Source organism: Chlorocebus sabaeus, chromosome 7 (genome assembly GCF_047675955.1).
Source record: "Chlorocebus sabaeus isolate Y175 chromosome 7, mChlSab1.0.hap1, whole genome shotgun sequence".
Lineage (NCBI taxonomy): Eukaryota > Metazoa > Chordata > Mammalia > Primates > Cercopithecidae > Chlorocebus > Chlorocebus sabaeus.
Window position 1 is genome coordinate 113,380,161 of NC_132910.1, and position 144,179 is coordinate 113,524,339.

General features: G+C 35.1%; 1 long non-coding RNA gene across 2 annotated transcripts; it reads right to left on the reverse strand.

Moving 5' to 3' along the window:
- Nucleotides 1-31,076: 31,076 nt before the first annotated feature.
- LOC103236464 (uncharacterized) lies at nt 31,077-82,542 on the reverse strand. Of its 2 annotated transcripts, XR_012093493.1 has the most exons (5): nt 82,420-82,542; nt 55,467-55,778; nt 53,028-53,141; nt 50,153-50,288; nt 31,077-33,192 (listed from the first exon to the last, which is right to left on the reverse strand). It is a non-coding gene; the product is annotated as an uncharacterized lncRNA (long non-coding RNA). The 2 variants fall into 2 exon arrangements; XR_012093492.1 differs by having other exon boundaries at nt 53,028-55,778.
- Nucleotides 82,543-144,179: the final 61,637 nt, after the last annotated feature.

Consider the following 144,179-nt stretch of genomic DNA (forward strand, 5'->3'; position numbering starts at 1 on the left):
ATGTTGGTGTGCTGCACCTGTTAACTCACCATTTACATTAGGCATATCTTCCAATGCTATGCCTCCCCCCCCCACACCCCACAACAGGCCTCAGTGTGTGATGTTTCCCACCCTGTGTCCAAGTGTTGTCATTGTTCAATTCCCACCTATGAGTGAGAACATGCAGTGTTTGGTTTTCTGTTCTTGCAATAGTTTGCTCACAATGATGGTTTCCAGCTTCATCCATGTCCCTATAAAGGACATGAACTCATCCTTTTTCATGGCCACATAGTATTCCATGGTGTATATGTGCCACATTTTCTAAATCCAGTCTATCATTGATGGACATTTGGGTTGGTTGCAAGTCTTTGCTATTGTGAATAGTGCCACAATAAACATAGTTGTACATGTATCTTTATAGCAGCATGATTTATAGTCCTTTGGGTATATAACCAGTAATAGAATTGCTGGGTCAAATGGTATTTCTAGTTCTAGATCCTTGAGGAATCGCCACACTGTCTTCCACAGAGGTTGAACTAGTTTACAGTCCCACCAACAGTGTAAAAGCATTCCCATTTCTCCACATCCTCTCCAGCACCTGTTGTTTCCTGACTTTTGAATGATCGCCATTCTAACTGGTGTGAGATGGTATCTCATTGCGGTTTTGATTTGCATTTCTCTAATGGCCAGTGATGATGAGCATTTTTTCATGTGTCTGTTGGCTGCATAAATGTCTTCTTTTGAGAAGTGTCTGTTCATATCCTTTACCCACTTTTTGTTGGAGTTGTTTGATTTTTTCTTGTAAATTTGTTTAAGTTCTTTGTAGATTCTGGATATTAGCCCTGTGTCAGATGGATAAATTGTGAACATTTTCTCCAAAAAACCTTTCAAAAAATCAATGAATCCAGAAACTCATTTTTTGAAAAGATCAACAAAATGATAGACTGCTAGCAAGACTAGTAAAGAAGAAAATAGAGAAGGATCAAATAGACACCATAAAAAATGGTAAAGAGGGTATCACCACCGATCCCATGGAAATACAAACTACCATCAAAAATACTATAAACAGCTCTACACAAATAAACTAGAAAATCTAGAAGAAATTGATACCTGTGTTTATTGTGTCAGTTTAAATGTCATGAGATTTAGAGGAACTTCCATACCTCTACCTGGTCCTGGTTGTATGAGTTACTCTTGAAATGTGCTCCCACAGCCCCCATTGTTTTCTTCATCATTAATGCATTGCTGTCTTTTGTATATGATTGTTAGACTCTCTTCTTAAACTGAAATCTCTGGGGGAGAGGGCTTACATTCGTAATACTTAGGATTTTGCCCCTAGGAGAGTAAAACTTTGTGAAAACACAGGTAAATACATGTTGAATTAATAATAAATAAAATAGTAAATAAATAGAACAAAGGAGAACAGAGTTTCAAAAGTAAGCCACTTTAGAAAGTTAAGGCATGTACATTAAGATGTAAATCATGTTTGCTCATTGAATGTTATGTCAGGAGATAACTGATAAATTTGGCAATGTAGTCTTCATTTCTTTACTTCATTTATAGGAAAACTCTTAAAAAGCATTGTCTCTACAGACTGTAACATGCTAAATAATGTCCGTTCCCCAAAATGTCCACATCCAAATCCTTGTAACATATGTGCCTTTTATCTTAAACGGCAAAAAGACTTTGAAGATGTGAATAAGTGAAGCTTTTGAGAGGCAGAGATTATCCTGGGTTACTGGGTAGACTCAAAATAATCACAAGCATCCCCACTGATGTCAGATATGGCCTTTCGTCTGACTCCAATGCTTCCCTCTTGTATCCCTTAAGGATATGACAAAAGAGGGAGTGAGAAAGAGAAACAGATGGGGGGGGGGGATTAAAAATGTAGCCTGCTGGTTTTTAGATGGAGGAAGTCACAAGCCAAGGACTATAGGAGGAGTCTAGAAGCTAGAAAAGTCAAGGAAATGGATTCTTCCCTAGAATACTCAGAAGGAATATAGCATTACTGAACCATGTTGGGACTTCTGATCTCATATAACTGTAAAAGAATCCATTTGTGTCACTTTAGGCCAAATTAGCAAATTTGTCATAATTTGTTATAGCAGAAATGCACAACTAAGACACAAACCCTCTGTAACTCTCTACTCCTGATTTCTCTTAAAGTCATTGTGATCAAGCTTTTGCCTTAATGATTCTGTCACAAATATTTTGTCAAAGACACCACTTACTTTTGCTTTGTTAAATCTAATGGTCATGTTAGTCCTTATTGTACTTTACCTATCAGTAGCAGAAACCATATTTAGTTACTATCATTACTAATGCAGAAATAGCAAAAGTTTTTCATTTAGAATCAAAAACAATACAAGAATTGTTTTAGTGAACATTGCACTAAAATTTTAAGTTGTCACGATAGACTTTTAAAATAATAGCAATAAATAAAATTTCAAATAAAAGACACAAATTTGTATCTACATGGAATACACACAATAATAGCCAAAGGACTATGAATAAATTTCTGGATGTAATTTTAATATACAATATAAAATTTTACTTCTATATTGAAGAACAATCTGTTAGAAAATGTAATTAAAATAACAATTATGATACAACAAAAAGTACCTAGAAAAAAATCAAAATAAGATGTACATTTCATTTTATTAAAAAGTACAGTATTTCTTATGGGACATTAACAAAGATACAAATAAATGTAAAGCTATGGATGTTTATGAATTGAATAGAAGGATTCAATATTATACCAACAAGAAAAACAAGTTAGGCGAAATGCCATACCAGGTTACAGCACTTATTAGAAATGTTGGTCTATGTAGGAATAGGCAAAAGCAGTCACCAGATAATAATATATGTGATAGAACATATAAGGCAAGCAAGAGTGATGAAACATAAAATACAGGATCATGGATACAAATGAGGGAGAAAAGAAGGCAGACTGGTTTGAGAAGGAGCCCTATATAGACTTTCAAAAACATACGGGTGATCCATTGTCTTGAGCTAGGTGATGAGTAAGAAATGTTTGACAATAATTCTTTTAATTGTGTGTGTGTGCATGTGTGTGTGTGTATATATATATATGAAGATTTCATGTATCCTCATCACTGTGAAACCCTAGTGTGTATATATGTATATATGTGTGTGTATATATATACACACACATGCGCCCACAAACACACACACACAATTCCACCATCTTATTCCTCTGTCCACATTTAAAAAGGCTCTAACAAATTAGAAAGTATAACACATTCAAATATAAAGATAACACACACCTGTCTATGAGTGCACACACATATCAAACAGAAGAAACAAAAAAACAGTACAAGCAATACAATACACACACATATACACACATGCATGAACATATATAACAGTATGCTATTTGGCTTTTATATGTACAATAGTTTCCATGATAGTAACTATATAAAAATTAATAAAATTTGAAAGATACACCTAAATGAGAAGAAAGTGTTTTAGGTGATAAATTTAGAGACAAATACACGGTGGTAGCAATAATGACCTCATAGGAGTAAAGGACTAAATGAAGAATTTATTTATAGCAAGAAGGCATATTTGAACTTTGTACATGTTGTACAGAAGTTTAATGAAGGAGAGTTTAAAAACAGAACAAAGTGGGTAAATTCAAGTTTCTTAAAGATACAACAAGCATTGGTATACATAGATACAACTTCCAAATTCCCAAAGGAAAAGGTTTTCATCTATCCTCATCACTGTGAAACCCTAGTGTTTAAGACACTGCCTGTCATATATTAGGTACACAATTAATATTTGTGGAATCTACATTTAATAAATTAATAAAGATAATAAACAACAACAAAAGAATACATGGTTTGGGGGTTGTCTTAGTGATTGGGCTACATTTTGAGGCTATATATGTAACTGTGGACTTTTCTCTCTGTAGTGTTTCTTCTGTTTGATGTGTGTGTGCACACATGGACATGTGTGTGTTTTCTTTATATCTGAACCTGTTATACTCTCTAATTTGTTGTTAGAGCCTTTTAATTCTGTACACAGAGATAAGATGGTGGAGAATGGTACGTAGCAGAAGAGACAGAGAACTAAATACTAAGGAATTTGTTATAGACTTAAAGAGATGAGTAAAAGCAATGTCAATGGTCCAATTTGTCTTATTCAAAATATGAGCAATGCAAATGACACAGTCCACTTCCAACCTAATTGGCTTCCTAACCATTACATTTATAGCAACAAGGATCTAGTTCCCTTAACAATTAAGACATCTTGTATCAATCATATAATTACCTAAGAGAGGCACACACAAGTAGGATATTTCTTTAATCAGGTGAAAGCATCCTTATTTCAAGCACTAAAACATTCTAAAATTACAGCTTTTTACTTTATCCCCAGACTGAATAGGTTTAAGACTGAAAGGATGTGAATTTCAAATCCTTATTTCTGGTTGTTTGGCGTTTTTTGTTTTCCCAAGATGAAGTCCATCCTGAGATAGGACAACGATAATTTAGCAGGTAAAAAAAGATTGAGTGTGAAAAAAAAATTATATAATTATTTCAGAAAAAATATTCTCAAGTTAAAAATCAAAATAGTTGGATTTCTTTTTTACATATGAGTCTTGCTATATTGTCCAGACTGGAGTACAGTAGGTATTCACTGGGGCAGTTGTTGCACACTGCAGTCTCACACTACAGTTTCAAGCTCAAGAGGTTCTCTGCCTCAGCTTCCTGTAGTTCCTGAGTAGCTGGAACTACAAGTGCATTCCACAGTACCCAGCTAAATAAATGAGTATTTTAAAAATTATAGTATTGTAGGAGATCAGAAAATTAAGAAAAAAAAATTATGTCAACTCCTTGATAGGTTAATTGGCTCTTTTTCTTCATAGAAGGACATGTTCTTTTATAAATGAATAAGAAATCAGAGATTTCTGATATAGCGAAGGTGGTCATTATTACATGACTTATAAAAGTTTTTTTTTTCCTACTCAAATAATCAAGAATTGTGTTTAATTTGGTACTGGTGGTTAATTTTCTTGAACTAGTCATGGTTATTAGAACTACTAGCTTGAATCTCTTCTGTTGTGCTATGTCCTAGATTTGGTAACACTCAAAGGAGATATAAGCTAAAAACTCTTGCTCTGTACTAAACAAGAATAATTAAGATCATTAAGACAAATTTTCCTGCATAATTTGAAAACTGTGAGCTAACAGGATGCAAATATATGAAGAGATTTGTGATAACAAATTGGCTTATGCAGTTATGGAGGTGACAAGTCTCAAGATCAACATTAAGCAGGTGAACAAGAGAGCTGATCGTGTTTTTCCAGTCCAAAGACCAGCATGCTTGAGACCCAGGAAAAGCGAATGTTTCAGTTGGAGTCTGAAGGCAGGAAAAAATGATGTCCCAGTTCAAAAGGCAGGCAGCAGCAGGAATTTCCTAATACTCTCAGGAGGGCCAGCTATTTTGTTCTATTGTGGCCTTCAGCTGATTGAGGCCTATGACCCACGTTAGGAAGGACAAATCTGCTTTACCCAGACTATAGATTTAGATGTTAAACGCATCCCAAAACAACCTCACAGAAACATGCAAAATAATGTTTGGCCAAATATCTGGTGCACTGTGGCCCAAAGTAGTAGACACACAAAATTAATCATCACAGCATGCTTAATAATTTACAGTTGGAAAAATGAATGATTTGACCAATAAATAACTCTAAATGTAATCTTTTTTCTGCTTACTGGGGTGTTTATACATCCAAAACAATAAATAAAATGGGATAAGAACCTTTGCCAAGGATGCAAGCTTTAACTTCAGGCCTTTGCAAATTTTTAATGAGTCTAATCATGTCATTATTTAAATATAATTAGCATATTTTAAATACAAATTACTTCTTAAATATAAACAAACATTTCTACATTTCAAACTAAGGAAAGGAAAGCCAACAATACTATGAAATTTGCTAATCAAATTTATCCTGAAAGAGTAACATATTTTAAAATCTATTACTGTTAGGATCAATTTCCTTTTTTTTTTTTAAAGGAAGAGATGAAGAGATTTCTCCTGAGATTGAAGAAAAAAAGCCAGATTAAAAAGATCATTTCCAAGATATATTTTTAAACTGTATCAACTGTTTAGTATTTTGGCACATAAAAACCTTTTTTTAAAAATACAATTCTACTCTCTGGGAAATATTTAATTTCATTTAATTTTGATTACTATTACACATGGGAAAAAGAATATGACTGGATAATATTTTGAATGTGTATATGTATGTGTGGGTGTATATTCAGATGACAAAGAATCTTCCTGTTATAAACTATAAAATGAAATAAGGTTATTTTATTTTGTGATAAAGAAAAAGTTTTTATTCTTTATATAATGGCTTCTTCTGGTATTTTTTTCCAGTTTTAGTCATTCAAATTTCATTAATCATGCTCTTTCTTTTTTCTTTCATTCTTTACATTTTACTTACATCTAATATGTAGAAAGATTGCGAATCATATGAGAAAATGATAAGTTATCTTTTCAAATTTATCATAGTACTTAAGTAGCATGAAGTCCTATTTAGGAGCATAGACTGTGAAATCACAATGTCTAGTTCAAGTTCAAGCTCCACATTTGCCATGTACTAGATGTGTGACCTTGGGCAAACTACTTAACCTTTCTGTGCTTCAGTTTTCTCATCTGTACATAAAAATAAAAATAATAACTCCTTCATAGTATTGAGATCAAGATTAAATGAATCAATATTAATATAGTACACGGTAAGTTCGACATACATGTTAAATACAAATATATAAAAAAGACTATGTGCTGACCTTTATACTGTAGCTTTTCAGTATTTATGAAGACTTTCATTTGATGTTTTTGGGGACTCTCAATGGATACTCAGAAATTTTAAAATTTGAAAATTTGAAAAGCTAATATTTATTTTTCTGTCAATAGAAACTTTTGATTTTACATTTACTTCTGAATTAACTGTGACAAATTATGGAACAGATAATATTCCTCAAGCAAAACTTGTCTGTGGTATCCTTTCAAAAGTAGCACTATGACTATAAAAGAAAAATTGTTTTACCTAATGCAAATCCATTTAAAAATAATTTTCTGCTCAATAAAGATGTTTTGCCTGCAAAATTTTAATGCACATAATTTTGGCCAAAACAACAGTGGAAACTGATTACATGTCAGCTACATTAGACAGAGTGTCGGCTTTATAATTGCTATGTTGTATTGCAAATCCTGGAATAAGATTATGTGACAGCTGTTCCCTTGGTTTGTCCATAAAATTGAGATGTTTGTTTCATAAAGCAACCCCTGTGATCAAAGATTGGTTTTAATATGCAGCTAACAAAATTATCGAAATCAGGGAAACAGAAAATAATAATGATACAAAATAGTTAACTCTCATTGCTCTTCTTCCATCATTTTTATAGCTTTACTTGGTAATAACCATATTTGTAAAGAGTACATATGTGCCTGTGCTTGTAGAAACAATCTTATATCATATTTATATGTAAAACATATAAGATACATATATTACATATATATGATTTTTCTATGATATAATTAAAAAAGCAGAGAGAGAGAGAGACCATAGGGAAAAGGACAATACATATCTATATGGATATTTTATCAGCCCTCTATGAGATTCAGAAAGTATATTTCTCTGTAATGCAAAATTATACTGTATACATATTAGATCCACAAAGACACCATAAGTCTAGACATTTGATTTTAGTTATAACTACGTAAAGTAATATTCGATAGAACGTTGTAAAAGAACTATTTGCCAGCATCCTTCCACATGCTGAAGTCCTATCTGTCGACATTCCTACCCTATCTTTTTTATATTTAAATGCATCATATTGTGTTATTTTAAGACTTTTATATAATTCAAACTTAAAAAAATTATCACTTGGCAAAGGACTTGTTTCCCTTACTAAGATAAAGTGTTTTAAACGATGAGCTCATTTCTTTCCCAATCTTTGTATTTTCAGCACCTGACAGCTGTATATTATATAAGTTTTCAGATCAAGAGCGGAGTCCTGGGCCGGGCGCTGTGGCTCACGCCTGTCATCCCAGCACTTTGGGAGGCCGATGTGGGCGGATCACAAGACCAGGAGATCGAAACCATCCTGGCTAACACGGTGAAATCTCGTCTCTACTAAAAATACGAAAAATTAGCCAGGCGTGGTCGTGGGCGACCCAGCTACTGGGGAGTCCCAGCTACTGTAGTCCCAGCTACTGGGAGGCTGAGGCAGGAGAATGGCGTGAACCCGGGAGGCGGAGCTTGCAGTGAGCTGAGATCGGGCCACTGCACTCCAGCCTGGGCGACAGAGCCAGACTCCGTCTCAAAAAAAAAAAAAAAAAAGAAAAAAAAGAAAAAAAGAAAAAAAAGAGAGAGAGCGTACTCCTGGCTGAAGATATTGTCATTGCCAGGTAGAGAGTATTTAACAGGATAAGGTCGTCGAGGTAGGAAAAGAACCAGTAAAATGCATGCTAAGCAGCAAAGAAGACTGAAGGGAGTCTTCCTAGGCTTGTATAAACAAAACTGTAGTACAGTGTTCTCAAAACTAAGTGAAAGACTATGTTTTAAGAAAAGAGATATAAATGTTGCTGAGAAGCAAAATGAGATGAGGTCAGAAAACAGATTCTTGGATTTAGCAATGATCAAAAATTTAGTGACATGGATAAGTGCAGGTTGGGTGAGATTGAAAAGTCTGTTGGAGTATGTTTAAGAGATAATAAAAGAAGAATAATTGGAGACAGTGAGTGTAGAGAATTCTCCTCAGGCATTTTATTGCAAAGGGTAACAGAGTAATGGGATGAGAGTGAAAGGAATGTCAGGTCAGAAGAGTTTTTATTGCTTATGAATGTTTTTCATATGGGAGAAACAGGCTACTTTTGTCATATGTTGTGAATTATACAGTGCAGAAGGAAACGTTGATGAAGTGAGAAAAAGGGGTCAGGACTGAAGTTCACCATAGTATGACTCTCAACATATAGGCAATGCACATATATTACATCACAGACATCCTGGGCAGCTGTTTGCACTGTTTATCACTGAATCCTCATGTCCAAAGAGTAAAACCTCTTGATTTGTGGGGTACACTGGAAAAGAAATATTGAAATCAATACTAGTGGATAGCCCGTGATGCATGCAGCAGTGATCATGTTATGACAACACATTAATGCCAATGGACCATCTGTCTTCGTCACTGAAAACACTGAGCTTAGCAATATGCTTCCTGACCCTGTGTTGTATTGAAGGAAAAAAAATGGCAAAATTCAAAAGTCTTCACATCATTACCACTTAGTTTATGTAGAAAGATGTCTATGGTCTGAAAAAACACTTTTCAATAATTTCCATCTTTTTGATTCAAACATTTAAAGATACATCTATGGACCATCATAACTTTCAGGCATGAATTATAAATCCATCTCTTGCTATCCCTTAAAGAACGTGTATAGAATGCAAGTGCTTGAAAGTGGCATTATTGGCAGTGTAGCCTTGAATTTATTCCACATAACAAAAGTAACAAACCAATCAATCTTTATGTCACCTGAATCAATGGTAAGTTCAGAAACTGCAGAGTAGCCACTGTGCTAGAGTGAGTGCAATGAATATATTCTGAAAATTTTATGTGGCAAAATGGAACAGACTCGGAATTTATAATGTGAAGATGGTTTGACAATATTTTTTTATATATTGGAATGTTGTAAATCTAAGGTAATATACGGTTTTTGAAATTGAACTGTTTTGATTGATTTTGTAGTTATGTATTGTTACCTCATGTACTCAGAACATAAAAATATATTATGTTTCTCTGTAAATATCTCAAAATTAACTTCTAATGTTTTCTCTTGTTTGAAAGATTGTAATCTTGTATTGTTATAATACACAAACATTCTAAAGAGATTTATATAAGTGGAAATTTAGATAAAATATTAACAATCAATTTATTATTATTTGTCTATTATAAGCTACATTATTATGGCAAAGTTTGACAGAAATAGAGAAAAATTAAACTACATTAATTAAGTCGCAGTTATTTAGATAAAATAGAAATAATTATCCTGAAGGATAATTTCAGGAGTTAAAAGTTACTAAGAGAAGAACTCTATTGTTTTCAAAAAACTTAACTCTACAACAGCAACCAAAGGTTGGTCTGAAAATTCTGCCTCTGAAAAATTTGACAAAGATAAAAAGCAGAGGAAAACTGCTTAAGATGATGTGCTCCCAATCATCACCTCCATCTCTGCTCCAAACACAAAAGGTTTTTAAAAAGAAAGCTAAAAATGTATTTATTCTGGAAAAAAATAAATAAAAAAGAAAAAACCACCACAAATAAGAATCCCTAGGGGCTATAGGTAACATAAATCTCTGTATATGATATATTAGTGTTTTTCAGAGAAACAGATCAACCTATTTGTTCTGTATATACATACACACACAGAGAGATATTTATTTGAAGGAATTGGCTTATGCTTTTGTGGAGGCTGACAAGTCTGAAATCTGCAGAGAAGGTCTGCTGGCTGGATACCCAAGGAAGAGTGAATGTTTCAGTTTTCACTCTGAAGGCAGTCTAGAGATGACTTAGAATTTCTTCTTCTCCTAGGGACCTGTCGTTTTTCTAATGCCTTTAACTGATGAAATAAGGTATACCTGCTTTATGGAGGATTATCTCTTTTACTCAAGGTCTACTGATTTCAGCATTAATCATATTTACAAAATACCTTTATGGTAACATTTAGACTGGTGTTTTATCAAGGAACTGGGTACTGTAGTCTAACCAAGTTGACACACAAAGCACACTATAACACATAGAAAGTCACTGACATATAAAATTCGCTATTACACAAGGAAAAGCTGGTAGAGTTTATAGCCTACAATTTGGGCTATGCTTTTATAACAAAACCTATATTCTCCATGTCACCAAAGATAGGGTCCCATACATAGAAAAATATTATTTCTGGCCTCAGAAGTCTAGAGAAGTAGGTGAAGGTGGAAAAAATAAAGTTAAGAAATATGATCTAACTGGCAAAAAAGTAAAAAAAAAAACCTATTTAAGATTAGTCTATAAAATACAATCCCAAATATATGTTGAAACATGACAGTAAGACAGCCAGCCTATGAATACACATTTTGAGATGAATTCAGTCTGTATAAAACCCCCAAAAAGCAACATTCAAAAACCTATGTGATGAATATATTTTTTATCCTCAAAGAAATGAGGAAATAATACTATCAATAAGAAAAGAAGTAATTACTTGGGGATGGAGGTGACCTGGTTCAAGGAAAATAAGCAAGAAGCCATAAAAAGTGACAGATTAAAAATACTGTAAATACAGTAATAAAAACAGCATGGCACTGGAAAAAAAGAGTAGATACAATTAACAATGGAACAGAATAAAGGACCCAGAAATAGACCCACTCAAATAGAGTTAAGTGATCTTTGCCAAAGAAGCAAATGAAATACAATGAAAAGAATATTTTCAACAAATGCTACTGGAGCAACTATACATTGACTTACAAATTAAAAAAAAAAAATGAAGTTAGACACAGACCCTTCACAAAAATTAACTCAAAATTAATCTTAGACCTATGCATAAAATTCAAAACTATAAAACTCCTAGAAGATTAACATAGGAGAAAATCTAGATGACTTTGGGTTTTATAACTTTCTAGATAGGACACCAAAGGCATGATCCATGAAAGAAATAATTGATAAACTGAACTTCATTACAATTAAAAAGTTTTGCTCTGCCAAAGACACAAACCACATATTGGAAGAAAATATTTGCAAAAGACATGTTTGATAAAAAAAAAAAAACACTGTTATCCAGAATACACAAAGAATTCTCAGAACTCAACAATAAAACAATCCAAATGGGCAAAAATAGCTGACAGATCCTTCAACAAGTAAGATACACAGATGGAAAATAAGCATATGAAAGATGTTCAACATCATATTTCATTAGAGAATTGAAAATGACAACAACAAGATACTACTGCTTACCTATTGGAACGGCCCAAATCCCAAACACTCATAACACTGAATGCTGGCAACAGCAACTCTCATTCATTCCTGATGGGAATAAAAAATAGTGCTGCCACTTTGGAAGACAGTTTGGTAGTTTCTTACAAAACTAAACATATTCTTGCCATACAGTCCATCAATCACACTCCTGAGTATTTACCCAAACGAGTTGAAAACTTATATTCATGCAAAAGCGTTTATACAGATGTTTATAGCAATTTAAATCATAATTGCCATACCATGGAAGCAACCAAATTGTCCTTCAATGAGTGAATGGATAAATAATCTTGGTATATCCAGACAATGCAATATTATTTGGCACTAAAAGGAATGAACTTTCAATCCATGGGGGAAAAAAAAAGAGCAATCTTAAAGGCATATCACTAAGTAAAAGAATCCAATTTAAGCCGGGCATGGTGGCTCACACCTATAATCCCAGCACTTTGGGAGGTCGAGGCGGGCGGATCACGAGGTCAGGAGATTGAGACCATCCTGGCTAACACAGTGAAACCTTATCTCTACTAAAAATACAAAAAATTAGCCGAGCATGGTGGCGGGCGCCTGTAGTCCCAGCTACTGGGGAGGCTGAGGCAGGAGAATGACGTGAACCCGGGAGGCGGAGCTTGCAGTGAGCCCAGATCGCGCCACTGCACTCCAGCCTGGGCGACAGAGCGCGACTCTGTCTCAAAAAAAAGATTAAAAAATAATAATAATAATAAATAAAAAATATTATCAGTAAGCACCATACTGCTGCATCAAGTAACACTCATTTTCACTGCAGTATACTATTACACTGAGGCATTCTTTTACATTCCATCAACAAGAATATTTGCACACACTGTCAATTTATTTTAATCGAGAAGCAGTAGAACCATTTCCAGTTTTTTCTTACTGGAAGTAAGTTATTGTAAATTTTCATCCTTCTATCTCCTGATACGTGCAAGTATTTTTCTAGGGTATTAAGGCAAGGCATAGATTGCTGAAGCATACGGGATAAGAATAAGCTTTATAAGAAAATGACAAATTGTTTTTCATAGGGCTTATATATTCCTGGAATACAGTGGTACACTCCTGGAGTAAAACATTACAGTCCTGTCTATATTATGAGCACACTGTCATCCGTATTTGCTCCAAAATCTTTCCTGCATACTTTCTTACCTAAAAGGCACCAAACAGAATTCCTACAAGTAAGTGAATTTTATCCTATTTTCGAGATAAAATAATTATCCAATAAAAGCTATATACTAGTGAGAAAAAAGAGTCCCAACTTAGATTATTCAAGCAACTGTGAAAATAAACAGGAACAATCAATTAGAAAACTACATACTCATATGGCTTATGAAAACTAATGAAACAATATTGAAATGATCATTGTCCTAATCCAAAACTGTATTGAAAATAAATTGATGGAACATATGGAACAGTTTGTATGCAAGGACGCCTCTCTTTAGAAATATTTATACATATAGCTAACCCAATATCAAATAAAAGACTAAGCAAAAGAAGAGAACATGCATGGTAATTTAAATATAAGAAAAAAATCATTCAGCAAACTTTAATATCCCTTCTCAATTAAAAAATGTATTATATGGCCAGGCGCGGTGGCTCACACCTGTAATCCCAGCACTTTGGGAGGCCGAGGTGGGCGGATCACGAGGTCAGGAGATCGAGACCATCCTGGCTAACACGGTGAAACCCGTCTCTACTAAAAATACAAAAAATTAGCCGGGCGTGGTGGCCGGCGCCTGTAGTCCCAGCTACTCGGGAGGCTGAGGCAGGAGAATGGCATGAACCCAGAAGGCGGAGCTCGCAGTGAGCCGAGATCGTACCACCGCGCTCCAGCCTGGGTGACAGAGCAAGACTCCATTAAAAAAAAAAAAAAAAGTATTATAAAATTAATATTAAAGAGATAGAACATTAATAACAAATTTATTGTGTTCTGATATTTCAGGAATAACCACTAATATGTGTGATATATGAAAGTAATAACCTTCACAGTTGACCAAAAATAAGATGTCTAGGAATAAATCATATAAAGATTTGCAAAAAATTTGATGAATTTATAAAATGTCATTCATGTACATAATATTATCAGCTCAGAACAAAAATGTACAATTCCCAAGTTACCCCTTGACTTCATTTATTTCTTTATATTCTGAATGTAATTTTTAAATGAATCCAGTATGAATTATTTTTCTAACAAGTAAAGCAAGACATCATGTGCTGGGTACTCAAGCTCTCAGTGACTGAGGTATTGGTACCAGTTGTCTTTCTATTAAAACATTGTAGTATCTTTTCCCTAACATTAAAAATTATAAATTTTAGCTCCAAAAGGATAGATTTGTGCTTGTAAAAATTATAAATACATTGCTGAGACAGGGATCTTGGCAATTTCCTTAAATTACAGAAATGATACTATCGGTACTCTCGTGTTATAAAGAATAGTTTTTATCCCATTCCTTGAATCAGAAAGTTGTATCAATGCCTTTTCTTTCAAATGTCAGCAATTTTCTGCAAAGTTATTGGAAAGTGAGATTAAAATCTATGGTGACTTTGGAGATCATCTAGTATGTCTCCTTGTTTTATAAATTTGGAAACCAAATTGTTAGTGGATTTCCCAAAATCTTTAAACCTTGGTATGACAGGAACTAGCAATAGGATTGCTATTTCCAAGCACCATATGTTTTATTTATTTTCTAACACACACTTATGGAGGATTTATTTTGTGCCAGGCCCTTCCCTCTATGGTTTCCTGATAATAACTTGTATAGGCCTGGTGCCATTTTTAATATACCATAGTAATAAATGTCTTTCCATAAAAATTCTGAAGTACCTATCTGATATGGTTTGGCTCTGTGTCCCTACCTGAATCTCATCTCAGATTGGAATCCCCACGTGTTGAGGAAGGGGCCTCTAATCCCCATGTATGGAGGGAGGGAGGTGATTGAATCATGGGGCTGGTTTCCCCCATGCTGTTCTCATGATAGTGATTCTCATGTGACCCGATGGTTTTATAAGCATTTAACATTTCCCCTGCTCGCACTTCTCTCTCCTGCTGCCAAGTAAAGAAGGTCTTTGCTTCCCCCTTTGCCTTCTGCCATGACTGTAAGTTTCCTGATGCCTCCCCAGCCATGTGGAACTGTGAGTCCATTAAACCTCTTTCCTTTATAAATTACCCATTCTCAAGTATTTCTTTATGGCAGTGTGAAAACAGACTAATACACTATCAATATTAGTTTTGTCAAATAATTTTCTAAGGTAAAATACATGGTGTGAATTATTCTATCACTTCCCTGAAATTAATTTAGCCAGTAATTATGATAATAAGACTCAATATTTTGAATATTTTATTATCCCTCCTCAAATTATGATTCAGTGGTGTCATTCTAAAATGCATACTCAAATTTTTACTTCTGTGATTACTTAAACCAGTGATATAATGACTTAAAAATTGCCTTTAGAAGTACACGAATGACACAGAACAGGCGTGAGCATTCGAGGAAGCTTCCAGTACTTGTTTTGATGAAGCAGGTGAGAGTGTTAATCTGTTGTAAGCCCAACTTTACCGGGAGGAAAGAGAAGAGATTAGGCAAGGACCAACTCTCAGTCATGAATCAAAGTCTATGACTTTATGACCAAGCCTCTATATCCTTAGTAATTTCCAACAATTATTACCAGTGCATCTAACAGAAAAAGAAAAAAAAATGCATGTGTGTGTATGTGTATATATATATATATATATATATATATATATATATATATAAATACTTGAAAACAACTATGTTTTTGAAAGTATTTTCTAATAATTCTTAAAATGCTGGAAAATCAAAGTATCTACAGAAAAAATAAACACAGGTACTGTATTACACCTAGTTTGAAGAATCACAGTGAACCAACGGGCTGCTCTTTAATAGGGAAAAATCAGAACAGATTAGTTTTATGCCCATTCTATGATTTTTCCCCTAAACTAAGACATTGTATTGAATCACTTGGGCAATTCAGTTTCAGTAGAATTTGAAACAGAAAATTTGAGTTTTTTTGAGTCTTCATCTTCTATAAATACCTAATGCAGTTACCAAAATATTGCTTTTTGATGAAAGGAAAGATAGCATTGTGATTGCAATCACAGACATTGACGTCAGACCACCTGGGTTTGAATTCCAATTTTGTCATTTATATACTGCATAAGTTAAGAGAAATTACCTAACCTTTGTGTTCCTAGTTTTTAAAAAAATAATATTAATAGTACCCACCTCAGGAGTAAGAATTGGTATGAGAGGAGTTCACATATGCAAAGTGCTCAGAACAGTGGCGGCCACATAGTGAGTTTTCTGCATTTGCTGTTATTAGTTGTCATCAAGTTACATTCTTAAAAAGAACTATTACATCTTGTCCAACTTAATCTGTCATTAGCTAAACAGGAGCATGTGTGTGCCAATAACATTTGTCTTTTTTCCACATATGTTATCATGTTAAAATGACAAGTCAAAACATGGAGATAGAAATTAAGTTTTGAGAAAAGCTGCTATTTTTTCCTATATGACACAAATGTAAACCCTCAGGTAAAAAAACACCCACTCAGCATAATTGCTGTACGAGTAAACCTTTATCAGTCATCACATTTTCTTTTCATTAACCCACATTTTCTTTTCTTTTTTGATGGAAAAATGAGTACAGCTAGAAGACAACAATATTTAAGTATACTTTTCTTAAAAAAATTTTTTTAAAGGACAAGACGTTTGTTGTCAGAAAAGGGATCTTGTCCCAGACCCCATAAAGAGGTTCTTGGATCTCTTTGGGGAAAGAATTCAGGGCGAGTTGCAGAGTATAGTAAAGATAAAACAGCTTATTAGGAACTACTCTACTACAGAGTAAGTCATCCTCAGAAAGCACAAGGAGGAACGCCCCTATCTTAAACATAATTCTTGCTTACATAGGATTGAAAGGCTAAGAATGGTATACTTTATTACAAACGCTTGTGATCAGCTTGTGACAGGCTATTAACATTATTTTCCTAGTAACTATTGATTTCAGCAAGAATTATGATTAACTACTATCTTTAAAGTGAAACATATTTTTAAACTAAGAATGCTTTTTCTTCTTGACATTTTTAGGACATCAGGACATTTTTATAAATTCTGGGTCTTTATGTATCATTAATTTGTTTCCTCAAACATAAAAATCTTGTGACCAAGAGTGCCTAATTCCCTGAGAATGTAACTGAGCAGTTTTGGTTTTATCCAGCCTTTATTCAAGATGGAGTCACTCTGGTGAGGATGCCTCTGACATGTTGATGTCTGTTCCTGTTTTGGGGAGAGAAGACTTCGGAGCCAGCCAATGATTCACCATAGAGAGAGACACAGCTCCCTGGAAGTGGTGCTCTTCCTTCACATGTCACTTTCTTTCTGACTTTATGATACTGGTCTTGCCATTTTTTTCTCTTCAGACATAATTTCAGTTTCATACCTTTAACTCTGTAATTTTCATTTTTAATTGACCCATTTTTTAAATTTTGGAATGGGAGTTTCATTATCGAAAAGTGCTGTGCCATATATCATGACATTCTCAGCCAGGCCTCCATAAGAAATGCTACCTGTTAGCAATTTGCAGTAATTATTTCTTCATATATGTTATTGAACTGGTCTTGTCCATAGCCTTTAGGTTGCTAAGTGGTGAAAATAAGCCATTCAGTTTTAAGAACAAAATTTTTATGACTTTTTAACATTAAAAAAGAAAGCATTTTTCTTTAAATAAAATATATAAGTAACCTCTGAGAAAATTATCCAAAAATGTTATGTAAAAAGTTTGAAAGGAAATAGAATTGCATATACTCCCTATTAGCTCTATTCCTGGCCTTGGGAAAGTTATTCGCCATTTTGGGGCCTTGGTTTCATAAGCCTCAAAATGTATCTGATTAAATGTTTTTAAGGATTACAAACATTCTTTTATTTTTTTAATTTTTGAGATGGAGTCTCACTCTGTCGCCCAGGCTGGAGTGCAGTGGCGCGATCTCAGCTCACTGAAAGCTCCGCCTCCCGGGTTCACACACTTCTCCTGCCTCAACCTCCCGAGTAGCTGGGACTACAGGCGCCCGCCACCATGCCTGGCTAATTTTTTGTATTTTTAGTAGAGACGGGGTTTCACTGTGTTAGCCAGGATGGTGTCAACCTCCTGACCTCGTGATTCACCCACCTTGGCCTCCCAAAGTGTTGGGATTACAGGCGTGAGCCACCGCAGCCAGCCAAGAATTATAAACATTCTTGATGTAAGCAGTCTGTCATAGAGTAGATACTTAGAATATATATTTTTTTTCTAACGAGAGTAATTAAACATTTCTAAGAAAAACTGAGCAAATAGAGGCACTGTGAAACAAGTAATGCATTAAAAAATCAATTTGGCCTTTTGCCTTTTTGTTTCTATGGCTACTCTTTGGTTCAGGCATCAATCCGTTTTGCCTGGACTATGGCAATGGCCTCTAAATTCCAATAGTCTACAGTGGTCTCCCAACATATTCTCCCATCTGTAACTGAACTCCCAAAGTCTGCTGTTAACGAATACAGTATTATACTTTCTTGAAACATTATACCAAATACTAGACTTTTCAATGATTCCTTTTGGCTTACACAATGTCAAAACCCCTTCACAACCTGGCCACACTCACCTTTCCATCTTCATTTACAGATGCTCTCTATCATGTACTTACCACTCACTCACATCTCTGCTTCTTCTCTAGCATTTTCTATGCTCAAAGTGGTCTTATCTTTCCTCCAAAATGAAAGTTTTTCTATTCTTCCAGTTTTAAATAAAATATTTGGTCTACTGGAAAGCTTTCCCTAAGCAGACTTTCTACCAGAGCAATAACACCTGACACTCTATATGCCCATAACTCTCATGAACAGTGGGAACATTCCATTTTACATTAAGCTAGTTTTTATCTACGTATAAGCTTTCTGTCTGGTTTCCCACTAATTACGCTTCCAGACTTAAGATGGTTAGCTTCCTAGAGCCACAGTATTTTATTTTTGTATCTGTTGCATTCAGTATGTTTTCTGCCACATGCATAGTTTAATGTTAGATCCAACCATCTTTTAGAGAGTATGTTTTGCTCTCAAACTTCTTCTCTAAATATGTAATGCATATCCCTTTGCTTTAAGTTAAACTTTATATTTCACAGTAATATATTTAGATTTAATTCACTATTTTTTAGTTACAATCTGCATGAATAAACTTTTAAAAATAGGAATATTATTGAAAAAAATATTTTAAGTTATCCTGAACTTCTTGATGAGGGGATATACGTTTCTGATCACATGAGATATGTGTGGACAAGGAAAGGAGGACAATTTTTAAAGTTACTGAATTGTTCATAGATCTTAAAATAATCAATATACAAATATGTATCCAATAGTATATAGAATGTTATGCCTTTCTGTTTACTAATGATCATACAAGAGCTATTTTCTATTAATCTTCTAGGTCATCAGAAATCCGATGAGAAAATAAATGGTCTAATCCCAAAGGGCTAATATCCAGCAGGTACAAGGAACTCAAACAATTTGACATGAAGAAAAATACATTTTAAAATGGGCAAAGTGCATGAACAGACATTTTTCAAAAGAGGACATGTAAGTGGTCAAAAAACATGAAAAATTGCCCAACATTACTAATTATGAAAAATGCAAATTAAACCAATCAGAATGGCTATTATTAAAAAGTCAAAAAACAACAAATGTTGGGAAGGATGCGGAGAAACAGGAATGCTTATACACTGTTGATAGGTATGTAAATTAGTAAAACCTTTATGGAAAACAGTATGGAGATTCTCAAATAACTAAAAATAGAAGTTCCATTGATCCAGCAATCACACTACTGGGTATATAACCAAAGGGAAAGAAATTAATAAATCAAAAAGATACCTGCACTGATATGTTTATTGCAACACTATTTACAATAGCAAACCCATGGAATCAACCTAAGTGCCCATCAATGGGAAAATGGATAAAGAAAATCTGGTATATGTACACTATGGAATATTATACAGACACAAAAAGATGCAATTATGTCCTTTTCTGCAATATGGATGGAATTGGAGGCTATTACCAAAATGAAATAACTCAGCAATAAAAAGTCAGAAACTACACGGTCTCATTTATAAGTGTGAGCTAAACAATGGGTATACATGGAAAGACAGAGAATGGAATAATGGGCAAAATATAGGAGGGTAGCAGAGGGGTGAGGGTTGAAAATTACCTACTGGGTACGATGTTCACTATTCAGGAGATGGGTATACTAAAAGTCCAGACTTCAGCACTACATAATACATGCATGTAAGAAACTCACACTTGTGTCCCCAAAACATATAAAAATTAAAAAGATTAGAAAATAAGAAAAAATAAATGGTCTAATTATGAATAGCAAAAATATTTTCCATAATCATGGCTCTTTGAATAATCTGCTAAACAAATTTGTAATTTGATGGAACATATAGAATGAGCATATAAATGATACTGTTATATGAATCTGACTCAACATTTATTAAGCACTGGCAGAAAATAGGTGACATGATAATATATTCATTTAGGATGATCATTGCATTTATTACATGTCAATGAACACATATTAGTACCATATTCTAAAATACTATTTATTCACAATTTTCAAAAGAAATAACATTCTCAAAATGTAAAGTGATTCCTGATAGTTACATTAGCATGAGTGTTTCAACATAGGCTCAATGAATCTGTGTGTGTGCGAGAAACAGAACGAAAGCCCATCTGACAAGGGCTTTGAATTTCATACTACTCCCTTTTCTCCTATAATCTCTAGAAATTAATTTTTAGGGAGCTGTCATGACACAAAATGATTCATGATAAAATTGTTCATTGCTTTTTGTTTCTGTGAAGCAACTGAAATTAGCATTATCATGTAGTCATTAAAACACGTTTAAGAATAATCATCGAAAAAAAATCTGCTACAGGGCTCTTAATCTTAAACCAGCATTTAGGACACTTTCATCCTAATGTGTCCTAATGCCACTTAAAGTTTAAGAGCCCTGTAGCAGATCTTATATCTGATTTCATATGTTTCAAGAAAATCAAATTGGAATGTCAGCATATAAAAGGAAAATGAATGTATAGTAAAACAAATACCTGTGCAGTCATGTGTTGCTTAAAGATGGGGAATATGATCTGAGAAGTGCATCTTTAGGCAATTTCATCATTGCATGAATATCATAGAGTGTACTTACACAAACCTAGATGGTAGAACCTACTACACACCTAGGGAATGTTTGCTATTGCTCCTGGGCTTCCAACCTGTACAGAATGTTACGGTACTGAATACTGTTAGTAATTGTAACACAGTGGCATTTGCATACCTAAATATATCTAAACACAGAAAGGTACAGTACAAATATGATATAAAAGACATAAAATGGTACACCTATCTTGGACATTAACCATGAATGGAGCTTGCAGGACTGGAAGTTTTTCTGAGGGAGTCAGTGGGTGAGTGGTGAATGAGTGTGAAGGTCTAGGCCATTAGTGTACACTACTGTCGACTTTATAAAGACTGTACACTTAGGCTACACTAAATTTATTTTGAAATATTTTTCTTTCTTCGATAATAAATACATCTTAGCTTGCTGTAACTTTTTTTACTTTAAAAACATTTTAATTTTTTAACTTGATTCTTTTGTAATACTAAAATGCACATTGTACAACTGTACAAAAATACTTTTTTTCTTTATATCCTTATTCTACAAACTTTTTCCTACTTTTAAATTTTTTACTTTTTTGAGTTTTTAATTTTTTTCTTAAAAATAAAGACACAAACACATACATTAGCCTAAGCCTACACAGGGTTGGGATCATATCACTGTCTCCCATCTCCCCAGCTTGTCCCACTGGAAGATCTTCAGGAGCAATAACATGCATGAAGCTGTCATCTCCGATGATAACGATGTCTTCTTCTGGAATACCTCCTGAAGGACCTGCATGACGCTGCTTACAGTGAACTTTAAAAAATATATAAGTAGAAGGAGTACACTCCAAAATGATGAAAATATGTAGTATATACATAAGCCAGTAGTAACAGAGTAATTAATTATCTTTATCAAGTGTTATGTGCTGTACATAACTGTATGTGTTATACTTTGATACAACTGACAGATAGTAGGTTTGTTTGCATCAGTATCACCACAAACACGTGTAACGTGTTGCACTATGGCATTATTGCCGCTATGACATCTAAACATTACTAAGCGATAGGGATTTCTTAGTTCAATTATAATCTTATGGGATCACTTTAGTATATGTGGTTTGTTGTTGACTGAAATGTCATTATGAAGCATGTGACTATGTATAAAATTTAATGTGGGATGGTTAAAATGAGACGTATGTTTTATTACCTCATATTGCAATAAGATAGGTACCTATGTGTGTATAGCAAACAAATAGGTATTCTGTTTAAAATGTGGATACTCATATCTAATATAAAACACCAGGGTCAGAAAGAGCTGAGAAGAAATCCATTTTACCAACAACCCACACAGATGCAAATTATTCTTCTGATAAAAGTGATTGCATGTAATTCTTGGTGACTTCTGAATAAAATTTCTCCTAAGTCAAACTTTCCTCTGTATGTCATTTTGATATAAAGCAAACATCATGGTTAAGCTTTTCTTCAAATTTAGATTTAAATTACACTTATGCTTGGGTATGATAGAACACCTGCTGATTTTTTCACTCATAATTTCTCCTTAATCTATAAAATGTATAATTAGTAAAGAATAACTTTTAGAACTATAGAAAAATGCCTGATTATGTTGGAGATAATATAACAATTTTCTACAGCCTTTCTAAATTCTAACATCTACCCTGCCACTAAAGAATGTTCCCTAAGAATTTTTTTGGCAGCATACCCCTCAGAAAACTAGATGTAATTTTAAAAATATGATCTGGAGATTTTGTTCTACAGATGATTTATTGTATAATCTTAGTGACTTTGGTGAGGAAAGATATCTAAGCCGTAGTGATAAGTTTATTCAATTCACTCATTATTTTACCTCTGTAGTTGAATTTGCACCTTAAATTCAGTATTCCCATTACTTTGTTTATTAACTCAAGGCCCAGGATTCAGGCCCTTTTAAAATGTGGTCAGCAGAATACTCTTGCTTCTGGCAAAACAGAGTGGCATGTGGACAAAAAAATCTTTCCATGGAAGTAAACGAGAGAAGTTAAGAAAAATTGCACATGTATTTGTTTATTTGTTTGTGTTTGATTGTCTAAAGGCAGCAGAGTGGTGCAGAGGTAATAGTGAAAGGCCTCATTTCACAGAGGGGAACTGCAGAGAAATAAACAGATATCTGCAGCCACTTTTTCTCTTAAGATACTTCTGCTTGCAGGTATATGGAAAGAGGCTGAGGCTGTAGGCACAGGGCATAAGAAGAATGGCACAGATGAGAGTAAAAAAAAACAACTATTTTGTTATGTGGCTGAAGACATGAAATTTTTAGATGGGAGTTCTGATAAAAATGAAGGTCATAGATATAAACCTTAAAATACAGATGATTTTCCTTCAGGATGTCTTCAAGGTCATGATGCTGTGTAGGTCAGAGGCTAAGAAGGTGACACAAAACCTGAACAGCAACACAGAGTTTTCCACAGACTTGCTGTACTGAATAGACAAAGTTTATAAAGTTCAGAACCCACGTGGGGACCAATCTTAATGAATATCTCAGGCTTTCAGTGGTAATTACTGGACAGACATGCCTGAGAAGTAGGTGTAAAGCAGATTTAGAAACATTATTACTACAACTCTAATCCATCCCAAACTCAACAAGCTCCTGGTTAGATGAATTTCATCAATTGCCTGCTCTATCTTCCTAGCAGAGAGAGGGGTAAACCATCTTTGATTAATGTTAACATAATTCAGAATCGTTACACTTTTCAAACAGTATCTGATATTCAATAAACTCACTAGACTTGCCAAAGGATAGAATAAATGACGAAAAAGAAATATTAAGTACAGATAACAGAAGAAGTATACCCCTTGATGATCTAAGTATTAGAATTAGCAGACTATAATTTTATAATATTTTATGTTTAATATTTTTAGTGAAGTAGAGGGAGAGTTGGAAAAATCAGATAAAGAGATGGAGCATAGCACCAGAGAATTAAAATTCTTAGAAACAGAAAGTGAAGTCCAATTTTAAATGGTTTCATCTGGAACTTTAAATTTTTACATATCATTAGCTCAAACCATATTGAAGCAATAACACAGGTGCATGAAAGTTTTAAAATATAATTTGTTTCCTTTTGAATCAAGTGTAAATTGGGGAAATTCTGGATATATGTTAAATATTGTAAAAATGTGTTTTTACTAGAGAAATTCAATTCAATACATGTTTAAAATAACATACAACAAAAGTTATCATTAATGATTACTTCTCCCTTAGTTTAATGTATTGTTGTGAAAAAAATCTAGTTAGAGCAAACTTTTGTCCTCTCTTCTCGTATTTACTGCTGAAAGGAAAGTTAATTTTAAGGTTGGTAAGTGTCACAGGAAGATTTCTAACAAGACCCCCAAACTTCCCTTCCCTTGTTTTTAAGACACTCTAGTATCTCTCCTCCCCTTCACTGTGGGCAGAACATACGAAGATGATGAAATTCGTTCCCATGATGATGTTCCCTTACATGGAAAGACGAAAAGATTTTACAGATGTAAGTGAAGTTTCGAATCAGTGTGTTTTAATTGAAAGACAGGTTACTCTATGTGGACCTGAATCGGTGAGCCCTTAATGGCCTACTTAGGTTTCCATTGAGATCAGAGAGATTATGACCCTGGTCTTGAAAAAGCAAACCTGGATGCATTCTATAGCTAAAAGAAACTGAAATCTGGAAACAGTTACATGAGCTTGGAAGAGGACCCCACGCCTCAGCCCTGGTCAACTGAGCACAGGACTCAGATACGTCATGCCTGGACTTCCGATCTCAGGCATGTGAGATAATACATGGAAGTTGATTTAAGCTGCCAAACCTGTCGTGATTTCTATGCAGTGATAAAAAGCTAATACAATAAGTCTGGACAAAGTTAGTTAGAAAGTGTGCTTCAGTCTTGTTCTCAGAAAACCTGCCTGACCACAGGGTGCATAAGACTATTCTTGCAAGAAAATCTTGTAATTTTTCTAGCTGTGCCATTATATTAGTAAGCCTATATCAGGAGTATGTAGTAGCAAATTCACTTCTCAGATACAAAAAAAAGTTCTTCAATCAGCTTTCTTAATAATACAGATAAAGTTTACATCTTAATCTGAATCCTGAATCTATATTTCTTGTAGTTCTGAATTATTTTGGAGAACATAAATAAACATTTATTACTGGATGTTCACAAACCCAAAAGTCTCTAATATTTTCATTAGTCATCTCACAATAATATATTACCAATATTTTATACCATCCCTGCTGAAACAGTTGACAGAAAAATTAAACAATTAAAAAATAATAAAGTGTATCATGGCAGAAATGGCATTTCTCTATCAAAATCTATAGATTTCAATGTTTTCAAAACAATCACCACTGAGTTTTCTTATCTTCTTGCTGAGGTTAAATAGGTTAAAAATATTACTTTTTCTTTTTAAATTACTTTTCCGTTTTAAATGCACAAAAATGGTCATGGTGGAATAAAATCATTACAAATATAGCGTCCTTGAATGACGTCTGAGTTGTTGTTTGGAACGAATTTGTGTAACTGGCAGCTTTGAGCTTCCTAAATCTCCTTGGCAGAAATAATGTCCCAATTGTTTTTCCAGTAACAGGATGACAATGTTCTTAAATAAAATTGTCACTAAATTTCCTTTTGAATTCTGACTGCATGATTGAATAAATATTGTCTGCTGAAACTGGCTGTGAAGATAAGTATTTCATGATGGTTAATATATTTCATATGCAAATGTTTTGGCCTCATTTTATATTGGAAACAAGAAAGAAAAATTGTGTTATCTATTTAATTTAGAATGTACTATCAAATCAGATGCGTAAGTCCCTGAAATTAAATAGAGACTTTATTGTATCATGCTATTAAAATGGCACATTTTGTGCTGAAGACAGTTCAGTGATAATATGTTGATTTCAGTATGCATAAAGTATTACCAGAAAGAAATATGTTCCATTAAATGTGAATTATTTGAGTACATAGCTATTATAAAAATAAATATATATACAGAGGCATGTAGTATACACACACATACATATGTATTTATAAATGCATACAACATACACTTCAACTTGGGCTGACATCACTGCCTCCAAATTTTTGTCTGGATTTCTCCCTGGAATTAAATCATCATATACTTTATCATGTGTATCTCTGGATTTCTTGAAACATTAGAGAGATACAACATATTACTTTTCCCCTGCAGAACATATCATTGTATAGATTATTTTAAATTTAATCTCACTTGCTTTTCTGTGCACATATTTTGCTTAATAACATTCTACTTGATGACCTAAATATAAATATATATAATTGTCATTTGTTACAAGATTTATAAGGATTATTTTTCCACTTCCTATAAGTTTTAGTTCTTAAAAAAATTATGCTACATGAGAAATGTATCAATTTTAGAATTTTAGAAATATGTGAATTATTTCTCATCCTTGAAAGCAGATTTCATAGTTTGCAATTCAAAAAATAAAATGCTTTTATGTTTTCTTAGTACCAATTGCTCTCCCTTCCTAGATATAAAAGTATGGTATTTTATTATTGTTTGTACAAGCCAAGAATAGCCTTTTTGTGAAAATCTCCACACATTCATTAAACCTGTAATTCTGCTATCCCGTTTAAGGTGGATTTACTTTGAGTTGGCCATAAACTTTCTTTTTGTGTTAGCTGCCAGCCTCCTTAGTCAATAATGCTCTGACCATTGCTTTTTCAAGAGTACATCAGTAGTATTTTCTCTTGTCAAATACAATTGCATATATATATATATATTTCTTTATCCAAAATTAGAAGATGATTCTGAAAACATAGCAACATGAAAAAATTAGTAGAATTAGAAACAGTAAGTCTCTGAAAGAAAGAACTGGGAGAGGATAAAGAGCCAAAGATCCACAGGCAGGGAAAGACTCACATTTAAGGGTGGAAATTGGATAGAGGGGAAGTGGATGAGAGGTTTGGTGCAAGAGAATGTAATGGTATAACTTTGTGTCATGTAGTAAAGGCTAAAAGAAGGAAAGGAAAGGGAACAATAAAGCTTTGTGAATATTGTGAAATGAAGACAAGAAAGTGACAGTGAACAAAATAGTTCCATAGCTTTAGAAAAGAAAAAAAACTATGCAAAATAGTAGAGAAGAAAGTAAAATTATATGGAGGCCGCAAAATTCTGAATTATTATCCCAGAGTTGTTCCCTACTCTCATCAATTAAGATTATTTTTATTGTAAAATAAACTAATATTTTAATAATCTTATTTTTCTATAAATAAATGGAAAAGTTTCGAGATCCTCTACTGAATCACAAATGTATTTCTGTGTCACTCTATGCTCATACAGTTCCAGCTAATATTAAATGAAATGTTGAGGAATTAAAAGAAGAGATTTTGTAACTACAATTTTAAGTTATCTCAAATAATTCAATCTCTTATAATAGTATAGAGCCCTATATCAGTCAGGGTTCCCTTAGAGAAACAGAATAAATGTTATATGGGATTATATATGAACACTGGCAAATTTGAAATCCATAAGGAAGATTAACAGTTCGGAAACTCAGACAAGAGCTGATTCTAAAATACATATGGCAGGCTGGTAAGCTGGAAATCCAGGCAGGAATCCTATGTCGCAGTTTCAAGGCAGAAATATTTTTCTAGAAAACCTTAGGTTTTGCTCTTAGTGGCTTCAATTAGTTGGATGGCACCCATTCATATTATCAAGAGCAATCTACTTTACGTAAAGGCAATTGATTACGGATGTTAGTTATATATAAAAAATACCTTCACAGCAACATGTAGACGAGTTTGACCAAACATCTGGGTACCATATCCTAGCCAAGGTGACCCATAAACTTACCCATCACAAGCCCCTACCATAAAAACAAAACAAGTGATTTAAAACAGAAAACAGGACATAAGAATTGAAAGAATGTGGATTTAAAATAAGATGAAATGCAAAATTAAAAATACAGTCTTTTAGTTTTGTGAAACAAAAAATAAAAGAATTACAAAAATGTTATGTAGTAACTCGTATAGTCCATCTTAGGTATCTGAGTGAAATTATTTTTCTCTGAAAAAAAAAATAATTTCTTCATGTTTCTCTGAAGAAGACAATTGGTTTAAAGTGCTGGCTGTCTCCTGTAAACCCAATCTTAGAGACACTCCAGAGACTAGAAATAGATTGAAGGATCTGTCACATTAACATAAAAGCGAGGAGAAAACTCTAAGATGTTTTTAAGTACCAGACTGAAAGAGAAACAATAGCCTACAATAAAAGAGGTCTGGGAACAAAAACAAGATAATTTTTTAAAATGTGTCATTTTCTCTTCTCCATATTGACCTGAATACTCTATAATCATACAAAGGCAGAAAACTAGTGTCCAGTCCAGTACTATAAGGATCCAAGGTGAAGATAAGTACAATTTTCAAGACTAACCTAGACAAACCTCCCTAGTCCTTCAGATTATAGTGCTTTCCCATTTGCTGCTTCTGAGAGCTAGGTGATTTTAAATAAGGGTAACAACAGAGGTACACACTATTATGCTGTCTTCTAGGACACTGTTAATCCGTACTCCAGACTCATCAAGCAAGGCTCAAGCTAGCATCTGGCTTTAGCTGTCCCACCACCATGGTACACATCATGAATATAGCTCCAAAGCATAAGAACTTACAGAAAAATAAATATTTAATATACTACAGTTAAAAGGAAGAGAAGCTAGAGCAGATTAAGCAGAATTTACATATTCAATAAGCAAACATTTAAAACAAGCATATTTAATATCTGCAAAGATATAAGGGAAGATACTGGAGCAAGAAGAAAGCACAGGAAGTCATAAAATATAAATGAGGTATCATTTATGGAAAGAACTAATTGAGATAAAGGACTCAACAGATTGAATGAGTTCTAGAATGAAAATCAGAGAGGGATGAATTATTGACCTGCACAATTAGGTAGAGTAACTCTCCCAGTTGTTAGGAAGAGAAAAATAAATTTTAGAAGAAACATGAAAGGGATATGGATGTTGGAAATATAATTGCCCATACTTACAGATTTACTAGAAATAAAAAGTGATGAGGCAAAATTTTTTCTTAAAAATTATGGAGAAGGCCGGGCGCCATGGCTCACGCCTGTAATCCCAGCACTTTGGGAGGCTGAGGCGGGCAGATCACGAGGTCAGCCGATCGAGACCATCCTGGCTAACATGGCAAGACCCCGTCTCCACTAAAAATACAAAAAAGTTAGCCAGGTGTGCTGGCGGGCGCCTGTAGTCCCAAGCTACTAGGGAGGCTGAAGCAGGAGAATGGCGTGAACCCGGGAGGTGGAGCTTGCAGTGAGCCGAGATCGCATCACTGCACTCCAGCCTGGGGAACAGAGCGAGACTCTGTCTCAAAAATAAATAAATAAACAAAAAACAAATAAAAAAATTATGAAGAAATATGAAGAATGAGAGGATGATGTAGAATTTCTGATATCATAAAGTACAAAACAAAATTCCACGCAAAATCTTGTTCAGTAAATTTTAAGTCATTTTTTAAGATGGGAAATTCTAAAAGAGAAGGGAATCAAATTAGCTACCAATAAAACAGTAACAGTTTGATATTATACACATTGCACCTGTTGTCAAAAATAATGGAGTCGCTAACACGGTGAAACCCCGTCTCTACTACAAATACAAAAAAAAAAAAGAATCTGGCGAGGTGGCGGGAGCCTGTAGTTCCAGCTACTCTGGAGGCTGAGGCAGGAGAATGGCGTGAACCCGGGAGGCAAAGCTTTCAGTGAGCCGAAATCGCGCCACTGCACTCCAGCCTGGGCGACATAGAGAGAGACGCTGTATCAAAAAAAAAAAAAAAAAAAAAAAAAAGGAGTCATACTTACAGGTATTAAAAAAAAGAAACTGCAAAATTCAAAGTTTCCATTTATTTAAGTTAAAGGAAAACACATGGTGTCAGAAAACTAATCATATAAAGACCCAATATGAAATTAAAAAAAAGTTTAAAAAGCAAAGCAAAGAAAAAGGAATGGAAGAAAAGGGAAGTGAAGTAAAGAAAAAAGATACTACCTCCTTATTAATAATCTAGAAAGAAATTTCTTGAATATATCAAAGTGGTGGAGGGCAGGAAGTAGGGTGGAAGACACCATAAAATGATGCATAGTAAGTTTTCTCACTCAGATTTTTTTCAAGTATGAAAAAAATTGGTAAAACAATAAATACATGTTTGGGTAAATACTTGAATGAATCTCAGGGATAAATTCTAAAAGAACAAAATTAGGAAATATGCATTTTGAGGCAGAAATAAGCATTTAATCAATACAAAAAGATGAAGAAATTTTTTAAAAGAATATTTAATGAAACCCAAAATAGACTGTAAAGGAGCCTAAATGAAGCAGTTATCATGGTAAATTGTAATGACTCAAATAGTAATATTATACCAAAACTAAGAAATGTTCCTCGGCTATATAATTTCTTAGTTTTGGTGTAATATTACTTTTTTCCCATATGGAATAAAGTAATATTACACCAAAACTAAGAAATATTTTTTTCATATGGAAAAAAGTAATATTACACCAAAACTATATTTTCCATATATATACACACACAAATACACACACAACATAACATATATATGATATATGTTATATATCTTTTATTTTATGTAAAATATTTTTATATAGGAAATATATTCATATATTTATATATTAAAATATTTATGTTTTTATATATGCATATTTTATCTATATAAAATAAGATATATATCTTACATATATATCTTATATATTATATATTTATTTTACATGTATAAAATAAAAGATACATATATAGAAAAACATAGTGGGCAAAATAAACAAGTTGATAAATATTATAAAACAATATTTGTGATGCCAACAATTATGAACAATTATAAAGAAAAAATTATATTTAGAAAATGCAAGAAACTCTTATAAACAAAAACATACACAAAGCCAAATGGAACAAAATGAGCAAAATTATAAATCAATTTTCAGAAGGAGAATTCCATATGATGAACATTAGTAATCAGTGTATTTTGTCAAGCTATTGGATTGATAAAAATCACAATGCCAAATGTTGGTAAATAAGAAATTTTTTTTCTGTATAGAGGTTGTACAAATCTTCACTCTCATTAATTCACTTCCTGTCGTTTTATGATTTTTAATGCTTCGTTTTATGTTTTAAGGTAATTAGATAATTACCATAATGAATACTGTAGCTACTTTCCCCTTTATGTCACTTTTTTTCTTTACTTTATAATCTGAACTACAAATAAGGATATTTTATTTCGTGTTGGCTATATAACAATCTTCTAATTTTTTTACATTTTATGTACTGAAAAGTTTTATGATGCTTTTCTTCAGAAACATTCATTTTTGTATTTAAAAGATATGTAGTAATTTTTATTAGGTTCAGTTCTGCCTCCACACTTGAGTTTTATTTTTTTCTATTGTCTAACATATTTGTTGTACATTACTTGTCTCATTTAAATTTCAATTTTGGAAACACTGTTAAATTAATAGACTCATTATGGAATTTCCTGATTCTTTGGTCTTCTTTAATTTTCTGTTCTATATCCATTCTCTGGAATTAAGTATTATTTTAATTTATTGTATCTAATACAACAACACTTTTCTAGCTGAAATGTGTTGGCAAGTATCTCCAATATGTCATGAAATAGGTAGAGGTAAACTAGTGAAGAGTTTGGTCTTATTTCTGACTTCAATGAGAATGTCAGTGGTGTTTTTAAATTGGTGTTGATTTTAATTGAGGAAAAAACATCTACAAGCATACTTTGGAGATATTGCAGGTTCAGCTCTAGATTATTGCAATAAAGCATATATTGCAATAAAATGAGTCACATAAATATATTGGTTTCCCAATGCATATGAAAGTTATGTTTATACTATACTATAGTTTATTAAGTATGCAATAGCATTATGTCTGAAAAAAGTACATGTCTGAATTAAAAATTATTTATTGCTATAAAAAGATGCTAACAATCACATAAACATTCAGCAAGTTGTCATCTTTTTGCTGGTGGAGACTTTTCCTCCATGTTTGTTGCTGCTGACTGATCAAGGTGGTGACTGCTGAGGTTTGGGGTGGCTGTGGCAGTTTCTTAAAGTACTGCAAAAATGAAGGTCATGCCATCAATTGATTATTCCTTTCATGAACGATTTCTCTGTAGCATGTGATGCCGTTTGCTAGAATTTTTCCCAAAGTAAACTTTTTTCAAAATTTGAGTCAATCCTCTCAAATACTGCCATTGCTTTATAAACTAAATGTATGTAATATTCTATAGCATTTGTTGTCATTTCAGCAATGTTCACAGCATCTTCACCAGGAATAGAGTCCCTCTTAAGAAATCAATTTCTTTGCTCATTCATAAGAAGCAACTCCTCATCTGTTCAAGTCTGATCATGAGATTGCAGTAATTCAGTCACATCTCCAGGCTCCAATTCTAATTCTAGTTCTCTTGCCACCACATTTGCAATTATTTCTTCTAGTGAAGTCTCAAACTTCTCTAAGTCATTCGTGGAGTATTAAATCCACTTCTTCCAAACTCTTATTAACGTTATTATCTTGACCTCATCCAGGTTTCATAAATGTTCTCTCAATGGCATCTATAATGGCGAAACTGTTGCAGAAGGTTTTCAATTTAGTTTGCTCAGATCAATCAGACAAATTACTATCTATGGCAACTATACTCTTAGGAAATCTATTTCTTAAATCAAAAAACTTGAAAGCAAAAATTTCTCCTGGCTCCATAGGGTGCAGAATGGATATTGTGTTAGCAAGGATGAAAACAAAATCAATTTCTTTGTACATTTCCATCAGATCCCCTTGGGTGACTAGAAGTATTGTCAATGAGAAGTAATATTTTGAAGAAATCTTCTTCTGAACTGTTAGTCTCGGCAGAGGCTTAAAATATTCAGTCAACCATTCTGTGAACAGACAGTAGAACAAAACTTTCAAAGTGCTCACACAATATAGCTATGAATTTGGAATGATAAGAAAAAGACATTTAAAGACCCATGTATGAACACATGCAAACCCCAAAGGGTTTCAACTGAAAAATTATAAATGTCAAATGAAAACTATAAATCCGTGACATAATCTGTAAAGGACTGAGAAGGTTAAGATATTTTCAAATACACAAAGTCAGAGAGTGTTTATCAACAAGATTAAAAGATTTTTAAAAATATGTCTATCAACATGAATTTATATATATATATTTATGTGTGTGTGTGTATATATATATATATAGACATATATAAATGTGAGATGTTACAAAGGTTGCTAAACAGTTGGACAGTCATCTTCAGCACAAAAGATAGGGTTCTGAGAGTCACCATTCTCTCGCACCCTGAACCCTGTATCTGCCCAGTGTGAGATTTTTCTAAATTGCATATAAATATCATACTGTCTAGCAACTTTTCAGTTATTTTTTAATTATCTTGTTTTAGCTCAGCTATTTTAATAGGTTTCTTATTAAGATTAAATAGATTAATAAGAGTAATGCAAATAGTGCTCATAGTCCTCAATAACTGTTATCGTTTGTTTTATAATTGTGCTATTATTATTAAGTTATGTTATACAATGAGGTATTGGTATAGCAATATTTTTTTAAAGACCAGTGGAAGAAAATAAGGAGTGCAGAAACAGATCCACATGCCTGGAAATTTTAGGATGGCAAATTACATAAATAGTAATATAACTGGTGATCCATAATAAAAATAAAATAATTTAAATTTGTATGTCAAACCATGCCTCCAAATGAACTCCAAATAAATAGAATATTTCAACATGAAAGTAAAACATTCTATCTGTAGCCAAAAGTACGGAAGAATATCTTTTTAGCCTTGATATTTTTTAAGAAATTTGCAACATGTAATGATTAAAAATGCTGATAGCCTTCATTAGATTGAAGTTAACATTTTCTCGTTTCACAAAACAGCCTAAGAAAGGTCGAGACTACAAAAGGAGAAAGGACATTCATAATGTATTTAATTGTCCAACTATTGATATCTAGAATACATACAGACAGCTTATAGACCACTAAGAAAAAGATAAGCACTGTAATATAAAAATGAACAAAAGTCACAAAGAGGCATTTCACAGAAGAGGAAATGAAAATAGCCAATAACCATATAAAAAGATGCTGAGTTTCACTATCATTCATGGAGTAGCAGAGTAAGATAAGATACCAAGTCACTATTTACTAAGAATAATGACAGTATCAAATGTTTGTGACTATATGGAGTAACTAGAACTATGTTGACTGATGCTGGGATGGTGTATTGGTGTAATCGCTTGGGAAACTATATCTGGAATTTATTTACATTATTGAACATATGTGATATGGTTTGTCTGTGTCCCCACCCAAATCTCAACTTGAATTGTATCACCCATAATTTCCACATGTTACGGGAGGGTCCCGGGGGGAAGTAATTGAATTTTGGGGGTAGTCTTTCCCATGCTATTCTCATGATAGTGAATAAGTCTCACGAGATCTGATGGGTTTATCAGGGGTTTCTGCTTTTGCTTCTTCCTCATTTTCTCTTGCCAATACCATGTATGAAATACCTTTTGCCTCCTGCCATGATTCTGAGGCCTCCTCAGCTGTTTGGAACTGTAAGTCCAATTAAACCTATTTTTCTTCCCAGTCTCAGGTATGTCTTTACCAGCAGCATGAAAACAGACTAGCACAATATGCATATTATAGGACCCAAAAATTCCATTTCTTGGAAAACTTCCTAGAGAATCTGTTGGGGTGAGGAAAATGGCTAAATCATGATTATAGTGATGGTTACATGACAGTATATATTTGTCAAATTAATCAAATTGTATACTTAAAGTTTGTGAATTTTATTGTGTTTGCTTATACCTAAATAAAGCTGATTTAAAGAAGAAAGATAAAAAAAAAGAGATTGCAAAGTTTAAATCAATCTTAACAAGCTAAATTAGAAAGAAGAAAAAAGGATGTAATCCATTTTAGTGTAATTTCCAACTAAAGTGATTATTAAAAATGAAGTTCTAGTGTTTAATGCAACAAATTTGTAACTCTCCAGAACATTAAGCTTCTAAGAATGACTTATTTTCTCAAAGTTTTATGGGTGAAGATTTGAATACATGTCACCATCTATAGACAAAAGCTTCTTAATAAATGCTTTTCATGAGGATGGAATGAAACAAACAAACAAAAAAGAAAGTGAAAGAAAAGCACAAGCTTAAAGTCTACTGTTGTAATGAAAAGTCGTGACTCTGTGCCCACTTTCAGAACGAAGCAGTTCTTTTGCTCAGACACTTTTCGTTGAAGTAGAAGCCAGGTTCTAAGAAAAGCACCCTATAACAGTTGTGCAGGTGTACAGAAGAGTGATCCCTTGAATTTTTTCCCAAAAGGACATATGGTCATTTATTCTGATATCAATACACAGGAAAAAGGCAGTACCTAGATCTTGTGAGGGCTCTTGATACATGATTTAAGGTTACACTAATACCTGGGGACCAAGGCATCACTGTGGCCCTCTTGTTAGGGAGAGACATATGCCAATTAGGAGTAAAATCCTAATAGACATACTTAGAAGGTAGCAGAACATTCATTCATTCAAGGTTTGTAGAGTAAGCCTTGGACTTGTAGAGTAAGAGTTATTGTTGTAAGAAGGGCCAAATGTAACTCCCTAAAACTGCCTTTCACCACTCCCAGAAAAAAAATTTCATAATACTACTATCCTACACTGCGGGAGAATTGGTGTGACCCTCAAAACTGTAAGGACTTCAGGAATTGTGGTATCTATTATATTCATATCATATTTAATTCACAAGTCTGGCCCCTTCAAATATTAGATCAATCATAGTAAAGGACATTGTACAAAACTAAACAAGTAGGAATTTCAATTGCACTTGCTGTGCCAAATTCCATTATATGTTTATAGCTTGATCAGAATTTGCTGCTATTCTCAAAATTAGTGTGAGAGACAAATTGTATATTAAAGACAAGATCGACTAATGCACTACAACTGTTCATTTTAAAATTTATTGATTCTCCAATATGTGGAGTGGCATTTTATAGGAAACATGATGGCTCATTATTCTACAAGTTTGCTTGGAATGGGAGAGAATATGATAAGCTCATATAATTTTCAGTTATGAATTGTACACAAATAGTTTCATATGGGAATTCCTCATGTGACAATTCTTGTTGATGTATTTAAATATGAATCACTTGTTCTGTGTTAAATTTTTTTTTTTTTTTTTTTTTTTTTGAGACAGAGTCTCGCTCAGTTGCCCAGGCTGGAGTGCACTGGCACAATCTCGGCTCACTGAAAGCTCTGCCTCCCGGGTTCACGCCATTCTCCTGACTCAGCTTCCCAAGTAGCTGGGACTACAGAGGCCTGCTGCCACGCCCGGCTAATTTTTTTTTTTTTTTTTGCATTTTTCGGGGTTTCACTGTGTAAGCCAGGAAGGTCTTGATCTCCTGACTTCGTGATCCACCCGCCTCGGCCTCCCAAAGTGCTGAGATTACAGGCGTGAGCCACTGCGCCCAGCCCTCTGTGTTAAATATTAAACAAAGAAAAGTACATGTCATTTGACAAGGATCATTGTGCTTCCTGGAAACTTACATTCTCGACTTTCCATTAATCACCAACTCGTGCTTACACAACGCATAGTGAGTTCTAAATTTGAATAAAGTATTGTATTAGATTTAAATTTAAACTTATCTCACTGTTTCAGTGATCCTACTAAATTTATGGTCAAGCAGGGTTTTTTTCTGATATATACTATTATATTTAAATCAAGAAGTGTTTTAAATGTCCTAATTCGATTTGTATAGGATTGATGGAAGACTTCTGTAAATGTTGTAGCTGCATTCTTCAAAATGTGAATGATTTTAATCAAAACTGTTCAGGATAAAGTAATGTGCACCTCATTATTTATCTCAGTACATTTTTTTCTTCTGCTCATGATTTATCAGTAACCTTCCCATGGTCAGTTCTCCCCACACAGAGTGGACAATCAAGTGCACTCCCCCAAACTCTGTTCATTAAGAGAATTTCCATGCAAAATTCCTTTTCAAATCACTTGTCTGGGGCTATCCTACAATAGAAGTCAATTTTATCTTCCGTCTTTGTACTAAGCCAACCTATTCCTGAATACATTTTAGGTATTTTTCCTCCCCTGAAAGAGCTATGAGGATAATAGGTGTGAGTTGATGGAGTGACCTTGGTGTACCAGTGGTGGATGTCATGAGGGTCATGCTTGCATGTAACACTGGCCTGTATACAAAGACATTAAAACATTTATTAACTTTTCTTCTATAAAAATTAACATAATTCGTTCTATGCATTAATTGATGCTAAATAATTTACATATTTAACTACCCGTTAACTTCTTTTTCCTGTCATTGTCAGAATTAGGCTGGCCTTAATTCCTTTTTGTGTAAAATGTTATTAATGCTATCCATTTTGGAGCCCCTCTCCCCGACCGCCGCACCGTCTGGCAAGTGAGGAGCGCCTCTGCCAGGCTGCCGCACCATTTGGAAAGTGAGGAGCGCCTCTGGCCGGCCGTCCCACAGTCTGGCAAGTGAGGAGTGCCTCTGCCCAACCACTGTGCAACCCTCCAGGTGTGAAGTGGTAGCCTTGTGTGTGACCTTTCTGCCCTCCCCAAGTTTGCATTTTCGACGTTAAAGTTTACTCTTAAATTAAAAGTTTTAAATTGGGGAAAAAATGTTTCAGTTTTGTTTACCAAAGTGAAAATACACAAAACCTTTTTCCTTTTGAGCCATTTGTAGCTTATGAAATTGAGTAAAACAACAAAGATTACCTTTTTCTTTCTGCCTGCTATCTCCAAAATTTAAAAACTATTTAGAATCTCACTGAGCTAAATCTGTTTTCCTTACCAGCACCCTGCTGCTAATACTATATGAGCACCTTGCCTCTAGGTACAGGGACTATCATGGAAGAGGTGAACACACGAGATTGCGAGGACCAAATCTGAAGAACAGAATTAGTTCAGATTCTCCCAGTTGAGGATGGACACACAGATGCCTAAACATTTAGCTAGCAAACTGGGAGACTTTGACTCCTGGGCATTCTGCTTCCCATAGAATTAAAACAAAATTACTGAGAGGATATCAAGAAACCTAGTGACAAAGCTTCCTGGGTACAGGTGTTCTCAGTTATGAGATTCATGCAAACAGATATATAATAAGAAATTTATTGGCCACCTTAGAACAAATTACTAAAAAGACCACAAAAAGCATTATGGCACAACAAAAGTCTTGAAATTTCTTAGCTCAAATGGTTTCAAGAAAGAGTTTATGTTTTGTAAAGATAATTGCTAAAAATGTGTAACTAAAACCAAGATTACAGTAACTCAATGGGTAAAACTTAGAGATAAGTCAATTTTGTAACCTTTTATTTGGCTTTTGGTTTTTGGCTCTTACATTGCTTAAAAGGTTTTTAAGGGTTGGTGAATACATGCCTACCTCCATTCCTGTCTGACTTAAATATTTAATTGGCTGTAAGTCTTTGGCTTTAAGTCCGTTAGCCATAAGGATTCCAGCAAGGGACCTAATGGACCCATGGCAGGTAGTCATATTACCTCAGTAACGATGTGGAACAAAATGAAAATTTGGCTGTTGATGCTGCTTCTGGCAAATCTTGTCAGGAAGTGGGAGAACATAAACAAAAAATAAAATCCTTAACCCCCCAAATGACTACACAGAGCCCCTCTTGGCAAAGAGGACTCCTGAGAAACCTAAAAAACTGAATTCCTGGCCATGACAGGAAAGGAGGTCAACATGCCTCATTATAACTTTTGAAAGTTGAGGCACAATTGACCAACATTAACCTTAAAATAGATATCATAAGACTGACAAAACAGGCTCTTTGTGGCAATAGGATACCAGATTTCAGCCTGACTCGTATAGCATCACATGACAGATAGTGGGCCCTGAAGAAAATTAAAATATTTTACCCTAAAATATATTTCTTTGATATATTTTGAAATGACCCTGCAAAGTAATCTTTTGTGGGGGTAAATTTCTATGAGAGTCTCTATTGATGTGGTCAAGCCTTTCCTGGATCTAGGAGAGATTAACTAAGAGTCTAACACCTTTTAAGATCCAAAAAGAGAGATTTACCATATTGTCTCTAAAGGCTGCTACCTATTGAGGCTTCATCGACATAACAAGAGCCTTGCCACAAACATGTTTTGGATCTGTGTCCCCTCCAAATCTCATGTCGAATTGAAATCCCCAGTGTTGGAGGTGGGCCCTGGTAGGAGGTGATTGGATCACACAAGTAGATTTCTCATAAATGGTTTAACACCACCCCCCTTGGTACTGTCCTCATGATAGTGAGTGAGTTCTCATGAGATCTGGTCATTTCAAAGTGTGTCACGCCTCCCTTGTATTCTGTCTCTTGCTCCTGCTTCTGCCATGTGAGATGCCTTGCTCCCCCTTTGCCTTACACCATGGTTGAAAGCCTGCTTAGGCCTCCCGCAAAGCTGAAACCATTTTGTTTCCTGTACAACCTGCAGAACTGTGAGCCAATTACACCTTTCTTCTTATAAATTACCCAGTCTCAGATATTTCTTTAAATTAATAGCAATGTGACAACAAACTAACACAGAAAATTGGTACTGAGTAGTGGGGTTCTCCTATACAGAGATCTAACAATGTGGAAGTGACTTTGGAACTGTGTAATAGGCAGAAGTGGTTGGAAGAGTTTGAAGGGCTCAGAAGTAGAAAAATGAAGGGAAGTTTGGAACATCCTAGAGGCTCGTTAAATGGTTGTGACCAGAATGCTGATTGAATATGGACAGTGAAGTCCAGACTGCCAAGGTTTCAGATGGAAATGAGGAACTTATTAGGAAATGAAGCAAAGGTCACATGCATTATTCCTTAGCAAAGAACCTGGCTGCATTGTGCTCTTGCCCTAAGGATCTGTGGAACTTTGAAGTTGAGAGTGATGATTTAGGGTACCTGGCAGAATAATTTCTAAGCAGCAAAGTGTTCAAGATGTGGTCTGGCTGCTTCCAACAGCCTACCCTTATATACCTGAGCAAAGAAATGGCCTAAAGTTGGAACTTATATTTAAAGGGAAAGGAGAGCATAAAAGTTTGAACAATTTGCAGCCTGGCCATATGGGGAAAGAAAAAAAAAGCAGCACATTGTCAAGTGAGGAATTCAAACAGGTTACAGAAATGTACATATGTAAAAAGCCAAGGCTAATAGGTAAAGCAATGGGAAAAAGCCCTTAAAGGCATTTCAGAGGACTTCATCACAGCCCCTTCCATTACAGGCCTGGAGCCCTAGGAGAACTGAATGGTTTAGTGGGCCAGGTCCAGGGAACTGCTCCCCTGTGTAGCTCCAGGACACTGCTATCTACATCTTAGCTGCTTCAGCTCCAGCTGTGGCTCAAAGGGGCCCAGGTACAACTTGGGCTGCTGCTTCAGAGGGTGCAAGCCATAAACCTTGGCGACTTCCATGTGGTTTTAAGCCTGTGGATATACAGAGGGTAAGAGTTGAGGCTTGGGAGCCACCATCTAAATTTCAGAGGATGTATGGAAAAGCCTGGGTTCCCAGGAAGAAGCCTGCAGCAGGGGTGGAGCCCTCACGAAGAACCTGCACTAAGGTAGTGCAGAGGGGAAATGTGGAGTTAGAGACCCCCACACAGAGTCCCCACTGGAGCACTGCTTTGCAGAGCTGTGAGAAGGGTACCACAATCCTCCAGACCTCAGGATGGTAGATCCACCAGCAGCTTGTACCTGTGCCTGGAAAAGCCACAGGCACTCAATGCCAGCCCATGAGAGCAGCCTCAAGGGGCAAACCCTGCAAAGCCACAGGGACAGAGCTTCCAAGGTCTTCAGAGCCCATCCCTCACACCAGTGTGCCCTGGATGTGGGACATGAAGTTAAGAGAGATTATTTTGGAACTTTAAGATTAAATGATTATCCTGTTGAGTTTTGGACTTACACAGGGTCTGTAGCCTCTTTCTTTTGACCCATTTCTCTCTTTTGGAATGACAGCATTTACCCAATGCCTATACCCCCATTGTATCTTGGAAATAACTTTTTTTTTCTTTTCCTTTTTTTTTTTTAATAGGCTCATAGGCAAAAGGGACTAGCCTTGTCTTAGATGAGACTTTGGACTTTGGAGTTAATGCTGGAATGAGTTAAGACTTTGGAGGACCGGACCGTTGGAAAGGCATCACTACATTTTGCAATATGAGAACATGAGATGTGGGGGAGCAAGGGGTGGAATAATTTGGTTTGAATCTGTGTCCCCACCAAATTTCCTATCGAATTGTAATCCCTGATGTTGGAGAGCCTGGTGGGAGGTGATTGAATTATAGCAGTGGATTTCTCATGAATGGTTCGGCACCATCCCCCTTGGTACTGGCCTCACAAAAGTGACTACGTTCTCATAAGATCCGGTCATTTAAAAGTGTGTGACACCTCCCCATTCTCTCTCTTGCCCCTGTGCCCACCACATGAGATGCTTTTCTTCCCCTTTGCCTTCTGCCGTGATTAGAGGCTTCCTGAGGCCTCCCCTGAAGCACAGTCCACTATGCTTCCTGCACAGCCTTCAGAACTGGGAGTCAATTATACCTCTTTTTTTTTTTTTTTAAATAAATTATCCAGTTTTGGGTAATTTCAAGTTTCAAGAGAAACTTCAGTTTATCTGTATTATCTAAAAGTTGTATAATATTCTATTCTTTATTTTAATTTTAATTTTATTTTTGAGACAAAGTCTCGCTCTGTCGCTCAGGCTAGAGTCCAGTGGCACAATCTCAGCTCACTGCGACCTCCACCTCCAGAGTTCAAGCGATTCTTGTGCCTCAGCATCCCAGGTACCTAGTATTACAGGGACCTGCCACGACGCCCGCCTAATTTTTGTATTTTAGTAGAGATGGGGTTTCACCATGTTGTCCAGGTTGGTCTCAAACTCCTGAGCTCAGGTGATCCACCTGCCTCAGCCTCCCAAAGTGCTGGGATTACAGGCGTGAATCACCATGCTCGGTCGGGTATTTCTTTATAACAATGCAAGAACAGATTAATCCAGCTTTCACAACCCCACTTACCTTAACTCAAGCATTCCTTTCTACTGACTTTAAGTCTTTAGATAAAACTTAACTCTCTCGATCAACTGTCAATCAGAAAGTCCTTGAATCCAGTTATGAAATGTAAGCCTCACTTTGAAATGTTCTGCCTTTTTGGGTCAAAACAATGTATACCTTCCATAAATTGATTCATCTCATTTCCTGTAACTCCTGTCCCCCTAAAATGCATAAAACCAAACTGTAAGCTGATTGCCTTGCCTACACTTTCTCAAGACCTCTTAAGACTGTTCCCTAGGCTATGATCACTCATATTGGTTCAGAATAAAATATTTTAAAGTTTGGGTTTTCTATTAACAGCAAGAAAAAGGGTAGATTAAACATCCTGAAACTCTTCTAGACTCTAATTCCTATGAAAGGCCTCATATCCGGGGTAAAGAAATTCACGAAGAAAAACTCTAAAATCACATTACAAATGAGAGAAGGGAATTCCGGCCTAACATTGTGCACTGCAGTCTTTCTGTTACACTTAATTGGATGAGGGGTGAATGTGGAGAACAACACAGTCTGGATGACAGAAATTCAAGAAAATAGGTTAAAAACACTATAGCTAAGGGAGGAAAGAGACAGGGGAGTATATACTGTACCCCAGGATGAGGGCTAGGAAATACTTGTGAAGGCTAAGGCCTTGATAAACAGGCCTGATAAAGCATTGAAACTTATTCAGAAGATGATTGAGTGTTCCCCTCCCCCACATCCTACCACCAGATCAACAAGCTTCCAACAAGTATAACAACAGTGGATGACAGCTGAAAGACTTGAAAGACACAGACTGTTTCAGAAAAGCAGAACAAAGGAGAGTAAAAAAGGCAAGGGGAGAGACAAAAACAAGAACACTAGAGGAATTTTAAGCTTTTGGAACCTATTGTTATAGCAAACATTAAAAACCGACCAATTCCCAGTCAGATTAACCTAAATCTTTATACTAATGGTTTATTTACCTCACTCCCTCTTACCCAGTTCAATATTTCCAGCTTTCAACAACAAAAAAGAGCAAGGAATTATAAAAGAAAGAAGACAAAGTCTGAAGAGACAAAGCAAGCGTCAGAACAAAACTCAAATACAACACAGATGTAGTAATTACCAAACAGGTAATTCAAAATATCTATAACTAATATGTTAATGACTCTAATGGGAAAAGTAGACAGTATGCAAGATTGGTTATGTAAGGAGAGAGATATAAACAAGAAAGAATCAAAAAGAAATGAAAGGATGGGATTACATTCATACAATTGAATAATATGCAGAAATTAAAAGAAATAAGAGAATGAGATATACTGATATAAACAATATCTGAGATATACTATTATATAAAAAATATCTGAGATATACTATTAAGTGGAAAAAACAAATTTTACAATAATTTATATCATCATTTATTTAAAAAATATAGCCCTTTCAAATGTTAACAAATATTAATAAAATAAATAAATAAATAAAAATAATTTAAAAATGCCTAGAAAGACATACAACAGAATAATGACAATGATTTCCTCTGTAAAGAGGACAGACAATTGGTAAGCAGAGTGAAAAGCTGTAAGAGAATGTGTCAAGAGAAACTTCAGTTTATCTGTGTTATGTAAAAATTATACAATATTTTATTTATATTTTACTAGGAAAATTAATAAAAAGGAATTCATTAAGTTCAATGCTATGTTTGTGCATTTGTGTGTGTGTACATGTACTCTCATGCCTGTGCAGAAATTTCTACACATTAAAGACCTGAACTAATATACAGCAACATGTTAATTGCTGTGGAGTTGCAGCTGGTTATTTTCTTCATTTAAGAAAAAAAAAGTGAACACTGATTCTTTTAAAACTGTTAAAATATACATCTAAAATTATAAACTAGATAATTTTGTGGTTATTTTTCTGCCTTAATTAGATTAATTTATATTATTACTTTCCAGACTTTGGTAGACTTTAAGGAGATGTTATTTATATTATGCTTTTAAAATGTGTTCCTTTAGTCTGTTTTGTCTTACCTATGAAGGAAGGGAGAGATACTCAGCTATAGAATTACTTGGATAAAATGAGTGCTGTCTACTCCACAATAAATTATAGGCAATGTAGTAAAATAGATCAAACTGTAAAGAAGAATCTGTAGAAATGACTTGATGATACACCTCTGTTTGGAATTCCTGTTAGATTAACCAAGTGTATTTTAAAATAAGATTTTAATCCCTGCTATCTTTCATTCTCTAAAATGTTTTCTTCTTAAATAGGAATTGAATTGTTTGTTATCTGATTATGCCAAATGGCCATGAAATTAGCTATTGGGATTAAAAGAGTTGTTGATTTATTCATCTCTATCCAGGATGCACATATTATCTAAAATGAGAAAGCTTAATACCAGTCACTCAAAAACAAACGAACAAAAAAAGATAAGATTTTCTATTTGTTCAGTAGAAAAAGAAAGCAGAGGTGGCTGCACTCCACATATTCTCTCTGTTTTCATTCCAAATTGGGTATAATTTTAGAGGCCAGAACACCGCTTTAGTAAAGATATGGCTAGGTTAATGTCTTTTTCTGTTCATTAGTACACAGTTCTGATTAAAGCAAGGCATGCTTAGAAATTAAAATTTTAATGGTAAAACATTGTTACCAATTCATCTCAAATAATAACCATGTAACAAATAAAACAGTATATTCTAAACTTAGGATGTAGTATATCGTTTTCCTTTCCATAGTCAAAGTAACATATCAACATTCTTTTAACAAATTATGCCTGCATACAATGACACCTGTTCCTCTTTTTCTCACTTCTGAAGATTAAATCATCACAAATAAAATTTTAAAATAAATCATATCCTTTGGTGAATACAAATTGGTATACATAAAATGTAAAAAATTAGTGAAAGTAAATATCATTAAATTTTATTATACAAAAATAAAGGTAATGTAAATTTATCTTACACAAATTAAATAATTATATGTAATCCTCTATACCAAAAATATTTCAAACTGGAAAAGGTTTCAACATATCATAAGCAAATAGTAAACATTCTTAATAAAGAACAAAGCCAGAGGCATCACATTACCCAACTTCAAACTATACTATAAGACCACAGTAATCAAAAGAGCACAGTGACTAATACAAAAACAGACACAAAGACTAATGGAACAGAAAAGAGATCCCAGAAATAAAGCTGCACACCTACAATCATCTGATCGTCAGTAAAGTTGACAAAAATAAGCAATAGAGAAAGGACTCTTTGTTCAATAAATGGTACTGGAATAACTGGCTGGCCACACACAGAAGATTGAAACTGGACACTTAACTTTCACCATATACAAAAATTAACTAACGATGGATTAAAGATTTAAGTGTAAGACCTCAAACTATAAAAATCCTCAAAGAAAGCCTAGGACACATTCTTCTCAACATTAGCCTTAGGAAATAATTTATGGTTAAGTCCCCAGAAGTGATTGCAACAAAAACAAAAATTGACAAAAGGTTTCTAAGTAAACTAAAAAGCTTCTGCATATCAAAGAAAACGTGGAACAGAACAAACAGACAACCTACAGAATGGGAGAAGATATTCACAAACTATGCATCCAACAAAAGACTAATATTCAGTATCTATAGAGAACTTAAACAATAAGCAAAGAATAGCCCCGTTAAAAAATGGGCAAAGGACATGAACAAACACCTCTCAAAAAAAAGACATATAAGCAACTAACAACCATAGGAAAAAAATGTTCATAATCACCAATCATCAGAGAAATGCAAATCAAAACCACAATGGAACATCATCTCACACCTCAGAATGGCTATTATCAAAAAGTCAAAAAAGCAATAGATGCTGGTAACCTACAGAGAAAAGGAAATGCTTATACACTGTTAGTGGAAATGCAAATTAGCTTAGCCACTGTGGAAAGCTATTTAGAGAATTCTGAAAGAACTAAAAACAGAACTACCATCCAACCCAACAATCCCATTACCGGATATAGAGCCAAGGGTGAATAAGTTGTTCTACCAAGAAGACAGATGCACTCCTATGTTCACTGTGGAACCATTCACAATAGCAAAACCATAGAACTAACCCAAGTGCTTATCAGTGGTGGATTTTATAAGGAACATGTGGTACATATACACTGCAGAATACTATGAAGCCACAAAAAAGAAGGAAAACATGTCCTTTGCAGCAACATAGACACAGTTCGAGGCCATTATCCTAAGCAATTTAATGCAAGAGAGGAAAAACCAAATACTACATATTCTCACTTATAAGTAGGAGCTAAGCACTGAGTACACGTAAACATAAAGATGGGAACCATCGACACTAAAGACGACTAGAAAGTGGGGGCAACATGGGCTGAAAAGCTACCTATTTGCTATTACACTTACTATTGGATGGTATCATCTATACCCCAAACCTCAGGACTACACAATATACCTGACTAACAAACATACACATGCAAAACAAAATAAAAGTGGAAATTACTTTTTTAAAAAAATAACTAGAATTGATTAAGAAATACACAAAATAATGGAAGAAAGAAATAAAGGAAAGAAGGATAAAAAGGAGCTGGGGGGTCGGGAAGAAAACAGCAAAATATTTGAAGATCAATTATGGGTAGAGGAAACTCATATACTTATTTAAATACTGAAAAAAGATGCTCAACTTTCTTCATCATTAGAGAAGGGAAAATTAAAACTCAGAAGATAGACTTAACCCATTGCATAGCAGCAATAAGGTAGTTGATACTTGTTTGCTAAGGTGACGAGAAACAGGAATGCTTGTGTATTGCTTGTGGAACTGAACATTGTTGTAAATTCTGACAGCTATTTTCCTGTATCCCTTAGAATCAGTTATGCATACATATTCGATCCAGCATTTTCCTTTCTACATCTTCACAGTACAAGACAATATCATCACAAGACTGTTTGGGGCAGTATTTTCTGTGATAGAAAAGTAATAGAAACCTCATAAATGTTCATCAGCCAGTAAAACAGACACCTCAGGTTCTGAACACCAGAGTATACAGAACCACCTAATACCTGAGCTGTAAATTATGGCCCATTTAAAAAAAAAAAAAAAAAATTCTAAGCAGCTATATTTAAAAAAAAGGAAAGAAAGAAAGAAAAAAAAAGCAGTTCAAGGTCACAACTCCAAGGCATCCTCTTGATGAAAATGAAAATGTCTTCTGTTTTTTTCCAGCTTTTATCAAAGTAATTAAACTGGGAGGGCGTGGTGGCTCACGCCTGTAATCCCAGCACTTTGGGAGATCAAGGCGGGCAGATCACAAGGTCAGGAGATCAAGACCATTCTGGCTAACATGGTGAAACTCCATCACTACTAAAAATACAAAAAATTAGCCGGGTGGAGGCGGGCACCTGTAGTCCCAGATACTCGGGAGACTGAGGCAGGAGAATGGCATGAACCTGGGAGGTGGAGCTTGCAGTGAGCCGAGATCGTGCCACTGCACTCCAGCCTGGGCGAGGGAGCGAGACTCCATCTCAAAAAAAATATATATATATAAAAGATATATATATATATCTTAGGTTTATTTGACTTTTTCATCTTTTTATTTCCCTGTTCTGCATAAGACAAGAAACTCTCAAGTTAATTTTTTGGAATAAAGTCATTGGTGACTGTTATAACAAAAACTAATTAGATGGATCTTAGTACCAAAAGACTTAGAATCACTTGCTCTTCCAGCTGCCCAAACTTCTCCTCCACAGATCCAGGTAGACACAGAGGACAGAAGCAGACAATCTGGCAGTCACTTTCTGCTGTGAAACAAAGGAGTTTTAAAGAAAATTATGTAGAGTAACCCAAGAACATCATGACATATATAAGGAAACGAATGAGAATAAAATAATTGTAGCTTAAAAATGTTTGCTCGCTATCTTCTTTGGTATGTTGTGAACTGGATGGTATAAGGAGCTATATTTGCCATATATTACATTTTATTTCTGTCCATATTTTTAAAAATATGGCAAAATACTAAGATTCTTAAAAATATGAATGGGGATTGTACTGGTGCTTTTTGCATGATGGATACTTTTCTGTTTATTTAACATGTTTAAATGGTTAAATGTTGTTTTCCAAAGTTTCATCCTTATTAGCTTCTTCATGTTCTGCTAGTTTCAGTTTGCAAGTATGACAAGGAAATACAGAAAAAAAGTTGGTTCATTGTTTTCTAGAAGGAATATAAATACTATTCATTTAATACACATTTTTGTATAATCATTTACTATATTCTAGGAACAGTCCTATTTGCTGGTGATGGGAAGATACTTAGCCAATTTGTCTTAAAGGGTCTTGGTTGATGGGGCCAGGTAGTAAACCAACAGTAAGGTGGGTGTATTATTGGAGCAAAAATAGAGCCCCTTACTTCAATCATTTACTTAATATAACCAGCAAATATTAATTTTCTAAAAAAAGACTATACATCTTTAGGAAAAATGACAAGAAAAGACAGATTGTGTTGGGAGAGGCTATGTGTCTTTCAAGAAGAAGATTTTAAATAAGTATTGATTCAATTTAATACTCTCTTACAAAGGGTTTTAGAAATAAAAATAGTAATCATAAGTAGATATTCCTTTTTGATTGTTTATCTGTTTTTAAATGACACAACTGATACAACCTGAGCTATTTCATCATCACTATGTATGAATAACTTCTAGGGCGTGTTATTATGCAATAGGTTGTTTTACAAAGAAAAGTCAGACCTTTTGCACAACTTCAAGACTGCTTCTTCTGTGTCTAACTTAAATTATATCAAATTATATCATCCTGGTCATGATAATTGCCATTGTCTTATTTTAGGCACTAATAACTTCTCCCCTTGTTTACTCCAACTGCCTCTTTTCTGATCCATCTAGTTTTATTCTTGTTCCCAGTCAGTTTATTCTCCACATTGCTGTCAAAGAAGTAATTCTAAAATACAAATTATATTATGCTCCCTACTTAAAACCATTCCACTGTACTCCAGGAATGTCCTGTGAAGCTCATGATTTACTCCTAAGCAAAACAGTTCACTAAGACATGGATGAAAATCAAGAGTAATTTTTTTAATGGACTAAGAGGAACAGCATGATTAGATCTTTCCAATGTCAAATATAATAACTGAGTCATTCTGGGAAATTTCCCCTTTGGTCTGAGTGTACTTATTTCCTAGTATGAACTATCCAAGACAACACTCGTAAGTACTCAAGTACATTTCTAATAATACTTGTAGAATGAGATTATAAGGAGTTATTACATGTAAAGAAGAAAGGGAGAAAGAGTGAAAGGAGAGAAGAGGGAAAGCAGAAGAGAAAGAAAATAAGGTAAAATAGTAGGAAAGGAAAAGCCTTTCATTTTATTCCATCTGCCTATTTAAATGTAGAAAATGTCAGGTGATATTTAAGGAGATAATAATAGTATATTAATTACTAATTGATGTTTTGCATGTATGTAGAAGGGTCTAACCAGAAAATGTCTATGTATCCATTAACTTCCAAATTGTGTAATTTAAAATGTCTTTAACTCATTGACAGCTTATAAACAGCCAAAAGAAAAATAATCAGATATCTTAGAGGAACTTCTGTAATGGCCAACTATTGAAATAGTGGATCTTGCAAAGAAAATAAGTTTTTTTTTCTCCTGAAAGAAAACATAAATAAATATTCATTATTTATCAAGGACCTTTGAAATGCTAAGAAACTTATTATATAAGAAATATTATTAATACCATTATTATTGTTATTCCCATTTTACAATGGAAAAAGAGAGATTAAATAGCAGGCATTGAAACTCAGAGAGATTAAAAGGCAAGCATAACTTACAGTGAATGACAGATCCAGGTCAGACGTTGCTCTCCTTCATAGAAAAGACTCATGGCCATTGAGTGCAACATCGGCAGTACAGGAAGGCCTTTGCTGAGGACCCTTAGTTTGCAGGTAGTCAGCCTCATAACAGACACTAAAATAGTAACTTTAATTTTATTCATTGTAACTTCCAATTCTATCTCTATCTAGGTAAGTCTTATTATGAAAGAGATGGTTCAGGCAACCCAGGAACTACCTGGCCAAGATAACTTAATATCACTTCAAGTCCAGGAACAGGTAAAAAATGAGACATACATAATCTAAAACTAAGTTACAACCTTAGCCAAATATGCAAATATGTTTCTTGGCCATATTGTTCTGCTATGCATACTTAAGGAATCTTTTGAATTCCCATTATTATATTTTGAAATGATAACACTTGAAACTGTTAAAAATAACAGCTTGAATAGATTTATGAATAGTCTGCTTAGAAAATTAATTTATTCTTGTTATATTAATTAAATAATTGGAAACAACTTGAGTTTTCTTACTACATATCAGGTATTGCTTATGCAGTAATGTCCAGGACAAATAGAGCTACTTATTCCGTTAAGCTCACAATGTACCAAGTAAGGTAGATAGTGAGCAAACTTATTTTTAAGCTACAGTTATATTAAGTACTAAAAAGAGAAATATGTAGATTATGAATGGGGATAAACTAGGGATTTAAGATAGCCAGAATACTAAAGTGTGTTTTCTCTAGAAAAAATACACTTTCAACATAGACTGTAAGTATGAGTAGGAGCTGGCTTATCAATAAATATGAAAAAGTCCTTCCAGGCAGCAGGAATAGCATGTATTATGGCTGCAAACTGGGAAGCATTTTGGTATCTCTTGATACATCTGGGAAAAAATAAATAAATGAATAAACATGCCAATGGATAATAGAGGCTTTTTAGGAGAACTGTGTGGAAAGGGTGGATATGCCTAGAAACATGGGAACTGAGGTCATGTTGCATCTTAGTCAAGTAAGTAAGGATTTAAAAATTTATGTTAAGTCTAAGTAGTGATGAAATATTTTCATAAATTATTTTGATTAATGGATATGTAGTTACCCCTTATTTGTGTTCCAATAATACTCCCAACTTACTGTTGGTTTACTACCTTGCCCCATCAATTATGAGATCATTTAAGACAAATTGGCTAGGTATTTTCCCATCACCAGCAAATAGGACTCATCCTAGAATACAGTACATGATTATACAAAAATATGTATTATATGAGAAGTATTTATCCTCCCTCTAGAAAACAAAGAACCATTTTGTTTGCTTAATTTGCTTGTCATATTTTTGTAAGAATGAAACTTTAGAAAATAACATTTAACCATTTAAATACGTTAAATAAACAGAAAAAATTCAACTTTTTTAAAGCATCAGTGCAATCTCCATCCACATTTTTAAGAATCTTAATATTTTGACATATTTTTTAAGAATATAGACAGAAAATGTAACATATGGTGCCTTAGCTTATTACCCCTTCCATCATTGGTTATGTGAATCTCTACCTAATACTAATTATTCTGTATCATCCCATGCATGTTCATATACTGTTTACTATATATCTATATATTTATAACAATACATTTTATTGCTTTAGATGTCATCATGGTGTATGAGCCATTGGTAACTTTTTTTTTCATTCTTTCTTCTACTTCCAGTAGAGCAGTGTTTTCATCTTCCCTATCCTTGACAACACTTAACTATTACCAAATCTTTTGATTATTTTTTAAAGCAATGAGACTCTATCGTTTTAACTTTATTTAAGAAGTCTCATTGTGCAGAAATCTTTTTTTAATTAAAGATAGTAATTGGTAGACATTTCTTTTGTAATTTGTATTTTTGTATCCTTACTCTGCCATAGTAAAAGTATTCTTTTTTCTTTCTTCCAAAGGTTAAAAGTTTTGCTTGTCACATTTGGGAATTTAATCAATTTGGAAATTTTAAATCCATCCTAAGAAATCTGAATGTAGTATTTTCCCAATAACCTCACCTTTAGTAAACAATTATTTTCCATAAATTGTAGGAATCTTCAGACACATCAATTATCTATTTTTATGTGGGTCTCTTGTAAAAGTATTCAAGCTGTTTCATTGGTTTATATGCCTAACACTGTTTCCATTGTTATGGACTTATAAGTTCAAACGGTGGCTTGCCAGTTATTTACTATTATACATAGAAAGTAGCAAGTATCTTAGATTAGACCAGCGGTCCCCAATCCCTGGGTCACAGACCAGTAACAATCTATGTCCTATTAGGAACCAGGCCACACAGCAGGAGGTGAGCGGTGGGTAAGCAAGCAAAGCTTCATCTGTATTTACCGCTGCTTCCCATCACTTGCGTTACTGTCTGAGCTCTGCCTCCTTTCAGATCAGCAGTGTCATTACATTCTTAGAAGAGCTCAAACTCTATTATGAACTGAGCATGCGAGAGATCTAGGTTGTGTGCTCCTTATGAGAATCTAATGCATAATGATCTGTCACTGTCTCCCATCACACCCAGGTGGGACCGCCCAGCTGCAGGAAAGCAAGCTCAGGGCTCGCGTTGATTCTACATTATGGTGAGTTGTACAATTATTTCATTATATATTACAGTGTAATAATAGAAATAAAATGTACAATAAATGCACTTGAATCATCCCCAAACCATCCTTAATCCCTGGTACATGAAAAAATTGTCTTCAGTCAGTCTCGGTGGCTCACGCCTGTAACCCAGCTATTTGGGAGGCCGAGGCAAGCTGATCACCTGAGGTCAGGAGTTCGAGACCAGCCTGGTCAATATGGTGAAATCCCATCTCTATTAAAATACAAAAATTAGTCGGGCATGGTGGCACATACCTGTAATCCCAGTTACTCAGGAGAATCACGTGAACTCGGCTCGGGAGATGGAGGTTGCAGTGAGTGGAGATAGCATCACTCCAGTCCAGCCTTGGTGGCAGAGCTAGATTCCGCCTGAAAAAAAAAAAAAAAGTCTTCCATGAAACCAGTCCCTGGTGTCAAAAAAGTTGGGGCCACTGCCTTAGAAAGATATGTGTCAGGCTACCTATGAGCCCACCAAAGGCATTCATAATTTTTGTAACATTCTTCTCAATTTCTAGCATTTCCTTTTGCTTTTTTCTTTTACAATGCCCATTCTGGCATGTCATCCACTTTTGCCATTAGAGCCACTGGTATATTAATTGTAGGTTTTTAAAACTCCTAGTCTGATAATTCCAAAATCATTTTCATATCTTGGTCTGGTTCTGATGCTTGCTTTGTCTCTTCAGACTGTGTTTTTTGCCTTTTACATGACTTTGTAGTTTTAGTTGAAAGCCAGGCATGATGTATAGAGTAAAATAAACTGAGGTATACAGGCATTTAGTGTGAGGTTTTCTATTTATGTGACTGAGTTAGGTGTATTTGCTGTTTGCAGTCCCTGTAATGTTAGAGGCTAGAATTTTAATTTTTTTTTTAATTATTTTGTCTGTTGTCTTGGATTTTTTTTTCAGATACCCCTTCTTCAAGCAGGATCTTAGGATTGCAATTCTTTTGGCTACAATCCACTATTATACAATATTGATATGGTGGTACGGTGTGGGAAGAGGGAAATAACACTTAGTCCTATAATTCAATCTCAGTCTTTTAGTAAGCCTGAGTTCGTTCGAACCCTTTCACCATGGTTTCAAAAGCTACACAGGAACTGGAGTTGAGCATTTGCCTTCTCCCAGGTTGGTTAGGCTTTGGTACAACTCCAGTCATGAGGCTTTGCTGAAATCGTTCCCCTCAGTGAAGGTCTTATTAAGGAAAATAGAGAGCTCTGGGCATATTTCAAAATGGTTCCTTTTTGCCCAAGCCCTGCCAGAAGCACCAGTGGAATGTTTTCCCAGATCTTCACAGTGAGTAGTTGTTAGGGTTCCCGGAAGTAAAGCTTGCAAAAGTGTGGTGGAATCTTCCTAAGACTGGAAACCCTCAGTTTTACATTTTCATATTTATGCACATACAGCCTCCAGCAATTCAACTACAGTTTGAAGTGTTCTCCTCGGTACTGGCTTCAACTGCTCCAGGGCTTCTGCTCTTGGAAAACTGTGCTGCTCTGTACTCCCCTGTTTATCTTTCTAGTCTGAAGGGCGGCAGTTTGCCCCGTGACCTCAGATCTCTGATGGATCTAATACATGCTGATTTTCAATTTGTTCAGCTTTTTTCTCATCTTGAGGATGACAGTGAGGACTTCCAATTTGTTATAAAGCCAGAAACCAAAGTTGTATTATTCTTCTGAATAGCAATTTCTGACTTGTTACTAATAAAGACTGAATAAAAAAACAGCTGTCAAGTAAAAGTGAATGTGTGACATAGGGCCCATTAAAAATTGTGTTCTCTGACATGTCAAGTGGTAAGTTGAAGTGTGCATCGCTGTAATCCATCTTTTAAGAGAAAATTCAACATGAAGATAGCTTTTTAAATATTGGCATTATCTTTATAAAGGGTTCAATATCATTAACATCTTATGTCTGAACATTTTTATTTTGACCATAAAAATCCATTTTTTTCTGAAAGAATAAAAATAGTCTAGAAGTTGTGTGATGAATATTAAACTCAGGAGTGAGAACAGGAACTCAGTGGTGGCTTTGGTGTGGATGCAGTATACAGATTGGACTTTGGCCCGATCATGTCATGTATCTTTTCCTCACGTATAGGAGGTTGCTGCAATGCAAGCAATGAAGATATAGAAAGCCCCACTGAAATTTATTTGAGGTCTCATGGCCCTTCCTCATCCTTGGGAGGACTGTTGTGTCTATGGAGAATGTCCTGAACGTCTTAGAGCAGCGGTGCCTCATCTTTTTGGCACCAGGGACTGCTTTTGTGGAAAACAATTTTTCCATGCACGAGGTTGGGGGTAATGATTCAAGCGCACCACATTTATCATTAGATTCTCATAAGGAGCGTGCAACCAAGATCCACTGCATACACAGTTCACAACGGGGTTCTCACTCCTATGAGAATCTAATGCGGAAGCCTCCCTCATGGGAGGCGGAGCTTAGGCGGTGATGCTCGCTGGTCCATGGCTCACCTCCTGCTGCGCAGCCCCGTTCCCAGCAGACCACTGACCAGTATGGTTCACAGATTGAGGGTTAGACATCCTTATCTTAGAGTGATGTCTCTCTAAATTTCTGCGCCGCTTCTCCAGCCTTCTCCAGAAGGCCAGCTATCTGGTATATAGGAAGACCTTGCCTTCCATAGAAGGAATATCTCTTAAATCTCCAGACGATACTTAGTGAAGACTCATGTGTTTAGACTTACCTTGTGGCTGTAGCATCCTAGTACTCTAATTTCTTATGCCAACCTATATATAAACATTAAAAGTTTCAAAAATCTTTAATTGTTTCCTCCTTATGCCTGCCCATAGTGGATTCTTCCTTCTCCCACTTTACCACCAGCGATGAAACAGTCCTTAGTCTCCTCTTTCCGAAGAAGCTAGTTGATTTCTGAAACGCGGGTTTGTAGATTACTGTTTCTCTTCAGCTTTCAAATAGACTTTAACAACTATACATATACTTTTTCCTTTTTTAGCTTCTTTTTGCTGTTAGGATAGAGTGAGGTTTCTTTCTGTCTCTGAAATAAAAGTGGAAATTTATACTATAAGACTATTTTACTTATTAAAAAAATTATCAAATACCTGTAATTCTAAAAACATTAAAAAAATTAAGTTCAACCTCATTCAGTATTTTCTATAAGTGATGTTATATTCTCTCCACTCTACTTAGAAACAGAGAGTTTATTCATTGACAGTGTTCTTCTGGCATTTTCTTTCTGTGGTGCAGAATTATGTGATTTGTGGTTTTCCCTCGAAACCTCTTTCTCCTGCCTCTAAGAGTGCTTTCCATCATGTGGCTTTTTGATTAATGTGCTCTCTGGAGTAGTTAATTTTATTAAGGTTACTCTTCACTTTGCAAGTCATTTTTCTAATGAAGTGATTTTAAGTAATTTGACTTTGTAACATCTGGAGATGCCTGCGAACTCACCCATTGCATTAGAATGTGCACAGAAGGTAAGTTTTTTATTCTTTCTGATAGGTAAGTTTAGATTCATAGATTTCACATTCATTGATGTTATTAAAATTATATGGGTTTTCCTATTTTTGTTTTGTTTCGTTTTTCCAGACAAGGTCTCACTCCACCACCTAGGCTGGAATGAAGTGGCACTATCATGGTTCATCGCAGCCTCAACCCCCTGGGCTCAAGTGATCCTCCCATCTCAGCCTCCTGATTAAATCTGGACCTCAAGTGCACACTACATGCCTGGTTATTTTTATTATTTAATTTTTTTGTAGAGACAGTGTCTCACTATGTTGCCCAGGCTGGTCTCAAACTCCTGGGCTCAAATTCCTCCTGCCTCACAAGGTGCTAGGATTACAGGTATGAGCCACCATGTTTTCTCAGTTTTTGGAAAGTCCACCATACTTAATCATTGTTTTGAGAGTTTGATTTTAAATTTCAATAAGTTTTCATGGCATATAATTATACACATAGAATCAATGTTGTACTTTAAGGCTAGAGCTAGGGAAGTATTATTGGTCTAGTTTCAACAGGCCATGGGTCTCTGGAAATTATTTTTTATACCACTCTATGCTGTAGATCTCATTGAATATTAGATCATATACTTTTCAAATAAGCATGATCTTCAGGACTATGATACAAAATAGCCAAAATGGAAGGCGCACACACAGTAGGTTTGTGCCACAGCTGGGAATCCCCAGATTGTAAAATTTGAAATCTTAGGAGGAGGCTGCTAGCATATCTGCCAAACTTTACTCCAGAAAACATTATATTTATTATGCTGGTCAAGATATTATTCTGCCCTCTGCTTTGAAAAGAGAAACGATTTGTACAAAGTTGTTTTGCTACAAGAAAAATTCTTAAAATGATAATCCAGTACAAAATCTGTCGATGCCCTTTCTTTACAAGATGTGTGGAAATTCTAGAGATGCATGGGGAATTGCTTCTCAACATATGTCCGTTGGTGTATTATTTTGCATTCTGGCATTGTTTATGCTAATCTTATTTTTTCCATAAGTTAGTTTTATTTTACCTGTGTACACACAGGTGAAATATTTAGTTTTCTTTGACTATTAACATAATTATTACAAGAATTATATTAACTTTAAAAGTATAAACTTTTTAAAATTTACCATCTATTTTTGAAAAATGAAAGACATGGAATTTATCTTCTTGAGCTTCAGCTTTTCTTGTAGTTTAACATTTTTTTTTTGGTACCCAGCAAGAATTAACCTAAAACAACACACTGACATTCTTTTTTATTTTTTTAATTATTATTTATTTATTTTTTGTTTTTGAGATGGAGTCTCACTCTGTGGCCAGACTGGAGTGCAGTGGTACGATCTCAGCTAACTGCAACCTCCGACTCCCTGGTTCAAGTGATTCTCCTGCCTCAGTCTCCCAAGTAGCTGAGATTATAGGCACGTGCCACCACGCCCAGCCAATTTTTGTATGTATTTATTTATTTATTATTTATTTATTTATTGTTAGTAGAGACAGGGCTTCACCATGTTGTCCAGGATGGTCTCAATCTCTTGACCTCTTGATCCGCCAGCCTCAGCCTACCAAAGTGCTGAGATTACAGGCTTGAGCCACCAGGCCTGGCCACTCTGTTTTATTTTTCCATGTATATTGACACTGCTCTCATATTAGATTTTCTCTGGAGAAATCAAAATTACTACTCAAAAGTATTAAAAGCAAAAGACCATTTAATCAGAACTGCCGACTAGAGGGCCTACAAAATAAAATTTTCAAATGAGATAGCAAGAGCGTAAGTAAGAATAAAAACAGGTTCCGTAAGTTTTGTAAATGATCTTTTATAATCATTCAAAGCAACATATTAGAATAATTTGATGTTTAAAACAGAAATTAAAAGCCAAAATCTAAATTTCCTCTCAATGTTTTCATTCTAAAGAATAATTGTTAATTATATGATACAATTTTAATATATCAGTAAATTACATGTAGTTTAATATAATACCTATAAATCATTGGTCCCAGTGTTCTGAGGTCTTTACCTTGATATTTGGGAATTGGAAGATCAAACCCTGCTGTCACCTCACATAAACTAATGGCTAAACTCCTTTATGAAGGGATTACTACCAACTAATCATTAATTCTGTTTAAGTTTGTTGGAACGTACCGGTTTCTGTTTGTTCTCTTGATATATTTATTTTAGTTTAAATTTCTGAAGGAACATAATTAAGTCAAATCAGTCTAAGAGACATTTTGTGACAACTAGGGTGTGGAAAAATTGCATTTAGAAAACTAAACAAGGCATCAAGATAACATAAGGGGTTTCCCGAGTAATTTTAAAGAGATAATGTGAGTGGAGGTCATTTATCATCCTGAATGTGTTCTCAAGCATTCAACAACCTTTTAAATCATCAAAGCAAATTAAACTGTTGGCTTAAAAGACAAATGCCTACGAATCTTAAATTCATTTGTAGCAACTAAACTCAGAGTTAATTTGTAATCATGTTTTAATAAAATACATTCTATTATTTACATAGTTTAATCATAAATGTAGTTCTATTATACCAGCTGTTTAATTAGATTTCTTTGTTAATTGTTTAGGTGTAACTTGTTGGATTTTAAAATTAAAATGGAGTGGCAGGGTGAACTATAGTTTTTGCATGTGAAAAAGTCAAATTAATACAGTAATATATCTACTTAGTCATAATCTAGACTTAAAGAATAAAACATATTAAAAATATGTCATTGTTTTAATGTAAAAACCCATTTTTTTTTTCTTTTTTCTTTTTTTTCCTTGAGACAGGGTCTCACCCTGTTGCCCAGGCTGGAGTGCAGTTTTGCAATCTCAGTTCACTGCAAACTCCGCCTCCCAGGTTCATTTCGACCTCCTGAGTAGCTGACACTACAGGCGCACGCCACCATGCCCAGATAATTTTTGTACTTTTTGTAGAGATGGGTTCTACTATATTGCCCAGGTTTGTTTCGAACTCCTGAACTCAAGCAATCTGCCTGCCTTGGCCTCCCAAAGTGTTGGGATTACAGGCGTGAGCCACTGTGCCTGGCCTACATTTATTTTTCAAAAACCAAAGATTTTTTTGGCAAAGACTTCAATTCCTGGGCAAGTCCCGGTACTATGCTGGATGTGACTTCAGTGCACTGCAGGGGGCATGCGACCTAGTGAGACACTAGCTGGGACAGCTAAGGGAGTGCTTCTGCCAGCCCTAACCCAACCCAAGGCAGCGTAGCTTACAGCTCTGGGAGACACTCCTTCCTTCTGCTTGAGTTGAAGAGAGGGAAAAATAGAGAAGACTTTGTTTTACAACTTGGATACCAGCTGACCCACAGTAGTACAGGGCACCAGGCAGAGTCCTTAGGCCCCCATTCCAGGCCCTAGCTCCTAGATGACATTTCTATACACAGCCTGGGCCAGAAGGAACCCACTTTTTGAAGGGAAGGACCCAGTCCTGGCAGGATTTATCACTTGCTGACTGAGGAGCCCTCAGATCTTGAATAGTCAGCACCAGTACCCAGGCAGCACTTACCATGGGCCTTGGGTAAGACTCAAAGACATGCTGACCTCAGGGGGGACCCAGCACATTCCCAGCTGTCGTGGTTATGGGGAAGGGCTTTCTGCTTGTGAAAAACAGAGGTAATAGCAAAGGGAACCTTGTCTTGTAGCTCAGGCACCAGCTTAGCCAAAGTGAGGTAGAGCACCATGTGGGTTCCTGGGGTCTGTAATATCAGGCGTTGGCCATTGGATGTCATTTCTGGACCTGCCCTGGGCCACAGGGAAGACCACTGTGCTGAAAAAAAGAGTGGAAGGCCTGGCAGCATTCACCACAAGCTGACTGAAGAGGCTTGGTTCTTGAATGAACATCAGCAGTAGCCAGACAGTACTTGCTGTGGGCCTCGGGTAGTGATGGTCACAGGGAGAGACTGCTCTGCTTGTGGAAAGAGGACGGAAGAGTAGGAAGAACTTTGTCTTGTAGCTTGGGTGCCAGCTCAGTCACAGTGGAAGAGAGCGATAGGTAGATTCCCAATGTGGACTTGTATAGGACTGAAGCTTGCCACTCTGAAGGGAAGGACAAAACCTGGCGGTTTCACCACCTGCTGACTGTAGAACCCCAGGGCTTTGAGTGAACATAGGTGATAGCCAGATCATGGTTATCATGGGCTGTGGGCAAGACCCAGTGCTATGCTGATTTCAGGTCTGATCCAGCACAATCCCACTGGGGATGTCCACATGGGTGCTTGTATCACCCCTCCCCCAGCTCCAGGCAGTTCTGCCCATAGAGAAACTCTGTTTGTTTGAGAGAAAATAAGGGAAGAGAACAAGAGACTCTTTCTGTAATCCAGATAATTCTTCTAGCTTTTATCCAACCCACCAAGGTGGTACCTTCATGAGTCTGCAAGAGCCATGGCATTACTGGACTTGAAGTGCTTCCTAATGCAGATACAGCTGCAGTTACCAAAAACTTAAGTCACAGTACCCACATCCCTCGAATACCTGGAAAACCTTCCCAAAAAGGACAAGTACAAACAAGCCCAGACAGTAAAGACTACAATAAATACCTAACTCTTCAATGCCCAACACCAACAAATATCCACAGATATGAAGACCATCCAGGAAAATATGACCTCGACAAATGAACTAAATATAGCACCAAAGACAGACATATGTGACCTTTTAGACAGAATTCAAAATAGCTGTGTTGAAGAAACTCAAGATAACACAGATAAATTTAACAAGATTGTAATAATTTAAAAGAACCAAGGAGAAATTATAGAGTTGAAAATGCAATTCACATAGCGAGGAATGCATCAGAGTCACATAACAACCAAATTGATCAAGCAGGAGAAAGAATAAGTGAGTTTAAAGAGAGGCTATTTGAAGATACAGTCAGAGGAGACAAAAGAAAGATGAATTTTTTTTAAAAAAATGAAGCACAACTACAAGATCTAGAAAATAGCCTCAAAAGGGCAAACCTAAGAGTAAGAGATATGGTTAGAAAGTTTATTCAAAGAAATAATAACAGAGGACATCCCAAAACTAGATAAAGACATCAATATCCAAGTACAAGAAGATCATAGAACACAAGGAAATTTAATCCAAATGAAATTTCTTCAAGTCATTTAATGATCAAACTCCCAAAGGTCAAGGGTAGACACAGGATCCTAAAAGCAGTGAAAGAAAAGAAACAAATAACATAAAGTGGAGCTCTAATATGTCTGGCCACAGACTTCTCTATGGAAATTCTATAGGCCAGGAGAGAGTGGCATGACATATTTAAAGTGTTGAAGGAAACAAACTTTTATCCTAGAATAGTATAACCAGTGAAAATATCCTTCAGACAAGAAGTAGAAACAAAGATTTTCCTAGACAAACAACAACTGAGGGATTTCATCAATACCAGACTTGTCCTACAAAAAATGCTAAAGAGAGTTCTTCAATCTGAAAGCAAATGACATTAATGAGCGATAAGAAATCATTTAAATGTATAAAAATCACTGGTAATAGTAACTACACAGAAAACCATAGAATATTATAACACTGTTATTGTAGTATGTAAACAACTCATATCTTGAGTAGAAAGATGAAACGATGAACTGATAAAAATAAACAACAACTTTTAGAAGCACAAACAGTACAATAAATATAAATATCAACAACAAAAAGTTAAGAAGTGGGGCAATGAAGTTAAAGTGTAGAATTCACATTCGCATTCTCTTTACTTCTTTGTGAGTTAGCTTATGTAATCAAGGTTAAGTTGTCATCAGTTTAAAATAATGAGTAGTACGTTACTATTTGTAAGCCTCATTGTAACCTCAAATAAAACAACAACAACAACAACAAACACACACACACAAAAAGCAAGAAATTAAAGCTTATGACCAGAGAAAATTACCTTCACTGAAAGGAAGACAGGAAGAAGGGAAGGAGGAAGAAAAGACCACAAAACAACAAGAAAACAAATAACAAAATGGCAGAAGTCCTTACTTATCAATAATAACATTGAATGTAAATGGACAACTCTCCAATCAAAAAACATAGAGGGACTGAATGGATAAAAACACAAGACTCAACCATCTGTTGTGCACTAGAAACACACTTTATTTATAAAGACACACACAGACTGGAAATAAATGGATGGAAAAAGATATTCCATGCCAATGGAAACCAAAAACAGGCAAGATTGGCAATACTTATGTCAGGCAAAAAAGATTTCAAGATAAAAATTGTAAGAAGACACAAATAAGGTTATGATATAATGATAAGAAGTGGTCAATTAAGCAAGAGGCAATAAAAACTGTAAATATATATGCATTGAACACTGGAGCACCTAGATATATAAAGCAAATAGTGTTAGAGTTAAAAAGAGGGACAGATCCGAATACAATAATAGCTGAAGACTTCAACACCCCACTTTTAGCATTGGACAGATCATCCAGACATAAAATCAACAATGAAACATCGGATTTATAATCTGTACTGTAGACTAAACGGACCAAAGAGTTATTTACAGAACATTTCATTCAACAGCTGCAGAATACACAGCATCCTCATCACATGGATTATTATCAAGAACGGATCATATATTAGGCCACAGAAAGGTCTTAAAATTTCAGAATAATTGAAATTATACAAGTATCTCATCTGATCACAATAAAATAAAACTAGAAATCACTAACAAGAGGAACCTTGGAAACTGTACAAACACATGGAAATTAAATAATATACTCCTGAATGACCAGTGAGTCAATGAATAAATTAAAAGGAAATTACAAAATTTCTTGAAACAAATAATAATGGAAACACAAAATACCAAAACCTATGGGATACAGCAAAAACAACACTAAGAGGAAAGTTTAAAGCTTTAATCAACTACATCAAAAAAGAAAAAAATAAGTAAAAAATAAAAACTTCAAATAAACAAGCTAACAATCCATCTGAAAAAACTAGAAAAGCAAGATCAAACAACCAAAAATCAGTAGAAGAAAAGAAAAATAAAGATCAGAGCAGAAATAAAATTAAACAATACAAAAGAGAATAAATTTTTTTTGAAGAAGTAAACAAAATCAAGAAGCCTTTAGCCAGATTAAGAAAAAAAAAAAAAAAGAGAAGACCCAAATAAATAAAATCAGAAATAAAAATAGGAGACATTAGAAATGATACTGCAGAAATTCAAAGGATCATTAGAGGCTACTGTGAGCAACTACATGCGAATACATTGGAAAACCCAGAATGAATGAATAGATTCATACAACCTACCAAGATTGAACCATGAAAAAATCTAAAACCTGAACAGACAAGTAACAAGTAACGACATTGAAGTTGTAATAAAACATCTCCTGGCAAAAGAAAGTCCAGGATATGATCATTTCACTGGGGAATTAACCAATGATACCAATCCTACTCAAACTATTCCAAAAGTATGGGAGGAGGGAGTACTTCCAAACTCTTTCTACAAGGCCAGTATTTCCCTGACACCAAAACTAGACAAAGACACAACAACAAAATTACAGGCCAATATTCCTAATGAACATTGATATGAAAATCCTCAAAAAACAATCACACATTAAAAAGAACAATCGTCATGAAAAGTGATAAAATTTAACACGCCTTCATGGTAAAATGACTCAAAAGACTGGGTATAGAAGAAACATACCACAACACAACAAAAATTATATATGATAGACCACAATTAGTATCATACTGAATGGGGAAAAATTGAAAACCTCTCCTCTAAGATGTGAAACAAGACAAGGATGCCCATTTCCATCACTGTACTTCAACATAGTACTTTGAAGTCCAAGCTAGAGCAGTAAAACAAGAGAAACACAGGTCATCCAAATTGTAAAGGAAGAAGTCAAATTATCCTTATTTGCAAATGATGTGATCTCATACTTAGAAAAACCTAAAGAATCTACCAAAAAACTATTGGAACTGATACACAAATTTAGTAAAGTTGCAGAATACAAGATGAACAGATACAAATTTGTAGCAGGTTGGGGCCAGTGGCTCATGCCTATTGTCCCAACATTTTAGGAGGCTGAGGCAGGAGGGTTGCTTGAGCCCAGGTGTTTGAGACCAGCTTGGGCAATATAATGAGACCTAACCTCTACAAAAAAAAAAAAAAAAAAAAAAAAAAAAAAAATTAAAAATTAGCTGAGTGTGATGGCATATGCTTACAGTCTCAGATACAAAAGAGGCTGAGGTAGGAGGATCACTTGAGCACAGGAGGTGGAGGTTGCTGTGAGCTGAGACTGCATCACTCTGAAAAAGAAATCAAGAAAGTAATCCTATTTACAATAGCTACAAATAAAATAAAATACCTAGGAATTAACCAAAAAAGTGAAATATCTGTACAATAAAAACTATAATATGATGATGAAAGAAATTAAAGAGGACACAAAAAATAGGAAGAAATTTTATGTTCATGGTTTGCAAGAATTTACATTGTTAAAATGTACATATGACCCAAAGCATTCTACAGATTCAAATCAATGCCTATAGAAATACTGATGACATTCATCACAGAAATAGAAAAAAAAAATCCGAAATTCATATGGAACCACAAAAGACCCAGAATAGCCAAAGCTATCCTGAGCAAACAGAACAAAACTGGAGGAATCACATTACCTGATTTCAAATTGTACTACAGAGATACAGTATCAAAGCAGCGTGATACTGACATAAAAACAAACATGTAGATCAACGGGACAGAATAGAGAACTCAGAAACAAATCCATAGATCTACAGTGAATTCATTTTTGACAAAGATGCCAAGAATATATATTGGGGAAAGGACATTCTTTTCAATAAATGTTGCTGGGAAATCTGGATATCCATATACAGAAGAATAAAACTAGACCCCATCTCTTGCCATATACATAAATCAAATCAGAATTAATTAAAGACTTAAACCTAACAGCTCAAACTTTGAAACTACCAAAAGAACTTCTCTAGGACATTGGGCTGGGCAAAGATTTATTGGGTAATGCCCCACAAGTACAGGCAATCAAAGCACAAATGGACAAATGAGATCACATCAAGCTAAGAAGCTTCTGCACAGCAAACGATCAACTCACAGAATAGGAGAAAATATCTGCAAGCTATCCATCTGACAAGGGAATAATAACCACAATATAGGAGGAGTTCAATTTATTCTTTAGAAAAAAATTCAATAATGCAATTTAAAAATGGGCAAAAGATCTGAATATACATTTCTCAAAGAAAGACAATTGACAAACAAGTATATGAAAACATTCTCAATATCACTGGTCATCAGATAAATGCAAATAAAAACTACAATGAGATATCATATCACTCTGTTAAAATGACTTTTTATCAAAAAAACAGATAATAACAAATGCTAATGAGGATATGGAAAATATGAGGATAATAACAAATAACAGATAACAACAAATGCTAATGAGGATGAGAAAAGAGAACCCTTGTACCTGTTGGTAGGAATGTAAATTACTACCACCACTTTGGAGAACAATTTGAAAGTTCCTCAAGAAACTATAAATAGAGCTGTAATATGATCCAGAAATCCCACTACTAGATACATACCCAAATAAAAGAAATTGGTATATTGAAGAGCTATATGCACTCTCATGTTTATTGCAGCACTGTTCCCAATAGCCAAGATTTGGAAGCAACCTAAGTGTCCATCAACAGATGAATGGATAAAGAAAATGTGGCACCCATTGTATATACACAATGGAGCACTATTCAGCCATAAAAAATAATGAAATCCTATCATTTGAAACCACATGGATGAAACCGGAGATCACTATGTTAAGCCAGACACAGAAAGACAAATATCACATGTTCTCACTCATATGTGGGAGCTAAGAAGGTAGATCTCATGGAAGTAGAGAGTAGAACGATGGTTACCAGAGGCTGGGAAAGGTAGTAAGAGTATGGGGTAAGTGGGAATGATTAAAGAGTATAAAATACAGTTAGATAGAGTAAATAAAATCTAGTATTTGCTACCACAACGGGATGACTACAGTCAACAACAATTTCTTGTAATTTTAAAGTAAATAAAACAGCATAATTGCATTGTTTGTAACACAAGGATAAATGCTCAAGGTATTGAATACCTCATTTACTCTGATGTGATTATTATACATTGTATGCCTGTATCAAAATATCTCATGTACACTAAAAATATATATACCTACTATGTACTTGCAATAATTAAAAATAAATTTAAAAAAAATCAAAGACATTTTTGGAAAACACAAATTAAACAGGTTACTATAATAAAAATATTTAAAATGTTGAAAGAGTGTGCCATATTAAAACAGCTTTTTAAAAGATTACACTAAATTGCACTTTGAAAGTGGATCAAATTTAATACTGTATTCAGTTAACTTACTATCTCACTACAGAGTATGGCTAGAATGAAGGATATCTTTAAACACTGGAAAATAAGAATTGGTCAAATGGTACAAAGGTTCAGTTATGTCAGATTAATCATCTCTGTAGATTTAATATATAGGATGGTAACGATAAGTAACACTATTCTATACTTCGAAATTTGCTAAGAGAGTAGATCTTAACAAATGATAATTAAGTGAGGTGATGGATATATTAATTAATATGATTAAGGTAACTATTTCACAATACATACATGTATCGTATCCTCAGGGTATACACCTTAAATACATGCAACAAAAAACAAAAAAGAAAAGAAAACTTGAAAAGAATATAAAGAGAAAAGAAATATATAAATTGTGCCTTTTAAAACTATTCATTTAATAAACACTTTTATGGTCTTTACTACATTCCAGTCACAGTCCTACTCGCTGGCAATGGGAAGACATCAAGCTAAGCTAAATTGTCTTCAAGGATCTCATGGTTGAAGGAACAAGATGGTAGTAAACAATGAACAGTTAAGTTGGGTGTTTTATGGGAGCATAAAGTAAGGGTAACTACATCTATTACTCAAAAATAATTTATAAAAATGTTTCATCACTATTAAAGAAGGTTGTACTGGTACTTTTCACACGTTGGATACTTTTCTATTTATTTAAAATATTAAATGATTAAATTTTATTATCTGAAAATCTAATCCTTATGCAAATATGGCAAGAAAGTAAGGAGGAAATAAAATTAAATGGCCCTCTGTTTCTCTAGAGGGAGAATGTGTATATTAATATACACACACATATACAAATATGTATCTATACACATAAAATATATAATGTGTTGTATATTAAAATACATATCATAGATTAATACATAAAATATTAAAAATATGTAACAACATACGTAACAGTTTGAAATATAAAGAAAATCAGAATTAATTTATCAAGGATCAATAAAAAGTCTCCTTGGTAAAAGGTAAAATTATGCTATTTATAACAAATATCTATAATTTGAAATATATTGCAAGTAGATGAGGGCCATGGTCACTTTTTTTAAAATTTCTATTCAGAGTGAAAGAAGTCTTCTCAGAATCAGAGAAATAAAAAGCGTAACATTAATTTTAATATGTTTAAAATACTGTAGGAAGAGTAGATAAACTAAAACAAATTTGTAAACTTTTTAACAGCCAGCTGATACTTGGAGGCTGTAAATAAATAAAAGGCACTAATAAACTATTGCCAATGTAATGGCCTAGACAAGGAAATATCTGCAATAAATAATAAATAGGATTTATTCCATATATTCTAAGAGGCATAGGAGAAAATAAAAGTCCTGAAAATTAACTTGGATTTGATACAACTGAAGAAAAAGACTAAATGATGTCTACCAGAAAATGTGCAAATTCATGTGGAATTCCTTTCTATAACTTTGTCTTAAATATCTCCATAGATTAACATTGGTATTATAATTAAATGTGATCCAAACCAAAGAAGACTACCAATAAGCTGTACACATCATAAACTAAAGATAGTATTTTAGTGTGTTCTTGACATATTTCTACTGCTCTGTACCTAAGGTTGCCCTATTTTAGCTATTATAATGGTATGAGAATATGCAGCTGCCACCCACTTTTTATTTCTAGTCTGTGCAGTAAGGCTATGCATTAGAGAACATTGCTGTTGTGTTCCTAATCTAGTTGTTTTCTGAGTGCTTTCCCATTTAATAGACTGTAACCATGGTATCCAGAAAACACAGAGCGCCTACTAGGAACACAGGAAATGATCAGACAAGTAATTCACATTGAACAAGTTATGTAAGTTTCTTATTTCACCAACTATAAAGTAGCACACATTGTATAGAGTTGTTGCAGGAAATTAAATAAGATAGCATATGTAGACTACTTGACATTTAATGGATGTATAATAACTATTAATCACATCTCCCAATATTGAGGCCTTACTGAAAAATATATTTACAATAAAACATAATATTTCAACTATAAGATGAGTTTAATTACACACACTGCAAAAAGGCTTTGTGAGCAATCAAAGAAATCAAGTATGTGAACCACTAAGAATAAGGCTAACAAAGTGTAAATATCCAATGAAAGGTAGCTTAATTTCACAAAACGAATTTCATAAAGAGTTTAGTTTATAAAAATATAACGTTATATATGTATATCATGATCACTAAGTAAAAATGTAATGTCAAATATAACATAAAACAAAAATCAAATATAACATTTAGATAAAGAATGTTATGAAACAAGCAGCCATGAAACACATAGTTTATGAAACAAACCCTTTTTTTTTTTTTTTTTTTTTTTTTTTTGAGACAGAGTCTCACTCGGTCACCGCCAGGCTGGAGTGCAGTGGCAGGATCTCAGGTCACTGCAACCTCCGCTTCCCAGGTTAAAGTGACTCTCCTGCCTCAGCCTCCCGAGTAGATGGGACTACAGGCACATGCCACCATGCCCAGCTAATTTTCGTATTTTTAGTGGAGATGGGGTTTCACCGTGTTGGCCAGGATGGTCTCTCAACCTCATGATCAACCCGCCTTGGCCTCCCAGAGGGCTGGGATTACAGGCGTGAGCCACCGTGCCCGGCCAAAAGAACTTTTCAAGTCACCTAGGTGACCCTTCTCAGTTACTGCAATCCTCATCTTTCTTTCCCAGAAACCAGTGTCCTAAATTTTGTTAACTACTCTTTTTCTTTAAGATTTACCACACAGCTCTGTGTTCTGAAACAATGTATTGTTCAGTTTGACCTATTTGTTAACCTTTATATAAATGGGGTCATCTTATTGTGTTTGTCTGTGACTTGCTTTTATTAATCAACATTGTTTGGGTTATCATATGGAAGCACGTGTGAGTTCAATTACTTTCTGTTTTGTGCATTATGTCATGCTGTGAATATAAAACTATGTATCTACTCTGTTTTGATACTACAGTTTTGATATGGTTTGGCTGTGTCCCCACTTAAATCTCATCTTGAATTGTAGCTCCCATAATTTCCACATGTTGTGGGAGGGACACAGTGGGAGACAACTGAATCATGGCAGTGGTTTCATCCATACTGTTCCCATGGTATTAAATACATCTCATGAGAACTGATGGTTTTATAAGGGGTTCCTCCTTTCACTTGGGTCTCATTCTTTCTTGCCTGCCACCATGTAAGATGTGATTTTTGTCTTCTGTCATGATTGTGAGGCCACCCCAGCCACGTGGAACTGTGAGCCCATTAACTTCTTTTTATTTATAAATTATTAAGTCTGGGGTATGTCTTTATCAGGAGCATGAAAATGGACGAATATAAGTTGCTTACAGTTCTGTATTATTTCCTTTTTTTTTTTTTCCTGTGAGACAGTCTCACTCTGTCACCCAGGCTGGAATGCAGTGGTGTGATCTCTGCTCACTGAAACCTCCTTCTGCTGGGTTCAAGAGATTCTCCTGCCTCAGCCTCCTGAGTAGCTGGGACTACAGTTGCATGCCATCACGCCCAGCTAATTTTTTGTATTTTTAGTAGAGATGGGGTTTCACTGTGTTAGCCAGAATGGTCTTGATTCCTGACCTTGTGATCTGCTTGCCTTAGCCTCCCAAATTGCTGGGATTACAGGAGTGAGCCACCAGGCTTGGCCCAGTTCTGTATTGTTTCTAACAACGCTGCTATAAATATTTCAGTTCATATCTCTTGGTGCATAGATGTAGTAGTTTTATAGGGCAAGGCTGGCTGACTTTCTGTTAAAGGGCCAGATAGTAAATGTTTCAGGGTTTGTGGGTCATAATGTCTCTGCCACAACAACTCAACTCTGTTATTGGAAAATGAAAGTAGCTTTAGACAAGGTGTAAGTGAATGAACTTGGCTGTGTACACATATATACACACACACACATATATATATGTGTATATATATTTTAAAGGAGACAGATGAATTCAGTTTGAGGCATATAGTTTGTTGACCCCTGTTCCAGTGTAAAAGGGCAGATTGGACTTGTTGGCTCAGAGTGTATGTGTATGTTCATTTTACTAGTTTTTGTGTATGGCTTAAAGGATTGTAATTATTTATTATGCATAACCAATATCCAAGGAATACGTAATAATAAGTTCACTATTTTTCCTTCAATCTCCAACATCCCATCAGATTTTCATAAATGTGTGGATCTGTTTATGAACTGTCTATTCTGCCCAATTATTCTGCTCATCAGCTCTATACCCTGGACCTTACTACTTGGATTACTACTGATACAATGATAGAGGCAGGAGGCGGAGAAATTCTGGAAACACAGGGGCACGTCCCTGGTGAAGTCCCACCTTTAAGCCCAAAAGCCTGAGACCGTGGGAGACCCAAGTCCGAAGTGAGAATTTATACCCTGTTTTCCCACTGGAGTATTCCCTTTTCCTAAACCATCCATGACCCGCATCCCACCCCATCCAGTGACTATAAAGACTCCAGACTCAGCCAGCAGAGAGGAGAAGCAGCTGGACGTCGGAGACTGTAGATGGACATTGGAGAAAAGTGACTTGACTTCAGAAGGACAACCTGATGGCATAACTTCAGAGAAGAATCGGGTTGGAGATGGCTGGTTTTCAGGGGAAGATTACTTACCACCCCCATATCCCCTTTTTAGCTATCTTTCACGCTGAGAGCCACTTTCAGTGGCAAGAAAATCCTCTGCATTTACCATCCCTCAATTGGTTCGTGCTACCTCATTTTTCCTGGACTCCAGACAAGAGCTTGGGAGGCACAAGTGTGGATACAAAAGGCTGTCACACTGGCCCTTTCCCTTGCTGGCAGACGGCAGCTGCCGGCCTCCTAAGCTGTTAGCGCGTAAGCAGTCTGCGGACAGCAGAACTCAAAAACAACAACAGCAGCAAAAACACTGTAACACACCCTCTGGGGCTTTGGAAGTCGCAGGCACCCCATCTGGACGCTGCCATGGGGCCTGCACAGAGTTCGCTCCTGCCAGCACCCAAAAGCACTTGCTCCAGCTTCTGCACCCCCTCACTTGTGCGCTTCCTCCCATGAGAGGTGGAAGGCAGTGAGTGGAGTTTGATCCTGCTGGCTCCAGCGCTCCTGTACTCAGCTCTCGCCTCCTTGGCTCATGGGCTCCCTGCCACAAGGAGTTAAGAGCAGTGGGCAGAGTAAAGGAGGCACCACTGGTCATGAGTCCCGCGAAGGGGTCAGGGAAATATCCTGCTTCACTACTCTTTATAACATGCTTTAAAGCCCATTTAGGTAGTATTACTCATTCTTGTTCCTTTTCTTTATAATTATCTTATTATTTATTGACTCTCACATTTTTATATTAATTCTATAATCAGCTTTTCAATTTTTAGGAAAAAGTATGGAAATTAAATGGAATTTCATTGAATGTATGGACTAGTGTGAAGATATATTTCCTTGATATTAAGTCTTCTTATCCATAAAAGTTGAAATTTTGACAGGTTTTAGAAGGAACCAGAAGTTAGATATTTCTGGTGTGGGAAATACAGGAGAATGTGGAATCAGGGAGACCACTTGGATACCAGCTTGGAATTTTTGCGGTAATATAAATGAAAGTAACTGGTGGTAGAATAATAGCTCTCCAAATATATCACTATCATAATCGCGGAAACCTGTGTATATGTTACCTCACAAGGCAAAGGGACTTTGCCAAAGAGGTTAAATTAAAGATGTGACCTGGGCAGATTATCCTGAATTATCCAGGTGAGCTCAGTGTAACCAAAGTTTCCTTATGAGAGAGTCAGGCGTGTCAGAATGAGAGAAGATATGACAATGGAAGCAAAGGTCAGAGAGAAAGAGTTTAAAGATGCTATGATGATAACTTTGAAGGTAGAAGAAGGTTCTATAAGCCAAGGAACACAGGCAACCTTTAGAAGCTCTAAAATGCAAGGAAAGGAAATTTCTCTTAGAGTCTTCAGAAGGAACATGGCCCTGCTAACACTGTGAGTTAAAATTTTTTGACATCCAAAACTTGAAAACAGTGTACTTTTGCTGTTTTAAACTGACAGGTTTAAGGTATCTGCTATGGCAGCAATAGAAAACTAACATATAGTGGATGGCAAGTTGGATTAGAAAATTAGCAATGAGGCCAGGTGTGGTGGCTCATGCCTATAATCCCAGCACTTTGGGAGACCGTGGCAGGCAGATCACCTGAGGTTGGGAGTTTGAGACCAGCCTGATCAACATGGAGAAACTCTGTCTCTACTAAAAATACAAAATTAGCTGGGCGTGGTGGCGCATGCCTGTAATTCCAGTTATTGGGAGGCTGATGCAGGAGAATCACTTGTACCCGGGAGGCAGAGGTTGTGGTGAGCCAAGATCGTGCTGGATCGCACTCTAGCCTGGGCAACAAGAGTGAAACTCCTTCTCAAAAGAAAAAAAAAAAAAATAATAATAATAAAGAAAATTAGCAATGAAGATAGTGAGAACTGGTCGAAATAACCTTAGAAGCTGTAGTGAGAACCATATATAAATAATTGGTTTATGTGGATTATGAAAGTCAAAGACAACCAAAGGATTAGGCCCTGATCAACTGAAAAAATAAAACTGCTACTTTCTAATATATAATTTATCCAGAAAGATTAAGGAAAGGAAAATACAGCAGGTAGGATTACCGTGTGAAGACTCTGTGGGTGTGACTGTCTTGTACAGCAATGGGTGTTGACTATTTTAGTGACTTTAAAGTTAAAGTAACTGTTAAATATCCAAGTGGAAAAGCTGAATTGGCAGGTGGATTCAGGAAAGAGGGCTAGAATGAAGATACCTATTTGAAGATTACTGGTATGCATGCTGCAAGGATGAATTTGGTCATCTATTGGGCAGATAAAGAATAGAATGCACCAATAATTGGGCACTACGTAGTTTGGAAGTCAGGAAGATAAGAAGAAAACATTGAAGCAGATAAGCATAATTTTTAAGAAACAGAAAATACAATATTGGATCCTGAAAGTGAAGCAAAGGTTAGGAAGGAAGTGGTCAAATGTATCCTACAGTACAAATAAGAAAGGAATGAGGAAAGAACTAATAGCAACTTAGATAAAAGAAGCTTAAGTGGAGTGATATAGTTAGAAACCTGAATAGACTGGAATAATAAAAAATTAGGAATAAAAATTGGATAGTGAGTATAGACAATATCTTTGTGAAATTTTCTAATAGAGTAAAAAAATAAACAGGTAGCTAAGTAGAAAGGTAAGTTGTATTTCTAATGTTGAGATCTATTACATAGTAATTTCATACTAAAGAGAATGATTTAATAGAAATTGTTGGAATTATGAATATGGATAGACAAGAGGGATGGATTTCATTAGATCATGGAGAAATTCAGCTCGTCTAGGAGGAAGGAAGGAAATATGTGCTCACAACTGTGCTAAGAGTCTGTAGATGTCCTCTACTGATTTATTTTATTTTTTTCTAAGAGAAGTAGGCAGCAAGATAAACAGCTGAGTCAAAACCAAATATTTGATGCTTGGAAAAAAAAAGAAATAAAATAGTCAAATAGTAGACTATTATGGTTACAAATGGGGCACAACTGTTTGGCAGGTGTGAACTTACTAGAGATTTGGATGAAAACAGACTGGGGTTTGACAAAGATAGTTTATGATGAAGACAGAAAATGTCAAGAGCACTGTGGGTTTATGGAAGGGTTCATGACATGGAGTAATAACTGGTATGGCCAACAGCATATAATTTCAATAGCAAGAGAAGTTGAGGACATGAGGAGGTACAGATAGCAGAATAATGGTAAAACCAATGAATTAGAGATCTTATTTGGATTAACAATTGTTGTAGTTTGGGTAAAAGAGGTTATAAGTTGGAGAAATTGAAGGAGATTGGTAGATGGAGAGAATAAAATTTGAAAACTACATTATGGAGGAGTTGCAGGTATTGATAATAAAGATATTTAGGTATGACCATAGGCACAGAGATGGCTGAGGTAGAGGGAGGACAATATTATTGAAGAAAAGGGTTGAATGACCAATATTTTAAATAATTTTATAAATATTAAAAATCTCAAAAATCATTACTGCAAAGATCTGAGTCCAAAGCCTCAGGTATACTCAGGAAGAGAAATGAAAAACACCTGGAATTATCAAAGAAAAAGCAAAGAAGACCTACTACACCTCCAGGTCAATGACGCGTGGAGTGACAGAGAAAAGGAGCCAGCAAGTGAGTGAGCTTCTTGGGAAGCAGTGTCCTTCAGAGTGGGACAGTTCTAACAAAAAGTTAAGAGAACTTCCAGGGAAGATGGGAGTGATAAATAGGATGTGCTGATGAAAGAGGTGTATCCCAGAGTACAGAAGAAAGTTTCAGAGCCAGGTGTAAAGTGGGGTTAGGGTGGGGATAGACAGAACTGCAATGGGATTCTGGGTACTGATGACAAAAGGTCCTGGGAGCCTTGGGTTTGTTTGGGGAACCTGGAGAAACAGTGATAAATGGCATAGTGTGAATGTCTTAATGCAGATTGTGGTGATAATGCTGGCTCTATGGAGTTTATATTTAAAAATTGATGCTGGAGAAATGAAAAAATTATTATTATGGCAAATGAGAGAGTAAGTCAGTGCTGGGAGAGGATTTAATTGTAATAAAATTATGAATGATACACAAATTTTCATGAATAACAAATGCTGTTAATTTTTTCCAAATTGAAAAATGATGTATTTAAGATTATTAAAATATTACAACCTCCCAAAGGTTTCCAATTAAAAAGTGAAATTTACTACATTCAAGTTTAGCTAAAGATCCAGATTAGAAGACCAATAGGCCAGTAAGCCTTAATAAATCTTTAATGTAAACTTTTAACCTCATTTAAAACCAGATTGTATTCAGTCTAAGTTACTTAATGTTAAGTGACTTTATTAATAAGTTCAATTGAATTATTCATTAACTGATACAGTATTTTGAGCTTTGGTGAAAATTTTTATTTCTTTCTGGAGTCAAAGATTTTTAAATGTTTTGGCTCATTTTATTCAGTTACAACAATGTCCCTATATGTAATGAATGTCTGAAATTCTAGTCTAGACTAAGAAAGGAGCTTACATTGTGAACTGAGTCACCTCAAACAAATGTAAGACAGTGTAGCAGTAATGGTGAAAAATGCTAAAATCTCAAAAGTATGTATTCAGTGTGGGATCCTCCTGCAAATTTAACACAAAAGCAATGTCATCTAATTGTTAGCATATGGAGAAATTACAATCCTGACAAAAAGAAGAGTCTTGTCACTTCATTTAAGTATGATTTACTCACTGCTAACAATGAGCTCTTTGCCTTCTCTGTTATTAGCACCTCACTTTCTCCTGAATTTCTAATCACAATGTGAAAATTCTATGCCAAAAAGCTTCAACAATTATGAGGAATTCTCTATCTCATCATTTTGTTTCAAAGGGTTCTGTAAAAAATATATTGACATTCCCAGGGTGGGGGTTGGACTGGAATCGCAAGAATACTATCAAAAGTCAAAAGCAGTTTCTAAAAGGAACATATCCTAAGGATGGAGGCATCCTCAGTTGCTAAAGATATATTTAAACAGGAAAAGTAAAGCTTTTATAGCTCTTTCAGCATCCATCTGTGAAACTTGCCACCCCTTCCAAAATGGATGCCACCTCTGTCCAAGATAAGGTCTCTCTTTTGTAGCATTTCAACATTGTTGTGTTTTCAAATAGCAGTCAGTCAACACTGGCCCAGGTGAACTTAAACTGTGCACAAAATCATCATTTAGCTTTCCCAGAAGTGGTTGGCATCCTTAGAGGGAAATCAAAGACCAAAAAAAAAAACCAAAAAAACCCACAGTAAAACAATAACAAAAGCACACCACCTCCACACCTCCAAAACACAAAGGAATACATTTTTAAATATTAAATGTTTTAAATTGTTAGAAGGACTACCTAATATTCTACATATGGTGCTAAGTAAGGTGTGTCTTGACTTTCCGAATCCTTGTGTCCTTTCATTATGATGAATTCATCTAAATCGCCCACTCTTGCTTATATGTCACCTGAATGATAATAGCTTTTGTTTTTATAATTCTAGAAATTTGAATCCTGCAAGTTGAACTGTTTAGGCATGTTATTTTAGTTCAGAAAATTTTCTCACCTAGAGCTCTCACTAGGTGACACTGTTCTACCACCTAGAAGTGCTTCCAATTGTGTGCATGAAAGAACTGCCCATGATTTTTTGCCTTCCTAAGAAAGGAGCTACATTTTGAAGAATTTTGTTTTCATAGATTTCAGATTGTGCCAAATCTTAAACGAAAAAAATATTAGTTTTTCACAACTTGAGAGAAATTATTTTTGAACTGGGAAGTCTACTGTATTTGTTTGTGAGTGTAATGGGTACAAGATGTTTAAAATAAAGTCTCCAATACAATTATATACATGGAAAGTTTAAGTAGTATCCACATTAATTCAGCATCACTATGATTTTCTTAATGATTTCTCTGCTTGGCCAGTACGTGTCCTTCATTATAGTTGTATTCATTTTTCTTTTTTCATGCCTCATAATAAGATGTTAAACTAGATGATGAGACTAGATATATTTTGTTGTTGCTATGACAATGAATTAACTTTTTAGTTCCTACAGATAGTATTTAATTGAAAAACAACCATTAGCCCAGTTTTGGGAAACACCCCAGGTGGGAAAGAAAATATTATTTGGATTAAGAAAATTGGCAGTCAGGAAACTAGACAGAAAACTGGGATCATCATAGGAATAACTTTTAAAAATAATTTTGTTTATTATAGAAGGAAGCAATGAATAACCTATGTGATCATTAGAAAAATAAATTCTATTGTAGCAAATTATTAATACTACCTGAGATGTGCTTTTATCAGGGGTATTTTTTGTGTGTGAACTATTAATTACTAAATATTTGTGATAAAGAAATTAGATCATTGAACATTTTTGAATATGTAACATTGTAAACGATATATATATATAGTCTATAGACTATATAGTATGATTAAATTAACCCGCTTATTGAGAAATGCTGCCCTACACCATTAACATGACTCAAGTAACAAAGATTCAGATGTTGTGTTTCAGACTATAGAGACTATATATACTCTCTATAGTATATATGATATATAGGCTATATATGTGTATCATATATATCTATATATGATATATAGACTATGTATATCATATATATCACATATGTATGGATATCATATATAGACTATATATCATATATATTGTATATAGTCATATATACTATATATATCACATATAGTCTATATATATATAGTCACTTGTAAGGATCAGGAAAGTTTCCCCTCTATCTTCTTAACGTTCACTCAAAATGAACTAATAATAAGCAGATTGACAGGAGAAAAGGGCATGCAAATTTATTTATTTTTCTTTTTTTAATTTTTCTTTTGAAGTTCCAGGACACATGTGCAGGATGTACAGGTTTGTTACATAGGCAAACATGTGCCATGGTGGTTTGCTGCACCCATCAACCTATCATCTAGGTATTAAGCCCAGCGTGCATTAGCTATTTTTCCTAATGCTCTCCCTCCCCCCACCCCACCCCCTGACAGTGTGTGTTGTTCCGCTCCCTGTGCCCATGTATTCTCACTGTTCAGTTCCCACTTATAAATAACAACATGCGGTGTTTGGTTTTCTGTTCCTGTGTTAGTTTGCCGAGGATGGTGGCGTCCAGCTCCTAACATACACAAGCACAGGGGAAAGTCAGGAGAATGATAACCCAGTAATTCATAGAGTTACAGATGTTTACATGCCCTTCTTCCGAGGGGAGCGGGGAGGGGGAAAATAAGTAATTTTGAAGGACATTAAATTATTTTAAAGATGACGAATCAACCCATGAGGCAGACATTACCTTGTAAATAATTCTCTTTGAAATTTGAATGAACCCAACTTGTGACAAAATTCATTCAGGTGCAGTTACATTTTTCCCAGGTCTTCTATCTGTCGTAGATAATCAAATTTTAGGGAAAGATGAAAGACAATTGTGTTTTCCAGCAGGTCTCTTTCTAAGGCACATAATAGAATGTAAATGGAATGAAAGAGAGTATTCTCATCCTGTGCTGTGGGAGAAATGGAGGAGGGCTAGGGGAGCAGAGATGTGAACGTGAAAGTGACTGCTTCAGTACGTCTAAGACCCATATTATGGGGTATTGTTATCTGACTCCCAATACACTCAATAGACTCTAGAAAATATTCACTCAAAAGAGACAAAGAAGGCCATTACATAATGGTAAAGGGATCAATTCAACAGGAAGAGCTAACTATCCTAAATACATATGCACCCAATACAGGAGCACCCAGATTCATAAAGCAAGTCCTTAAAGACTTACAAAGAGACTTAGACTCCCACACAATAATAATGGGAGACTTCAACACCCCACTGGCAACATTAGACAGATCAACGAGACAGAAAGTTAACAAGGATACCCAGGAATTGAACTCATCTCTGCAGCAAGCAGACCTAATAGACATCTACAGAACTCTCCACCCCAAATCAACAGAATATACATTCTACTCAGCACCACATCACACTTATTCCAAAATTGACCACATAATTGGAAGGAAAGCACTCCTCAGCCAATGTACAAGAACAGAAATTATAACAAACTGTCTTTCAGACCACAGTGCAATCAAACTAGAACTCAGGACTAAGAAACTCAATCAAAACCGCTCACTACATGGAAACTGAATAACCTGCTCCTAAATGACTACTGGGTATATAACAAAATGAAGGCAGAAATAAAGATGTTCTTTGAAACCAATGAGGACAAAGATACAACATACCAGAATCTCTGGGACACATTTAAAGCAGTGTGTAGAGGGAAATTTATAGCACTAAATGCACACAAGAGAAAGCTGGAAAGATCAAAATTGACACTCTAACATCACAATTAAAAGAACTAGAGAAGCAAGAGCAAACACATTCAAAAGCTAGCAGAAGGCAAGAAATAACTAAGATCAGAGCAGAACTGAAGGAGATAGAGACACAAAAAACCCTCCAAAAAATCAATGAATCCAGGAGCTGGTTTTTGGAAAAGATCAACAAAATTGATAGACCATTAGTAAGACAAATAAAGAAGAAAAGAGAGAAGAATCAAATAGACGCAATAAAAAATGATAAAGGGGTTATCACCACCAACCCCACAGAAATACAAACTACCATCAGAGAATACTATAAACATCTCTACACAAATAAACCAGAAAATCTAGAAGAAATGGATAATTTCCTGGACACTTACACTCTCCCAAGACTAAACCAGGAAGAAGCTGAATTCCTGAATAGACCAATAATAGGCTCTGAAATTGAGGCAATAATTAATAGCCTACCAATGAAAAAAAAGTCCAGGACCAGATGGATTCACAGCTGAATTCTACCAGAGGTACAAGGACGAGCTGGTACCATTCCTTCTGAAACTATTCCAATCAATAGAAAAAGAAGGAATCCTCCCTAACTCATTTTATGAGGCCAGCATCATCCTGATACCAAAGCCTGGCAGAGACACAACAAAAAAAGAGAATTTTAGACCAATATCCCTGATGAACATCGATGCAAAAATCCTCAATAAAATACTGGCAAACTGGATCCAGCAGCACATCAAAAAGCTTATCCACCATGATCAAGTGGGCTTCATCCCTGGGATGCAAGGCTGGTTCAACATACGCAAGTCAATAAACATAATCCAGCATATAAACAGAACCAAAGTCAAAAACCACATGATTATCTCAATAGATGCAGAAAAGGTCTTTGACAAAATTCAACAGCCCTTCATGCTAAAAACGCTCAATAAATTCGGTATTGATGGAACGTATCTCAAAATCATAAGAGCTATTTATGACAAACCCACAGCCAATATCATACTGAATGGGCAAAAACTGGAAAAATTCCCTTTGAAAACTGGCACAAGACAGGGATGCCCTCTCTCACCACTCCTATTCAACATAGTGTTGGAAGTTCTGGCTAGGGCAATCAGGCAAGAGAAAGAAATCAAGGGGATTCAGTTAGGAAAAGAAGAAGTCAAATTGTCCCTGTTTGCAGATGAGATGATTGTATATTTAGAAAACCCCATTGTCTCAGCCCAAAATCTCCTTAAGCTGATAAGAAACTTCAGCAAAGTCTCAGGATACAAAATTAATATGCAAAAATCACAAGCATTCCTATACACCAATAACAGACAAACAGAGAGCCAAATCATGATTGAACTTTCATTCACAATTGCTTCAAAGAGAATCAAATACCTACGAATCCAACTTACTAGGGATATAAAGGACCTCTTCAAGGAGAACTACAAACCACTGCTCAGTGAAATAAAAGAGACACAAACAAATGGAAGAACATACCATGGTCATGGATAGGAAGAATCAATATTGTGAAAATGGCCATATTGCCCAAGGTCATTTATAGATTCAATGCCATCCCCATGAAGCTACCAATGAGTTTCTTCACAGAATTGGAAAAAACTGCTTTAAAGTTCATATGGAACCAAAAAAGAGCCCGCACTGCCAAGACAATCCTAAGTCAAAAGAACAAAGCCGGAGGCATCACGCTACCTGACTTCAAACTATACTACAGGGCTACAGTAACCAAAACAGCATGGTACTGGTACCAAAACAGAGACATAGACCAATGGAACAGAACAGAGTCCTCAGAAATAATACCACACATCTACAGCCATCTGATCTTTGACAAACCTCAGAAAAACAAGAAATGGGGAAAGGATTCCCTATTTAATAAATGGTGCTGGGAAAATTGGCTGGCCATAAGTAGAAAGCTGAAACTGGATCCCTTCCTTACTCCTTATACGAAAATTAATTCAAGATGGATTAGAGACGTAAATGTTAGACCTAATACCATAAAAACCCTAGAAGAAAACCTAGGTAGTACCATTCAGGACGTAGGCATGGGCAAGGACTTCATGTCTAAAACACCAAAAGCAATGGCAACAAAAGCCAAAATTGACAAATGGGATCTCATTAAACTAAAGAGCTTCTGCACAGCAAAAGAAACTACCATCAGAGTGAACAGGCAACCTACAGAATGGGAGAAAATTTTTGCAATCTACTCATCTGACAAAGGGCTAATATCCAGAACCTACAAAGAACTCTAACAAATTTACAAGAAAAAAACAAACAATCCCATCGAAAAGTAGGCAAAAGATATGAACAGACACTTCTCAAAAGAAGACATTCATACAGGCAACAGACACATGAAAAAATGCTCATCATCACTGGCCATCAGAGAAATGCAAATCAAAACCACAATGAGATACCATCTCACACCAGTTAGAATGGCAATCGTTAAAAAGTCAGGAAACAACAGGTGCTGGAGAGGATGTGGAGAAATAGGAATACTTTTACACTGTTGGTGGGACTGTAAGCTAGTTCAACCATTATGGAAAACGTTATGGCGATTCCCCAAGGATCTAGAACTAGAAGTACCATATGACCCAGCCATCCCATTACTGGGTATATACCCAAAGGATTATAAATCATGCTGCTATAAAGACACATGAACACGTATGTTTATTGCGGCACTATTCACAATAGCAAAGACTTGGAATCAACCCAAATGTCCATCAATGACAGACTGGATTAAGAAAATGTGGCACATATACACCATGGAATACTATGCAGCCATAAAAAAGGATGAGTTTGTGTCCTTTGTAGGGACATGGATGCAGCTGGAAACCATCATTCTCAGCAAACTATCACAAGAACAGAAAACCAAACACCGCATGTTCTCACTCATAGGTGGGAACTGAACAATGAGATCACTTGGACTCAGGAAGGGGAACATCACACACCGGGGCCTATCACTGGGAGGGGGCAGGGGGGAGGGATTGCATTGGGAGTTATACCTGATGTAAATGACGAGTTGATGGGTGCTGACGAGTTGATGGGTGCAGCATGCCAACATGGCACAAGTATACATATGTAACAAACCCGCACGTTATCCACATGTACCCTAGAACTTAAAGTATAATAATAAAAAAAAAAATTCATTCATTAAATACATTTTTATTTAGAGATCACCTTAAAAGTTACTTTTAAATACTTTCTTGTATTTACATCAATGTATCTTCAATTGTATAAACTATTAGATGAGATTATCAATAGTCTTCAAGTTAAAGTGCTATTTATCAAATACTTTCTTTTACAAAATAGCATTTTTCCTGAAAATTGAATCAATTTATTTTGATAGCCAGCTTGTTCTCGCTGAATCCATTAAATTATTTGCTGGCTATAGTTAAATAAAAAATAATTTAGGACTGCTCAAATATCAGACTATCTCATGGGTGACATATTATTGGAGAGAACAGCTGTTAACTAAATTATACCAGATAGTTGGATGGTACATCAGTCCAGCTGAATGCACCAAGTTGTAAAGATTAGACCTGTTTATTCATACTGTGACAGACCTTAGATGCGGTTTATGGAAAGTAGTTTCATTTAAAATGATCACTTATGAGAGGGGGACGTTTTACAAAAACTTGTGAATATTAACAAATTTCTGGCAAATAAATGCTGGGATACCTCTTCTAATAAGATTCTCTGTTTTATGTATTATAGCAGACAAGACCCCACCGGACCTTATACCTATCTGTAGGTACAATTTCCCCATTTTCAGCCTTGATCACATTTTTTATTCGAATCCAGCCACATTGGACACATTGAATCCCTTGATGTTAATCAAACTTTCCAACCACATTTCTGCCTCAGTGTTTTTATAACCACTGTTCCCTCAACTTGGAGCACTTCTCCTAGCTATTTACGTGTCTTTTTCCTTTGGATTTATTCAGGTTTCTGTTAAATATCATCCTTTCAGCTATACCTTCCCTGACTACTTTATTGAATTAATCTCTCTCCCTACTCCCAGTTACTCACTATCCCTCACCCTGCTTTTTCTTCGCAGCATTTGCCATATAACATATTTAATACTCATTTGTTGATACATTTATTAAGTGTTTTTTCTTACTAGAATGCAAGTTTCAGTAGATTGCAGAGTTGTTTTATTCATGGCTGAAACCTCAACTTCTAATATAGTCCCTCGCTCTCATATAGTTACTCCACATTTGTTAAATTCATGCATAAATGAATGAATGAATAAATGAGTAAAGGAATAAATGTTGAAACAAATAACTGTTACCCATTATATGTCAAATCCTAAACTGAGAGTAGGTGAACAAAACCATACTCATCTACAGAAGTCTGGGAGTCAGGCACATGCATAATTAATTCAAACTAATGGGTTTAATAGTAAGGCTTGAAATATGAACAAACTGGTTAATATCAATATAGGAGAATTGTTGTAACACCCACTACTGGGAGGCAATCTCTACACTTTATGGTGCTTTCTCTATCCTTGACCTGTTACTTGGCTCTGGTGCCTCCAGTCTGTCTCTCTCCACAACTTGACTCTATGTCCCAATCATTCATTCTCTTTCCGTCAAAAACAGTAACGATGACAGTAAAATACAATAACGATATTTAAAAAGTATATATTTTTCATAGCATTCACTTTTTTTGTTGTTGTTGTTGAGATGGAGTTTCACTCTTATAGCCCAGACTGACATGCAGTGGCATAATCTCAGCTCACCGCAACCTGTGCCTCCCAGGTTCAAGCGATTCCCCTACCTCAGTCTCCCAAGTAGCTGGGATTACAGGCGCATGCCACCATGCCCGGCTAATTTTTGTATGTTTAGTAGAGATGGGTTTTTTCTATGTTGGTCAGGCTAGTCTCAAACTCCCCACCTCAGGTGATCTGCCAGTCTTGCCTTCCCAAAGTGCTGGGATTACAGGCGTGAACCACTGTGCCCGGCCCACATTCACTTTTTATAGGTGGCTCCCACAGATCGAAAAACTTCAACTCAACTAAGTTAATTTTTGATCGTGGAATTGTAGGTAAAAGTGACTGGACAGCAAAGCCTAACTAATTACCAGTCCTTCTATTCATATTAGCTCTATCTAGCCTAACGTTTGAGTGGAGTATATGTTTAGTTGCAGCATTTCATCAATGTAGGCACATCCTCCTTCAGAAAGCCCACCTCTACTCACTGCTTCAGTTGAATGTTGCGTTGGTCCTCTAAAAAGCAGACACCAAGATCCTCTAAGATTGTTTAAGAGATGGATACTAAGATATGACTAAACCTGCAAAAGCTATATTAGGTGAAATGTCTGTATGAGAGAAACCAGAGTGGGAGCTGATCAAGATAAAAAAACAGTCAGACTGCAATGCAAAACTGACCCCACATGAAATAAAAAGGGCAAGGAGGTTGGACATAGCATTTCAGAATGCCTTGGAAAGGTTCTTAGAGTCTTTGAGGAGTCAGGGAGCCAAAGCTGGCAGGAATCTGGCTTAGTATCTTGAAGGCAGTCATTGGATTTTTAGAGCAAGCACCTGGGATCTCTATCCTCATGCTCCCTGTAGTTGAAGATCTACAAGGTGTGTTCTCATGGTCACAAATGCTCTTCCTCTGTGAAATGATCCACTTATATTTTATCTCCTCTTTTGGACATTGCACTTCTTTAAAGGAGCATTAAGACTTTGTTTATCTTTGTATCTGTAGAACCTAGACCATGCTAGATAAAAGGTTTTCTAAGTGAATAGTTTGTATCTAATATAATCACCAAGACACAATCCCATCCTCTACTTCTTATTGTGTCTCAAGAGCATTAGTATGAATGTGTGTGTGTGCGTGTAGATGTGCACATAAAAATTGAAAACACAGTTTCTGAAATTAGAGAGGTAGTTTTCTCTTGCTCTTGGCAAATGATCTTGGGCAATTTTCTTAATCCAAATAACATTTTCTTTCCCACCTTCAAAACTGGGTTAATGGTTGTTTTTCAATTAAATGCTATCTGTAGGAACTAAAAAGTTAATTCATTGTCATAGCAACAACAAAATATATCTAGTCTCATCATCTAGTTTAACATCTTATTATGAGGCATGAAAAAAGAAAAATGAATACAACTATAATGAAGGACACATACTGGCCAAGCAGAGAAATCATTAAGAAAATCTTAGTGATGCTGAATTAATGTGCATACTAGTTAAACTTTCCAGGTATATAATTGTATTGGAGACTTTATTTTAAACGTCTTGTGCCCATTACACATATTAGTAAATTAACATTTGTAAGAAATAATACCTTACCTTTGCTTTAGAAGATGAGGCCACTATACACAAGTGCCATTTAGGAAGTCTCATAGAAAGGTTATCTTTTCCTTACTGGGTAATTTTTGAGACATTTATCCCTCTCCACTGTCATCTAGGTCTAGCTTGGATTCAGTACTGATTCATGTTTTAAAGTACTATTATCTTACGACTTTAATATTATCAGAAACACAAACATAAACTAGCTGACATTTCTTTAATGATCTACCTCACAAATTTCAATTTTATTGTTCATCCATCAAGCACCATTTTACATCCACTTTTAATATTAACTATAACTTTGTAGGCTGGCCGCAGTGACTCATGCCTGTAATCCCAGCACTTTGGGAAGCTGAGGCTGCCAGATCACTTGAGGTCAGGAGTTCGAGATCAGCCTGACCAACATGATGAAACCCTCGTCTCTACAAAAATTAGCTGGGTGTGATGGTGCATGCCATACAAGAAAGGGAAACCAAAGTAAAGTCAGATGGTTCCCCTGCTGTTAAAGAGAGTTACCTAGAAATCCAGAGAAGCTATGATGGCCAGAGTCTGCAGGGCACAGTACAGGGGAAGAGAGAACTGCACATAAAGAAAAGTTCAGAGATATGCAGGAGGTTCCTCTTGAGTATTCAGCGGAGAACTTGACATTGCATGCATGTGAAAAAACTATCTGAAGGCAGGGAAAGAGCCACACCAAAGAATCAAAGGAATAGCACTGGCTGGAAGTTCACATAGGCAAGGCTGGAAAACTTCCTAAATGAGAGGGCATCAGAATACTACAAGATACTACCTCATTAGTGGGGAAGATTTAGACTAGGGTTTTCATTTATTCCCAATTCCAGTTATCTCTACACATCAACATGGTGGTTATGTACAAAAGCAAACATTTTTTACAATAATGAGAAAAACTACATTAATGAACTTTTAGTCTTTTTAAAAGTCTTGGAAAATAATTGTTATTTACCCAGGACTTAACCTAAAGAAGTGACTCCTTGACTCTTCAATTATGTCTGTCATCAACCAAAATTAATTTGTTTGTGTTTCAGGGGGTAGATTGGGTAGAGAGAAGGAGAACAATACAGAACTCAGGTTGAGTCTGTTGTATTTATTCTCCAAGGAATTCAACTAAGAAACTCAACATCTGAAACTTTGTTAGTTGAGTCATGTTAATGGTCTAGGGCAGCACTTCTCAATAAACGGGTTAATTTAATCATACAAATCACTAAAGGATCTTATTAAAATACAGGTTTAGATACTGTGAGTCTGAGGTGAGAACTGAGGTTTTGCTTTTCCCAAATAGCTCCCAAATGTTATGGAGGCTACCAGTCCCCAGACCACACTTGGAGTGGCAGGGATCTAGAGATGATGTCCATGAACTATTATGGAGATATTGCGAACAGTTTGGTTTCCTACATTAGCTAGAACTTGGATGATCTTTGTTATGTGAAATGCCCCCACACATAGAAACACACACCCTCACACTCACAGATATGCAATCACATCCCTAACTACTTCAGTGTCAAGCTAAACCGCTATGGAGCAATATACTTAAAAGCAGGGAGATTATTCATATAATTTTTCTTTTTACTTTCACATTTTGAAGAATGCTGATTGCATGGCAAAATCAACTTTTATTGATTCACTGTAGATTAAAAATTTTAAAAAGGCAGACATCAGGGATATTATATGAATTGGCAAGAATTGTTTCCTAGCAATCAATTGTGCTTGTTAGCTTTCAATAATAGTGCAGTCTCTAATTGGCAGAATCTATGTTCTTGGCAAAGATAAATAGTCCTGAACTGTATTGCTTTAATGTTTGCCAGATACAATTTCTAACTTTCAAAAGGTAACATGAAATAAATATATGGTTCTCAAATTCAGAGGGCTGATACTACCATATGTAGCATTTTCCAAGATCTCTTTCACTATGCTGGATTAAAGGAGCTCTCATTTTAAATTCATTGCTTGTTATTTTCATTGTAAATATACAGCCAAGATATTCCAGCCCCAGGGCAGCTGTCAAGGGTGGCAGTTAGGAGGGTCCAAGCAGCCACATCTCCATTCTGACCTTACATAAAGCAGCTAACATAGCTAGATAATAAGGAACTGATGCATGCATTCACAGGTACCCAGGATTTGTTTTATTCAGGTGTGGTGAGGAAACAGACATCGAGGCAACTGACTTTGAAAGGGGAGGTTATTAATTACAGCTCCCAAGAGAAGAGGGTGTGCCGTACCACGTGGTGACACATGGTGAAGTTCCAGGGTTAGTCAGGAGGCAGAAGGAGCTAAGTAGAAAGCACAGTCCAGGGCCTGTATTGTGGTTTTCCTGGGAAAGAATGAGTGAGCCAAGTTTGAGCAAATTTAAGATTGGACAGTTTGGCTTTCTCAAGGCTCTGGGATACAGAAGTGGTCTTCAGTGGTCCCATATTTGGCCCTAGGGTGATTTAGTACAGGAAGAACATTGGCTTGGGATCTGAGAGTCAGATAAAGGAGAAGGTTGAGGATAAATTCTGTGGATTTGTTCATTTGCATATGAAATGAATGCTAGTGGGCAAGTCATTTATTATGTCTAGGAATTAGTTAGTCTGAGAGAGGTGGAGTTTCTCCCAGAATGGGCAGCAAGGCTCCAGGAACACCTCTGGAGGTCACAGCATGACAAAATACAGACAGTAAAAAACAAGATTAATACAATACACTAATGAGAAAGAACAAATCTTGCCTAACTTCAGCTACTTATTCTCCAATATCAGTGAAATGGGTTGGACTTCAGGAGTTATATTCATCCACAGATGATTTTGCAGCTGTCAGGACAAACACAAAGCTTCCCCTGAATTGAGTTTTATTGCCTTTTTTTCTTTTATCTTTCTTTTCTTTTTTTTTTTTTTTTTTTTGAGATAGGGTTTCACCCGTCGCCCAGGCTGGAGTGCAATGGCATGATCTTGGCTCACTACAACCTCCACCTCCTGGGTTCAAGCAATTATCCTGACTTAGCTTTCTGACTACAGGCAAATGCCACCCCAACTGGCTAATTTTTGTATTTTTTGTAGATACAAGGTTTTGCCACGTTGCCCAGGATGTTCTCGAACTCATGAGCTCAAGCAATCCACCTGCCTCGGCCTCCCAAAGTGCTGAGATTACAGGCGTGAGCCATTGCACCCAGTCTTGTTATTTTTTATCTAGGCAAATAATCTTTTTCTCTGATAAAATAAAAAATGCTATTTTTATGCAATTTTCTTCATGTTTCTTTAGAAAGAAAGGTAACATATTCTTCAGCTCACGTTAAACTCTTTCTTTAAATTATTATTTTCTTTCAAAAACTTAAATTCAAAAAATAGAAAGCAGAAGAAAAAAATGAATCAAAGTTTTTGTTCTATCCTAGGGAGAAGGCTATTTCACGTGAAAGAAGCCTTTTTTATGGGTAGCTGTAGGTCCTAAAAGAAAATTCATCTTTTTTTCTCAATTTTTTGTTGATACATAATTATTGTGCCTATTTAAAGGGTACATGTGATATTTTGTTACATGCATATAATGTGTAATAATTAAATCAGGGTAATTAGTATATTTGTCATGTTACAGAAAAGTTTAGACAAATTAAATTTAACAGCATTTAATTGAGCAAAGAATAATTCCCAAGTTGGGCAACGTGCTTTAACCTGAATAGTTTCAAGAGCGACTCCAGTGTTGCTGCATAGTCAGAAAAGATTATGGGCAAAAAAGGAAAGTGACATATAGAAAGTGGAACGGAGGTACAGAAATAGTTGGATTTGTTACAGTTTAGTGTTTGCCTTATTTGAACACAATTTTAACAGTTGGCTGCCTTGACTGGTTGAAACTCAATGACTGGTACAAGAGTTGGTTAGTCTGTTTACACATCTACTTAGGTTACAGTTCACTATGTACAGAGAAACCTTTGAGAGAGACTTAAAATATGTACGGAAGCAGCTTTAGGCTAAACTTAATTTAACAATTGCCCATTAAAAACTTTAGGCATTAATGTCACTCTGTCACCATCGTAAATGTACTTAACTGGTCACAAATCCCACTGGGAAACAGCAGAACAAAGATGAGGGTAAGGTATTCTGGTTACTTGTTTGTAAACATCAAAGCAGCGGTGACTTTCTTATGCTAGAATCACCTGTTTTCAGAAGAGAGATCAAACAAACAAACAAACAAACAAAACAACTGGTCTGTCTTGCAATCTATCTGCTTCCTTAAAGTATTAGTTTGATTAAATCACATTTAACATAAGTGACTCCATTTTGGTTTGGTCTGGTCTGGTATTTTGGGTTCTAGTGCTCAGTCCAAATCAACGACCTTCCATAATTTTGTTTAACACTTCCCTCCTTTTGATCAAGTTCTCACTTAGGTGAGAGTGTGACCAAAACTTAGAGCTTTAGCACTACTCTCGATTACCATCATTCTGGGTTACAATCTCAGCATGTCATTTGTAGGTTACAGAGTCCTCATGACCATGCATTTCTTCAAGATTTAGTCATTTCAGTCAAAGATAAACCATGTGACATTTTATTGATGGCTTCATGCAGACATTTAAAACCTGAAAGACTACAGTGCACCAGGGAGACTACTGTTATGACTATCAGGAGGGCAATACCAACAGCTTGCAGTATGTTCCTTAGCCATGGTACCCATGAAACAAACCAACTTAAAATTAAATAGACCAAAGAATGAGCTAAACCGTCAATGCATTTCAACCAAGCAGGCTGTTCCTTAATCTCCTACAACTCAGTCTCTATAAGACCTGATGTATTCATCCACGTGCAACAAGAAGTGTCACAAACTGAACAGATTCTTCTCTTTTCAGCCAGTAATCTACAGTAATTCTATCATCTATCTAAAAACAGAATTTGTTAAAGTATATTGTGAAACTATAGTCTTTGCAGTAGAATCTGCTATAGAGCCTTTGTGAGGGACAAATTTCTTACCGTCGCCCTATTTACTCTAAACAATGGAAAAAAGGACCTACCAAATCATGCCCGCCCAGAAGGGTGAAGGCCTCCTTGAAAAGTTCTCTTTCATCTATGATGTATGTTATGAGGAATTAGTCAATATTCTGTTTCTGACTATGAAGCGGCAAAGGTATCATTAAAATTTCTTGCCCACATTGGTCCTTTGTCTTCCTTCTATCAAGGCATAAGTTTGCTCATGCATAAGGCATAAGGTTGGCTGTGAAATCCTTCACAAATAAAATATACTCCATAGTTGCACTCAAGTCCCCTTTTACAGATCTGTTCATAGAAGCATAAGTAAAGAAAAAATTAAGAGAAATAAAAGTTTTCTAATAGCAGAGAAGTCTTAATCCAGGATCTCGAGAAAGTAGACTAAGACTAGGATACCATTGGCATCTGGGAAGAAACTTTCCTGGTTAGCTTTACCTTAAGGTTTTCAATGGGTGTGCAGTTCCAAGAGTCTACAGGGGCCCTTCCGAGTTAGGAAATTAGGAGCCCAAGGTCCAAGATTCCAAAGTTTGGCTGCAGGGTGGGTGGCAAGGGCAGTCTTTCTCTAACATAATTTCCAGATGACACAGTCTTTGGGTTCTAGGTGATGAAGGATTTGATTGTCCTGAGTCTTTTACTTCACCAGGTACACTGCGGCATAACTCATTGAAGTCTTTCATTATTTAGTTATATTAGCATTTAGGAGCAGAGAATACAAACAGTTCTATTATTAGGGACTGAGGCCTTCCGGTGACTATTTTATAAGTGATTAACTTATGTTTTTTCATGGGAAGTGGATCTGAATGTCATCAATTTGTAATACCTCTGACCAAGGATATCCAGTTGATTCAGTTAGCTTTGCTTCATGCTATTGTATCTGCAATACCTTATTTAATAGTTTTACAACTTGTCTAGTGAAACAATCACCTTATTACTGGAGGTTTCTCCAGGAATCCCCCATGAGAGAAACACATTTTCTAATAACCTATTAGTTAGTATTACGGTATCTGCCTTCCGCCTGGGAAAACTTGCAGGGGAAAAGTCCACAATTTTGTAATATCTTTTGATTGAAAATGCATTTCCATAACTACATTAGACTTCATGATCATTTAAATACTTCAATTACCTTTATTTTACCATCTTTTTGACTTTTAAATTCTCTCTCTTCTGCTTACAAGTTTAGTTTTATCCTGCCATCTCCATCATTTCTCAGTCATGCTTTCTGCTCTTTCTTTTTATCTACTTCTATGTCCTTTTTCTTTGTCTTCTTGTCCCTGTGTTATTAACACCATATTCTACTTTACTTAATTTTGGAATATTCCATTCTGCTTTAGCATGTCATTAACTTTAGAACATTTCAAATGTGACCATGTAACCGAAATCCCATCCTTAAGCAAAACTAGTCAAGGAATGGTATATAGTAATTATAAAGATTCAAGTAAATCTACATACTGATACAGAAAATACCAATAACATACTAGGTTTATAAAACAAGTTGCCATCGACTATGAAAAATATAATCTGATGTATTTTAAAGCATTTAACGATAAAAAATGTAAAATCTATGATTTTTATGTGTACAAAAAAAAATCCACCAAGTAATTAAAATGTCCTCTTATAGGCTCAAATCCTAATGGGGAATGAAGGGATATTATTAATCACTGAAAAAAATCATTAAACAATTCAATCAATCAGTAATCATTTCTAATTATGTGTATATGCATGTAGTTTTTAAAATCAGGCGCAAAGATTACATTTTAAATAATTTCTATAGAAGACTGTGAGGCTAAATCTTCAAAAACTAAATAAATACCACCTTTGTGGAGAATGGATCCTCCAGTTACTATTATAGCAATAAATCACTAAAGGTAAATTCTCAAAGTAATATCTCTTAAAACCTTCCAATAATCTAATACTTTTTGCTCTGCTTATGGCTGACACAACATTTGCATTGCTAATAAACATGCTTAATAAAATGATATTTTAAGTTGTTTATTAATAGCACATCTTCCTGCTTCTACAAAGCTCTTTCAGTGTGTAGTAAGCTGTATTTTGCAAAGGCTTTAATTCATTTTAGTGTATCTAACTCCACTAAAACAAAAATTTTAGTATTTTGTTTGAAAGTTTTTCTATATACCATCAAACTACAAATGGACTTATCTATTTAACTAGTATTAAGTTTCTACTACTTAGAGTTATTTCAAATAAAAAGGATACTATGCTATATCCCTGATGTTTTGGATCTTATAAATGATGTTAGATAAAAATATGCAAGTGACTAGACACATAAACAAGATAAAGTTAAGTAATAATAACATAATGAAGAAAGTAAAATAAAGATTTGATAGATGAGGCCTGGGATTGGAATGAGTACAAAAGTAGATTCTCTAGCCAGGGAATCTCAGTGGAATAGTATATGATGGGGAGATAACAAAGGCAAAGTTGTCTAGTGATTACAGATATTAATCAGGATTTTGGAAACAAGGGAGCTAGAAAGTCTTTGAACTGTTTTTTAAAGTGTAGTAATTTTGTATGTCTTTAAAAAACAAAATATTATTGTTTGGAGAATGGATTTCAGAGTGGAAGAAAGAAAGGAAAGCCACAAGTTAAGAGGTAATTGCTACACTCCTGGTGTGATGGTTAATACTGAGTGTCAACTTGATTGGATTGAAGGATGAAAAGTATTGTTCCTGAGTGTGTCTGTGAGAATGCTGCCAAAGGAGATTAACATTTGAGTCAGTGGACTGGGAGAGGCAGACCCCCCATCAATCTGAGTGAGCACCACCTAGTTAGCAGCCAGCGAGGCTAGAATAAAGCAGGCAGAGGAACATGGAAGGACTAGACTGGCTGAGTCTTCCAGCCTCCATGTTTCTCCTGTGCTGGATTTCCTGCCCTCAAACATCAGAATACCAAGTTCTTCAACTTTTGGACTCTTGGACCTACACCAATGGTTTACCTTTGAGGTCTTTGGGGCCTTCAGCCACAGACTGAAGGCTGCACTGTTGACTTCCCTACTTATGAGGTTTTGAGACTCAGACAGGCTTCCTTGCTCCTCAGCTTGCAGATGGCCTATTGTGGGACTTCATCCTGTGATCATGTGAGCCAACACTCCTTAAAAAACTCCCCTTCCTATATACATCTATCCTATTAGTTTTGCCTCTCTAGAGAACCCTAATACACCTGGTATATAGAAGACAATCAAATTTTCTCTCAAACAAAAGCTCTTGAGGAGTCTGGAGACTTAACAAAGGCAAATCTTGATTTTAAAAGGCAGTTAAAATGTAAGGAAAATGATTGGTTCAAAGTTCTCCATTTTTTTGAGGTGATGTTCTGTGTTCATGTGAAGTCATCACAGTGGCAACATTGCTGGGATGTCTAATACTCTGATAGAATGACAGAGGAACGAGGACGAAGCACCTGGGTGATTAGGTTTCCTGAGAAAGGCAAATTACTAATAGGAGAGACCGGAGACTCAAATCCCTGTGCTTAAACTCATACCAATTTCCTGGCTAATTCTGGGAACCATGCATATGAGGCAAACTGAAAGCAGCATATGCCTAATGCTAAACAAAGTTAACAAAGTTGTAAGCTAGCACCTACCTTGGATATGACTGATCTCAGTTTTAATGTAACCAAATTTACTGCCTGCTAAACAAAACAAACTTCATAGTAATATTTTTTAAAAAACCTAGAGTGTCTACAGTGTAATATTATTACTCAAAATAGAAAGAAACAGAAAAATGTCAACCGGATTTAGGGAAAAAAATAATCAGTGGAAGTCAATGTAAAATGGTCTTGATATTGGAATTATCAGGAAAGAATGATAAAATGGCCATTTAAACAATGGTTTGTCAGGAAATGGTGAAAATGTGCTCAATGAAATAAAAAATATGAAATCTCAGCACAAATAGAAAATATAAAAAATAAAAATGGAAATTTACATACTGAAAAATGGAGTATCTAAAATATATATATAATCTGTAATGACAAAAAACTAGATCAGTGGTTGTCTGGAAATGGAGATGGGTAGAGGTGAGCCTGCAAAGAGGCAAAAGGAATCTCTCGTGTGTTGTGGAAATACTGTATTTTAAGTGTGGTACTGATTTCGTTGGTGAGCATAACTATTTAAACCTATTAAGCAGATTCCATTTATTGTTCTTAAATTATACTTCAATCAATTTAATATTAAGGAAGTAATTACAATTATCTAAGTAAGAGATTATGATGGCTTAACCAAAGGGAATTGCTGACGATGAAGAAACGAGGAAAGATAAATGAAATAATTTCAAGGTACAGTTCATAGAACTGACTTAATCAAGATTTTATTTAATGATTTCTCCCATAAATATGCAGATATAAAGTGACTGGCATATATTTCACACTATATTGATTTTTCAAAGTTCTCTTATGTATTCTCTTTATTCATGCATTAAGTCATTCATTTATTAAATATATACTAAGTTTACCAGGTGCCAGGCACTATACTATATGCTGGGGCTACAAAAGTCATGAACAAATGGCTCTGCTCTCTGTTTCCATGGAGCTTGCATTCCACTGGAGGATGTAAGCATTTATTAAAATGTATAGAAATAGATATACATTTTCACAGTAGTTAGAACATACTGCCTTGGTTGATAACATTAAGCAGAAAGAAAATGACATTCCAGGTAAAGGTAACCCCATGCTGATTGACCTTTTGATAGGAGTATGAATGAAGACTTTGAGGTATAGAAAGAATGGCAGTGTAGGGAGATGCACTGTACACCAGCGTGGAATGGGGCACAACTGACATGTATGTAGGAAAGAGAACTTGCAAAAACCCTATTCTGTTAGCAATAGGAAGTCATTGATATGCTTCAATGTGAGTAAGAAATATAGATCATATTTTTATAATTGTCTTTCAAAAGGAACGGAAGGGACTCAATATATGTACACTAGATAAGAAATACCTGCACTTTCTTTACTATGGCCAAGGGTTGCTTATCATTCTGATCCCGTCACCTAGCAAGCTCTACTCGATAAACTTTACTGATTTTTTTCCTTCATATATACTAGGGATATTCCCACACCAAATCTTTCTACTGGTTCTTCTTTCTGTCCAGAATTGTTTTGTAATAATGAATTCCTATAATTCATTCCTCAACTGACACTTTCTAACCAAGTATAAAAAATTTTGTCCAATAAATTTGAAAACAACGGATTCAGAATAATTGGGCTTGCAATTGGAGGTTGGAGAACATTAGCTGCAGGAGAATTATGGATTGAAGAAAAGATTTATTTTCATTTTGTGTTGGTTTCATTTTTAATAGAAGCAGCTAGGCTGGACATGGTGGCTTATACGTATAATCCAAACACTTTGGGAGGCCAAGGTAGGAGGATTGCTTGAGTCCAGGAATTTGAGACCAGCCTGGACAATATGGTGAAACTCTGTCTTTATTTAAAAATAATAGTAATAATAATAACAATCAAAACAACTAGAGCATATGCTCATGTCTGTGGTTATTTGTAATTTTCTCCATGTGTTTAATATAGTTATAATTTTATTCATCATTCAAATCTTTAATCATTTTTATTTTAGAGTAAAGTATCAGATGGAGATCTAGTTTTTATTTTGCTGATGCTATGCTTTCCCTGTTCTATTTGTATATTTTTCCATATATAATTCTGTTTGTATTAGTAATTTCTAGTCTGTTTAATTGCTCCCCATGTTTACTGGACCTACACCAATGGTTTACCAGGGGCTTTGGGGCCTTCAGCCACAAACATCCCCATACTTAATTTCGGAATGTTCCACTCTGCTTTAGAATGTCATTAACTTTAGAACATCCCAAATGTGTCCATGTAACCAAAATCTCATCCTTAAGCAAAACTAGTCAAGGAATAGTATATAGTAATTATAAAGATTCAAGAAAATCTACATACTGATACAGAAAATACCAATAACACACTAGGTTTATAAAACAAGTTGCAATCGACTATGAAAAATATAATCTGATATATTTTAAAGTATTTAACGATTAAAAAATGCAAAATCTATGATTTGTGTGTGTACAAAAAATATATATCCACCAACTAATTAAAATGTCGTCTTATAGGCTTTTCATCCCCATACTTCATTATGTAGTTTCAATATCTGAGAAGGCACATCCCTATACAGTTCTCTCTCTTTGTCTCTACTTACATTTCTCTGAAGTCTTCCCTTGTCTATTATTCCTTAAGAAGATGGTAAAAGAGAATTGTCTGATTCAAATGATCTTTGTTATTTTTATTAATAACATTATTAAATGTATAGATCAGGAAGAGGAAGACTGATACATTATGAAGATGGTTGACTAGACACAGCCAGGCGGAGGCACATCTCCCACCAAGAGAAGCAAAATTATTGACTAAACCATCATATGTCTAACATATTTTGAGATAAAACACTGAAAGTCAATAGAGCGACCACACAGATGTTGTGTCTGAAGAGGAGGGAAGCTGGGAAACCTCCACAAGCTGCTGAGCACTGGAACCAGCTCCTGGCCCTGAACAGGTCCTAAAGAAAGCGTGACTGAAGGACCTCCGGGAAACCACACTCCTGCTGTTGGCCTCTGGGGTCCTGGCTACAAGAGATCCCATGACCCCCATGGACATTTAAATTGGCAGGGAAGACCTGCCTGGGGCTCAAACAGAGGCAGAGCTTGAACCTACATGGAGTCCAATGGGTTTTGCAATGCATGGTACAACAGCAGCTAAACACAACCATAGGCACATATTCCCCAGGGCTCTCCATCTTGCTCTGAGGGATTATTGCTCCTGATGATTGCTGGGTTGGGAGAGAGCAGGACTGCCTTTCCCTGGGGACCAGAATCTATGTGCCTCCTTGTCCATTCCAATACCACTTGCTTTGCCACTGATACCGGAGGGTGCCCACAGCTAAGCCTCCATTTCTGTACCTGAGTGTTTTGCTGGTGGCCTGTGAGTAGTTTGGTGACCCAGCACAGCCAGAAATCAACTCCAAGGAGCCAGAGGACAAAATCATGTTCTGGTTCCAGTCCTACAGTATTCAAGCACACAACCCAGGGAAGTCAAGTCAAGATCTGTGGCCTGAACTTGAGTGGAGGAGAAGCCCCTAATCTCAGAGTATTTAGAAGAGTGTGTCATGGGTTCCTCTGCCATCATGGATCTGGGCATGCTGCCCTCCACAAGATCAGTCTGGGAAGGGTGTGGCCTAATAACTAACCACAGCTTCTTCCTCAGGGAGCCTCATGGCTTAGAAACCTAGGAACAGTCCAATGACTTGTATACAGAAGTTCTGGGACAAGCCTAAATGATCAAGCCTGCTTCCGGGGCAGATGCCAGAGGGAGAACTGCTGGGCTGGGAGAGTATGAGCTAGGAGTACCCCACAGCCAACTCTCAGGCTAAAAATCCCAGGCTACAGGCACCACACCAGCTGCATGCCCACTGTATTACCATCCTGTTTGGGGAATTTTCACCCTTGACCCATTGCATTCCCAGACCCCCCACAGACATACCCCACAATCTGCTCTGACACTGTCAAGCTCAGAGGACCAGTGGGTGCTCCAGAGAGTTGCAGGTCTTCTGGTGACCTAATCTTTAGCTCAGTCACCCCTAAGAAAGGGGGAGAGTGCAGCCTGCCAAAACCCACTTTGTGCCTAATGAAATGTGGGCACCATGCCAAAAATTGAAGGGCGCTCCATCAAGGCCTAGAAATGGAGTTGGTAAAGGTTCATCTCTTCCCCCATATCCCTTTCCTTAAGGGCACTGCTGCATATGCCATGAAATATAAAAGAGGTATGGGGCCAATCAAAAGCCTATTTGCCAGCCCTTACTCTTAACCCTTTGTATTGGGTCCTCAGTTTTAGACATCTGAAGATACCCAGAAACCAAGCCAATCGACTACACATTACATACACCACAGTCAAAAACACTCAAAGGAAAAAAAATAATATAAAAACAAAAAGCCCCATTTAAAGGACAATAATTATTAAAAGAAAAAGAAACTCAGTCCCCTCAGATAAGAAGGAATCAGCCCAAGAACTCCAGAAATTTGAAAACTCAGTGTTTTCTTACCTCCAAAGGATTGCACTAGGTTTCAAGTCATGGATCCTAATCAGATTGAAATGTTTGAAATGACAGACATAGAATTCAGAATCTGGATGGCAAGGAAGCACAATAAGATTCATGAGAAAACTGAAACCCAATCCACGGAAGCCAGAACAATAATCCAAATAGGAAAGCCGACATAGCCATATTAAGAAAGAACTAAATTGAACTCCTGTAATTAAAAAATTCACTATAGGAATTTCGAAATATAAATGGAAGCCTTAACAACAGACTAGACCAAGATGAGGCAAGAATTCTAAAGCCAGAAGTCTAGTCCTTTCAATTAACCCTGTCAGACAAAAAAAAAAAAAAAAAAAAAAAAAAAGGAAAGAAAGAAAAAAGAACTTCAAAAAATGAACAGGCTGTGCATGCTCACTCGAGCCTGTAATTCCAGCACTCTGGGAGGCTGAGGTAGGTGGATTGTTTGAGCCCAGGAGTTCCAGACCAGCCTGAACAACATACTGAAACCCCATCTCTACCAAAAAATAAAAAAACCCACAAAAATACAAAAAATATCTGTGTGTGGTGGCATTCACCTGTAATTACAGCTACTCAGGAGGCTGAAATGGGAGGCTTGCTTGAGCTTGGGAGGTGGTGGTTGTAGTGAGCTGAGATTGTACCGTTGCACTCAAGCCTGGGCAACAGAGTGAAACCCTGTCTCAAAAAAAATAAATGAACAAAGCCTGTGATAAATATGGGAGCATGTAAAAAGAACAAATCTATGACTCATTGGCATTCCTGAGCAATAAGAAGAGAGAGTAACCAACTTGCAAAACATATTTGAGGATAAAATCCATCAAAAGTTCTCGTCTTACTACAGAGATTGACACACAAGTTCAAGAAATTCAGAGAACCCCAGGGAGATACTATACAAGATGACCATCCTCAAGACATGTCATCAGACTTTCCAAGGTGAATGTGAAAGAAAAAGTTTTAAAGGTAGCTAGAGAAAATGGTCGTATCACTTACTAAGGGAATCCCATCAGGTTCACCCTGTGTTGAGAAAGTCTCAACACAAACTTTGCAAGCCAGAGGAGATTCGGGAGCTATTTTTATAATTCTTAAGGAAAAACATTTTAACCAAGAATTTTATATCCTGCCAAAACAAGCTTCATAAACAAAGGAGAAACAAAATGTTTTCAGACAAGCCACTGCTGAGGGAATTTGTTACTACACCAGCCTTATAAGAGGCAGTAGGTCAGGCGTGGTGGCTCATGCCTGTAATCCTAGGACTTTGGGAGGCTGAGGCTGGTGGACCTGAGGTCAGGAGTTTGAGATCAGCCTGGCCAACATGATGAACCCTGTCTCTACCAAAAATACAAAATTAGTCAGGTGTGGTGGCGCATGCCTATAATCCCAGCTACTTGGGAGGCTGAGGCAGGAAGACTGTCTCAGCCCAGGAGGCAGAGGTTGCAGTGAGCTGAGATTGTGCCACTGCACTCCAGCTTGGGTGACAGCGAGACTATCTAGGAAAAAAAAGAAAGAAAGAAAGAAAGAAAGAAACAAACAAACAAACCAAAGAAAGCTGCTACAAAACAAACATACTTAAGTACATAGCCCACGGATCCTATAAAGCAACTACACAGTTGAGACTACAAAGCAACCAGCTAAAAAAAATTGTTACAGAATCAGAACCTTACATATCAGTATTAATCTTGAATGTAAATGGTTTTAATGTCCCACTTAAAATGTACAGAGTGGCAAATTGAATTAAAAACAAGACCCAACCTTCTTTTATCTTCAAAAGACCCATCTCATGTGTAACAACACCTATATAATCAAAGTAAAAGCATGGAAGAAGATATCATATGCAAATGAACACCAAAAAAGAGAGTATATATATATATATACACATATACATATATATACATATATACATATATATACATACACATACACACACACACTCAATATTGAAGCACCTAGATTCATAAAATGAGTACTTCTAAACCTATGAAAATAATTAAACATTCACATAATAGTAGTGGGGAACTTTAACACCACACTGAAAACATTAGCAAGATCAAGGCAGAACAAAAATTTTTTTTGGATCTAAATTTGACACTTGAAAAACTGGAACTAATAGATATCTACAGAATATTCCTCCCAATTCCTCCACACAATACACCTTCTTATCATCTGCACATGGACTCCAATCTATGTTCAACCCCATGCTCAACCATAAAGCAAGCCTCAAAAAATTTTAAAGAAAGTTGAAATCATACTAATCATATTCCTCACCTATAGCAGAATAAAAATAGAAATCAACCAAGAGTTACTTGAAAACCACACAATTACATGGAAACTAAACTACTTGCTCCTGAAGGACTTTTGAACTTTTGGGTAAACAATGAAATTAAGGCAGAAACACAAAAGCTATTTGAAATAGATGAAAATGGACACAACTTACCAAAATCTGTGAGACGCAGCAAAAGTATTCTTAAGAGGAAAGTTCATGGTGCTAAACAACTATTCAATAAGATAGAAAGATCTCAAATGAATAACCTGACATTACATTTAGAGGAACTAGAAAAACAAAGCAAACTAATCCCAAAGCAAACAGAAGAAAATAAATAACTAAAATCAGCGCAGAACTAAATAAATTGAGATATGAAAATTCATACAAAGGACAAACAAAATGAAAAGTTGCTTATTTAAGAGAATAAACAAGATCTGTGGACCACTGGATAGACTATCAAAAAAGATAGAAGATCCGAATGAGCACAATCAGAAATGACAATGGTGACATTACAAGTGATCCCACAGAAACAAACAAACAAACAAGCAAAATAACCTCAGAGACTACTATGAACACCTTTATGCATACAAACTAGAAAACTTAGAGAAAATAGATACATTCCTGGAAACATACAACCTTCCAAGATTGAATCAGGAAGAAACTGAAGCCCTGAAAAGACGAATAATGAATCTCAAAATTAAGTAAGTGGTTAAGAAAAAAAACCTACCAACTGAAAAAGTCCTGGACCATATGTATTCAGAGCCAAATTCTACCAGTCATATGAAGAAGAACTGGTACGAATCCTCCTGAAACTATTCCAAAAATTCAAGGAGGGATTCTTCCCTAACTCATTCTACAAAGCCAGCATCATCCTGATACCAAAGTCTGGCAAAGACACGAATAAAACAGAAAACTGCAGGCCAGTATATTTAATAAACACAGAAATAAAAAATCCTAAAAACCTCTGGCAAATGGAATCTAGCAGCACATCAAAAAGTTAATTCACTACACTTACATAGGCTTTATTCCTGGAATGCAAGGTTGATTCAACCTATGCAAACCACTAACTGTGATTCACTACATAAATAGAATTAAACACAAAAACCATATGATTATCTCAATAGATGCAGAAAAGGCTTTTGATAAGATTCAACATTACTTCATGATAAAAACCCTTGACAAACTAGGCATCAAAGGAACATACCTCCAAATAATAAGAACCATCTATGACAAACCCACAGCCAACATCATATCGAAGGGGCAAAGACTTGGAAGCATTCCTCTTAAGAATTGGAACCAGACAAAAATGCCTTCACCACTCCTATTTAACATAGTACAGGTAATCCTGGCCAGGATAAATCAGACAAGATAAAGAAATAAAAGGCATTCAGTAGGAAAAGAAGAAGTCAAACTATTTCTCTTCACTGATGCTATGATTCCATACCCAAGAGACCTTAAATACTCTGCCAAAAGAATCCTAGGCCTGGTAATCAACTTCAGTAAATTTTCAGGATATAAGACCAGTGCACAAAAATCAGTAATATTTCTATACACAAATAACGTTCAAACTATGAACAAAATCAAGAATGCAATCTTATTTATAATAGTCACACACAAAAAATAAAATGCCTAGGAATACATCTAACAGAGGAGGTAAAAGACCTCTACAAGAAGCACTACAAAACACTGTTGAAAGAAATTACAGATGAAATAAATAAATGACAGAACATCCTATGCTCATAGGCTGGAAAGAATCAATATTGCAATGGCCATACTGTCCAAAGTAATCTACAGATTCAATGTCACTTCTATCTAACTATTGATGCCATTTTTCACAGTTAGAAATATTCTAAATTTCATATGGTACTATTAGCCATATATTTAGATGAAATATTTCAGAAAATGCTGGCTAAAATGAGGGAATCTACAAAGCTGAGGGGCAGGGTTTTAAAATAGGTTATTTTCACTGTGTAGCTATTTGTGATCATAGAGATCCCTACTGTGTGCATACATACTCTATTCAAAAAATATTGATTGAATTGAACAATACTTTATGTGATATATTGAAAAAAAAATCTGTGAATGGAATTAGGGTAAATTATGCTGAAAATCAAGTGTTAAAGGGCAATCAACTTGCCCTTGCCTGTCATTCTGTAGCACCCTTTAATCTGCTGGTGAGTACTCTTTGTAATGGGTAATATTTTCCTCTAACATGTTTATTTCAAATTAAATCAACTACTAAATGCCTTTGCCTTGTGTTCTTTAGAGCCTATGATTAGCATGTAACTATATAATTAGAAAAGTATGTGTGCTTTTTTGTTTTCTTATTTTCTATGTGGGATTTCTGTAATCGTAGTCTTCACCTTATTTTGCTTTATTAAACATTGTTCCTGGACAGGATATATATGACTGCCCTTCCTAGTTATGTGACACTGGCCAAATCTTAAATTTTCTTAACTGGAATACATAGATAACAGTTTCTAACTCACTGGATTATTGGGAATGATTAAAGTGAAAACATATACAAAAGTTTAGCATAGTGTTAACATATACTAAGTCACCGATGCATTTTAACAATTGATTCCTGTGAAAAGACTTTATCTTCCACATAAAATGAATTCATCTATTTATCAATTGCATTAATAATAATGGAATGTCTTAGCTTTGACAACACTATATACACAGAAATGGAAATCATGACTTTGCTAACTGTCTTAGCCCATTGGGTTGCTTATAACAAAATCCATAAAATGGGTAGCTTATAAAAAAAAAAATTTCTCACAGCTCTCAAGACTGGGAAGTCCAAGGTGGAGGTGTCAAGCATATTCAGTGTCTGAGGATGGCCCACATGCTTCATAGATAAGCATTTTATTACTGCAATCTTACATGGAAGAAGGGGTGAATGAACTCACTTGTGCATTTTACAAGGCATTACACTAATCCCATTCATGCAGGCAGAATTATCATGACCTAATCACCTCCCAAAAGGCCCCACTTCCTCATACTATCACCTGCAGGTTAGGATTTCAACATAAGAATTTTTGGGGGACACAAACATTCAGATCATAGCACTAACCATTATGTATTTTGTATTGCTCATCCTTTAGATAAAATTTTGCCTTTACATGTAAAGTACCTTCTTATTTTATTCTGATAACTCATAGGATCTGCAAGTGAGTGTGCATGAATCTAGGTTAACATAAAAATTTTCACAGTGTGCTTGAACTAAAAAAAGAAGAAAAATGATGATATAGGATCTTGAAATTCACTGTCAGTATTATGAGTCACTTTCAGGTTATTCTTACTCAGTTGATGTCCATTCTCTTGTCCAATCTCTCTTGATAGACAGATGATTGATTGATAGATAGATAGATAGATAGATAGATAGATAGAATATATAGATATGCAATATTTCTTTTTTTACAGTCTTTTGTATACAACATATGAGAGTCAAAAGTAACAAAAATACAACTTAATTTGGTGGAAAAAATACTTTTAATTTATAATAAAACACAGAACAAAAAACTGACTGAGTAGATATTATCAGAATCAATACATTTTAATTACCTGGAACAAAATGGTTATTTCATGAAAATATTATTTTTTGTAGAAGTTTATATTTATCATGATTATAAATGACCATATTCATATTATCTATAAATAGATTTTACTAGTTTCACAAATATTGCCTTTCAGAGTAATGTCATTTTACTATAGTGAAAGGAGGTATGCTAGAAATTTGTTCGATATTATTACTGTATTTATTTTCCTATTAGGAGAAAACATGTAATGCAATATACATCTGCCAGAAATGTTTAGAATCTTTAAAAATTTTCTCCAGGTATGATTATCAGTAGGTAGTATTATTTCATTCCTAGCAATACCTAAGAATGAAATTTTTCTGATAAAATGAGAATAAGAATTGATTGTTACATAAACAGGCCATGTTTTGTAAACATTAAAACCACTCAAATACTAGTCATAGTGATTATTAGCAGAGCCAGTTCATAAAGAGTAAATGTATGATATATGAAATTTTACTCTTAGAATCTATATACTGGCACTGCTGGTGCAATTTATTTCCTGAGATCATTTGAAAACTGCATTAGCAGAAAATCTCACCAAACTGTTTTCTACATCATTTGAGGTATAGTTTCCATAAATCTTCAGGAATGGGGAAAAGACTACCCTCTAAAGATGAAGTAATTTGATTCAGTCTTTTGACAGATATTCTTTAAAAATTAGACTACTTTCAGTCATTCTATTGTGAGATTGCTATAAGAAATAATCAGATAGTGCTTTGGTTCCCAAGAAAATAAATTTATATATTAGAAAGTATGTGTTTCTGATATATAACATATATTTAAATATAAATATATATATACACACGTATATTTCTGATATATGCATGTATGCATGTATCGCATACCAGGATATATGCATTTGTGCTGGAGAGCATGTACTTGTATATATGTGTAAGCGTCTAGAAAATGCAATACTTTACAAAAGTTTTCAACAAACTGGGACATGTAGTTATGTAAAATAAGTAAAATGGCAAGTAAAATAATTTTCTTGATTATTAACAAGCAGTATCCTGATATGTTTTTCAGAGCATCATCTTGTTACTTCAATTCTATGTGACATTTTTTTTTTTTTCCTCACATTCCTCTTCCTCACCCAGACACTGACCTCATCTTTTGAGTAGTCACCGATACTGCTTTTTCTGGGATGAGACAGCATCCTGCTTTTATCTCTTCACCGAATACCTTGTGGGTTTTTTTTGTGCTGCTATAACAGATTGCCTGAGCCTGGGTAATTTATAGTAAGTAGACACTGTATTTCTCATACTTCTGGAAACTGAGAAGCCCAATATCAAGGTGTTGGCATCTGGTAAGGGCCTTATTGCTGCATCATTCCGTGGCAGAAGGGCAAAAGAGCACGGGGTGAGGCGTGGGGTAAATAAAGAGAGCAGAAATTATATTTTAAAAATCAGGAATCCACTCCCAAGACAACTAACCCACTCCTGTGGTAACAGCTTTAATTGTGAGTGGAGAGCTCTTGTGACCTAATCATCTTTTAAAGTTACCACCTCTCAATTCTATGGCATTGGGGATTAAGTTTCCAACACATTAACTTTGGGGGACACATTCAAACCATAGCACAAGTATACTCATCACACTGAAACCCCAAGCACTGGCCTATATAATAAGATATCCATTAGGCTTCCAGCATTAATAGTCTTTTCTCCCGTGTTTTCTTTTCCACTGGAAAACTTAAGGTAACTTTGTCTAAGGGCTGGATTATTGTTACATATAGACAGTCTCAATATTGAGAAAGCTGTTTATAATTTACTCAGCTTACTGAATTAAGCACTACTGGCTCCAAATAAGTATACCTACTTACTTATGTAGACCAAAATATATCATGCATTTATATCTATTTTCTTAGATGTTTGTGGACCAAACACAATGTGAGGTGGCGAATGGAGACCTTGATGCACTAGCAGGCTGCTGATCTTATTTTAGAGTTTATTTCTTAGAGATAAGAAGGAGAATTCATATTAGGTGATCTTGCATTCTCAAAACTCAGAGTGTGAGTTTTCCTTTTCTCAGTACTTTACAAATCTACTGTCCTTTCTTTTCACACACCTTAAAAGTACTTCAGATAATATCTAAGACTACATGGTACATCTGCTTAATGAGTCACCACAATCTGTCATTGCTGGCATATTGTGATTTTCAAAAATATTCTGTGAGTGTTTAACCAAATAGATATGTTTATAGATATGCACCACTAAAATGCAACTGTTTTGTTTTTTTCACAATTTCTAGACCAAAGTGCAAAAATTTGACTTTCTAAAACTGAACACTCTTATTTATACTTTCTTTCAATTTCTTCTTAGAGGAAATATGTTAAAGACAAAGCAGTAGAAAGTAAAAAGTGTTGTATGGTGTACAGAACGTTTATGGTATGAAAAGTTGTTTAACCTAGTTAGAAATTAACAGCAAAGACAAAAACCAGTATACATAATGTGACTCAGAACCAAATTGTCATATAACCTAGACAAAGGCATTTGGGTACAACTTGGTGGCTGATTCTAGCTTAGTTTACATAGTGACACACACACTACACAAGTAGGCACATGTCCTGGTCAGGACAAAGGCCAAGGCAATCTTCAAATCTTCAAATCTAGGTTATTAGAGTAAAACAAAAAGAGAGAGAGAGACAGACAGACAGACAGAAAAAGAAAGAGAAAGAGAGGAGAGGAAAGGTGAGGAGGACAGGAGAGGGGAAAGGAGGGGAGGACAGGAGGGAAAAAGGAGGGGAAGGACTGGAGGAGAGAGGAGAGAATGGAAGGGAAAGAGAGGTGAGTGAAGGGGAAGGGAGGAGAGTGAAGTGGCCAGAGAGTTGCTACGTATCTCCAATAAAGAATAAATATGGGCCAGGCACTGTGGCTCACGCTTGTAATCTCAGCACTTTGGGAGGCTAAGGTGGGAAGGTCAGTTGAGGTCAGGAGTTTGAAACCAGCGCAGCCAACATGATAAAACCCCATCTCCACTAAAAATACAAAAATTAGCTGGGCATGGTGGTGGACACCAGTAATCCCAGCTACTCAGGAGGCTGAGATACGAGAATGGCTTGAACTTCGGGTTGGAGCAGAGGTTGCAGTGAGCCGACATTGTACCAATGCACTCCAGCCTGGGTGACAGAGTGAGACTCTGTCTCAAAAAAAAAAAAAAAAAAAAAAAAAGAATAAATATGGAGAGGGCTCTTTCACTCCAGAAGAACCAGACATGTATCTATTTGCAGAATGTCCTAAAATTTAAGCTATCTGGGTCAGTTATAGGAGAATTTGGAAACCTGTGGACTTTCCTTGGGGACGAACAACAACAACAACAAAAAAGCCCTCAGATTGCTGCCTGTCTGCAAAGTGGACTTAATCCACAATGAAATAGGTATGAACATGAGGGTAAGCATTTGAACAAGGTCTGTACACTAAAGCCCATGGACCAGCTTCCTATTTTGATAAAGTTTTCTTGGAACATAGCCATACCCATTCACTTATGTATTGTTTAGGGCTGCTTTTGAACTCCACTGGCAGAGATTAGATGGCTCGCAAAACCTAAAATATTTACTACCCAGTACCTTAGAGGAAAACCTTTGCAAATCCACCACCCCATTCCCTATTAGGAAATGTTTATAGTAATTTGACATGGCCATAACATCTAAGTTTATGATCATGTGTCTAGTAATTTTTTTATTGTATTTTACAAATTTATTGGTCCACAATTGACTGGCAGAGGGAAAAGGAAAAAAAAAAGACTTTTCAACAAAGATATTTTAAGCAGTGCTGTTCTGCATCACATATATTTCAGGGCAGGGCAAATCTGTTCATAAAATTCGTTTTATTTTAAGCCCACTGTTCTGATGTTTATTGCCTGACATTAAATTAGAATCAAGGGATGAGTCAAGCTTGTCCTCTGGCTGGACTTGAACTTTTTCAACACTTCTTTTGTAATAACAGTTTGTTATTATTGATTGCTATTGTGAAAGCAGGTTTTTTTGATACCAATATAATACTGTTGTAAATTTTCCTAGTTATATATTTTGTTTCTGTAAGACTCTAGATTTTAAAAGGTGTCGTTGTAATACAAGTTTATAAAATTTGCATATAAATTATGTTTTTTAAGAATTAAAAATTTCCAAACCTGAATGTGATTTCCAAACCTGAATGAGGTCAGCATGGATCTGATGGAAATTCATTTAACCTTACAAGAACTTAGTGAATTTTTCTTTTTTTTTTTTTTTTTTGAGACAGAGTCTTGTTATGTTGCCCAGGCTGGAGTGCAGTTGCAGGATCTCAGCTCACTGCATTCTCTGCCTCCTGTGTTCAAGTGATTCTGGGACCTCAGCCTCCCAAGTAGCTGGGACTACAGGTATGCGCCATCACGCCCAGCTAATTTTTGCATTGTTAGTAGAGATAGGATTTCACCATGTTTGCCAGGCTGGTCTCAAACTCCTGACCTCAAGTGATCTGCCTGCCTCAGTCTCCCAAAGTGCTGGGAGTGCTGGGATTACAAATGTGAGTCACTGCACCCAGCCATATTTTGCTTTTTCTTATTATTAACAGTTTGATTTATCTGCAAACCTGCTTGTTTATAAAACAAAATCTGGATCATTTTTAGGAGAAAGTTAATAGCTTTCTCTAACTTTAAAACTTTAAGTAGCAATAGAAAATTATGAAATAGCATAAAACATTGTGTGTTACTGGATTGTGTGTTAATGGAGAAAATAGTTTGAAATGGACAGGCAAGGTGGCTGACACCTGTAATCCCAGCACTTTGGGAGCCTGAGGCAGGCAGATCACGAGGTCAGGAGTTCAAGACCAGTCTGGCCAACACGTGAAACCCCATCTCTACTAAAAATATAAAAATTAGCTGGGAGTAGTGGCACGTGCCTGTAATCCCAGTTACTCAGAAGGCTGAGGCAGGAGAATCACTTGAACCTGGGAGGTGGAGGTTACAGTGAGCTGAGATTGCACCACACTGCACTCCAGCCTGAGTGACAGAGTGAGACTCGGTCTCAAAAAAAAGAAAATGTTTGAAAATGTATTTTATGATAAAACTGCATAGAATCACACATATGGACACAAAAACACACAAGGTGCACGTAAAACATGAAATCTGTGTAAGCTCTGTAGATTGTATCAATGTTGATTTCCTAGTTTTGTACTATAGTTATGCAGGATGTTAATCATTGGGGGAAAATTGGTTAATAGTACATGGGGTCTCTTTGTACGTTTTTAAAATTTTTCCTACGAAGCTATAATTATTTTACAATAAAAAGTTAAAAAAATGTGCTAACCTTATTAAACTAAATTGTACTGTTTTAAGAAAGTTTAGTTATGAGTAGTTTGTTATTACCAAAGAAAATAATTAGGTAAACTTTGAGAAAGAAAGCTAGTCAATAGCTTGCTTTCTTTAGGAATCTTAGTAACCTTGATAATCTTGCATTAGAATCTTTGCTTGGCGAGTTAACAAGATTTAAGGCTGACCAGAAGACAAAGACTTTCTAACCTGTACTTGAAGTTTTTGTAATGAGAGGGAGACTCATCTGTCACGGGTTCTTAAAATCAATTTGGAGAGGGGGCCAGGCTACTGGTTTGGCTCCTACATTCCTCTGAAAGGGATGATACTGACTACCAAATTAATACTCTACTTAAAGTATCATGAGCGTCTCAGGTCCCTGATGAGAATTAGTTACTATTAACCTACTTGCAGATAATCAAGAATTAATATTATTTTAGATTAAATTATGATTTCAGAGAATAGATCACCTAACAATATACATCCACTATATTAGTAAATTGTTTTATTTATTGGGATAATTGCTCTTTTTGGTAAGAGAATATAAAATAGTTAAAAAAAATTATACGTAGAAAGAGCTATAGTTTTAACTATGAATTTTAGAGTACAAGTTATGAAAATTAAGACCAAAGCAGTCTGCCCCACGTAAGACGTACAGAAAAGCTCTTCAGGGCACCTTATTAATAATATTACAAAACCTTTAAAAGTCCACATAATCTGTTGAATAAGCTAATACCAAGAATGATACTAGTTGAAACATATAGCTATTTATAATGACATTTAAATATAATCATAGCTCTACAAAGATAATAACCAGCTGACAATTATGTAGCCATTAAGAAATAGATCATTGACCTTCATACCAAGCATGAAAAAATAAATTTCCTAGAAATGGAGAAAATATTTAAGCCAACAATGCTGAAGATTACAAAAAAAGTGGTAGTTCTGGAGGTCTGTTTAAAGAAGTTTGCGTAGAAGTAGGGCGATGTCAAACTAATTTAAGAGAAGTCACATACATTTAGAAATGAAGCCATCTCAATGACTATTTATATTCTCTAGAACATGAGTATTTTGCAATTTTATCTTCTGAACAGAGTTAAGGCATTGATTAAAATATCTAGAAATAAAAAATTTAAAACAGCTGAATTTCTGTGAACAGACTTGTGATTTCAGATTTACATCTTTGTAAAACAAACATTAGTAATTTAACATTCTAAAAACCTATGAAGGTGACAAAACATGTAATTTACTTTTGAAGATGTTACCAACTCATAACCTTATCAGTGAAGATATTTAGACTTGTATAAAAATCAAATTTTAAAAATAATTTGCTAGAGAAAACACTTTTCTTCTTTTCTCTATCTGTAGATCATAAACATTTCTATGTCAGACATTTCATTCAAATTTAAGAATACAATGGAGATTTTTTGCAAATAAGATGAACCCACATACATTCATGCACACATAGCTTTTTATTCAACTTTTGAACAGACTTGGACCACGTAAAAACCGTGATTGGCATTCTTCTTTTCCAAGTATTATGTTAAGAATAACCATTGAATGATATTTTTCCTCTTAGTTAATAGATATGCATTTTCTCTTAAAAAATACTTTGTAAATTGAGAATGAGGAACATCAATACTCGAACGAAGCATAAAAAAGTCATTTTCCCCAAGGAGATTTCAAATTTGTAATTTCAGCCTGTAGACCTTTGCTGCAAGATATTTTATTTCATCTATATTCTATAAATTACTAAATCATTATTTTTGACAGAAATTTTGTACTTGTGCATTTATTGAGGCCCTAGTATTTATCAAGTACAATTCAAGGATAAAAGAAACATGATAAGAATAGTTCCTGCTTTCATAGAGCTTATATTTTAGAGGCAGAGAGAGACAATAAGCAATAAACAAATTTAAGAGAATAATTACAGATATTTGCTGTGGAGGAAATCAAGCAAGGACATATGATAAGGAACAGCCAGAGGGGTCTTTAGAAAATGTGTTCAATAAAGGCCTGTCTTAAAAGTGTCATGTGAACTGAGATATTTTAAGTAAGGATAAATGGGATTCATCAAAAACGGGCAGAACACTTTAGGCAGTGGGAACTACAAGTGTGAAAGCCCTGGGTGTGAATAAATGCTCATGGAACAGGAAGCAACTTCCAGTGTGGTTGGTATGCAGTGATTAGTGTGCATAAAGTACAAGACAAAGTAAATGAACAGGTGGGTTCAGCTCACATCAGGCCTCATCATCATTTTTCAAAGAAGACATCTACATGGCTAATAGGTATATTAAAAAGTGCTTGACATCGCTAATCATCAGGAAATTACAAACCAAAAACACCATGAGCTATCACCCCACACCTGTGAGAATGACTATTATTAAAAAGATAAGCAATAATGCGTTGACAACAATGTGGAGAAGAGGGCTCTCTGGGATAGCAGGAATGTAAATTGATACAGCAATTATGGAAAACATTACAGTTTCCTCAAATAATTAAAAACAGAACTACCGTATAATCCAGCAAATAAAAATCTGGGTAGATACATAAAGGAAATGAAATCAGCATCTCAAAGAAATAACCCATGCTCCCATAGGTTCATCACAGAATTATTTACAATAGCCAAGGAATGAAACCAACCTACGTACTCATCAACAGATTGATGACTAAAACAATTGTTTTATTTACATATATATAAAATTAATACAATGAAATCTTATTCAGTCAAATATAGATGCAAATTCTTTGTGACAACATGGGTGGCCCTAGAGGACATGCTAAGTCAATCACAGAAAGACAAATACCGTGTGATCTTACTGACATGTGGAATCCAGAATAGTCAAATACACAAAAGCAGAGGGTAAAACAGCAGTTTCAGGGACTGCTGAGGGATGGGACAAACAGTGCAATATTGGTCAAATGACACCAATTTTCAGCTATATGTTGAACAAGTTCTTGGGTTCTTATACCCAGTATGAGTAGTGATGTTAATTAATTTGTTTATGGTAATTATTACACAATGTATACATATAACATCATGTTGTACACCTTACACATATTTAATCTTTGTTAATTAATTGTTCTAAAATTAAAGAGAAAAATGAACAATGAAAAAACACTGGAGTTTTGAAACAGAAGAATGAGTGTCATCTCATGTATTTAAAGATACATAATTCCACATATGATAGAAATTATAGAATTCTAGCTGATCTAAAAATCAGCATCTTTTCAACCAGGTGTTTAATCCTGGATCAATGACCAATGGCTAAAAGGTGAGTATCACTTGGTAAAATAGCAATTGTAAATAGGTAATATTAACAGGTTTTTGTATTAATTGGGGTTCTGCAAAGAAAGATAATAGCGTGTATGTATATGTACGTGTGTGTATAAGATAAAATGTATACATATATGCATAATAAATAAAATATACTTATTAGAAGTAGCTGGGTCACATGACTATGGTAGCTGAAAAGCCCAAATCTGCCAGCTAGAGAGGCAGGTTGGATCCATTCAAGATAAGTATGATCATTATTTATCTTTAAAATAGGTACACTAATACCCATTTTGTTCTAGAAAACATAGTGCCCATGTCATGGCACCTATTTAAATTCTGTGATAGTCAATTTCATTTTTAGGTTATGGGAAACCTAAATATTTAGTAAAACATTATTTTTGTTGTTTCTGAGATAGTGTTTTCGGATGAGACTAATATTTAAATTGGTGATTTTTGAGTAAAGCAAACTGCCCTAAATAACGTGAATGGGCCTCATCTAATCAGTTAAAGGTCTGAATAGAACAGAAAGACTAGCCTTCCCCAAGCAAGAAAGAACTGTCCCCCATATAAGAAAGATGATCAATTACAGTTCAATTACACGACCAATTCTACTCGGGAGGCTGAGGCAGGAGAAGAATTGCTTGAACCCGGGAGCTGGCGGTTGCAGTGAGCTGAGATCGAGCCACTGCACTCCAGCCTGGGCGACAGAGCGAGACTCTTTTTCCAAAAAAAAAAAAAAAAAAAAAAAAAAAAAAATTATTCCTATATAAAAAAAAGTAAAAATAAAATGAAATAAAATAAAAAAACAGAATGTGATCCTGAGGCCTTGGTGAGCTTCCTGGTTGGTGAACATATCAATATGCTTGGCGGGTGGTGTGATCTGAGTTTATAGGAAGAGAACATAGCAGTTCTGCATTCAGAACCCTTCCAGACCTTGCACTATGAATCTTCTTTTGTCTGGTTATGATTTGAATCTTTTATAATAAAAACATAGTCATAAGTGTAGTGCTTTCATGAGTCATGTGAGTCATTCTAGTAAAGTATCAAATCTGAGAAAGTAGTGGAAACATTAAATTTTAAGCCATTTGGTCACACATGAACCTTTATTTCAAATTAGAGGATGTTTGTATAAATTTGAATAGTTTTTTGACATACACCAGACAATACAAGTCTTCCTAAGAATGAACCATATTAGTAAGTCATATGTTCAGCCTTATCTCAGACAATGCATAATAAAGCTCAGGATGAGAGTCATTCTTATGTTTCTCAACATGTTAAAAATCACTGGTCAAAAACATCGTTTCTCAAATAAATATTCCCAGTAGAAGACTAAAGTTCTGAAGATTCCTGGGTTCAGAATAATGAAGGGGCTAGAAGAGAGTCTACTGTGATTTTCATATATCTCCCCAAAGCATGTGTTGGAAACTAAAACCCTAGTACAACAGTGTTGGGTACTGGGGACTAATGAAAGGTACTTAGACCATGAAGGCAGAGAGAATGGATTATTGTCATTATTATGGCAATATCTTCTTATCCTAGGAGTGAATTTTTTATAAAAGAGGGATTTTGGCCCCCCTCTTACTCTCTTTCCCATTTGCCCTTCTACCATGGAATGATGTGGCAAAAAGTCCACTGTCAGATGCTACTCACTTGATCTTTGGATTTCCCAGCCTCCAGAACCATGAGCCACACACACACACACATACACACACACACACACACACACACAGATGTTTTGATATAGGCATGCAATGTGAGAAAAGCACATCATGAGGAATGGGGTGTCCATCCCTTCAAGCATTTATCCTTTGAGTTACAAACAATCCAATTACACTCTTTAAGTTATGTCAAAATGTACAATTCAATTAGTATTGACTATAGTCACCCTACTGTGCTATCAAACAGTAGGTCTTAATCATTATATTATTTGTGTACCTGTTGATTCTCCCTACCTGTCCTCTAGCCTCTCACTACCCTTCCCAGCCTTGGTAACCATTCTTCTACTCTCTATGTCCATGAGTCCAATTGTCTTGATTTTTAGATCCCACGTATAATTGAAAACATGTAATTTTTGTCTTTCTGTGCCTGGCTTATTTTACTTAACACAGTGATCTCCATTTCCATCCATATAGTTGCAAATGACTACATCTCATTCTTTTGTATGGCTGAATAGTACTCCATTGTGTGTATGCACCACATTTTCTTTATCCATTCATTTGCTGATGAACACTAAGGTTGCTTCCAAATCTTAGCTCTTGTAAAGAGTGTTGCAGCAAACATAGGAGTGCAGATAACTCTTCAATACACTGACTTCCTTTCTTTTGGGTATATACCCAGTGGTGGGATTGCTGGATCATACTGTAGCTCTATTTTTAATTTTCTGAGAAGTCTCCAAACTGTTCTCAGTAGTAGTTGTACTAATTTACAGTACCACCAACAATATACACCCTTTCCGCCACATCTTTACCAACATTTGTTATTGCCTGTCTTTTGGACATCAGTCATTTCAACTGGGGTGAGACAATATCTCAATGTAATGAGATGATTTGCATTTATCTGATGATCAATGGTGTTGAATACCCTTTCATATGCCCTCTTGGAATTTGTATTTCTTCTTCTGAGAAATGTCTATTAAATTATTTTGCTCATTTTTAAAATCAGATTTAAAAATTAGAATTTTTTCTATAGAGTTTCCTTTGAGCTTCTTATATATTCTGGTTGTTAATCCCTTGTGATATGGTGTTTTAGTCCATTTTCACACTACTATAAAGATACGGACAGTGGGTAATTTATAAAGAAAAGATGCTTAATTGACTCACAATTTTGCCTGACTTGGGAGGCCTCAGAAACTTACAATCATGGCAGAAGGGGAAGCAGGCACATCTTACATGGCAGCAGGTGAGGGAATGGGTGAAAAGTCCAGTGGAAACTGCTATTTATATAACCGTTGGATCTTGTGAGAACTTCCTCACTATCATGAGAACAGCATGAGAGAAACTGTCTTCATGATTCAATCACCTCGCTCTAGATATCCTCCTCAGCACTTGGAGATTACAATTCAAGATGAGATTTGGGTGGGGCACAAAGCGTAAGCATATCAGATGGGAAGTTTGCAAATATTTTCTCCCATTCCGTGGGTTGTCTTTTCACTTTGTTGGTTGTATCATTTGATGTGCAGGAGCCTTTTAACTTGATGTGATCCCATTTGTTCACGTTTGCTTTGGTCGTGTGTGCTTATGGGGTATTGCTCAAGAATTCTTCGCCCAGACCAATGTCCTGGATATTTTCCCTAATGTTTTCTTGTAGTAGTTTATAGATTGAGGTCTTAGATTTGAATCTTTAATCCATTTTGATTTTATTTCTGTATATGTTGATAGAAAGCAAAAAATTTTTGTTCATTATAAATTAACTAGTCTGTGGTATTATAACAGAAAAAAACAGACTAAGAATATAAACTTTATTTTGCATCATAATGTCAATGGTAATGCAAATATTTTATCAGTTATAAATACAGGTTCTTATTAAAGTGATTAGACTGCAGATAAGTAACAAACCACACAAGTATTAGTTTTAGCAAATATATAGTTGCCTAAGTCCTAAGGAGAAACAGTTGTATCAAACAAATACGGGGATGAACTTCCTCAGGCAGAAGGACTGAAAATCTGTATGACGGAAACAATGGGAGGAGTCACATGCAGTTTTCCTCATGCTGAAAAATGCTTATGTTCATAGTTCTAAAAGTGTAGGTTAGTATTGACATTTAACATAACAATATATGTATACCTGTATTTATTTTTAATTGTCATGTAATAATTTTTCAGATATAATGGGGAGTTTATTAAGTATTAACTCACACTATCACAAGGTCCCACAATAGGCCATCTTTGCAGGCTGAGGAGCAAAGATAGCCAGTCTGAGTTCCAAAACTGAAGAACTTGGTGTCCAACGTTTGAGGACAGGAAACATCCAGCACGGAAGATAGATGTGGGCTGGAAGGCTACACCAGTCTCTCTTTTCACATTTTTCTGACTGCTTGCATTCTAGCCATATTGCCCCCTGATTAGATTGTGCCCACTCAGATTAAGGGTTGGTCTGCCTTTCTGAGCCCACTGACTCAAATGTTAATCTCCTTTGGCAACACCTTCACAGACACATCAAGGATCAATACTTTGTTTCCTTCAGTCCAATCAAGTTGACACTCAGTATTAACTATCACAGGGGGTTATATATGTCCAGGAATGAATCCATTTCATGTGAATTTATAATTTTTTGGTATGTGGTTGGTTGTGAGAGTTTCTGACAGTCCTTCATACTTCTGTGGTTCTGTTGTAATGTCTCCTTTTACATTTCTGAGTTTATCTTATTTTAAACATCCAATTTTCATTTCACTGTTCCTCTGCATTTTTTAAATCTCAATTGTATTCATTTCTGATCTTTATTATTTCTTTCTTTTTACTAATTTTGGGTTTGGGTTTATTTTGATGTGCCTTAAGGTGCATCATTAAGTTGTTTGTTTGAATTATTTCTACTTTTTTGATATATATGTTTATGGCTGTGAACTTCCCGCTTAGTACTGCTATTACTATATCTCATAAGTTTTGGTATGATGGGTCTCTGTTTTTATTTGTTTCAAGAAATTTTTTGTTTTTCTTAATTTCTTCATTGACTCATTGGTCTTTCAGGAGTATGTTGATTGTAAAGTTTTCCAAAGTTTCATTTGTTATTGATCTAATTTTATTACATTAGATCTGAATATATACTTGATATAATTTCAATTTTTAAAATCCTCTTGAGACTTGTTTTCTGGCCTAACATGTGGTTTATTCTAAAAAGTGTTCCACGTGCTGATGAGGAGAGTGTGTATTCTGCATCTGTTAGATAAAATGTTCTGTAAATGTTATATCCATTGAGTCTATAGTTATATTAAAATTCAAAGTTTCTTTATTTTCTGTCTAGATGACATGTGAAATACTGAGAGTGGGGTGCTGATGTTCCTAAGTATCAACATATTGGGCTCTAAATATTGGGTCACAATATTTGCTTTATATATCTAGGTGCTCCAGTGTTGGGGGCATACATATTTACAATAGTTACATCTTTTTGCTGAATTGAACTCTTTATCATTATGTAATGACCTTCTTTATATCTTTTTTAGGCTTTTTATGTAAAGTTTATTTTATCTTATAGAAGTGCTGCTATTCATGCTTGTTCTGGTTTTCTATTTGTGTGAAGTATCTTTTTTCATCCTTTTACTTTCAGTTTATGTGTGTCTGTACAGACAAGAAGAGTTACTTGTAGGAAGCACATCACTGGGTCTTGTTTGTTTTAATCCATTCAGCCATTTTATAACTTTTAATTAGGGAATTAAAATTGTTTACATTCAAGATTCATGTTGATAGGCATTGACTTACTCCTGTAATTTGGTTGACTGTTTTCTAGTTGTTTTGTATATTCTGTTTCTTTCTGTCTCTCTTGTTGTTTATTTTTGTTGTTTGGTGGTTTTCTGCAGTCATAAGATTCGAACTGTTTCTTTTTCTCATTGTGTATTTCCTCTGCTAGTGAGCTCTATTCTTTTATGTGTTTTTAGTTTTTATTCTTTCACTTCTCGATGTAGAACTGCATTAAGCATCTATTGCAGGACTAGTGGTGATGAATTTTCTCAGTATTTGTTTGTCTGGAAAAAACTATCTCTCCTTCATTTCTGAATGATAGCTTTGGTAGTAGTATTATTGGTTGGCAGGGTTTTCTTTTCAACACTTGGAATATATTGTCTCATTTTTTCGTGGCCTTTAGGGTTTCAGCTGAGAAATTTGCCATTAGTGAGGTGGGGATTCCTTTATATGTGACTTGATTTTTTTTTCTTTTTATCTCTTTTTAAAATCCTCTCTTTGCTTCTGACTCTACAATGTACCTTTGAAAAGATCTTTGGGAGTTGAATCTATTTGTGGATTATTGGGCTTCCTAAATCTGAATGTTCACATATTTTCCAAGACTTGGAAAGTTTTCAGTTGTTATTAAACAAGTTTTCCATATTCTTTCCCATTTCTTTACCCTCTGAAATTCCCATAATGTAAACATTTCTTTATTTAGTGTTGTCCCATTAGTTTCATAGGCTTTCTGCATTTTTTTTGGTCTGACTGGGTTATATCAAAAAACCATTTTCGAGTTCAAAAATTCTTTCTTCTTCATGAAGGATTCTTCATAAATTCTTCATTTTCTATTACTGAAACTCTGAATAGTTTTTTAAATTTTATTCAATTATTTAATTCAAGATTTATGGGTTTTTTTTATAATATTGATCTCTGTTGAATTTCCCATTCAGCTCACAATTTTTTTTTCTGATTTCATGGAATTATCTATCTGTATTCACTTGTGTTTCACTGAGTTTTGTTAAGTTCATTATTTTTAATTATTTTTAAGACATTTTATAAATGTTCTTTTTTTGAGGTCTGTTACTGGAGAATTGTTAAGTTTAGAGGTGTTGATACTGTTTGACTGTGTCCCCCCAAAAAAATCTCTTTTATTTGTAATCTCCATAATTCACATATGTCAGGGGTGGGACCAGCTTCTGTAATAGGATCATGGGGACAGTTTCTCCCATGCTCTTCTCTTGAGAGTGAGTGAGTTCTCATGAGATCTGATGGTTTTATAAGCATCTGACATTTCCCCTGCTTGTTCTTCTCCTTCCTGTTGCCTTCCAAAGAAACTGCCTGGCTTCCCCATCACCTTCTATCATAAGTTTCCTGAGGCCTCCCCAGCCATGCTGAACTGTGAGTCATTTAACCTCTTTCCTTTATGTTACCTAGCCTCAGGTAGGTCTTCATAGCAGTGTGAAAATGGACTAATACAGGTGCTATGTTTCTTTGTTTTTTCATGTTTATGTCACTACACTAATATCTGAATACTCACATCTTCTAATTTTATGTAGTAGATTTGTAGGAAAGATATTTTCTATAGATGTGTCCTATAGTGTCAGTAGGGTAGGTATTTTGGCTTTGGTTCTGGGTGGGTGCGATAGTGTAGCTCACATGTGATTTATTTGGCTATTTTCAACATAAGTGGTGTCTGTGAATGCCTCATTGGGTTAGGATGCAGGTGTCTGTGGCAGTTATGTTTTGACTTTGCTAAGTGAAAGGGCTACCAGGAGGACTGGCTCTTGGGTCTCTATTGCAAGGGTTATGCTAGCACATGGCAACTCCACTGGTTAAATTGGTGAGGTTGCTAACGGCAGTGGGCCTGAAATGAGCTGGTCATTGGGCCCTGGGTGTTGGTGGGGGGTATGCAGTAACTTTGCAACTGGAGTGGGCCAGGTCACTGGCAGTGATTGACCCTGGAAAGGTGAGTCCTTAGACTTCTGGGGGTGTTTGAACACTTGGAGGCTCTGCTGCTGAAACAGTGTGGGAACCAGTGGCAGTGGGCACTAGTTGGGCTGCTCATGGGCCTCCGGATTGGTCATGTGGCATCCCAGCCACTAGACTGAGTGGAGAAAGCTGCCACAACAAGCCCCAATCAGACTGGTCCTTACGCCCATGTGTGGGTATGTGGGCATTTGGCTGCTTTACTACTGGAGTAGACAGGGTTACTGACAGTGATTGGGCCCTTGTACACTGGTCCTTGGGCCCCTTATGGGGGTGTACAGGTGAGCAGGAGTTCTAGTGCTGGTGCAGGAGGGGGTCACTGGTCGCAGAAAGCCTGGGTGGTTTGGTCCTCAAGCTTTTAGGAGTGAGGTGTACATAAGCTCTGCTGCTGGAGAGGGCAGAGTTGCTGGTGGAGGTTGACCACTGGCTATTGGCTCTCAGGCTTCCTCTGTCTTCAGGATGGCCTCCTGGCTGTGCTGAACCACCTATTCTTTGAAGCGCCAAATATTGCATGGGTTCAGATACTGGGTTTGTGGCTATACTGCTGGGTCTAGCTGGGTTCATGGCCCTCCAGGCAGATGTGGTAGATTGATTGTGAGGCCCCAGGAATGTGGTCATGCAGGAGTTACTGGGTCCCTGGGCTGGATACACTCTGGCAGTGGCTTCATTCTCCAAAGGGAACTATGCTGCAGTAGCCTGCATTCTGGGGAGTGTGGGGGTCCCCGTGTTAGTTCACTCTCTGGACCAATGTAGTCATGTGGACTCCAGGCAACTGCCTATACTGGGTTTAGGACCTGTGAGGACTGTGGGGCTCTCCTGCCATTAAAATTGCAAGTGTTAGTAAGAAAAATGTGAACTTCTGGTGATCTCCTACTCATCTTTTCCCCATAATGGGGAGGTCCTGTTGGGTCCTAGCTGATACTGTCTGGGGTTTTGCTGTTCTGTCTGTGATGGCATTCTGAGTTCCCATGCCTCAGAGGGACTTTGCACTTCCTTTATAAGTTCTATTGTTCTTACCTAAATGCTCTGTTTGACATGTGACTGTCTTCTTGTTATATTGATCTTCCTTTGTGGAAGAAGTGAATGTTCCGCACCTCTAGTTAGCCGTCTTGCTGATGTCTTGTTTTGCATACTTAGAGCTGTAAATGACTACACAGACATCTCTTTATAAAGCTTCATTATCCATCCAACTTCATTTATATAAATATGCGTTTTTGTAGTTATAGACATTTTAAAGACATTTTTCATTGGAAAAGATTTTCTTCTTAAGAATTTGCCTCTTGAACTCCCCCTTCCAAAAAAAAGAATAATTTATTATTTAACTCTGTGAATCATTGCTCTAAATGATTTTGAAAAATAAAATACTAAGAGATACAAAAATGAAATAAGAAAACTATTTTCATTGATAACATATTATTCTTCTTTCGCTTAGTTAAGCACTTTTCCCTATACTAACACCTTTAACCATTAATGCAACTTTGAAACTCAGATATCACGATCTCCATTTTAACTGATAATTTTCATTTTAACTGAACCGTCACAGACCCAATCATAGGCAATTTGCGAATGTTACACAGGCAGTAAGAAATAAAGTATGATTTAATTCAAATATTTTCTGTCTCCAAACCTGGGTTTTACCCCCAGATTATGCAAAGCAAATGTCACAGTGCCCCAAGCTATCTGAAACTATATGTCTGTTTCTTTTTTATTGGTTATATCCATCTGTTAAAAGAAATACATAGAGAAAGAAAATAGAATATCCCCGTGTAATTTGGATCTCTTGAGGGACAATGTGTGCACAAATAAACCTAACTAAGGCACATCATTGTGAAATGTCACAACACTAAAAAAAGGACTGCAATAGGATATCTCAAAGACTACCCTGAAAAAAAAAAATAGCTAGGTAAAACCTTTAGTATTATTTTTAAAAAACACTGCTATATCTTGAAAAAACAGTCTTTTCTTACCTTTATTTCTTTCTCTATCACATGGTACATTTATTGCTTTACTTTCTCATTCTGGCCTCACCTCAAACACAAACTTACTGTTATTCTTATAATAATTTGATATTATAGCTAAAAACTATTCACTTCAAAAACTGATGTTTTTCCAACCCAGACTTTCTGTACCACAATGACTGTCACTGTCTAGAAGATGACACTTTGATATATTAGTGTTTCAATATGATCCAACTGGGATTTATTTTAACCGCCACTTTGTTCAAAACAAGATGGTTGAGAGAATAAATAAGGTAATTATACTTCTTTCAGTCTTTTACATTTTCTCAAAAATTTTCACCTTTCTTTTTGTTGAGACTTTTTTCAAGTCATTATATTCATTCTACTAATTATATGAATGTTTTTGTCATTAACTAGCTATGCTTTTTACATTTTTTAATGCTTAATAGCGCTTGATGAATGTCTAATAGATAATGAATAATTCTCTAGAGAGCAATATATTATTTCATGTCATTGCTCAGTCTTTTGTGTCTGAGCACAAAAAGTTTAAAAAGAATGCAAAAGGAAAATAAATTTATAAAACAGAAAATTTTTACAGGGCCGACTTTGTTTGCCAAGTGACATGTGTCTGAGACATGTGCCTGAGAAGACAATAGCTTTAGGTCAAAAGGGTCAAAAACATGTTTTAAACTAAAACAAACAACGAAATTCAAGAAGTCTCTTTCAAGAATCATTACTGAAGCTAAATTATATAGTCTTCATTTCAAAAGGTTTACTTTTTGAAAATGTTTTAGGAACTAAGAAATGCTTGACATACATTTGATTATTCAGAATAAGACCACAATGACTTGCATTAGAGAGCCTTTACTAAAGACTATGATGCTTTTCTTAATTGAAGATCCTCAGCAGTTGAATGACTTTTTCAGGTATCTCTTGGTATACTAAAGAAGAGCTTTCCCTTTTCTAATTTTCAGAATTTCTCTAAAATAAAGGAAAAGAAACCAAAACATAACAAAGAAATAAAAGAAAGAGTAGATATTAGAAACTTTCAAGATAAAAGCCAGTATGCAACTACAAAAGACCTTGAATAACCAAAGAAATCTTGAACAAGACCAAAGCTACAGGCACTGCACTACCTGATTTCAAAATAAACTCCAAAACTCTAGTAGACAAAACAATATATTACAGGCATAAAAACATACATATAGACCAATGAAACAAAATACCGAGCTGAGAAGCAAATCCATATATTTATGTTCAATTGGTCTCAGGCAAAGATTCCAAGAACATATAGTGGGGAAAGGAAAGTCTCTTCCACAAATGTTGAAGATAAAACTGGATACCCATATGCAAAAGAGAGAGACTGAACCCTTATCTCACACAATGAAAATCAACTCAAGATAGATTAAAGACTTAAATTTAAGAACTGAACTTATAAAACTACTAGAAGAAAACATGGGGAAAAAGCTCTATGACATCAGTCTGGGCAATGATTTTTTGAATGAGACACTCAGAACACAGACAACAGAAGCAAAAATAGACAAATGGGCTACATCAAAGTAAAAGACTTCTGAATCGCAAAGGAAAAAATGAGCAGAATGAAGAGACAACTTAAGTGATGGAACAAAATATTTGTAAACCATGTATCTAATAAGGGATTGGAATTCACAATAAATAAGGAACTCAAACAACAGCAACAAAATAAACAACTTGATTCCAAAATGGACAAAGGATATGAATAGACATCTTTCAAAAAGACATACAAATGGCCAATAGGTATATTTTTAAAAATTTTTAATCTCATTAATCATTAGGAAAATGCAAATCAATCCACAATATTACCTCACACCTGTTAGAGTGGCTTTGATCAAAAAGATGAAAGGTAAGTGTTGGCAAGGATGTGGAGAAAAGGGAATCCCTGTCCACTGTCACTGAAAGTGTCAGGTAGTACAGCCATGATGGCAAATAGTTTGAGGGTTTTTTGAAAAATTAAAAATAGAAACATAGAGCTATCTTATAATCCAGCAATCTCATTTTTGGATATATTCAAAGAAATTAAAATCAGTGTCTTGAAGAGATGCCTGCATTCCCATGTTCATTGCAGCATTAATCAAAACAGGTAAGTTATGAAACCAACCTAAGTGCTCATCAACAGATGAAAGAAAGGGAATTTTGGTGTGTGTGTACACACACACACACAATGGAATATTATTCCACCTTAAGAAAGATGTAACTACTGTTATTTGAGACATGAATGAACTTGGAGGACATTATATTAAGTGAAATAAGCCAGGTACAGAAAGACAAATACTGCATGATCTTATTTATATGTGGATTCTAAAAGGGATGAGCTCATAGAAGCAGAGTAGAACTGTAGTTTCCAAGGGTTGGAGGGTTAGGAAAATGTGAAAATTTTTGTCAAAGGGTACAAAATTTCAATTATATACAATAAATAAGTTCTGGAGATCTAATGTATAGCATAGTGATTATAGTTAACATTACCGTACTGTATACTTGAAATTTGCCATGGCAGTAGATCTTATGTGTTCTCCCCACACACACATAACTGTGAGGTCATGGATATGTTAATTAGCTTGATTGTGGTGATTATTTCACAATGTACATGTATATCAAAACATCACATCATGTACATTAAATGTATGTAAGTTTTATTTGTCAATTATACCTCAATAAAACTGGGAAAAGAAACAGTCAGCCAGCCAGTATTTATGAGGTCCCAATGGGTAACCATTATCTGAGGAAGCCACAAAGAGTTTAATGTGATGTAAAACACTAAAAAGTAAAACAAACAAGCAAGTAAATAAACAGAATGATTAAGAGTTAAGACTAAAGTTTACTACTGGTTTAGCATTACTCAGTAACTAATTAAAAATTTATCTTTCTTTGCATGTGGCTTGTTCAATGAATCATTGGAAACATTATCGTAGAGCTTTTAAAATGTGTAAGTTCACATAAAGGGAGTAGTGCATGTATTATTTTTAAAAAAGATAAGAATAAAAGAAAAAGAATAAAAACTGAATAAAAGAAAGAGGGTTAAGAAAGAAGAAAGGCTGAAAGAAAAATATATGACTTTCTCTTTTTTTGCAATGGATAATTTGGACTCATTAAATATATTTCACTAATTCTATATTCTCTTACTTTTCCATTTCTCTTTCCCCAAAACACAATATTCTTCTGGTCATTTGACCTCCCCTGGCATCCCCTGCCTCCACTGCTTGCACTTTAGCTGTAGCTGTCAGTGGATGCAGTGTCCTTTATTGTACCATGACTTGACTGCCTTGGGATTTGGGGCAGATATTAAAAATAGAGTCACAGAAAGGTATTTCAACCCTGTACAGCAATCTTTAATACATGCTAAAGTCTGGAGGACAGATACTTCCTTTTCCAGATAAACCTACAGGTATGGTTTTACATGTTGACTTTGTTTTTTACTTAGCAGACATATCCACAGGAGATTTGGGAAGGCAAAAGTAAACCCCTTCAATTTAGAGACTACTATTTCTATGACAAGGATGGCAGTGGATATGTTTTCCCCCATGGCAGCTGAAGCAGGGGGCTGTCTTATTTTTAGTGTTGTTTATGTCAAGAGGTAGATATAGGCCATGAATCATGCTGGTGCAAATGGCAGCAGAAATAATTTTATTCTGGATCCAGAAGAGTTGTGCTATGTATTTCTCTTTCCCAGATCGCAATAGAAGTCGATTTTAGGAACTCAGATATTGAAGGATGAAAAACTAGTACCCTGTTTTTCAGAGGGAAAAAATGTTAATCCTGGTATTTCATGCAGTACATAGGAGGGAAATTAACATGGTAATTAAGGTTACTGTGACAAGGAAAGCAGATGAAAAATATAATTTAATTTTTTTCTGTCTCCATTTTGCAGTTTTTATCGTTTTTTTATTTCTCTTTCTTTCTCTATTTTTAACCTTTTTAAAACATTAATTCTATGAAAGAAAATACAGAAAGACAGGGGGAGAAGCAGGGTCTTTCAGTTAGCCTAAATAAGAAACCCTCCTCTGAGAAGTCAGGTAATCTGTGCAATTCCTGCCAAGTGGTGTTTGATTATGGCTATAATAAATCATTAATGAATTTCTTTTTTATCCATATTTTCTGATATTTTTACATTGCTACACAGTAAAAAGCTACACTTGAGCTGGATAGACAGGAAAGCTTAGCACACAGTTATCTTTAGCATTGGGCTGGATAAGGTAGCTGGGTAGAATTATGAGGTTGGTTACAAAAATAGAATTAGATGACTTTTTTAGGGAAGAGGAAGTGGGTTATATTTTTAAAAATAATGCAGTTGCCTTTTTTTCTGCCATAATAACCATTATCATATGGTTGCCTAATAACAGGACCCTAATTTTTAACAGGATATTTGGCCACTATGAATAAATGTTTCTCCAGCCTGCCTTGTAGCTAGATGTGGCATATAATAAATTTTGTCTAATGATATAGAAGAAAAAGTATTGTGTGTAACGTGTTGGAAATGTTCTTAGAAGAGACCATACCCTTTTGTGCTTCTTCTTTCTTGGTACATCAACATGACATGGCTGGGTGACATCTGCAAAAATGATATAGTAAAGATCTCTGAATATTTGCTCATAAATAAAAGTAGTGAAAAAAAAAACTGGCAAATATTGTCAGCACAAACTTTTTTTGAACTCTGGAAATTAACCGAAAGTTTTCAGCAACCTGGGAAGCATTTATGTGAGAAAAATGGCTGAATGTTAGTAATAACAAAAAGTGAGCTTTATGGCAGTTTTAACTTACTCTACTTTCATTTCCTGCTTCCTAGCTTAGTGGTAGTAATGAAAATAATAGTCTCCATTCCTAGTACTGGACGGAGCAGAACGGACCTAATTCACAAATAATTATGATCTTACATGTCTCATGGTTCCTTGGCAAAGCTGTGCAAAAGGTTTATCTTTATTAGATCTCAGAGTTTTCCCAGTCCTAAAAGCCACAAACAGGATATAAGACATTATAAATATATTTTAAATATTTCACTTTTTTTCTTCTCTTATTTAAAAGAAAATTGCATAAAGCTATAATTATAAATCTATATTGGCAGGCACAAAAGTTATACAGGCATAATTTGTGGTAATAACATGAGTTAGAGAGAATGGAGCAAAGTTTTGCTATACTGTTGAAATGAAGTTGGCATTAATTTCAAAATGCCACAGTGCAGGATATGAAAGGGTAAGGTAAGGGGATGATGGAGCAGTATAATACAGAATCTTCAGTCCTTGACAATTGAGACAAATAATGCTAATCTTAGTTGTTTGCCTTAGATTCCATTTTATTAGAAAAAAACATTTTAGGCTGGATGCGGTGGCTCAGGCCTGTAATCCCAGCACTTCGGGAGGGCAAGGCAGGTGGATCGCAAGGTCAGGAGGTCAAGACCATCCTGGCCAACATGGTGAAACCCCATCTCTACTAAAAATACAAAAATTAGCTGGGCATGGTGGCATGCACCTGTAGTCCCAGTTACTTGGGAGGCTGAGGCAGGAGAATCACTTGAACCCAGAAAGTGGAGGTTGTAGTGAGATGAGATTGCGCCACTGCACTCCAGCCTGGCAACAAAGAGAGACTCCATCTCAAAAGAAAAGAAAAAGCTTTTTTTAAAGCCACTGTTGTTTTTTTCTGTTTCTTACAGTGAACCTTAACATTAAGAGTTGCTATAGATTTCCAATACGGAGAAAATAAAAGATACCTGGTTGGTACTCAAAGTCTTAGGTTCACAAGGGCATAGCAGATGCCAATTCACAGTGCTGCCTACAGTAAGCCCACCCCTTGTACTTTTTCTTGTATCGAGGCTAGACTTTCTACTCATTCTGTTTCTCTCAAGACTGAATCAGAAGCAGTGATTTATTTTCCCCAATTTTCTTCCAGTTAGAAGCCCCACTCCTAGAAACAGTAACCAATTTATGCTTTGTCTTATTTAGGACAACAGTGTTTAGAAAATTAGACCCAAGAATTCAAACATGTTTGTGCTAGCTTGTACTGAATGGTACAAAGTCACTACTCTCAGTTTCCATTGCAGTACTTCGAGGTTTATAAACATGATGACTTTTTTTCTCATTTTCACGTGTCTGAAGAGTAGTCTGAGTCATACAGCTTTAAGAAATCCTTTAAAAGAATAGACATGGTTGTGCCCATAGAAATTATTGCTATTTCTTCCTAATATAAGGGGAGAACAGTACAATTGTCTCTTCATATTTTTCCAAGATATTTGTTGTTGTCAAGATATTTAAGTTGATCAGTGATATTTTCTTGGTCAACATCTCTATAAAGAAAGAGGCATTTAATTGGGAGTAGAGAAAGGATGTTCTGAGACCTCAAAAATGCCTTTTCTTCAGGAAAAAAGAGTTCCATAGGACGCTAAGACCAGTTGGTAATATAGCCCATCAACATTTACAATCTCCTTGGACTATATTTGGTAATAGATGGGATTTTACAATTCCCTAAATTAGGATTTTCTCTATGTCAAGAATCCTATAATACTGAAGAGAAATGTGATATTTTAATAAATTGAAATTTTCTTTTTTCTTCAAAGATACTAACTAGATTAGCATGTGTTCATTCTTCTTTTAGGATCTTACAAATTTGTGATTCTTGGGTATATGTTTCTTCACAGCCTTAATTTCAGGAGCAGTTAAGGACACATTGACCAATTTGAACCAAATGAAATTTATATTATAAAATAGCACATAATTGATAAGGCAGAGATAAATCAAACTTTCCAAAAATCATGTACAATCTTGAAATTGCATATAGTCATAATAAGCCCACATGGTAATCTCTGAAAACTCCTACATTTAGTGAACTTTGCAAATTTTACTTAGAAGAAAAAGGATTAAGACAACTTGCTTATTAGAGAAACTATGGTGAAAAAGAAACCTACCATTTCCATCTGCAAAATATTTAATAATTTATATATAGCAATGAAAAGACATACTTGAAATTTCTCACTTCTCTTCTTATCCATTGTATTGATTGCCATGACAAAGGATTTATAAAAACAATCAATTTTGACAACTGTTATGCTTTCTCAATTCACTTATTTTCAAATGGTAATCAATTATTCATTAACGCTTTATGCCATTTACAGTACATTTGAAGAGTTAAAAAGAAATTTAAGTCTATATATATGATATAACTCTTGCAAAAAAGGTTACCCTTTCATTAAAATCACAAAATAAGCAGTTTATAAAAATTGTATATGTTGTAAAAATAAAGAGTAAAAGTCCCTCTCTAAATTTGACATGGCAACCTACACATCAGATAAAGGACTAATATCTTGAATCTATAAAAAAGAAATCAACAAGAAAATAACAAATAATCCCATTAAAAAGTGAGCAAAGGTCATGAACAGACACTTCTCAAAAGAAGATATACAAGGAGCCAACAATCGTGAAAAAATGTTTAACATCACTAATCACCAGAGAAATGCAAGTCAAAACCACAGTGAGACACCATCTCACACCAGTCAGAGCATCTATTATTAAAAAATCAACAAATAACAGGTGTGGGCAACATTGTAGACAGAAGGGAACACTTATATATTGTTGGCGGAAATACAAATTAATTCAGCCCCTGTGGAAAGAAATTTGAAGATTTCTCAAAGAACTAAAAATAGAATTACTATTTGATCCAGCAATCCTATCACTGTGTATATACCCCACAAACCAAAAATAAAATTCTAAGGTCCCCCAACCATCTGAATAGACCCATCCTCCTGGCCAAGGGCATTCCAAAGTTAACTGAAAAACTAGTTCAAGCCATGATGGGAAGGAGAAGCCAGACATGTCTCATTATATACACCTCCCTTCTGGAATTACTGATAGAACAGGCTCTTTAAGTCTGGTAAGAAACATTTACAGTCTATTCTCTCTGAAGCCTGCTCCCTGGAGACTTCATCTATATGGTAAATCCTTGGTCTCCACAACCCCTTATTGCAACCCAGGTATTCCTTTCTGTTGATAATAAGTCTTTCAACCAATTGACAACCAGAAAATTGCAAAATCTACCTATGACCTGGAGGTTCCCACTGCAAGTTGTCCTGCCTTTCTGGACCAAACCAATGTACATCTTACATGTACTGATTGATGTGTCACGTCTCCCTAAAATGTATAAAACCAACTTGTACTCTAATCACATTGGGCACATGCCATCAGGGCATTCTGAGGCTGTGTCATGGGCACATCCTTAACCTTGGCAAATGTAAACTTTCTAAATTGACTGATAGATAAAAGTACCTGTTTCAGGTACTTTTGGTTTACAATCCAAAAGAAAATGAATTATTCTACCAAAAAGTCACCAGCAGTCGTATGTTTATTGCAGCACTATTCACAATAGTAAAGATGTGAAATTAACTCAGATGATCATCAATGGTGGATTGGGTAAAGAAAATGTAGTACATAAACACGATGGAATACCACACAGCCACAGAGCCACACACCATGGAATACTACATAGCCACACAAAAGAATGAAATCATGTCCTTTGCGGGAACGTGAATGCAGCTGGAGGCCGTTATGCTAAGCGAATAGGCACAGAAACAGAAAACCAAATACCATATGTTCTCACTCATAAGTAGGAGCTAAACATTGGGTACACATGGACACAAAGATAAGAACAGTAGACAATGGAGGTTTCAAATAGTGGGGAAAGGATGGAGGGGAGTAAGGGTTGAAAACTGACTTATTGAATATTATGTTTGCTATTTGAGTGACAATGGGATGATTAAAAGATGGCGTACATACATTCAGCATTACTCAATATAACCCTGTAACAAATCTGCACATATGACCCATGAATCTCAAATTTAAAAGTAAATTTTAAGAAGTAAATAAATTTTGGCATGTCCTTTAAAATTATTCTCAAAATAAAAAGATTTTTTAAAACTACAATTATTTTAAGAGTAGCTTAAAAAACTTTATTTCAAGAGGCAAAATTTTCATGAATTGTGCTCTTTTGGCCCCTAATATAAAAGTTATCAAAGGTACCTTTTCTGCGGTGCATTTAAAACCATTCATAGTAAATGAATCATTTAGAAGAGCAAAAGAGGTTGTCTATTTATTGTTTTCAAAATTTTCAGTTCACAGCACATATTTATAGATCACTTCACTGATGAAAAACATTTATATTAATTAGAATTATCAAGCATAGGTTTAAAATACCAGCAGTGACCATTTTCTAACCAAAGTAGTTTCAAAACACACAATATGCTAGCTCCAGCATTCAGATTTTAATTGATAGATCCAGGCTTCAAACTTAGGTTTTTCTGATTTCAAAGTCTTTATCCTAGATATACTATAATGCAGCCACCCATAGTATATAATAAAATTTATTAGGTACTGACCAAATATATACTTCACTGTGACCAATACAATTACAAAATAGCTAATGTAATTTACTGTGTACCCGAGATGGATAGGTAGATAAACAGAATATAAGATATATATATATATATACAATTTTACATAAGATCTTTATGACGCACACATATATATTTAAATATTTATGGATAATCACTTCTCCACACAAGATGTGCACAAATATTTCCACATGATCACAGTACTCTTCTCTGGAAAGCCTTGAATCAGCTTCAACATTCTCAACACAGTACTTTGATGACAGCTCTTATCAATTACAGAAGTAGATTTCTTAGTGTAACTATTGTTGAGTTATTCATAATTTATTTCTGTAATTGGCACACATCTCTTTTTTCAGTGTCTTCACCATCATCTTTTATCTCTTTTTTCCAACACTATACTCCAGCTGGAATGGCCTTATTTCTCATCTTTAGGTCAGAAACACATTCTCCTGGAGTAATGTCTGAGATTTTATATTTAAATCTTTCATTTACTTGGATGTTCTTTCCCCGGATTGTCACCTAGGTATTTCTTTTAGCCTCAGTTCAAGTATCAACTCCTCAGAAAAGTCTTTTCTGGTAAATTTGGCTAAAGTAGCTATTCCCTATGTTCTAGAAATGTTCTAGCACATCACTCTGTTAATCGTCTTTATAAGACTTAAAGATTTGAACTATTTTATTAATGTATAACTTCTTATTATGTCCACTACTGGAGTGCAAACTTCCTGAGGGGAGGGTAAATCTCTGACCTCCCTTATTTATTTTTATATTCCTGATGTCTAGAGCAGAGCTGAGAACATTTTGAACAAATAAATATTTTATAAATCAATAAATTAATAGAAAAGATGTATTTACTTGAAATATATACATATAATTGTGTATATATCTGTGAAATTTGAGGTAATATACATATTAGTTGTTTAGTTCTATTATTTAATTTAATGCGTTTTTGAATAAATGACAATAAGCATAATTCTTTGAGTTGTTTTCACTCACAGAGTAAACTCTCTAATTGAAAAATAGAGATTGGCAGAATGGATTTTTTAAAACCATAATTTAATTATATGCTACCTCTCTGAAAGGGTGAAAAAAGATATTTTTGTTGTACAAAAGACTTATTTTTGTGCAAATAACAAAGAGAACCAAAGTGGTTATATTAATGTCAGACAAAATAGATTTTAAGACAAAGAAGGATATTTTGCAATTTTAAAGGACTAAATCCCCTAACAAGATATAACAATTATAACCATACGTGCACTTAACAACAAAGCCCTAAAATACATAAAGCAAAAATTGACATCAGGTAGAAAAAGACAATTAAATAGTAATATTTAGAGATTTCAATACCCACTTTCAATAATGGATGGGAAAACCAGATAGATTAACAATGAAGTAGAAGAAGTGAGCTACACTATAAACCAGCTAGACATATTTATAGAACACTCCACCAATGAACAGCAGATTATACCTTCTTCTTAAACACACATGGAACATTCTTCAGAATAGACATATGTTAAGCCATAAAATGTGTCTCAGTGAATTTATAAGAACTAAAATTATACAGAATATGTTCTCTAATCACAAAAATGGTATTAAAAGTCAATGAAAGAAGGAATTCTGAAAAATTCACACATATATAAAAATTAAGCAAACACAGCCCTAAATAACCAGTTGGCCAGAGAATTAATCAAAAGGAAAGTTACGAAATACTTTGAGAATAACAAAATGAAAACACAACATACCAGAACTTATGAAATGCAGCAAAAGCTGTGCTTGAGGTAGATTTACACCTATAAATGCATATATTAATAAGAATAAATGCCTCTAATTATTACCCTAATCTTCCATCTTAAGAAACTAGAAAGAGAAGAGTAAGCAAAATTCAAAGCAAAGAAGGAATTAATAAAAATTAGGATGGAAATAAAGAATACAAAATCAATAGAGAAAAATTCGTAAAACCAAAAGTTTGTTCTTTGAAATGATTGACAAAATTTACAAACATTTAGATAGACTGAACAAGAAAAAAAAAAGATGCAAATGACTAAAATCAGCACTGAAATATGGGATGTCACTTTCAATTTTACAGAAATAAAGTATTTTTAGAAAATACTATGAATAAATGCATGCTAATAAACTGGATAACCCAAATGAAATAAAAAATATTTTTAGAAACTTGTACACTGACAAAAGAAGAAAAAATAGAAATCTTAACAGACTTAATATGAGTACAGATTGAGTTAATTAAATAATTTCCAATAAAGAAAATCCCACAACGAGATGGCTTCATTGGTGAATTCTACTCATATTTTAAAGAAGAATTACCACCAATTCTTTTCAATCACTCGACATCAACAGAAATGAGGGAAGAACTTCCTACCTTATTCTGCAAGATCAGTATTACCCTGACATCAAAATCAAAACAAGACATCACAAGAAAACTACAGACCAATATCCTTTATGAATATAGATCCAAAAAATCCTCAAAATGTAATAGCCAGTTCAGCCCAGCAATACATCAACATGACCAAGTAGGATTTATCTCAAGAACGCAATGCTAGCTCAAAGTGAGAAAAATCGATTCATGCAGTATACCATATTGATAGAATAAAGAAGAAAAAACCACACTCATTTCTTTAGATGCAGTAATAGCACTTAACAAAAGTCCTATACCATTTTATGATAAAATCACTTGAAATGGAAATAGAAGGAAAATTCTTCAACCTGATAAACCCATAGCTAGCATCAGACTAAATGGCAAAAGAACACAAATTGTTCCACATAGATAAAGAACAAGATAAGACTCTGAGTCAACATTGTATGGATGTTCTACTCAGGGAAATTTGGCAAAAAAAAAAAGACATTAATTTATAAATAAATTTATATCTCTTAGCATAAGGCATAATATCACATATAAAAAGCCATAAGGACCAAAACTATTTGAGCTAATAAATGAATTCAGCAAAGTTTCAGGATATAATATTAATATCCATATATCAGTTGTATTTCTGTGTACTAGCAATGAACAATATGAAAATGAAATTAATAAAATTGTACTTACAATAGTGTCAAAAATAAAGAAATTAAGAATATATTTAAGCAAAAAAATGCAAGTACAAATGGAATATTATTCAGGATAGACCAAATGCTAAGTGTAAATTTTCATAAGCTTGGGTTAGGCAAAGTCTTCTTACCTATCACACAGAAGCACAACTAGAGATTAATTAGATTTTATCAAACTAAAAACTTTTGTGTGCCAAAGTACAATATCAAGAATGTAAAAATATATCCCACTGAATGAGAGAAAATATTCTCAAATTACTTATCTAATAAAGGATTGCACCAAGAGTATATAACAACCTCTTACAACCCAACAACAAAAAAATAAACAAATTTTAAAATGTGTAAATAATCTCAAAAGAAATTTCTTAAAAGAGGATACAAAAGTCACAATAAACACCCGGAAAAAAAAAAAAAAAAAAAAAAAAAAAAAACCAGCATCATGAATCACTAGGAAAATATAAATCAAAACCCCAATGATAGTATTCCTCACCCTCTAAGATGGCTATATTTGAAATGACAGATATTAAGTGCTGGCACATGGAGAGTGTGAAACCTTCATCCATCTGTTGTGGGAATTTAACATGATACAGTTGCCCTGGCAGCTCCCAAAATGTTAAACATACCGTTACCATATGACCAAGTAATTCCTAGATACATGCTCCAATGAAATGAAAACATACATCCTCATAAAGACTAGTACACAAATGTTCATAATAGACAAGTGGAAACCACCCACATGTTCATCTGCTGATAAATAAAAAGTGTGCTATATTCATAAAATGGATTATTCAGCATTAAAAATGAATAAAGTATCAATACATGCAACAACATTGCTCAACCTTAAAAACACCATGCTAAGTAAAACAAGCCATTCACAAAGAACATATGTTGTATTATTCTATTTATATAAAATATCCAAAATAGTGAAATCTATAGACACAAATTATTCTAATGGTTATCTAGATCTAAGGCTTGGAGGTTGTGGTTTCAGAACAGAGACAGGCTGGAGAGTGACTGCTAATGAGTACAGGGTTTCTTTTAAAATGAGAAGTGTTGTAAAATGGATGGTGGTGATGATTACACAACTGTAAATATATTAATATTAAAAACCAAATAATTGTTTATATGTATAGTATGTGAACTATATCTCAAAAAAGCTGGTAAAAATCAATCTAAATTAGCCCATTGATAAAAATAAATGGAAAAAAATGATCATATCTAGGGATCCAGAAAAGTTTTTGATAAAATTCAATCACCATTAAGAAAAAATAACTTAACAAATTAAAAACTAAAACAATGGCCACAAAAAATCCTATAGTAAAATCCACAAAAAATTAAACATCAGGCTTAATTATGAAATACAGAATCTTTACCCTTGATTTTTTGAATGAGTCAAGGATATTCCCTTTACCAATTATATTCAATATAGTATTGGAGTTTTTAAAATATGCCACAAGCCTACAAATGAAAATAAAAGACTTAAGGACGGGTATAGAAGTAATAAAATTGTTATTATTTGCAGAGGATATTATTGTGCTTTTAGAAAATCAAAAAGAATCTGTGGAAAAACCATTAGAATTACTAAGTAAATTTAGTAAAATCTAAATAAAAGGTTGGCATAATGTAAATATATGAAAACAGGAGAATTTCTATGTACCTACAACAAATACATTAGGAAATTTAAAACTAGAATTTCAATAGCATTGAAAACATCACATATGTTGGAATACGTTGAGTGAAAATATTTGAGAAATCTATACTGAAAACTGCAAAACATTGTTGAGAAACTGTAAGTCTAGATACATGAAGGGATTATACCATGCTCATGAATAGGAAAAATCATTGTTAAGAAAACTGTCTCCAAAGATTTTCTGTGGGTTAAGTGAAAAATGTATAAAGAACTCATGTGAATCCAAAGGAAAAAAGAAGAAAATCATTAGAATAATGGACAAAAGACTTACCCAGGATGTCTACAATAAAGTAAATTCAAATGGACACCAAACAATTGAAAAATGGCTCACCTGCGTTAAATTTAGAGATACAAAAAACAAAATGACAGTGAAATACCACTACGTAACTCCCCCAAAATAGTTAATTTAAATAATTATGGAATAAACCAAAGTGTGGGCAAAAATTTGAGCTATTTAAACACTCATATACTGTCAGAGTACAATTACCTTGATCATCTAATATCTAATAAAGTATAACATGCATACTTTATTACCCAGTAATTCCATTTCCAGATGTATAACCAACTGAAATGCATATACACTTTCAACAGATAAACACGTTAGATTGGAATGTTTACAGCAGAACTACTACAAATAGTACTAAATATTAAACTTCCCAGATGTCCATCAAAAATGGATATATAAACTAATATATTCACAGATCAGAATGTGATACAGCGAGGAAATTATTAAAACTCCAACTTCCTGCTTCAATATTGATGAACCTCGCAACAAAAATGTTGAATAATAAATGCTAGATACGGAAGAGATTATATTATAAAAAGTTTAGAAACAACTGAAACAACACTTTGGTGGCAAAAGTCATGCTAGTGGTGACTCTTTTGGGAGAACAGATACTGAAGGGCATGCTTCTGGGGTGATGACAACATGGTTTATTATTCTATTATACTTACATGACCATCTACAGTTTTAAAAATTGATCAAGTTATACAACTTATTTGTACATTTTGTTCTATACTCATTATTCCTTAATAGATACTTTATAAAACAGTGATGGCAATGTGAATGAACACATATTTGGTTTGAAGAAATAAAAATATTGTGATGCGCCTAGAATATGAGAAAAATGGTGTAAAGAGAATGCATAAACAGAATACTTTGCATAATCCAAACTATAAGAATCTGACAATTAAAAAAGGAAAAAAAAAAGCAAATGTCACTACATTTTATGAGTTTACATCAAATTCACTTCTCTATACTTCTGAAAATCCAACCTATAAGGTTTTTAAAATCAAGATAGTCAAACTTCCTATGTTGAGAACCTCTTTTTCTGTTCATTAATTCTCAAGGGTGTTAAGCAGTGACTGAGTAATGTTAGTACATTATTCCAGTAGCATGTAATGTAAATTATGCAAGTCTACAAGGTGAGCTAGCTTTAACAACACCTGTGTTCCTCCTAATGACTCAACACATTTCAGAGAGGCATTCTCCTTTTGAATTCTTTGTACTATATTTCCAAATGTTAAGATGAATTATCTTATATTTAGAAGATGGAAACAAGACAGGAGTTGGCCTTTTAAAAAATCTTAAACCCTGTTCTAATTCAGTGGATTGACTCGTTCTTAGTTGTTTATTTTGCTTTAAATATAACACTAAAGACTTTTTTAAATTAAGGAAAATATTTATCTCTTAGGTTTCAACTCATTTCCTTACTTAAAAATTTCATTACAATAAGATTCTTATGTTTGTTTTGTTTTTTCATTCTCAATTATTTACTCTTCTTTTAATGGTCTTAATATAGTATGGTAGCTTCTTGAATGCAACAACTTAAATTTTCATTTTAAAGAACAATATAAGTTAGGATTTTTAGCTTAATTGTTAGACATAGTAAGAATTCCAAGGTTTAGAAATAAGAATGATTGCAAAAGCACATCAATAAATGTACCTGATGATAGACACAGTCTCCGTCACGCATAAAGTAAAAGAATAGAATTTGGGGAGTGAAATCTGACGATCTGCCAATCAATTAAAAGATCATTGCACTAGTTCAGGGCACCCATAAAGATTCACTCAACTATATATATGTAAACAAATCATTGCATTTAAATTCCAACACTGAATCCTGTTCCTGATATAAAGTATACAGAGGCGATTGCTTGATGCTTACTGATTAAACTGTAGTATCAAGGTTTTCAGAGCCTGCTCTTCTTGCGCCAAGCACTTCAATCTTTTTGTTATATTGTCTCTTTCTTAAACTTAAAGGATGAATAATCATGGTCCACCAAATATTAATAGCATAATAGCATTAATAGAATATCTATGAATCAGAGCAAATCTATTCTCAAATATAAGATTTGTTGTCCAACTAAACTAATAAGCCTATGATGTCAAAATTATTTAGTAATCCATATTAATCTCAATAACAAAGCTTCAGATGATATATCCAGGTAAGTTGTATTCTGTATTTGTTCCTTTAAAATTAAAACAACTATTTATTCCTCATAAAAATTGAATAAATTATTGATTATGCTTTATCTTCTTTTTAAATAAATGTACATTTTGTCTTAACCACTTTGTTTTTGGCATCTATCATCACATTAATTACACTGTTATTACTTCTCGTTTTTCTATACTTTCTCACATTGTTTCCTTCCATGGGAGCCCAGCCCCCATCTGTTTACCCTGATACACAGATTTCTGTTCTGGAACACAGCAGTATTCCTTATGCCTGCTGTTTTTCCTAGCAATTCATCCCTTCGTTCTAGGCCATTCTTAGTCCCAAAATGGTGAATGCTAAGATATCAGTACTAGAGTGTGAGTTTTTATTCTTTTTTTCTCTTTACTTATAGCAACAAGTTTGAATAGCCAGAGTTTCACAAGGTTCCTCTTATGACAAACATATATATATATATTCCTGTTATGACAAACACTTGGAAACCAGAAGTTAGCTAAGTAGTCTTTGATTGTGAATTAGTCTTTACTTGACTGCCTATTTTATTTCATTCTCATGAGAAAAAGCCAATAACTATTACTTTAAACTATTACTTTTCCTTTACATCATTATTTTAGAAATAAAATTATCTTTTATGCATTTAAAATTGTAGCATGAAATACAAAGTAAAATATCAGCCAATAAAGCATTATGCACTCCTGTGTTATAAATTATGACCCTCATTCTAAAAGGTGAATATAGCTTAAAAATACCTAATTTCAAAATACATTGTTAAGAAAAGGGCCTTTGACATGTGTTACAGTTTTTAAAATGGTACTGCGATAGATTTTCTCTAAAAGTAGCATTGACATATGTGCATACAAATTAAATAATATATATTTTTCTTATAATTAGAACAAGTTTACAATGCGTATGAATGAAATACTCTGTACAAAGTAAAACGATGTAAACTCAGGGGCAATTAGTCATTGAGAATCTTTGTGTTTTTTAATTTTCAAATTACAGATAATTTTTTAAAAACTTCAGCCCCAGCCTTTCACATATTCATTACTTATCAAGATGCAAATATTAATAGCTCATTTTTTCTCTGAAAACAATCTAATTGCCCTTAAAGAAATTTTTAAAAAAATCAAACTCATAGAAATGGCTGACTTTTCCAACTTAAAAGCATTGCCATCGAAGATAAAAAGCAAAAAGATAATGCAATGTAAGAACTGGAAACAAGGCTACTGCTCTTGACTTCATGATTCATTTGCTTTGTTTTTTATTTTTTGACGGAGTCTTGTTGTGCCTCCTCAGCCTGGAGTGCAACGGCACGATCTCGGCCCACTACAACCTCCGCCTCCCAGGTTCAAGCGATTCTGCTGCTTCAGCCTCTTGAGTAGCTGGGATTACAGGCGTGCACCACCATGCCTGCCTAATTTTAGTATTTTTTAGTAGAGACGGGGTTTCACCATGTTGGCCAGGCTGGTCTCAAACTCCTGACTTTATGTGATCCACCCGCCTCAACTTCCCAAAGTGCGGGATTAGAGGCATGAGCCACCGCGCCCAGTCCATTTGCTTTTATATGTTATTTTCCAATATTAAAAACAATTATTTAAAAGTTTGGCGAAACATTTCCTTTGACTCTTAATTTGTAACTATTTTTTGAAGGAGATTTTTGCATTAATAGAATTGTCTAAACATTTCCCGAATCTTCACAATATATTTTACTTGGCGGAAAAATCATTTCACCTAAATTTCCTCTTACTCAACACATTTAATCCAGATATAATAAATTGAAACTATAATTGATTAAAGAATGAAATTATTATAATCTATAATTTAATCCAGTTTAGTTTATTAAGAGTTTCACGAATGAATTAGACTTGTTTCAGATTGTATCCTAATGACCTATTTTATTAGATAGTCCTCACAATACCTAATAAAATAGACATTTATCTCTGAAAAAGCAATACTAATTCTGAACATCTTGGATAATATTTTCACCCTATTCAAAATTTTCTGGGGATATAAAAGCTATTTTGAAGAGACCAGAGCCATTGTACTATTCAAGACCTGTATGACTGACTTGCTACAATTACTCATAATTGAAACTTATTTAGTTCTAGGGTATTTAGTGTTCTGAAAATTGTTGTGAGGTATTTTTGAAGCACCTATGTTGTCTGGAGGATAAAGCCAGAGTCACATACCAGGAAAATTTAGGACCTGAGGAGTTTAGGAGCAGAGGGGTGTGTGTATGTGTGTGTGTGTTTTGAGATGGAGTCTCGCTCTGTCACCCAGGCTGGAGTGGAGTGGCGTGATCTCAGGTCACTGCAACCTCTGCCTTCCGGGTTAAAGTGATTCTCCTGCCTCAGCCTCCTGAGTAGCTGGGACTACAAGTACACGCCACCACACCCAGCTAAATTTTTTTGGATTTTTAGTAGAGACACGGTTTCATCATGTTGACCAAGATGGTCTTGATCTCTTGACCTCATGAGAGGTCTACCTGGGCCCTACCTGGGCCTCCCCAAGTGTTTGGATTACAGGCGTGAGCCACCAAGCCCACTGAAGCAGAGGTTTAATCGGTAGAAGAGAAAGAGAAACAGCTCCCTGTGTAGAGGAAGGGGTCTCCAGACTGGAAAGGACTGCCTGGTGGCCAATGCACTGAGTTTTATAGTCCAGGTTGAGGAGGTGGTGTCTCGTTTACATAGGGCTCACAGATCGGTTCGATCAGATATGATGGTTAAATAGTGCATGGGAAAGGCTGGTCACCCCACCCTAATGTTCTTATGCAAATGGGTTTTCCAAATGATCAGAGCCATCTTATTTGCTCATTACAATATAGGTGGCTGGCAGAGAAGGGAAGACGGAGCCACCATTTTGAAAATGTCCAGTTCTTAGTTCCTACTTGCATTCACCATGCAAGCTCCCTACTTGCAGTCTGCTCTTTGTTAGAAAATGATTTGGGGCTGCTTTTCATTAAAAAGAAAAGTCTTACCAACGCCCATGCCCTTGCTGTCTGCCTCATTAATTCTTTCTTAACTCTTATATCATTTTTGCACATTATGAGATTTACATGTTAGCTAAAACGTTTATGTAGATATTATTTTCTAGCATATAAGCTATAACAAAATTCAGTTAAAATGAAGCATTCTCAAATCAAATGCTTTGAAATGTGAACTCACATTCACTTGCTTATGGACTAATGAATTTTATATTGTTCTAACTGTGCAGATTGAGAACAGTTCAATGTAATTGAAATCTGTATCAGCAGAGTCTGGATAATCACTTGCTCTAACAGCAGTTGGCTGGTTGTTTTTTTCTTTTGTAGTTGAAGCCAGCCAACTTTAGGCTCTCTTAAAATAAAATGTTTAAAGTAGGTCACAGTTTTCTGATTCTTCCTGTTGCTAAGGTTATAATTCATATTAGAATATTGTTTAAAGAAGAGGCCATTTAAATCAACTATTTCCTGAGCATTTTGCTTTAACATAATAATCTTTATGACACCCATGATTTAAAGCTGTTATTTAGCCAAGGTCATGATGGTGATGTCATGCTTCTTGTTGTCCAGGTGAAGCAGCTTATAATGAGCCTAAGACTGTCCTTTCCTTGGAGAACATCACAAAACAAGCATGGACCCTGTCTTCTTACATATATTATGAAATAACGTAAATATGTTTCCTGACCATAGAAAAGAAAAGTTTTGTATTGGTCTTTTACCAATAAAACACATATATAAGATGGTAAAATATAAAATTAAATAGAGCTAATTGTTTCATTTACACAGGGTTTCTTTAAATTACTTGATTATAAGAGTAAGTTGGGACTTTTGTTTAAAATGCACCTCCCCAAACACCTCCAGTCTTTAGAGTGTCTGGGAAATGGTCTATAAATTTGTATTTTTAATAAGTATCCCTAGGTGATCCTAATCATCAGTGGTTTAATGGACATTCTGCATTAAGGAACAAATAAACTACAACAATCTGGTGAAAATGCAAACAACAAACCTGAAGTCATTACAACTTAGGTAAATTGAATCACTCATTATGTATGTAATTTTTGGAGAATAATATGAAGATGAGCATTACAAGCCAAGATCCCTAGGCAGGAATCCTGGGTTGAGAGGAGGCGTATCTCGGTTCATTTGGGCTATTATAACAAAAGAACACAAACTGGGTGGGTTATCACCAACAGAAACTTATTGCCACAGTACTAGAGGCTGAGAGATCCAAGATGAAGGAGCCAGAAGATTCCATCTGGTGAGGCAGCTGTCTCTTCTCACTGTATCCTCTTCAAGGTGGTAAGGACAAACAAGCTCTCTTAGGACTTTTCATAAGGGCACTAATCCCATTCATGAGGATTCCACCCTCATGACCAAATCATCTTCCAAAGGCCTCTCCTTCCAAACTCTTCACCTTGGGGTTAAGATTTCAGCATATGAATTTTGGAGAACTGGGTCTCGCTCTGTTGCGCAGGTTGGAGTGCAGTGGCGCCATCTTGGCTCACTGCAACTGTTGCCTCACTGCAACCTTTGCCTCCTGGGCTCAAGTGATTCCCCTGCCTCAGTCTCCCGAGTAGCTGGGATCCTACCTTGGCTTCTCAATGTGCTGGGATCACAGGCATGAGCCACCACACCTTGCTGGGGGTGTTACCAGTGTATCGAAAATTTTGAAAGCTCTTCAGGTGATTCCAATGTGCAGCCAGTGTTCTCTCTTGTTTCAAATATTACACGGGGAGAGCTACATTTAGTGTGAACCAAGTTAAACTTCAATATTTGATCTCATGTGGATTGAGAAAAACTTGTAAACTTCACTTTCATTTCTGGATCATTGCACTAATCTATAAGCCCTACAGTTAGAAGTTAATTTTAGTAATCATATTTTTATACTGTGATCTGAATATCTAAATAGCATTATAAACTCTATTATTACTTTAAATATTTTTATATGTAATTTGAAGTTTGTTTATAGATAAGTGTAACTGCTAATAATGATAGTTGAGTTTCTTCCCTTTAAATACTTATTTTTTTCATCTATTTATTTTCATTACCAGCATAGCTAAGACCTTCAAACTCAATATTGTCTGTGGTGGTTCCTGATTTTGACAGGACCACGT